The 144,179-nt window shown below is 39.3% G+C and overlaps 3 protein-coding genes across 6 annotated transcripts in view; 2 read left to right on the forward strand and 1 right to left on the reverse strand.

Moving 5' to 3' along the window:
• Window positions 1-10,597: 10,597 nt before the first annotated feature.
• Window positions 10,598-96,373, reverse strand: SHQ1 (SHQ1, H/ACA ribonucleoprotein assembly factor). The gene is made up of 12 exons (XM_014056051.2): window positions 96,278-96,373; window positions 90,529-90,701; window positions 88,812-88,873; window positions 87,959-88,081; window positions 86,180-86,328; window positions 76,788-76,900; window positions 73,478-73,584; window positions 59,916-60,070; window positions 56,138-56,191; window positions 55,797-55,920; window positions 53,604-53,724; window positions 10,598-12,529 (listed from the first exon to the last, which is right to left on the reverse strand). Exons 2-12 carry the CDS (start codon window positions 90,669-90,671, stop codon window positions 11,947-11,949), a joined length of 1,734 nt encoding a protein of 577 aa, XP_013911526.2. The 5' UTR covers window positions 90,672-90,701; window positions 96,278-96,373; the 3' UTR covers window positions 10,598-11,946.
• A 1,459-nt stretch (window positions 96,374-97,832) lies between these two features.
• Window positions 97,833-128,792, forward strand: GXYLT2 (glucoside xylosyltransferase 2). Of its 2 annotated transcripts, XR_015695878.1 has the most exons (8): window positions 97,833-98,256; window positions 113,853-114,045; window positions 114,298-114,429; window positions 121,025-121,276; window positions 122,061-122,184; window positions 122,835-123,007; window positions 123,616-124,642; window positions 126,915-128,792. XR_015695878.1 is itself a non-coding variant. In XM_014056053.2 (7 exons), the coding sequence occupies exons 1-7, from the start codon at window positions 97,958-97,960 to the stop codon at window positions 123,796-123,798; spliced, it is 1,356 nt and encodes a 451-aa protein (XP_013911528.1). In that variant the 5' UTR covers window positions 97,833-97,957; the 3' UTR covers window positions 123,799-128,792. The 2 variants fall into 2 exon arrangements, 1 of the variants encoding a protein (XP_013911528.1); XM_014056053.2 differs by having other exon boundaries at window positions 123,616-128,792.
• A 7,173-nt stretch (window positions 128,793-135,965) lies between these two features.
• The window catches only part of PPP4R2 (protein phosphatase 4 regulatory subunit 2), a 29,855-nt gene continuing 21,641 nt past the window's right edge, over window positions 135,966-144,179 (forward strand). For 2 of the 3 annotated variants that reach the window (XM_087708887.1, XM_087708888.1), the window contains exons 1-2: window positions 135,966-136,274; window positions 137,014-137,095. In XM_087708887.1, the coding sequence (XP_087565013.1) occupies window positions 136,241-136,274; window positions 137,014-137,095 (116 nt within the window). In that variant the 5' untranslated portion in view covers window positions 135,966-136,240. The remainder of the gene's footprint in view (window positions 136,275-137,013; window positions 137,096-144,179) is intronic. The other variant, XM_087708886.1, reaches the window with a different exon arrangement.

The raw sequence follows: 144,179 nt of genomic DNA on the forward strand, positions 1-144,179 counted from the left end.
CAGAATGATAGCTCATAAGAAAACCTTACAAATGGTTTGAAAAGGCAATTTTGCAATCTTGAACATGGGGCAGGTTTCAATTAGAAATTATATTTTAAAACCAAGTACGTGTAAAACATTCTGAGTATGAACAATTCTTTGTTTTGGGAAAAGGCACTTTATCTGGTCACATATTTCATGTCTGAATACAATGTGGTTTTAGAACATATTCAAAGTTCTTTGTGGAGAGAATAATTTCAGAGGGAGAATTGGTATCTTCTGCTTCCTCTTTCTTTTACTTCTTGAACACTCCTCACCACTTTGTAGATTGTTGGGGACAAGGGAGAGCAACTCTTCATTAGAGCAATAGAGCAAAGTGCTCCATCTCTTATATCCTATAAACTGACTAGTGATTGAAACTACTTTCACAACAGACAAGTCAAATAGAGTTACACTGAGAACTTCTGCATTGGAGACAAACTCGTTGTATGACTAATCACACTTGGCCAATAAAGAATTCTGTTCCGTTCCCTTCCATTCCATTCTGTTCCATTCCAATTCTCATCAGCTATATCTCTGCTTATAAGCACAGGATAGGCTTTTTGGAAAGAAAAGATAAATTCTACGGTATCTTTTTAGGATTCAGATAGAATAAACTCTCTTAATATTGGTTTTGTTGTGATTGTGATGTAGCAAAAAAAAATAGAGGTGTCATTCATGTTTGTATGACGGATGAAAGTAATAATCGTGCTCACTCTTAACAGTAATGGAAAACATTAGACAAAGTGAAGCTAAAGTCCTAGCAGAAGATACAACATTTATCACTGATTAATAATTTATTTTATTTATCCTTAATATTGCTGTAACTGAATTTATTTCAATTATTACTTAACTGTTTGAACAAGAATTCTTTCCTGCTCAAAATGTCACTGGTTCCTAAGTGAAATCCTCATGATTTCCTTTACAAATACAAGAATGTTTAAACAGTATTGATTCCCCTGGATTTAAACCACGTCCATAGAGAATAGAAATTCCTCTGCCCCATTCTGACTGCACATACATATCTGAAAAGGTGCCAGATCCTTTTATACACCCTAATTGCTTTGGGGTTTCCACTCAAGAGTTCTACTTGGCAACACAAAGCAAGGAAAAGCATGAAAACCATGTCCTTCTGTGGAAAGTCACTTCACACCTCAATTACAGCTTCTGCCAACCACTTCAGATGTGAAGTATAATGTTTTTTCCAGCAAGAGGATGCTATTAGCACAATATGCTGTTAACACCGAGGCTGCAAACTGAGCAGCACCAGGGGAAATCACCTCACAGTGGAAGCTCTGCAGATGTCAGCTTTCATACCACTCGGAGGAATTAGTTCCATGGATTCAAATGAGCCTCTTCCACAGCTACTATTTTGGCCTCAAATGACCTAGGTTTGTGAAAGGATTCAGGTCTGAAGCTGCCAGATTAGGACCAAACATGTTTTTAGAATGGCCTTTTGGGGCAGCTCTGAAACTTTTACACTGGCTGAGGAATTGTGGAAGTTAAAATCCACAAGTCTTAAAGTTCCCAAGTTTGACGCCCCTGTTTTACACATTTTGGGGAAGGGAGACTGAAAATCTAATAGTTGGGAAACTAATTTGTTTTTAGTAATTTTTGGGTGGTGGTGTGGGGACTGGAAGCTCTTTAAAATATATCTTTAGTAAGGTAGAAAACTAGACTGAAAATAACTGAATAAAACTGAACAAAGACAAATGCAAAACTTTCCCTTAGGAAACAGAAGGGAGCTACAGAATGAAAGATACAACACTGGACAAAAAAAAAACCCTTCCCTTTTTTAGGACCCTGACAAAAGTACTTGTAGAAATGTCCTTGGAATAACAATTCCAACTTGAACACGTTACTAAGTCAAATGTGGCTGAAAAACAGAGTTGCATCAATTGAGAATTGGAAAATTTGGCCACACCCAGATAAGATAGCAGGCTACTGTATTTTTCGGAGTATAAGATGAACCAGAGTATAAGATACACCAAGATTTTGAAGATGTAAATTTTTTAAAAAAGTTTTTTGCACTCTGCAGACCTCCCAAAAACAGCCTGTTTTTTGCAAAATTGGGCCCATTTTTTTGTAAAAAAAAAAAAAAGGGAGCATGCATAGCTTTTAGGAGGCTTATAGAGTGCTCCTGGGGGCTGCAAGGGGCAAAAACTAGCAAAAAATGGCCCATTTTACCTCATTTCCGCCCTCCCCAGCCCCCAAGAGCACTCTGGAAACCTCCTAACGGCTATGCACGGCCATTTTGGTGAAGAGGGTGGGGTTTTGGGAGGCCAAAAATGCTGTATTCAGTGTATAAGATGCACCCAGATTTTCACCCTCTTTTTTGAGGGGAAACAAGTGCATCTTGTACTGCGAAAAATACGGTAATCTAGAGAGGCTAGAAGACTGAAAAGAACAAGATATGATAGAAGATATATTCTATCAAAAGCACATGGATTCCTTATTCTCCCCTGCTCTGCACTGGTGCGGTCAGACCTGGAAGACTCTGTACAGTTCTGGACACCACTTTTCTAGAATGCTATTGGCAGGTGGAAGTAGGCTTAGAGAAAGTCCAACCAAGATGATACAGGAACTTGAGGTTGAAGATGTGCTTAAACTTGAGGTGGTGCTTCAGGATAGGTTGAAGGAATTTGGGATGTTCATCCTGGAGAAAAGACAACTGAGGGGAGACAAGGTAGACAAAGTGGTCAGTTGTGACGGACCTCTCCACAGCTCCTTATGAACCTATTTCAAATTCACCCTCCCCCCCCTTCTCATAGAAACATCATTGCATTTTGGGTGCTTGGCAACTATCCTGCATTTATGGCTGTTTGCAGTGTCCTGTGATCACGGGACCATGGTTTATGTCATTTTTACTGGAAACTACATCTGGCAAAATGCTCATTGAGTACAATGGATTTGTTTAATGACTGCTGCAAAAAACTTGTAAAGCCAGACAGTTACATGGTGATCCACTTAATTACCGGTGTGACCTATGACTGTGATTCCAGTGCTGTTATAACTTCAAACAACCACTAAACGAATGTCAAGGACTACCTGTATATTGATACTGAAGTGCAGGATTTTCACTTAAAAAGAACCTATTACAAAAAGCAGGACTGAAGGCCAGAATGGATAAAATTGAACTGACCTGAAGTAAGAGATGGATGAGTCTGGGAAAAGAGACTGCTAGGAGAGTCTGAACTCCAGGCTTCAGCTAAAACTTTATAGGCACACATCCACACGAATGGAAATGTACAGGTTTTTCTTGCTACAAACACCAGCTCCAAAAGCATCACTTCTAGTAAGAGAGAGGAAAAGTGATCTCTACCTATGTTCGCTTCTCTGCATCTATTTGTAGTTTCAGGATTCAGGGAAACACAGGAGCTCAGCACCCTTCTGTCCAGCTCCCACCTCTTTCCTTTTCCCGCTGCTTCCATTTTGCTCAAAATCCTTTCCCTCTGTAGGAAGTTAGCACCCACCCCTCTCCTAGGAAAATGAGATATAGTAGGAAATATTAAAAGGGCAGAATATTTCCCCTTAAAAGGGAGGCAGAAACTCAGCCCCTCCCCTTTGTCAATGGGCCATTAAGGCCAGAGCCAGTCTATTCTATATAACAAAGATCTACCTCCTTCAGGCAGAGTCATAGTAGGAATTGCCCGAATCCAGAGGTGGGTTCCTACCGGTTCAGCCCAGTTCAGCTGAACCGGTAGTGGTATGCCAACCTGGGTCACAGAACTGGCAGTGACCCAGGCTGGACACGCCTCCGAACCGGTTCCCTGGTCACCACCATCACCATCTTGTTTTTGAGTTCTGCACATGCGCAGAACAATTTCCATTGAACTGCATATGCGCATGCACTTGCAAAGCATGCACACAAGTGAACTGGCAGTAACGCCGGCCAGAACCCACCCCTGCCCAAAGCCCTTTCATTGCATCATCACCCTGCAAGAGTCAACCAAGCTTGGGACACAGGACAGCCTACAGAGTTGCCCTGCATGGCCCCATGGGAGTCTGACAACCAATCAGAATGCAAGCTCAAATTCAAAAGCCCAGAGAGGGCATAAAACCCAAGCACTCTCAGCATTCCCCCCCTTTTTTTTTCTTCACCCAACATCTTCAAGGCATGTGATCCTGTCCACCATTAAAACCATCTTTCTAAACAGCCACCATGTTTCCAGTGTCTTTCTTCCCACTTGGAACTGAACCCAGAAGGACATTTCTTCCCACACCTCCAAATCACTGAAGCCCACAAAACCAGGTGAAACTAAAGGAGAAAATCATGACAGAAATCCCTGTTTCCTTTCAATTCTTCAACTATGCCAAGCGGGACAAATTCAGCACTCTGTGTGTGTGTGTGTGTGTGTGTGTGTGTGTGTGTGTAGGGGCACACATGTTCATTTCCCCCCACCACACCCAGAAGAGACAGCCTGTTCCAGAGACACCTGTGTGAGAGATGCCTTTTCTTGCTCGCTACCCCTCCCTCCCATCCTGCCCACTTCCCTGGCCTCAGCTCTGCAGGAACAGATGGGCTAATCATTGTTCTCCTTCCACAATGAGCCTCCCCCCCCCGCCCCCTGCTGTAGCTGTAAGCCTTCTGCAGTTGCCATACAACAGTGTACAGCAGGCAGAGTTACGTCCAGAAAAACACTCACTCTGGTTGATTCTAGGTCCACGAATGGGACTCTTTCTCGCCAATTACTACAAAACTGTGACCAGAAACTCATTATGCCAGTGCTGGGAAGTGGTATGGAGGGAATGGGAAGCCTCTCCAATCTTGGCCAACATCAAGAATATTTAAGGGTGGGATTTATGGGATTAGCTCCTCGTTTGGCTCGCAAGTGATTTATGCTTACAAGTCCCATTAACATTTATGACTCACTGACTGGAACCATCTTTGTATTCATGTTTAATTAGACAGCGCATTGCTCCATCTTGTCCCTAGCTTCAAGTGGAACGGTACGATTATCATTCTGTGCAGCCAGACTCCATGCCAGGAGGCTACTTGCTGCTCATTCACACATGAAACAGCATCATCAGGAAGGTGGTATCCTTGTGCAAAACTGCTGCCTGAAGAGCTCCCAGACAGCTTTATTGCCTGACGTCTCAGATTCTCAGCTTTCCAATACGGACAACTCGCAGTTCAGCTGCCAAGATGCTAAGCAATCTGTTATTAAAACCGTGGATAGGCAAGTGCCCAGTGACTTCAATTAGGCAGAAGGGCTGCATTGCTGTATTGCTGCTGCTGCACGTTTTTTACTTCGGGAAAACTGATAGGCGTTCACAGGACTGGAGGATTAAACACGCAGTAAGTCTATATTTATAGAGACAAACACAAATGACATCAAATAATACCAATTAAAGGCACAGCTGATATCCAGTTTGATGAACAGATAGTCCTTGACTTATGACTGGTTACTTAATAATAGTTTGAGATTACAACAGACACTCCTCCCCCAAAGGTATTTACAGCCCTGTTTCAATAGCTCCACCCCCATCCTCCACCCTGCCAGGCAGTCATGTCACTGTATTTCAAGTGCTCAATGACCGGTCCACATTTTTACAGCTGTTTGAAGCATCCTGTGATTTATGAAGTTTTTGTCAAAAGCCAACATTTAAGTTTGGTTTTCAGCAAAAATATTTCATACCGAACTGTTCTGACCCCCTCCTCCATCCAGTAACGAAAGCCGAGATAAGCTTAATTAGAATGTCCTTTAATAACAAGACCAGAATCTCGATGTCTGAAAGCCAAGCAAACAAACAGATAAGGACCTTGGCAGCAAGTCCGACAAACCGTGGCAGCAATCCAGCCTGCCAAGTTAGTTACATTCTCTTTAGTCAATGCGTTGACTTCTGCAAGAGGGGCTGTCACAAGCAGTCTTTTTTATAGTCTGGAGAGGAGCCTAATGACTACCAGCTGAGCGCAATTACCTCCTGCAATTGCATAATTGTTCTTGACCCCGAGTAGCTCTTCGATGGCATGCATCCAGGAACAACTCACTGCTGGTTTCTGGATCACTCTCCCTTGTCTTCTCCCCACTGGTCCAAGGGTCAGGCGCCACATGGTGGCCAACAAGTCTCTCTGCGCCCTGCTCGGAGTCAGGGTCCTCCACATCTTCCAGGGCCGACTCATAGGGCCCCTCGCTGTCGGAGTCTGGTGGCAGCTCCAACGGCTCCTGCTGGGCCACAATACTGAACAATGAGTTCGCTTAATGACTGTGGTGTTCGCTTAACAACTACAGCATTCACACTACAACCGCCACATTCACTGAAAGAATGCTGCAAAAAAGATTGTAAAATCAGCCGAATCATGTGATAACTTGCTTTGGCAGGCTCTACTGTGGCCATTCATCAAGGACTATCTGTTAAGGCATCAGGCTTGAAACCAGGAAACAAGGAATTCTAGTCCCACCTTGGGCATGGAGCCAGTTGGATTACTTAGGGCCAGTCGGTCCACTGAAGATGTTACCTAGCCTGATAACAAAATGTTTGAAAAGCAACCCACAAGCTCAGAGAACGAACCTTCATCCTCCTAACAGCAGTTCAATTAGTAACCGTTCAAAGTTACAACGGCATTGAAAAAAATGACTTACGTTAATTTTTTACAATTGTTGCAGTATCCCCGTGGTCATCAGAGGTGGACTGCTCCCAGTTTGGCCCAGTTCGGCTGAACCGGTAGTGGCGGTGATGGGAGCCTCTGCCCATCCGTTTCTGAGCATGTGCAGAAGCAGTGCACATGCGTACAAGAACGCATGTGAGTACGAGTGAACCAGTAGTAAACCGGTTAGCAACCCACCACTGGTGGTCATGTGATCAAAATTCAAACACTTGGTAACTAATTCATATTTGTGATGGCTAAAGGGTCCCAGGGTGATCCCCTTTTGTGATCTGACAAGCAAAGTCAATGAGCCAGATTAACTTAATAACCATGTTACTACTGTTAACAACTGCAGTAATTCACTTAGCCACTGTGGCAACAAAGGTCATAAAATGGGTCAAAACCCGCTTATTGACTGTCTTACTTAGCAACATACATTTTGGGCTCAACTGTGATCATAAGTCAAGGACTACATGTAATTGTCACTTGTCACTAATGGACACAAGCCACTCTTTTTCACATCCCCTGAAATTCCATCTCGCACCCACTAGGGATGTGGGCACTCCCAGAGATTGGGAACCAGTTTCTATGTTCATTCTACTCCTCTGAGCTGCTTTGAGGATGTCCTGCCTGATCAGAGAAAGTCCCACTCGTAAACAGCTCGTAAACAGCCAACCCATTTATCTGCTTGACCTACATTTCCCGTTTTCTTTGGCCTTGACACACAGTTTTCAGAACATTTAGCTCTGTCATTGATGGCAAGCTGCACACTCAAAAGTTACAAATCAATTGCCCTGGTACATTTGTTGCTTATTGAAACAATCAGAACCTCATCAGTGTTACCTTCACTTGATCCAAGATAAATTCTACATAAGTTCCTGGGATGAGAGAGAAAGATTCAAAGCCAAGTAAAAACTAATGTAGCACATTAGCATTATAAGAGTGTGGGGTATCATCCAGAAGGCTTTCCTCCCCTGAAAGTTTAGTCAGAATTTACTTTAGATAATCTGAATTGACAGGCCTTCTGTTTACACTAAGACACAACTGATTTGGCCCAGTAACTCATTTGAAAGGATTATTGCAATGACTTTCACATGACTTCAGTCTAACCAGTATTCGGCTTTATTGTATAGTCAATTGCCAGACATACTGAGAAGCAAAACATAAAGAAAGACTTAATTCGGGGGAGGGGTGTTTCCCCCTTCAGTAGATCATTAATAATAAACAATGACTCCACTCAGGCTATGCAGAGGCTGAGAGGCTATGGCATTCAAAACAAAATAGACCTATTGCTTTTTTGTGGTTGTTGATCCTGCTTCTCTGACCAAGTTGCTCTTTTCTAGAAAAAAATTATCACCTCAGATTACGTCTGCAATTATCAAGTATCAATAAAAGATTCATATTTATTAACATGAGATAGAAAGTTTAACTACGTAGTTAAACTTTCTATCAACAAATAAACAAATTGAAATTGAAAATTGAAATTGAATAGTCACTTATTAACCTTGGGCTTTTAGAAGCCAACTCAAAGTTACAGTATTTTCAGAAATGCTATAGTTCTGTCCAGAGGTGAGTTCCTACCAGTTCGCACCTATTCGGTAGAACCGGTTCGTCAAATCTACCAAACCGATTAGAAGAGGTTTCCACCAGTGGACCCAGAAAGCAGGCCACACCTACAGAAGAGGTTCCAAAAATTTTTGAAACCCACCACTGCCACACACACACACACACACACACACACACACACACAGACTCACTGACACAGAGAGAGAAAGAAATAGAAAGGAATAAAGAAAGAAAGAAAGAAAAAAGAAAGAGTGAGAGATGAAAGAAAAAAAGGGACAGAGACAAAAGGAAGGAAAGAGAGAGAGAGAGAGAGAGAGAGAGAGAGAGAGAGAGAAAGAGAGAGAGAGAAATACATGGCCGGCAAGCCACTCCCACCAGGTCACATGGCTGGCAAGCCACTCCCACAAAGGAGGCCACACCCACAGAGTAGGTTCCAAAAATTTTTGAAACCCACCACTGGTTCTGTCACACCAAACTTAAGTTCCAGGCAATGGAAGTTCATCTCTGTATATTGTGTAACATACACATTGTTGTTAATTTATTTTTCCAGGATAGTCACATTATGTTTTGATGTTTTTGCTTCAACCAGATGATGGACTGTGATCTCTGAAAATTTAACTCAGGGCTATCAGCTGGGTGTGACTGACCCAGGGTGGCTGGGTCAGGACAGAACAACTTGCACTGGCTAACTCTGACGTGAGGCCAATTCAGTCCTCTGTAACACTCTTCAGCCTCAATGGTGGGACTCCTGTTGGACAGGGCTGCTGCTGCTGTTGTAGTGGGGTAAGGTGAGGCAAGGAGGACAGGACCGGCCTGATGTCCTTGGCTTATTTGACGCCCTGGGCTCACATCCAGCTGGCTATCACTGCCGGCCAAGGGGCCAACAGTGCAGCTGCTGCCGAGCACCACCAGCCTGTGCGCTCACCACCTGTTCGTGCACGTAGGAGTGCCCAGTCAGACTGGGGTGAGCCGGGGTGGTGGGGGCCACTCGCTCGCCATCTCCAGAGTGACCCTGTGGGCCAGATCTAACCATATCGAGGGCCAGATTTGACATGTAGGCCTTGAGATCATAAATTAGGTGCCACCAGACCTAATTTTTGTTAAGAAGCTTCAGGATTTAATAGCACTTTGACTTTGAGGAAGAACATGAAATTTGGACTGAATATATGTGAGCATGTAGTTCTGTCAACAACCCTTGGAAGAAGCTTTATCTGTTCCTGGATTTGTGCAGCTGTTTTGGAATCAAGGGGAAATTAACCTGTTATGTTTCAGGTGTTGCTAAGAATGCTAATATTTTACATTAATAAATACCAGTAAACAATAATCTCATGCATCTGTTGTGGGAAAGTATGAAGACGACCTGAGTAGGAACATCTGCCCCACAGATGTTAAATAGGAAATGGTGGAATCATAAAGAGAAGCATGTTTTTTTTCCTTATAAGTACTTTTACAAATATAATAAATGAATACATTTGGAGAGAAAAGCAGTAAAGATTAACAAAGATTGACAATCATCTGATATCTGAGAGGGCTGTGATCATGGATCGTAGGGTGGTTAAAAGCCACACTGAAATAGGAATAAGATTTGATTGAGTTTTGAAGGGATTCTGCTCTGTGCATTCTTTTAAAAAATATTTATGTTAAACCTATATTGGGCTTATGCGGAAGGAATGTTGCTACATTATGATCTCATAGCATAACTGTTACCGATTATTGTAGGAAAGCACATTCTAATATTATTTTAAGGAAACACTTGAACATAATATGCTGTTTTCAGAGGCAGCCTTATGCCATGCCTAGAGCATAATTCAGTCAAAACAAAAACTAGTTCTAGAATTTCATACATTTCTAAAACATAAAGTGAAAGCTGTTGTTTTCTCTGAGGGGTGAACAATCATAAATATCGGGAGTGTGGGTGAAAAATCAACCCCCAAGGTCACAACAAAGTCAGATTGAAGTAAAGATTTTGATTATGTAGGAAAAGGGTGGAATAAAGAGTGTATTTTCATCAATAGAGCAGTCAATTCTCAATGAGGAAGCACACTTCATTGCCTGTCACAAAATGGTGGGCTGAAAATGAATAATGCGCCATTTACATTTTGCAGTAACAGTTCCAGTGCTTGAACGTATGTATACATGATATCTCTACAGTTTTATTTTCAAATTTGCACAAACTAAACATTTTGACCTAGCTGGTGCCTTAGGTGCATTTTCTATGTAGTTTATTATCATCACTAATCACTGTGGAAATACATTGTGAAAAATTGCAAATAATATGAAAAAGTATGCCAAAGTATGAATACTGACATACATATTGTACATCTAGGATGCAAATGAAAAAATACAGCTTTGCCTATTAGTAGCAATAATATTAAAAAAGAACATGATTTGGGCATATAGCCGTAGTTGAAAAATGTTCATCAGTGCTCATCACACTCATCCTTTATTAAGCCACTGATATAATTACAACTATATTATTTCCTACAGTTCAGATCTGCATTCTAGCCAGCAAATCACATTTTCTTCAGCTGAGACATAGACCAGTAGCATAAAGATAATCTACAATCAAATGTTTAACCATCAGCAGTGAAATATAAATATAGTTACATCTCACAAATGAGGATTTTGATGGATAGAAATCTATCAATTTTACTCTCCATGAGTTTTGATCCCCCCCATCCCAGTTTTTAAGTTTCCTAATCTTATTTTTACATTTTTAGCAAAGATTGGTAAGAATGTATTTGTACTTATAATTCTCATTCATCCAAATATACATAAGATAAGGTGGGATTTTTGACTATATACCCAAAGAGAATACATATCAATTCCTTCTCTTTTTGTCATATGTATAGCTAAAACAAATATCTTAGCTGTTATTGATTTTCGTCAATAACGTTTACAAGTATTTCTCCTAATTATACCAATATTGTTGATTCAGCCTCAAAATTCGCATATTAATTTCCTCTGTGGTGGTGAATGATCACAATAAAATATTTCAATATATATCATGCACACTGTATGATATAGCTAAGCATACATACACAACCTAATTTATGTTCAAATTTTTGAGAAGATAATTACATTTCATAATTTGCATAAAAATAAATATTGAGAGATATCTCAATTCCAATTATATTTAAAGAATTGAATTTAGATTGGTTCATAGTAAAATATTAACTGAACCAATTTCTTCCCCATCACTGTCTGTAGTAAGTCCCAGTAAATTCCACAAAATTCAGTACTGGGAAACATTATTACCATTAATCTGAACAGATATTGAACATGCTGCATATAGAAATCAACTTGGAATTCAAAGATACTACATGCGAACATCTGGAAACTACAAGGCTTTTTACTTCTACTCAGGCACAAACACCTCAAAATAAACAAGATATTAAGCTGTTAAAAGAATTAATTTTAAAATACAAAAACAGTTAAGCATACTTTTTTCCATAAACCAATAACCTTCTTCCATATTTTATACTTTCCTAATGAAATTAAACTATTGTAATGTTAAGATTATAGAAAATCTTATTTTAAGTTTCAAAATTAAATTAGACTTTATTACTATTACATATTTATAACACTTTTATCTCATAAAGATCTAGATGAGGGACACCCATATTAAAAAAAAATACTAGTTTGGCTTCCATATATTAACAAATTCTCCCTAATTATTGTCTAAGAAGCTTCATCTGTAATACCCAAAAACTTTGGAGTCACCTCCAAGAAACGTTCCTTTTAATTAGGATCCAGTAAAATGTTCCTTGTAATTAGGATCCTCCAGGCTGAGCTGTGCAGTTGGTTCCCATGTCTTGCGAAGAGCTGCTGCAGTCCTGGCCATCATCCCTTAGAGAAGGTGCAGCTTCAGGCAACTCCGTCAGCCTTACTGCCGCTTGCATTTTCTTTTCTAATTCCTCTATCAGTTCTCCCGAAACAGATGTAGACTGTAGAGAAAGCTTTGATTTTTCATTACTACCCTCCAGTGTCAAAGTCCCTGTGTCTCGCCTTAATCCATTATCGTCAATAAGTGGGGCTGTCCTCTCCTCTAGGAGTGTGCATTGCGAAGGATTTATTTTCCCATCTTCACTGGCTGAGGACTCTTGTTCATCCGAATCAGAGACTTCTGTCTCGTATGATGAAGTGCTGCCCGAGTCCTCGAATTCACTGGCATCTTCTCGGGAGGGAGGAGGCAGCTGCTGCTCAGAATTGCCTGCGTCAATCGCTTTTAACTCTTTCTCTTCCTCGTGTACCAGAAGCGCGGCTGTTTCCAGCTCATTTAATTCGAAACCCAAGTCCTCCTTACTCAGCTCTGCTTTCTGCACGGATTCAGCGAGTGCTGCCAAGTTCTTTGACCTGCGGAAGGGAAGATCCAAAAACATTCAGTGTCTTGAATGACACAAATGCGAAAGAGACTAAATCAGTGGCTCCCAAAATGGGCCCAATGCCCCACAGGGGGGCAATTTGATTTTTAATGTGGGCAATTTAAACTTTGTTTACACCATGTTAATGACTAGTAAGGCTTCCTCCACAGGAATAGAGTTCACTTTTTGAGTAAAGTAAGAATTATATGTCCGGGGGGGAGGGGGTGTCAGGATTTTAAAGATGTTTAGGTGGGTCATGGCCAAAAAAAAGGTTGGGAGCCACTGGACTAAACCAATGCAAATAATACACAAGACAATAGATAACAAGGCTCCCATGAGTAGATTTTCTGATTATTCATCAGCGGAGCGTCAATCATGCTTCTGGTTCTTTTTGTCTGTTTGATTTATTAAAGTACCTTTCCCCTTAATTCCATGATTGCTACAATTCCTCAGTAAATTCAGTACTGACGGGATGAAAGGAGAGACAACATTCTTCAGGGGGGTGAAAGCTTTGACAGCTGCCCAATTGTTAGGCTTGGCAATGGACAATGGGTTGACCGGGCCAAGAAAGCTTTTCTTCCTCTCTCCCTTCCCATTGTTCCTCTGATAAACACATATCCCTGCAGACTAGATTTATTTTTGTACTTGATGAGTTTATATAGCCACCCATCTCACACACATGCCTATGGGTGGTATACAAAGATAAAAACACAAAAACAATAGAATGAAATAACGAAAGAAAAGCAAGAAAATTCATTTTAAACGTAAACATAATACAACCCATTATGTGAAAAGCATAATTTGCAGGACGATGAACTCATTTTCAAAGTAGCAATACAGCCACTCTGCAGGCTCCACACCCACTTCATCAGGCCTCCCCAGACCTAGTGACAAAGTCATCCCTTCAGGTCCTTCTGGGAGGCCAGCAAAGTTGGGGCCAATCTGACCTCAGGGAGAATAATGTTGCAAAAAATGGGTGCCAATGCAGAAAAGGCTCTTCTCTTGGATTCTATCAGGCAATACTACTTGCTGGATGGAATCAGCAACATGCTCTTTATGCTAAATCTGATGAGGCAGGTAAAGGTAATTGGAGAGAGGCAGTCCTTCAAATAATCTAGCCCCATGTTATATAGGACTGTAGCAGTAATTACCAGCCCCATGACTTGAACCCAGAAGCAAACTGCTAACCAATGTAGCTAGCAGAGCAGAGGTGTAAAGTGTACTGATCTAGGTTCCCACGTCATTCATTTTTGTACCAGCTGGAGTTTCCAGATGCTCTTCAAGGCCAGTCCCATGTACATCATGTTACAGTAATACATATGGGAGGTGACAAGGGCATGAGTGATTTGAGTGCAGGGTCTCCTGGTCTAGGAATAAGAGCAAGTGGCATATGACTCAAAGTTGTGCAGAGTTCTTCCCAGCCATGATTGGCATTTGCTCATCGAACATGAGTCATGAGTTCCACAAGGATCGCCAGATTGTGCACAGAGTGTGTCTGGAACAGTACCACCCTACCCAAAACTAAAGATGGTAAATTCTCAAGTGCTGGTGGCCCTAAAAGCTGCCAGTGTTGGGCTGAAGCCTCTTGTCCCCTATCTAAATCCCCAAGTTGATATCAAGACAGGATATCAATAGCATTGCTTATTTCACTTGATGTGAAGCAAGCAATTTGAAAAGAAGTGTGATGCATAATGATGATTCCTCACCCCATGGCTAAAGATGACTTATATCAATTGCTTCATGTAGATCAGGGGTGTCAAACTCATGGTATCACATTGTCATCATGTGACGTATCACGATTGTTTTCCCCTATGTTAAATTTGGGATGGACATGGCCAGCTTGTGACACATCCAGCCTGCGAGCTACAAGTTTGATACCTCTGATGTAGATGTTAAACAGGAGATCTTGGCTGGGTCAGGATAGTTAGAAGAATAAAATGTAAAGTACTACCCTCTCCCACTGCTCTTAATCAGGATCAATGATCAAATTGTATTTTCAGGATTAATGGCAGTATCCCTCTGAATAACAACTGAGAGAGGATGTCTTCTGCATGTCCTAGCTGCCGAATTGCTGGCTAGCAGATCTTTATAAAATGCTTTTCAGACTCTAGCCATTGTATTATTTTATTTAATTATTTTATTTATTGGATTTCTATGTTGTCCATCACAATCTAGTGACTCTGGGCATTTTTTACAATATGGCAACAGTTAAAAAGTGTTTAAGAAGTTAAAAAGCAAAAAAACAAAAAAAACAAAACCCAGTTAAAATAGAATAAAAATCTACAAATTAAAATTAAAAAGCAAGATGATGATCAGCTTGGTGGAACTTTTTCTCTATCTCATCAGCCACCTTCAATGTAGCGGACTCCTGTCAGACACCAGGCCAAAAGGTAGACAAGTTTTTAGGCTCTTCCAGAAAGCCATTAGTGGGAGGGAGGGGGAGATTTCATCTCTAAGAAGAGGCTATTCCTGGTCTCCCCTAGAGGCTGGTCTCCTCTAGTTGCAATTATTTGGCTGATGGGAACCGAAATAGGCCCTTTCCACTGTAATGAGTGAGGTAGGTTGATCCCATAGCACTTTCCCTGACATTCTCCTTTAAACCATATGGATAATAAAAGGCTGCATTGATTTGTAATCTGGAGAAATATGAATTCAACAAACTGCAAAGGTATTTCTAAAACATTAGAGGGAAAAAGAGCCACCTCTCTCACTCTCCCCCCAATATTCTAAAATCATTTCCTGATACTATTCAGCAGCCTGTAAACCACTGGACACTTTATGCTACATCTATTTACTCATGATAGCCACCAACATTTAAAAAAAATATAAAATTAACATAACTCTGAGATAAATTAACAATTACAAGCCTGATTAAACAGATGCAGGTTTACAGATTTTCTGTTTCCTGAAAGGGCCAGAGGTAATTCTTGAACGCTTTGTTACTAAAAAGGTCAATATCACCACTTCAAATTATGCTTGAGAGGGTCCTGGCAACAAATGCCCAATACCCCTATTATAGAAGCTTCACATGATTCCTGTAAATTCAGTGACAGATGAAGATCAAGTTGCATTTTCAGAGTGAATACAGTATATATATTTCTTTCAGAAGAATGCATGGCTGTTTGAACTTTAATCCTAAATCAACTCTCTACTGACAATGGTAGTCTTGTGTCTGGATTAAATGGTAGCTTGTTCTCCCTCATCCATGTGTCACTGAGTTTAGACAATGCTTCCTTAAGAGTAGCTGGAAAGCAGTAACAGATCATTCCAAGTTCTGAATGATCACCCTCAGTGTTTCATGTAGCTATTGAATGTCAAGAGGGATAAGTTGGAATCTTATGGGATATTAGAGGTCAGAAATCCAGGCTCATATAGTAAACTGCAGTATTGTGCTTAATATCCAATTCTTCCTGACAATCATGAAGGATAGTCTTAATAACAGAAGCTGTGAGCAGTTCGGGAAAATTAGCAAGTCTGTATTTATCCCATCCAATTTCAACCAAGACATTGCAGTACTTATCTTGCTTGAAAGCCCACCTGAAATGGATCCATATAGTACATTTAAGCACCTTTACTCTTGGAAGCAATGTCTGCTAAGACCATTATTCACTCAGCAAATGATAACTGTGGTCTTCTTTATTTCCAACATCAACTCCCAGTACCAAAAATTAACAAGGGATTTCCCTTCTCACATCAACTTGCCCAGAAGCCAATCTGGGCATCTCTAATCTTCAGACAGCAAAGGAAAGGCATAAGAGTTGTAGTGGTGCAGTGGTTAGAATGCAGTATTGCAGGCTAATTCTGCTGACTGCCAACAGTTCGATTCTCACCAGCTTAAAGTTGACCCAGCCTCCCAGTCTTCCGAGGTCAGTAAAATGAGGACCCAGATTGCTGGGGGCAATATGCTGACTCTATAAACGGCTTAGAGTGGGATGCAAAGCACTATGAAGCAATATATACAATAGGTCCAAGTGCTATTGCTATTGCTATAAATGGCTGCTTGTGGTGGGAGATGGAATCTCAGGAATGCCAAAGAAAGGAAGAAATATTTCATTGTAAATTAAAATTCTTCAACCTCGCTTAAAAAGCACAGCACAATTAAGAGGACGTGGAAATATGCTACTTAAAGAGCCCCCCAAAAAGGTTAATTTGTAATACTTTGTGCCAATGACATTTTCTTTGTGTGTGTATATGCTTGGGAATGTACTTCCCCTTTTTCCTGTTTACATTTTTGGTCACATTCATTTCAGTCATGGCATTGCTTCAATTTGGTAAAAGCCTATTAATACAAGCACATGCAAACTGTTCAAATTAAAAAAAAGAAATGGTGCATGCCTCTTTATCACTCTCACTGGGTAGGAACAACACAGTCGCAATTAGCATCTCTCCCTGTCAGCGTGGCATGAATGATATGTTTGAAGGCATGACAATTGTATAGATGAGCAGATGCAAGTGAGAATTGTTTCTTCTACAATCTTTTCCCATTTTATGAAAGCCACCTGCTTCTTAAATAAAAAAAAATGTACAGTCTGCACACTTATTTAAATTCCCTGTCTCTATAGCTATGTCATACAAAATGTGTTAATTGCATTAAGGGAAACTGAACTGAAATTTTTATGTGTCGTTTTTTTCTTAAAGACTCTAGAGAATTCAATGTTATTTGATCGTTTTTAAATATTTCTACATAGATAATATTTAGGGAATATAGAAGAGCAAGGGCAGATCCTTCAGCATAATTATCATCATTATCTCCCACTCGCCAGGTCTGCAACAGCTGTTTCTCCAGGCTCTGGTTCCTCAGATTCTTTTAAGTGGCAGCATCAGGAATCTGAACTTAGCATGTGCTCTCCACACTTAGCTGCTGAGCTACCACCTTTCTCTTAATAGTCTTATAATTGGGGTTGAACATTCCGCTGGAACATGTTTTCAGAGGCTGCATTGCCCCCTGGAATGAAGGTAATTTAGAAAGGGCTGAGAACATTAAAAAGAAAAAAAAAACCCACGCCATCCAGTTGTCTCCGTCCTTTCCACGCACTTTTAAATAAAATTCCTTTAGGAGATTAAGAAATGCTCTCTGTGTTATACTGAGTAATTATCCCTCCTGGGAACTAGAATATAAAGATCTTTAAAATCATTCGGCTGAGAGAACAAGCACTTTTAACTTTTGCCTCACAGGAGTTGTGTATTACATTATCAGCTGCTCGCTCTGGTGTCACTGTGTCATGCCTCGCAGGTTAGTAGACTTTGGCAGAGGAAATGAAACCCAATCAGTTACAGCGGGATTTATTGCAGACCTGCTGTTGCAGGAAGTGGTGAAAAGTTGATTGATAGCCTGAGAAAAAAAACCCCCAGTGCTGCAAAAACAAAATAAAACCCGAACAAAAAACTACAACTAAAACAAAAAATGCCAGCATGTGTCTACTATTCACACTTGATTTCCTTTTCCTCCTTACCCTTACTCTTGTTCATTTCATGCAATAGTATTGTTTTATTCTCTTCTTTGTAAAAAATGTATTTACATACATCCAAGAACTCCACAAATCAACCAGAACGTAATATATTTAACCTACCAACATTGTAGAATTTTTTCTACCGTTTAATTACATGACAGGACAGCTACAGCCATACTTAATATAGGGCTGTATACTTTGGTTATTTTAGAAATGGACTGATGTAAACTTCCCATTTGTCAGTTATCTATCTTTGACTATGTAGAAAAATAAACTTCCTATGACCTATATACTATTTAATCTCCCTATATAACCTTAAAGAGATATACAATAATTATATTTTTTATTTATTAAAGACTTTTTTGATACATTAAAAAGCATTTGTAAATCAGTTGCAGATTCCTTTTAAAGAGAAGAAAAAAATACTGTGTTCTTTGCTGTAATCTTTCTGTTTCCTCAGCATTAAAGATGGAGAGCTATTCAAGTATTTAAACTCTAGTGTGCAACAAAGAAACCTCGTAACAGCAGCCGCTCCTTTCAAAAGACAAACATCCATGTTATCAGAATGAATATTACATATGTTTGGCTGACAGCCAGATCAGCAAACTTCATAACACCAGGAGCATTATAAGCACTTCACAATTCTGGCAAGGAGCCAGGCAAACGTATGACTCATTCAAACAAGACACTGGTGTTTATTTTTAAAGATACAGACATAATCTCTTGTCTTCCATTTGTGCTGCAAATCACAGTCCTGACATCTTATCAAAAGCAAGGATATAACATGCACTCTGCTCAGAAAACAAGCACAACAGGCAGAATTTCCTGTCACATGGGTACCTCCAACATGTGTCTCTTTTCTTGACAAACAAGAGCAAGTAAAACAGGCCTTTTTCAAACAAATTCAGCCACAAATTCAAGAGGATGACAAGTACATGCCATCTGAGGAAGACAGTTGTATTATCAAGAACCATTCCTGGACTATAATTCCTGAGAAGGAGAAACCTCGCCTGGACCAATTTCAAGCTATTCAGGGGGCTTCTTGGTGTTGTGCATATGAAGGAAGAAGCCTGGTTGAGTTGGACATAAATCCTGGGGAAATACAGGAGCACATCTGTGTATCCTCTCCACAATAGGTTGGGGCTGATTTGGCGTGGAATATTTCCTCTGGAAATATTTTTCAGCTTCCTGGTCTAGTCATTCCAGCATATGTATTCCCTAGGTAAATAGTAGGGTGTAAAGCTAAAGTTCACCTTACTAGCCTTATAATTTAAAACAAATGGAAAAATTATCACTGGGGAAGCAAGAACATGCTCTTAGAAACAGATCTTCAGCTGTGCTTTCAACACTGTTCTTTTTGCCCTTTAATTTTTTAAGCATTTTTAAAAAACCTAGAATAATTTGTTTCTTGCTCCTAATGGTTTGCGTCAGTTTCTGTCTCTACTTTCCTGTCCACCTCATCCTTCCCCATCCAATAGATCCTTTCTTTGAAGAAATCTTCCATCTCTGTCTTATCCAGCCTCCAGGCTTTCTCCTGAGCAGTGCAGGTATCATTTTCCTTGAAAGAAACTAGGAATAGACCCATTCAAAGTAATTCCACTACAATTTCATTACTATCATCACAAAAATCAAATTTCTTTGCAGATTTCCCCCCCTTAAATGAAGACAAGCATGTAGCCAAAACCCATTGTGAGTATGTTCCATTTATCAGAAAAAGAAAAATAGTGCTTTGATATGAGAGAAGACTTGGAGAAAAATAGTGCTTTCATGCTTCCATGAAAATATTGAGTTTACTACAGATAGTCCTCAATTTGTTCAGCGATTGTTGAAAGTTAAAACAAAGCTGAACAATGGGGGACTTACAATGAGTTGTGGCTACCAGAGCACCCCCTCAGGACATGATTGTGATTCAGGTGCTTTGCAACTGACTTGTACTTACAATATTTGCAGCATCCTATGGTTACATATAAATCCAGTAAACAAACAAACAAACAAACATGATTGGTTGACTCAGCCTTCCATCCTTCCGAGGTGGGTAAAATGAGGACCCAGATTGTTGGGGGCAATATGCTGACTCTCTGTAAACCGCTTAGAGAGGGCTGAAAGCCCTATGAAGCGGTATATAAGTCTACTGCTATTACTGCTATATTGCCACCTGTGATCCTCACTGCTGATTTAGGATAAGCAAAGTCAATGGGGAAGCCAGCAGGAGGTCACAAATGGCAATTATGTGATGCCATGCTTAACAACTGTGTGGGATTGAATTGACAACAGTAACCGGAACTGGTACATTGACTTTCATAAGTTGTTGTGGTCATATCACATTGTGTTTTATGACTGTCACTAAGCAAGACCTCTCAGTCCCAATTACTGTCTTTAAACTATGGCTATTTATGCCGTAAACTGTATTTTAATGGTAACAGATGTATAGAAATGTTATACTGTACCTATACAGAAAAAAAAACATGGGTTGCATGCTGGCTGAAATATTCCATAAAATGGGGGCCATCACTGAGAATGTCTGTTACCCAAACCATATGGCATGAACTCACAAGGTGAGAGGTACAGTAGGCCTTTTCTAGATTATTGGACTGGATGGATTTAATTTTGCCATTCAATGTTGATGTATTCCAGTGTTTGCTGTCAAGCTTTAAAATACTAACCAGCACTTGTACTATACCAAGATGTCTACTGACAATGTAGTAACTTTAGAATAGGTATTATTCTTGCTTAACTGGACTGATCCATCAGGAATCTAGTAGCTGCAGTTTGCACCAACCATTGCACTAATCAAGTCTGAGGGTGGTAAGTCATTTGTTACATTGTCAAGACTACTTGGCACTAGCTGAAGCTGGACAAAGCCTGCCCTGTCCATGGCTTTCACCTGCTATTTAAGAAGGAAAGCCAACTTTAGGAGAATTTTCTAGTCATGAACCAACTCTGTGGGGAGAAGCATCATGTTATCCAGAGTATCTATGGAGTAAATGTTATAAGATCACCACAACGTCTATGGATGACAAGCAATTCATAGAGAGGTTCTAGGGGCTTCATCACTGTAGGTTAGTTTACCTTTTGGTGAGGTTAGGTTACCTTTTGGTCATCATGTGCCAAAGGCGGGGGGAGTGCAGGGGAGTCATGTATGGATGTGCCAACACCTATAATTCTATGCATGTGACCCCGCTGCACACATGCGTGCACCTCTGCCCTCCCCCCGCTTTTGGCCCACGATGGACCCATTTTTCACCTTTCCCAGGCTCCTGAGGCTTTTTAGGAGCACGGGGAGGGCGAAAACGGCCCCCCCTGCCCCCTCCTGGAGGGCGCTTTCAGAGCGCCCTCTGGAGAGGAGGGAGAAAAACAGCCCTACGGGCAACCCAGAAATCTATTCCCGAACTTCCGGTTTGTGCGTTAGGTTGTTTTTCGTGTGAAAAACAGCTGAAAATGACGGCCGAAGTCAGCTGGCTAGTGCGTGCATGTGCGCTGGAGCTGACAGTGCAATGCCTCGTGTGCCCTAAGAAATGGCTCCGTGTGTCACCTGTAGCACCCGTGCCATAGGTTCGCCATCACGGCTGTAGGTTTTCAAAAAAAGACTGGGCAGTCACCTGTCTGAAATGGTATAGGGCAGTGATGGCGAACCTTTTTCTCCTCGGGTGCCAAAAGCACAAGCACTATCATGCTCGCTCGCATGCCCACCACATAATTTAATGCCTGCGCCATGCCCCCTGCGCATGCACGCTCATCCCCTCGCTGCCCTGCGCATGGCTTTCTTGGAGCCTGGGAGGGTGAAAAAGAGCCCAACACGCAAACTGGAAGTTCGGGAACTGACTTAAGGGTTGCCCACTGGGATGTTTTCCTTCCTCTGGAGGTCTAAAAACAGCCAAACGTGCAACCTAGAAGTCTGAACTTTTGGTTTGTGTGTTTGGCGGTTTTTCGCCCTCCAGAGGGTTCAGGAGGCTTCCCTGAAGCCTCCAGAGGACAAAAAACAGCCCAACATGCAAACCGGAAGTTTGGGAAGGGACTTCCAGGTTGCACGTTCAGCTGTCTTTTGTCCTCTGGAGGCTTTAGGAAAGCCTCCTGAAGCCTTCAGAGGGTGAAAAACTGGCAAACACGCAAACTGCCCACTGTAAGTTTTTAAAAGAATATCGGCTCAAGCTGAGGTTACAATAGATAACTGGGGATTTTTGCCACGTTAATGATATGTCAACCATATTATGAATGATCTTCCCCAGAAATTTCTAGTGAGTGCTAAATAATATGGGGGTTGAATAACATGGGGGAAAGCACCAAACATCATTAAACCCTATACTGGGTTTTCCAGAGGTTTTAGTGCTATTCCCTGCTATGACAATTGATTTAGAATGCTCATTGAATTAGCAGTAGAAGTACTGTCAAACAATACCCACAACCTGTAATTCTCATAGACAATTTAGAAGGATTGAGACTGTCAAACATCATTAAGAGAACTAATAGAAGAATGAGTGTACTTCCCCTATTGAAGTACAGATGGAACCAACCAGAGTCACCAATGCAGCTCCTCTCCTATGACCAGATCCAAATCTTCTCTGGACAGAATCTAGGGAATCCATTTTCTCTAACTACTTTGCTGCCACTTTTTCAACTACTTTTGTAAGAAAGGGAAGATTGGAAACTGGACAAAAACTGCCATATAAAGTTGCCTTCTTTAAGGTGTGATTTAATATCTAACAGGCCTGAGGAGTACGGAAGGTGCAGAAATCTCTCTTCTCTATTACAGAAGAGAGTCTTGAATCCAAGGGAGGAGAATTGTGAGAAAGAGATTTCAGCAATTCTGCTGTCTTAAAATTGTGAGGGAGAATTACACTGGTAGGCTTTCAAGACTTTCTCACATTATGCTGCTGGCAGTAAAAGTCTTTCCAGAAATCCATGTACTTTTGGTTTGCGAAGCTTGATAATGAAGTAGTATTGTAGTAATGAAGTAGTGAGGGTATAACAAGAAGCAATGGGTGGAAACTAATCAAGGAGAGACACAATTTAGAACTAAGAAGTAGTTTCCTGACAGTTAGAACAATTAATCAGTGGAACAACTTGCCTCCAGAAGTTGTCAATGCTCCAATGCTGGAAGTTTTTAAGAAGATGGAGAACCATTTGTCTGAAATGGTATACGGTTTCCTGCCTAAGCAGGGGGTTGGACTAGAACAGTGTTTTTCAACCACTGTGCCGCGGCACACTAGTGTGCCGTGACATAGTGTAAGGTGTGCCGTGGGAAAAACACCCGCCTATATTGAATATAGGCACAAAGTTAAATTTTTTTAACATTTTCTAATGGTGGTGTGCCTCGTGATTTTTTTCATGAAAAAAGTGTGCCTTTGCACAAAAAGGTTGAAAAACACTGGACTAGAAGACCTCCAAGGTCCCTTTCAAATCTATTATTCTATTCTATTACAGCCTCATCACTGACTATCTCCTAGTGCCAGCTGCTCACACCTCTTCCAGCATCCAAAAGGAGAGTGTCTTGCTTCAGCCTGCAGGTGGCAGAATTCAAACCATAGAGAACACTGTTAACTTTTTCAAGCTCAAGATGAATCAAATCCCAGGTAGCAACGGGGGTGGGGGTGGGGAGATACTTTTCATTAAAATAGATCCTTCCTAACTGGAGTGGTTATGAACAACTTTATCAAGAAACCTGAAAAAATATAACTTTCATACCAGTGGTGGGTTCCGGTACAGTTGCATCCTCCACATGAACGTGCGCAGCGTGCACATGTGTCTTACCATGCGAGTGCTCAGAAGCACCAAATACTTTAAAGACAGGTAAGGAGCACGGGGGGGGGGGAGCGGGGCCCTCCGGAGCACCGTACTGGAACAGTACCCAGTGCTCCGGGCAGGCTCCGGTACACCCGTACCGGGGCTTACCGCCTGCAACCCACTACTGCTTCATACCTATGTTTTATCCCAAAATCTTCTCTAAAAGGTTAGGTTAGGTTTAGGTTTATTTAGCTTGTATGCCGCCCTACTCCCGGGAGACTCAGGGCGGCTAACAATAAGGGAAGGGGGTACAAAAATAAAAACAACAATTAAAATTCAGCAACAGTCATAACATCAGATGGGGCTGGATAATTCAACAGCCCCAGGCCTGCCGGAACAGCCAGGTCTTAGTTGCTTTGTTGATCATCTCAACAAGGCTTCAAGTGGACATCAGCAGTTAATTAAGTATTTGTATATTTAAGCTCTGTGCTCTTACTATCACTATGCCAGAGTGCTGAGTTCTTACCAGCATTCAGTCATGTCAACTAGTTTTCTCACTGTTTTTTAAGTCACTTATTCCACCACAGCTATTTAGTAAACCAAAGGACTGCTAGGGATTGGCAGCAGTCTCCTCAGTTCAATCTCATATAGTCATCTTCCCATTCCTTAAAACTATCAGACATGAGATGGAATTGCTTTCCAAACCCAGACAGAATAACAACAAAATCCATAGTAAGGTGTCCCACTATTCCTGACAACTTCCTAGCTAAAAGGGAGCATTTATTTAACAGCTAAATCTACACCAATGAGAACAGCTGTTGTAAGAATAGTAGTTAGTTCAAGAGGGTTGGGGGGAAGGGAGAAAGGAAGATTTTGCTCCATAAAAACTAGGCATTAAAAAAAATTAAGATGGAGTTTGCCTGTGACTTCAGGCAGTTTAACTAATTATATAAAAAAAGATGTGTCTAAAGCAAGGCATAGAGACTTGGTAAATGTACCCTGAAGTTTTAAACTCCTTTGATAATTTAGGAAGATTAACGCAGCTCATTTTAATTTTCCCATGTGATTAATTGAGCCTAGTGAATACATTAAGGTGTACTCAAATCATATGTACATTTACAGCAATGATAGCTTGTTATTATGCCAAGAGTGATCCTACATAAACAAGCATAATACGACTTTTTCAAAATGTTGTTTGTGGTAATTATCAGTTGCTATGCTGCTAACCGCTTAAGGAAAATGTTTAATTGCAAGCTAAATGTATGCATGCTTTTATTTAACACATACCTTCAGGAAGCAGTCAAAGCAGTGAGAGGCAGCTTCCCAAAACGTGCCCATACATCAGGCACAACAACTGATATTTACCCCTGCATTACTATGGGTGGGCCTGGTAGTTGCTTGAATTACCTGCCACATTAAAAACCTTTGAAAATTCTGCTGCAACGTGACTTATACTTTTCCTGTCTTATCCAATCCAGTAAGATAGGTTTATAACATTTTTCAATGCAGTGAACAATGGAATAATGCAAATTCCTTTGCTTTTATATCCTGGACCTTCCTTCTGTTTTGAGGTAGTGGTTTGGTAACTACCATCATAAGCTATTACCATATAGGAGGCATATCACCTTAAGTTCATTTCCTATCTGAGGTGTGCTTGAGACAAGAGGCTTCATTCCTTGGGTTGCTCTTCAGGCAATTAAGAAATCATAATGTTAAAAAATGGAGAAAATATTCAATAATGCCATTTCTTGCAGAGGCATATGACTCACTAGAAAATTCAGCCTTTCCACCTCCAAACTTTGTTGATAATAAAGCACAGGAGATAAACAAAATCAAACTTTATTTTAAAATAGATTACATCTTCTTCGCTTCCATTTAAGGTTAAATTGTAAATATAAATGTAAATATTTGGTGTTGAAGAAGAAAAAATAGAAATCGCCAGGTGGACAAATGGCAACTTGGTGAAAAAAAAAACAACCAAAAATATATAAATATATATAGTGCTCCTGATAGTCCACAAGATGGCAGTGGTATGCTATAAATACAGTTCTCCCTGCCAGGGTCTCTTGAAATAAATTGGAAAGAGTGCATGAAACATTATAGCATACAAGAAGATTCTAATGTTAATGTATAGCATTGTGAAATAACTGAGAGGCTGAGAGCAAACATCCAATTTCTTAACTTGTCCACACAAAGAGAGATTATGAGACTTTAGCACGATGCAAAAAATATAAATAAATCTAGCATAAAGAAAGAGCTATCTTTTTGGAATGGATATTTCTTTGCTTCAGTTACTTCTCCAATTTTGGGGGATATTTCAAGTGTTAATTCAGAAGCTACTGGAGAAATGGAAAACCTCACATCACCCACTTCAATCCATAGATACATCCCAAGCTTTCCTTTTGTTTGTTTTTTAAAGGGCTAAGTTGAGGTAACTTGAGTGTAGATGTAGGCATCACATTTCACTAATGGAGTATGGAATCTGCCATGCAGACTAATCACAAGAAATGTATGTATGAAATATATTCTATCAGTGCTTGCAACGATTTTTGTTACTCCTGTAATACCTATAGAAGGCAGAACCAATCTAGACATTCAAATTAATTATATTATTTAATCTAGTGGTGGGTTCCGGGTGGTACGGCCTGGTACGGCCATACTGGTAATAGCCAGGAGCAGCGGCCACTGTATCGGTACGGTGGCTTGTTTGGCCCATCTGCCCGCCCCGTTCCTTACCGGTTTTTGAAGCAAACGGCCCAATTGTGCACATGCACACAGCTTGCGGTGCTTGCACAACCTCCGCTGAGTAGTTGGGTGTCACAGGGCAGTGGTATGTGCATGCATGCACAGTGCGCATGCCCAACTAAGACGCCTGGTCCCATGTTCTTGAGTTGTGAGCCACCCTGAGTCCCCCCAGGGAAAAGGGCGGCATATAAATTTAATAAAATACAAAATACAAATGTGCACCGTATTGGTTGCGACAGGATCTGGAACCTACCACTGATTTAATCTCCTTGAAAATATGTTATTTTGTGTTGGAACTAATAGATAAAATTGAAGGCTCTTCTTTTGATATTGTCAGCTTTCCCAGATAAACCAGATAGGAAAGCCAATCCTGCTTTATTATAAGGCTGCATTAACAGAATCTTGCAAGTCTGAAGGTACAAACTTGATTAATTAGAGTGAGTACTTCCAAATTTCTTTCTCCGACTGATACGCAACCATATTCCTCTCTTGTCCGATTCATCTGTAGGCAGTATCTCTTCCCCTCTTCCCCAAGGAATGAGCAGAGTGTGAACAAGTCATGATAATGTTCCTACTTTGCCTGTACAAGCCATATAGTTTTTCTTTTTTAAAAAAAGCAACCCTTTGCATTTGTTTACAATCAATCCCACCTCCATTTGAGTGCCATATCTGTAACCAGTATTTAATACGTATTTGATGAGGTTTCTGAGAGGATGATTAATTTGGGAATAGAGAAAAATGGGACTGGAGAAAGTACCTGACACAGAATGCAAAGTTCAGAATATTTAATTATTTAATAGTACCTTCCCCAAAAAGTTCAAGATAACTGCAGTTTTCCCAATTGGGAGTCCCATCAAATAGTTTGGGGGCAGTTGGTACAGATTTTATCTTCTTCCTCTACACTGATCACAAAGATGCAGCCTGAAAACTTCACACAGACGAAACTCTGTATAGGGCTGTGATGGCGAACATATGGCATGTGTGTCACAGGTGGCACATGGAGCCTTTATTAGGGCATGCGAGGCGTTACCCTGTCAGCTCCAGCGCACATGTGCGCGCTGGCCAGCTGACTTTGGGGTTCTTTTAAGGCCATTTTTTGCCCTCCAGAGGTTTCCTTGAAGCCTCCGGAGTGTGAAAAACCAGCCCAATGGGCAAATCAGAAATTCAGGAACAGACTTCTGGTTTGCTCGTAGGGCCATTTTTTAACCCTCCAGAGCCTTCAGGAGGCTTCCCTAAAGGCTCCAGAGGGCAAAAAAAGGCCCTACAAGCAAACAGAAAGTGACTTCTGGTTTGCTCGTAGGGTTTTTTTTTGCCCTCCGGAGCCTTAAGGAGGCTTCCCTGAAGGCTCCGGAGGGTGAAAAACGGCCCTGTGGCCAAACTGGAAGTCACCATTCCCAAATGTCCAGTTGCCCATTTTTTCAACTTCCGTGGGCTTCAGGGAAACTCCTGCAGCCTCCGGAGGGGGCAGGGTGGGGTTTTCGCCTTCCCCAGGCTACTAGAAAGCCTCTGGAGCCTGGGGAGGGCAAAAAAAGTGTGCCAAAAACGTGAGGGAGCACTGGTTGAATGCACATGTGCACAGGGGGGGGGAGCGTATCCATGCCCACTGGGGTCACAGGGATAGCATTATGGGTGTGGGCATGCCCGCATACAACCCTCCTGCACTCCCCCGCTTTTGGCACGCGATCCAAAAAAAACTTAGCTATCACTGGTATAGAGAAACCTCCCCTACCAAAGGAGAAGTGGAAGTCAAATATAAAATAATATGCATAGTAGTATGCAAGGAAGTTGGACCATATACTTTATATCATTCTGATAGTCTTCTGAAAACTTGGTTTCAACCTATTTAGGCCAGACTCCCCCCCCCCCCATTTTTTTCTCTCCAGGTTTGGTAAAACAATTGGTTAGGAATTCTAGGAGTTGTAATTTAAAGTTTGTTAGCTGGAAAGTTTTGTTGAAAACTTTCTTTGGAGCTTCAGAAAATATGAAATGTAAGGTATTACATTTCATTGTGCATTGGCCAAAGTTTCAAATACTCACAAGTATTTCTACTTCTACAGTTGATTAATTCAAACATTCATGTAATCATTATGAAACACTCCTTTTGAAATATCTACTAATTTGAATTATCAATACTCATTAACAAGTTGTTCATGTTATTAAAAATGTTGAATGGGTCGTAACAGTATCACTCAAGGAACTACACAAATGCCACAACTTAAATGACACCATTCAGCATATTCTACATCATCTTTAATATCAATTGTTATCTTAAACCAACATTATTACAATCCATCTTTTAAAACATAATTCTCAGTATTGCTCTCTCATCAAAATACTGACCTGTTTTATTCATTCTATCCTGCAATAAATGGTACTAATTCAAAGTGTTGACATATAGAATCTCTTTTTCCCCAAAATGTTTTAATAACTATACTGATCTATTCTGAAGAGTAAAAGATGCTCTCAACAACAACAACAACAACAAAAATCTGTCTGGCTTGTCTCAATATTGTCAAGACAATTTTGGGAAAAGTATTTTTGAAATGATGGTCACAACTAGTTGACTTTAGTGGGGTGCACTGTACAGTATCATTAAGGAAGTTGCCAAGTCAAAAGTAGGTAAAATTAATGTGACAATATTTCTTTATGGCAAGCTGGAACGAGGAAGAATAACTTTATTGTCACTTTGAATGTACACTAATCAACATACATTAAAATGAAATTTCGTTGCAAACAGCTCTCAAAGGGTTAACACCTCCAATATACACTAGGTAAACATGACAAAATAAATAAAAAGTATGCATATACCCACATATATGACACAGAGAAACAACACTGATGTTCATGTTTGATAACTAACACTGTTTTAAAGAGATTACAGATCAGTCTCTATACTGTAATTAGCAATCTTCCCAACTACTGATGGTCAGATTGACTGGTCCGTAGTTTTCGTAATTTCCCTTTTATTCTTTTTAAAGATAGTTATATTTTTTCTTCTATATTCACCCAGTATTTCCTCAGTTCTCTAAGATTTCTAAAGTGGTATTACATAAGGATTCAATCAAACTGTTTCAGTAACCTAGGGTGCAATTAATTTGCTTCTGTAAGTTTAAATGTATTTAAGATAATGGGATTTTCTCTGATCACACTTCTATCAGTCTTAAGATTCAATCTGCCCTTCACAATCTTTTTTGTTGTTGTTGGAGAAGACAGAACCAAAATAGGAGTCTATCTTTTCTTTGATAATTGTTAGCATTTGTTAGCTGTCTCAGTTGAGCAATCACTATACATGTTTTTTTCTGTTCCTTTTATTTAGAATGTATCAAAGGGCATTTTTGTAATGCTTTATATTCCTCGGTAATTTCTTTTTTCTGAGTTTTTGCTTTCCTGAAATTAACTTTATTGTTCCAGCATGCCTATGTAATCTTTCTCTTTGTCATCTGGCATTTTCCCACCATTTCCAATATAGATCCCCCCCCCCACCTCACAAAAAAGCTCATTTTGATTGTAGCCAAATTGACTTCTTTGTGGTATTCCATTCTAATTCTTGGAAATGTCTGCAATTATACTTTTAGTATCTCATTCTTTAAGAACTCCCACTCACCTTGGGCAACTTTTAACATTAACTTCTTCTTCCATGAGATCTTATTATATATTTTGGGAAGTCTGTGCAATTAACTATACTCACTTCTAATTTCCCTTTAAAAATGTCAGCATTATACAGTCATTTTCTTCCAATATTTCTGCTACTTCTTAAGGAGAAGCTGAGATAACACTAGGTTGGTGAATATTTTTCTCGCTCCATATTTGCTTGGTTAATACCGAAAGTTTACAAAATAATTATTCCAGCTGGAATCACACAGCTTAAAAACATACCATATAAAACATAACATAAAAACTATACATAGTACTTCCAGACAGATAGCAAACAATTTAGCATAATTTAACTAACAGAAGTGCAACTGTACAAGAATGGAAACATTAATTAAAAACTCAATTAAGTTGAGTTTAATTAACTTAATTTTTATGGGTTTTCAGGAAAGAAAAAGGAATCCTGAAGTAGTACTGTATCATAGTAATATTCAGGAATAATGATCATGAAGAATATCATTTCTGTCAGAATTTGTGGTGTGTGTGGATGATAGTACTATACTATCCTATATATCTGGATTAGTCAACCGTTTTTGAGATGTGGCTATAATTCAGTCTTCAGATGAGTAGGTTGTGTTGTTATTAGTTACGAAGTTGTATTCGACCCATCGACAATGTTCCTCCAGGTCTTCCTGTCCTCTACCATCCTCTGGAGTCCATTTAAGCTCACGCCTACTGCTTTGGTGACTCCATCCAGCCACATCCTTCTGTGACGTCTCCTTATTCTTTTGCCCTCAATCTTTCCCAGCATTAGGCTCTTCTCCAGTAAATCCTTCCTTCTCATTAGGTGGGCAAAGTATTTTGAGTTTCATCTTCAGGCTCTGGCCTTCTAAAGAGCAGTCAGGAGCCTAGATTGTAGGAGGCTCCAAGTATCATGTGGTCAGAGAAGACGTAGGTTGAATAGTGGCAACCTGGGGTTTTTAGGGGAGTGGGGAGTCGTTTTGAGGTAATTTAAAGAGAGAAATAGGAATAATTTCACCCTCTAATGGACTTGTGGTCCCATATCTACACTTTATTTTTTTGGCCAAAAATCACTGAAATTGCTGATCACCAAATGATAAAGAGGGTATGCTGAACAAACTCAATGCCCACTGCTATCCTGGGTTGGAAAAATGGTCAAAATTCTGATTCAGCATTGAGAAGCTGTTAGGCTATGGATGAGAATAAACAAATAAGCTGAATCTGAACCATTTTAGGAGAATTTGCAGAAACAATTAGATACTTTGCTTGTTCCAGTGATAACTCTGGCTTCTAGACTTACAGTGACTGTCAGGAAGATTGAGACCACAATTAGTGGTTGCTTTGTCAGTTTTAAATGGGGCATAATTGCTTGGGATTCCCCATAATCTCATCTACTACAATGTACTTGGATGGCTTCCTGAAGGCTTCAGCTGTTGAAGAAGCCAGCCTTCTATCAGTATCTGCTTTCCTACAACTTAAGTTCATTATTCTGTGAACTGACATTTGGAATAATAAAGAAATCTTGAACAATCAATTAGATGTAGCATCCTTTCCACTTCTTCATCTAAATTATTAGTGAAAACATTAAATGACAATTGGCCCAGGAACAAATCCCGTGGCTCATTATTTATGCTTATTAATTGAGAGAACTGTTGAGCGTTTTAAAATTTGCATTTGTTAGATGCACATCCCACCTTTCTACAGGGAGTTCAAGATTTTTCTTCATTTTATCATACAAGCAACTCTATGAAACATATTCACCTGAGAGTGAAACTAACCCAAGCCAATAGCTGGGAATGGATTAGAACAGGATCTCCTTGTCAAATATGTAAGTCATTGTACCATATTGGTCTCCATTTTCAAACTATTTGTGAGTCCATGCAATGTGTATTTAAAAATTATCAATGCTTAGATACTTGCCAATCAGCATGCCATGGATTTCTTTTTGTCAACCAATTTATTAACATTCAGATATGTGATGTCCATTATGTTTTCACATATGATTAAGAAATTCAGGATCACAATATAAAGACCTGTTCATGATCACCTCATGCTGACTTTTAAGAACTGTCTCAATATTTTCAAACCACTTGCTAAGTCAATTGCTTTATGAACTATTCTAAAAGCTTCTCAGATAACCATTGTCAGGCAGACTGATCGGTAGCCCCCCAATCCTCTTTTTAAAGATTGAAACTCCTTCAATAATTTGACTCATCCTCTGTTCTCCAGCATTTTACAAAAATGATTCTATTTGGGTTACACTGATGTTAGCATCAGCAAGTTTCTTCAGTGTCTAAGATGTAACTAATTTGGGCCTGGAGAGCTAATAGCCTTTAAACATATTTCAGGGAATATTCTCAGCCTCGAGATTCAATCCTGTCCCTTCATCATGCTTTGTACAATATATTGGATTGGCAAAAATCAATAAGTCATTCATTCTCCTGCTTCATTTCAGTTTCCAAGATATATGAAGTATATTTTGCTGCTTAATATTTGCAACTTTGGCATTCCAGTTTCCAGCTGCAAGCAGTACATCTTCCTTGCAAGTTCTGTCAATTTCAGATTGACCTTGACAATATAATTCAACTATTTCCTCTTCTGCACCAGTAGAGTTTAAACTTGAATAACTCTCATATTAGTTGTTCATGAAGTCTAACTGTTGTCATTCAGTCATTCACTGCATTGCATCCAAGCCCTATCTTTGCTATGTTCTTTCTGAATTTTTAAAGCTCTGAATAGTAAATGGACTAATCTTCTGAGTGAAAATGCCCAATTGAAGTCCCTTTCAATTTGCCGATACCCAAGATGTCAGTGTGTAATTGATTCATTTTATCTTCTACTGTGTTGAGCTTCCTCATGTTTGTGTTTTTTGCGTTTTATATTCCTGCTGGATTTCTGCCCTTGCAGCTTGAGGTTTTCTTTTCCTCCTGGGTAACATCAGCAACTAGATGTCTCAAAGGCTTTAATCTTGCTATGTCATAAACTCCATTAGTATTCTGAAAAAGCCTCAGCTCCCCCTCAGTACCATGTTCATTGTAATCAAATTTAGGGGTCCCTCATCCAGCACTATACTATAGATCACTTTATAATGTTTATCAAAGTGTTTTTCATGATAAAGTATAGTGTGTTTTACTATGCCTTCTTCTGTACAGTATGAAATCATGCCTTTGTTTTTCTCACTAGAGTGGTTAACTACCTCCAGCATCTTCCCATATTGGTGCTACCCAATATAGGTCTGAATATATCTTGGGGTTTACTGCTGTTGTGCATCATCATCCTTCCAAGGAACACTCCTCCTCTATCACCACAATGAGCCGGCACAGCAACGAGAAGTGGGGAAGAGTTGTTGAACAATTGAGATTATTTCTTTTATTATCTGCTAGCATTTTGTGGTCTTCACTGAGCAATTGGCATATAGATATATACATTTTTTTAAAAGTTTTGACTATATCAGAAGAAACCCATTTTTTGTCCTTGATAATCTTCAACAATTGCATTCTGAGCTTTAGTCTTTCTGATTCCTTACATTCCAGCTTATCTCTTTGTTCTCTTTCTTGATGGTCTCTTCCTCTTTTGAATGCTGGCATGTGTCCAACAGAATGCTGGAAAGAAATTACATACTCTAATGTGGCTCGGAATTCAATTTCCAGCTACCTCTCTAACAATAGAATAATTTACCGAATAAAACAAAAGAAAAAATCAAATTTGGCGTGGCAAAAGAAAGACTTTGAAATTGGCACTTTGAGATTTGGTTGGAGATTGCAGGGAAAAGCATTCCGGAAAAAAATATATCTTCCATTGCATCTTGAAATATTGCCAGGTGCTCTATTATTTTCTCCCATTTCTAGTATACATGAAGAAAAATGTTTATGTATATGCATATGTAATCTACCTTATGCTTTCCATTACACACATAAATACACATAGATACAACATGAGGGGAAAATAAGAAACATACAGAGGCAACTTATATACAACCAGTCTTAATAATATCATTAGTCCTTGAAAAAAAACTAAATATACCTACACAGGCACCAGCCATTAATTACACAGAAGAAAACATGGTCACTAATTTGCAAATAAGCTGGGGGGGAAATTCCAGAAGCCATGTTCTTCATGCTTTCCCTATATTATTGAATTTCATATTTATATTAAACTTCGTGAGAAAACACAATGGCTTCTTTTACCATCACCCTTTAAAAAAAAGATGTTAGCATCTGTGGCTCTGGAACTTTTTTTCCCTTCTGCTTCTTCTTGGAATTCCCACTTATTTGAAATTCTTTTTTTATACTTATAGTTTTAATAGACAAGATGGTATATAGCTCAAGGTAGAACTGTGAAGTCAATCAATCAATCAGAACAGAGCTGGAAGGGACCTTGGAGGTCTTCTAATCCATGCCCCTGTTGGAGGTCTTCTAATCCACTCCCTGTAGCAGGAGACCCTATACTATTTCAGACAAGTGTCTGTCCAGTCTCTTCTTAAAAACATCCAGTGATGAAACACCCACAACTTCTAATGGCAAGCTGCTCCACTGGTTAATTGTCTTCACTGTTAAGAAGTTTCTCCTTAATTCCAGGTTGCTTCTTTCCTTGATTAGTTTCCATCCATCGTTTCTTATCCTGCCCTCTGGTGCTTTGAAAAATAAGTTGACACCTTCCTCTTTGTGGCAACTTCTCAAATATTGGAAAACAGCTATCATGTCCCCCCTAGTCCTTCTTTTCTCTAGACTCACCAACCGTTCTTCTTATGTCTTTGTCTCCAGACCTTTAATCATCTTAGTTTTTCTTCTTTGCACTTTTTCCAAAGTTTCAACATCTTTTTTATAACGTGGTGCCCAAAACTGGATCAGTATTCCAAGTCTGACCTTACTAAGGCTTTATAAAACGGTACTAATCTTTCACATGTTTTTGATTCTACGCCTCTCTTTATACAACCAAAGATTGTATTAGCTCTTTTGGCTGCTTCCAAATACCGCTGGCTCATATTTAAGTGATCACCCACTAGGACTCCAAGGTCCCTCTCAGAGTTACTGTTTTTCAGCCAGGTTTTGCCTAATCTCTACTTGTACCTTTGGGGTTTTCTTTTGCCCAGGTATAAATCCTTGCTTTTCTCCACATTAAATTTCATTTTGTTGAATAGGGCCCATTATTGGTTGTTGATGCTCTCTGAACCTGGTTGCTTGTTTGTAGACATTTCATTATCCAACTAGATAACATCAACATTGACTTTTTTCATGATTGCTAAGTAAATCACTCTAGCTGTTAAGTGAATCATGTGGTCAAGAAGTAAATCTGTCTTTCCCCACTGATTTTGGTTGTTGGAAGCTGCTGGGAAGATTGCAAACAGTAATCATGTGACCTCGGGATACTGCCACTGACATAAATACATGCTTTGCCAAGTGCCCAAATTTTGATCATGTGACCAGAGGGATGCTGCGATAGTTCTAAATGTGAGGATTGGTTGGTCATTTTTTTCAATGCCATTGTCACTTGAACCACTAAACGAGCAGTTATATGTCAAGGACTAACTATAATTCCTGTCCAACTACTGGCTAAAATGGGACTTTTGCTCAAGAAAGACATAGCAGCCATATTCTAACAGTGGAATAACAACAACAAGAACAATAATAAAACACCATCAAACAACATCTGCCTATCCCAGATCCTTGGGAAAGATTGTGGATAAAAAATTCAAAACTGTTCTAAACATCTGATTGACAATCTGACTATCTTCTTCTTCCTCTCTCTCTATAAAAATGGATGTGTGTGTGTGTGTGTGTGCATATGTTTCAGCATAACTCTTGAATGCCTCAAGCAATTTCAATCAAACTTGGTACACTTATCTTGCTGGAGAAAAATATTGTGGGGGTAAGACACCCCTCGATGTGTGTGTGTGTGTGTGTGTGTGTGTGTGTTGGCACGCAGGTGGCACGCAGAGCCCAGCTTAGCTCCACCGTGCATGCGCATGCACTTCCCACCAGCCGGCTGATTTTTGGGTCTCTGTCGCACATGCATGGGGGTGGTGGAGGGAGCCCAGGAGTGTGCGGCGTGAGCCCTCCCTGGGCCGTTTTGGCTCCCAGGAGGCCTACTAAGCCCAAAAGGGATGTGTGTGTTGTGCGTGCATGTGCAGGGGGAGCAGGGGGGTTGCGTGACACTATAGATATTATTAATTCCTTTTCCTGTCTAAATCAATGTAAGGATAGGCTCAGTATAATTAACAAGCAAAAGAGAATCTAAGGACTATAACATATAACAGATACATAACACTGAGAAAATCAAAAATATTCCCAACATTTGATGAAGTAAACATCCAAAAGGCTTTCCAAGCAAGACAGATAAAGAAAGATCTCAATCAAGAACATTAATAAGAAAACACAAAAAGAAAATAAAAATGATTTTTTTCAGAAGTCCAGGGAAATCATAAAAAATATATATTTCCAAGGGTAATTATGGAAATCTGATAAAGTCAAATGAAGTTAAAGGAAACTTGAAAGATTATAATAATTCCCTTCACAAATGAGATTGCAGAATGGGGAAAAAAAACATTTGGAGATAGTAAATGTATTCTGGACAAATTCCAATAGGGACTGAGGTAGAACATGAAATAGACCAGCTGCCAAGTAAGAATTCAGCAGTAACAGGTTGACCCAGTGACATTTTTTAATCCTGTAAGAGAAGAATCATTTAAACTGCCCCATGGTCCTATCTCAAAAGATATGGAACAAGATGATATGGCAGAGAAATAGGAAATAACAGCCATCTGTCAGTTTTGAAGAAAGAGAATGCAAGAATATATATATGCACTAAAACAAAACCATATATAGAAAAGAGAAATACCAAGTGAATAAACATATTTCAGAAAGCAAATAACACAAGATCAGAAATTGCAATATATTCCACCTTGAAGGAATTAAGAAACCATGCAGGGATGCCATAGAATTTGCAAGAACTGTTCCATACATTGTGTGGTAATTGAGGGGTGATTTGAATATTTGAAGGATTGAGAAAAGAAGGGAAGGAATTTCACAGTTTCTATGTACCCCATGGCTACCCCAGATCTCAACAGCAGAGTAGCCAGACAAATACCAGCAACTCCTTTTCTAACAGAGACCCAAGTTTGTGTTTCTATTGTGAAGCCCCAGGAAAAACTAGCCAAGACTTGAAAGATTAGAATTCTGAAATAGTTGCAAAGCCTACTGGCCACATAGAGTAAGCAAATCTTCAAATCCCCCAGAGTAGCCTCTTTGGAGAGCTTTGCAGACTCATTTTCCAAGAACTCAGCAGGAGGTTTCCTCAGATGATTAAAAAGAGCTCAACGGCCAACCACAGCCCAGTACATTTTATTATCCTTGTTACTCTTCATACAATCTCTGGCTTAGAAATATAACTCTCCACTGTTTTAGATAGCGGGGTAATAACCAACTTCATAGGTAAGATCACAAAATAGCAATTTACCTTTGCTTATGAAAACTATTGAGGGCAAGCACTTTGAGATGATCCTAACACCTAACATCCAACACCTTGGCAACTCACAATAATCATACATAATTATTGTCACTGTTATAACGACCGTATGTGTTCCCATTGTGCTGAACACTGATTGGCTGTCAATCCATGATTTAGAGGTCTACTGGAAACAAGGGACAATTTATGTGTTTTTAATCTCAAAACTGCCAACTGCACAATTTGCAATCTTCCCTGTCTTACATGTCTTCTGCAACCCTGAATCCCCTTCCTTTCTAGAAAAAGTATGCAAAATTTGCTGATTTTTTTGGAGTGATATGGGGGTGGAGGGGAAAAGAAGCAAAACATTGCATGTTTATGTTAAGGCATGTTAACATAAACATGAAGCTCAATTGGCATATTTTGATTACAGACAGAAAACAAATGGTTGATGCAAAAGTTCAATCTCTATTACCTGACAGGCACCTAGAAACATGGAAGGATGCCCAACATTCTCTGAGTTTTGTAAATGTTTAAAGAAAGTTCTAGCCCCAATTGTGGTTGTATGTGGAGAACTTTGTATAGGGGAACAGTCAACTGTGTAATTTGAGACTGTGGTTTTCTAATTACAGTACTTCTAAGTTTTGGAAAACTTTATTTTAGTTAATAGATAAATGAGATTTATTTGTCATACGTAAATCTTTAGCTTCAAATGGAAAACTGGAGAGAAAAACCAATTATTATAACAATACTTAAGGTGCTATGCCTCTTATTAACAGGATAAATAGACCAAACTGTTGATTCTTGCAGAATTTGCCTATAACACATTTCTCCATTGGCAGCTGTCCCTTTCAGGCAGTCTGTGCTGCCACCCCCAAACCTTGCCCTGCAGAAGTCTCCGATCTGCTCTTCCTCATGCCTCCAATTTCTTGTAGGAGAGATAATTGCTCAGCTCCTCTTAAATGAACAAGATTTGGCAAAAGCTGCACACAAGCCTGCTACAGATACACACAAGCAAGAGTCTGATAAGGTTGTGGATAGGAATTTGGTGTGTGACATTCCATTAAGTTGTTACCTTCTGTCTGCCTGCCTATAAGCTGGTCTCTTGGCCTCTTCCCAGTTACCCAACAAAGTAACCCAGTGGCCTTTCATGGGCAATTGTCTGCTTCAATGAAGATTCAACCGTTTTTTATCAGTTCCGGCTTGTTCATGAGAACAAAAGAATAGAAAATGGAATTTTACTTTTTCTCTAGCAACCATAGCAAGCCTCTGGATACATTGTGGAAGAATGTGGAATATATTAAGGCTAATGAGTGCACCAAAATATCTGCTTATTCTTCATTTACAACAAACAAAGATCCTGTGATAATTGAGTGTGGAGAAAGAGATTGGACCACAATATGACTGAGTCAAGGGGTGCGTTCTTCACTTAAATACGTACACATGTATTATAAGAGTAGCAGAATTAGGAAATAATTAAGTTGGAATTAAGATTGAAGGTTGAAAAACTATCAGTTTAAGATACATTTTGTTAGCTAAAGTAAAGACAATTTACAAGATCCACTCCAAAAGTGAAAAAATCCAGATTAATGTTAAATATTAAGAAGACAAGGGTAACGTCAATCAGCATGTTTACTGGACTTGCAATGGATGCGAAGAATTGAAGTTTTGTTCCTAATTGTCAAGAATAGGCAGACAATGAGTCAATGAAGTAAAGAGGGGAGTAGTTCTAGAGTGACAAAAGACTCTAAATACAAAACCCAAACTCATACCCATCTGTGGAGTATCTTTTGCATTATAATTATGAGAATTTCTTTGTTGAAATGAGCTGAGTTTCTACTGGAGCCACAGTCCCTAATGGGTGTCATCACAATTTTCCAAATATACAGTTGAGAAAAGAAAGACAGAAAATAAGTGATATAAATCAAAAAAGCTTTTTTTTTGCCTTGCGTGGAGAACCTTGCAAACTTGTATTATATTAGCTACAGAATTTGAAGAAAAACAGATAAAATTGAGTTGGCTTGAACTCTCTCATCAAATGGTACAAATTTATATCAATATATCCATATTGATGGATGGATGGATGGATAGAAAAGGATGGTCTTTCAACTATCTAATGGGCATCTTACATTTAGCTGCTGCCATAGATCACAGGCGGTTTTTCTTCTTGATAATATAGAGAACGATTGCAGAAGAGCTGATAGTGGAATGACATACCCACCCAAACCAGAGATTATCACTTCAATATGACATCAAAGGAAACGTGTGAAAGGAACAGTTGCTCTTACTTTCTTCCTTTTTTTTCCTGCCTCTGATCACGCAGGTTAAGTGGCTGATGGTAGAATCGCTGTCAAAGGATGTCAGCTCCTGACAAGCCTTAGAACAGAAAGACGCTATTTGCATGGAAAACAGCTCACTCTCTTTGATCACAGCTGCATACTGCAAGCTGCACCTGCTTAAAAAAAAGAAACAGCTTATGCAGGCTACATGTTGCTTCTGTAGTCAAAACAGGAGAAACAGCGGATAAGTGCTGACTGAAAAGAGAGGACATGAATTGCTGACCCCCTTTTGCAAGTGAGTGACAAACTGCCTATTGGCATGCAACGTCAGAGAAATCAAAGCACAAACCCCAAAGAAACATCATTCAGACAGATGCTCGAGGAACAGGACAGTGGCGGTATTAAATGGAGAAGAAAGTGGTTTGTATTAAATGGAGAAGAAAGGCAGAAAGAGAGGAAAAAATGCCAAAAAGCAATGTGAATAAGTTGCTGGGACCATTTAAAATGCCAGGTTTTAAATCCCTGGTCTGTGGGACTGTTACGACCACAGATATCCACAAAGAAGCATGAAATACCTATTTTGCAACTCATTCCTTTCAGATCACAACCCAAAGGCGCTTTTTCGAGAGGCAACTTGACTTCCTTGTTTTTCTTTGAAGAAGTTTGCTTCTTATCCAAGAAGCTTCTTGAGGTCTGATTGATTGATAGGGGATGGAAGGATTTACGTATATTCTTTGCAGACAGCTGATCATTTGCATTCTTTTAGAGAGTTGTTGAGGCCACTTGGAGGCTTGTCTGTGTCCTCCAGTTGCCAAGCATCTGAATTTTGATCATGTGACCACTGAGATTTTACAACAGTTGTGTGAAAATAAGTCTGTTTTTTCAGTGCTGTTGTTAACTTTGAACAGTCAATAAATGAACTGTTGTAAGTTGAGGCAGATGAACCCCCCCCCCCCAATCCATGGAGAAACATTAATTACTGCTCAGACTCTACCACCTGCTGTGGCTTGGGGCAGACCGTAATCAACCAGGAAGGACAGGGACCTAAAACACAGGTGGTCGGGTTCACAGCTCCAGTGACCGTGCCCATTACATTAGGGCTAACAGTTTTGAACTCTGCCCAGATAACTGGGCATGGATGTACCCCAGGTAATTCCAAAGGATATGTACAGCTGGAGTAATCAACTTTGTTAATTTAATTATTTTGGTTTTGTGGAAATTGCTTTGTGTTGTTTTTGTAAACTGTCAGGAGTCGCAATGAGCTTGCAGAATGAAAATACTTGTAAGTAATAAACAAATTTGGTTAGCTGTTGCTTTATCAAGATTATGGGTGAGCACTGGGAACATATTAGAACCCATAGCACCTTGAAAGAATGGAAAAGATGAAAACTAACAGTGAAGACAGAAGCACTGAAACAAAAATGTTGTAAGTATTGTAGGAAGTTAAAATCCACCCCTCTACTAGAAAATGAAATATTTTAGGAAATATTAAAAGGACAGAATATTTCCTCCTAAAAGGGAGGCAGAAATTCATCCCCCCTTTGTCAATGGGCCAGTCTATTCTACATAACAAAGATGTACCTCCTTCAGGAGAACCCATCTAGCAAACAGAAACTCACCACATGACATCTGGGAAGATTATACCAGCCAGCAAGGCAAACAAGTTTGTGTCTCAGGACAGCCTACAAAGTTACCGTGTTTCCCCAAAAATACGACAGGGTCTTATTTTCTTTTTACCTACAAAATATGGCTTGGGCTTTATTATGGGGGGAGGGTTTATTGTTTTGGGGTTGCCGGGCGGCTGCTCTCTTGCGAGCAGGCTCCCGAAGAGCTGGCACAGCTTCATGGGCGAATGGCTGTGTTGCGCTGTCGCAGCAGCGCAACCCAACAGCCATAAAGTGACCACACTCACGAGCAGCTACCCGACAAACCCCCTTTGCAGCCAGGCACAGTGCCATTCACTGACCTAGAGGTATTGCCAAGCCGCATGAGCATCTGTTCGCTACCACCCAGCTCTCGCGGCTTGGCGCCTTCCAAATTCCAGTGAATGGCACTCACAGCTGGAGAGGGGGTTGCGCGAGCGGTTGTTCCGCTCTCACTCACCCGCCTCCCAGCCTCACGATGCAAGGCTCAGCTCTCATTACGGAGTCAGGGCACCTCCGCCGCTGCTGCAATTCCAGCCTGGCGTTTTCCATGGCTTCCAATCCGAGTCTTTTGGCAGTAGCCGCTCTGGGCGCATGCTCTATGGTTGTGGGCCAGCTGCCTGAAGAGCGTACAACCATAGAGCATGCGCCCAGAGCAGCCACTGCCGAAAGACTCAGGTTGGAAGCCGCGGAAAAGGCTGGCCTGGCTCCGTAATGAGAGCTGGGCCATGCATCGTGAGGCTGGGAGGTGGGTGAGCGAGAGTGGAACAACCAGTCGCACAACCCTCCTCTCCAGCTGTGCAGAGCCCCATTCACTGGAATTTGGAAGGCGCCAAGCCAGCGCCAAGCCAGCGCCAGCGCAACACAGCCATTCGCCCATGAGGCTGTGCCCGGTTCTTCGGGAGCCTGCTCGCAAGAGAGCAGCCACCCGGCAACCCCACTCTTTAGCTGGGCACAGCGCTGCTCACCAACCTAGCAGTATCCCAAAGGCGCCAAGCAATTCAATCACCTTTGCCTCCCCCCAGGTTCCCGTGGCTTGGCACCTTCAGGATACTGCTAGGTTGGTGAGCGGCGCTCTGCCCGGCCGGATGTGGGCGGTTGTCCAGGGGGCTTATATGTGTGTGTGTGGGGGGGTTATATTTTTGCCCACCAGAAAAATGTGGCATGGCTGTATTATGAGGACATATCGTATTTTTGGGGAAACACAGTAGCTAAGCCCCCACCCCCAGGGAGTTTGACAACCAATCAGAATACATTTCTTACACAGGAACAGGAAACAGAGAGGTGGGGCCCAACAGAGGGCATAAAACTCAGGCTCTCTCAGAGTCTCAGCCTTTTTCTTTTCTGCTCAGGCACTCAAGCCATATGATCCTGCTCAGGAAGTCAAGCCATATGATCCTGTCCATCATTAAACCATCTTTCCAAGTAGTCTCCATGTTTCCAGTGTGTTTCGGTGTGAACTGAACTCAGATGGACATTTCTTCCTACACTATAAGCAAATTAATATAAAGTATGTATCTATCCACCAGAGGATTTTTTTCCACCCAATTTACTCTTAAAATGGGAGGACTGTTTCACTTTGCTGTTATTTCTTTTCTAGGCATTTTCATAATTACAATATGAACGCCAAGAAGTGATCAGAAGATACATGATACAGCTGCATTGCTGAAGCTCAGTTCTGGATGAAAGAGGTACTGAGAAATCCCTTAAAATTCCATTATGAAATAAATTATGGAACCTGAAGATAAAGACTAGAAGGCTCATCCAGAATTGCAGGTAAAAGTTTCCTCTCCCCCTTCTCATCAAATCCTTCACAGAACTTCCTGAAATCAGCATGCAGTAAAAATTTAGAAGAGGTGAAGTCATGGAAAATTGGATGCAGGAACCATATTGTTCTTCCTTTGTTTGCATTTTTACAGAACATCCAGTTTTACGTAGTTGGGCAGGCAACCATTCCCCAAATCTTGCTGGCAAGAAATTAAGGAAAGAAGGACCAGTATTTGTGTCTTTCCTTAGCACTGATTTCATTCATGTTTGGCTTAGTTTTATTTTTTCTTTTAATCTAGCAACTCTATGTCTCCTTTTGGAATTTCCAATGTAAGAGTTTCTAATTTATTAAAGAGGTGTTAGTGGGGTGGGGTGTGTTTTCAACTTGCTCTTCTCTATTCAAGTCAAACCCTTCAGTTCTGAGCTTAAGCCTTAGGTGTTGGTGGCACTTTCTTAAAGATCACAAGATTTGTGATCTTTGTCTTCAGCTGAACTCACTCCTCAAAAAAGCAATGCTGGCAGGTAATTACTATGCTCAAGGCACAACTTTTGGCTGCTTTCAGTGAGGTTTAGCAAAAATTGCCAGGTGGGCAATCTTTTAGCAGCTCTGTATGTTACAGAGGTCCTGACTGTACATTCATTAAAAGGATCATACAGTTCAGACTAAAGGCTTACTTAGTCCAGGATTCTGTTTGCACAGTGGCCAACCGGAAGCCTGAGGGAAAAGTCTTTTTGAAAAAGAGGAATTTAACTGACCACATTGATCATGGGCTTTTTCAGTCCATTAATTTAGAAGATGAATCTATCTGATTTCTTGATGGATATAACAATTCCATTAGTTCTGTTTGCTGTTTCAGTTCTACTTCAAGAACCTAGAACTTACTTTCTAACTTTACTTTAAATGTGCTATGAAATGAACGTATATTAGAACTGATTAACCTTGCAGTGCATTACATTGTAGACAATGCAGACATTTATAAAATTCTGCTTTCACTTTGTCATTATGGGGTACTGAGTGTAGGTTAATGAGGGGAAAAAAGGAATTTCAACAACTGTAGAATCAGGCTGCAGCATAACAACATAGACAGAAGTGAAGGGGGTCTGAATACTTTCTGAATGCATTGAGTATGAAGCCTTAAATCAAATTCAGATTAAAGGTAGTCCTTGGAAGCCTCAAGCTGTCATAAAATGTCACACTGCACCTTCTCTGTGGTCACATGACTGTATTTTGACCACTTGGCAATCATTTATTCAACCCTCTCTCTGGTAGCATTCCTTTTTTAAAATGTGTTTTCGCTGGATATACTTTAGCAAACATTTATTTTACTTCGTTGTATTATTTAATCTTATTTTTTTATGGATTGTAAAGATTGCTGTAAGATCTTCTAAGTCAAGCTTGTACAACATACAGCTTGCCAAGTAGCTTTGCAGAGCATGCCAGCTTTTTCTCTTTTTTTAAAGCACAATAAATTCACTCCTGTCAAATAATGCCATGAGGGATTTGCCACCAATCCTCTGAAGGATATGCTATCAAGCATTTCTGATGCATGCAAACCTCACCATCATTGCTGCCTCCGATGCTGCTACCATTCTGCTAGTCATGGAACAGCTGATTGGCATGCCGGATAGTCCTATGTGGTCCCTGATTATGTTTAATTTATCAAAATGGCCCCCTCCAGAGGTGGAATTCAGCAGGTTCTGGAGAATCGGTAGCGGAAATTTTGAGCAGTTTGGAGAACCGGCAAATACCACCTCTGGCTGGCCTCAGAGTGGGGTGGGAATGGAGATTTTGCAATATCCTTCTCCTGGAGTTGGGTGGGAATGGAGATTTTTCAGTATTCTTCCCCTGCCATGCCCAAGCCACGCCCACAGAACCAGTTGTAAAAAAAAATGTGAATTTCACCACTGGCCCCTTCCCCTCTACAAGTTGTGCAGACATGCTCTAGATCAGTGGTCTCCAACCTTGGCAACTTTAAGACCTGTGGACTTCAACTCCCAGAGTTCCTCAGCCAGCTTTGCTGGCTGAGGAACTCTGGGAGTTGAAGTCCACAAATCTTAAAGTTGCCAAGGTTGGAGACCACTGCTCTAGATGGTAGAAAGAGCATAAAGCTTTTTTAAAAAAAATTACATCCAGTTTGATAAACCATAACAAGTGTCATTTTTGTGCCCCTGTATATTATCATGTGACCATAACCTTTTTTTCAAAAATCTTATATATGCCCAGGCAAACAATCTTTGCTGATAGCTAAAGCTTCTTCAGTTAGAACTGAAGAAACTTCTTGGATGAGAAGTAATCACTTTTTTAAAAAAAACAACCCCCACCAAGAAAGTCAATTTGCCCTTTGGAAAAATCTTGGGACAACCATGACCTGGATGATCGGCAATTTCCATAGAAATTAAAGTATCCAAGACCAATTCTAAGAGACAATGAGAATAGATTGGAAGTATTTGTAGAATAGTAATAGCATTTAGACTTATATGCCACTTCACAGTGCTTTACAGCCTTCTCTTAAACTGTTTACAGAGTCAGCATATTGCCTCCAACAATCTGGGTCCTCATTTTACTGCCCTCGGAGGAATGGAAGGTTGAGTCAACCTTGAGCCAGTGAGAATCGAACTGTTGGCAGCTGACAGTCAGCAAAAGTAGCCTGCAGTACAGCTGTATCACTACAGCTCTGCTTCTCCATTAAATGGAAATGGAAATTAAATACATGATGAAATTCAGAGAAGCTTATGAGGAAACACTTAAGATATCTCCAATCACCATGCGAATCCAAACCTTAGTCTTAAATCCATTCTATTTTTAGGATACTTTGACAGCTAAGTAAATTTTTGCTTACAAAAATTTACACTGGAATCCAAAATGCATGAAAAAACAACTGCTGCTAGAGCTTTACTGACCATAATCAACTGCTGACTGTAGATAATCCGTTTTGTTTACAGGATGTTGTGCAAAGTTAGCCTGCTTGGTTAAATAGCAAGTTATTTGGGCAAACCCTGTCCTTAAGTTGTTGGAGGGGAAACAGATTTTTATAGCAGATGTATAAACAGAAAAAGTAAAGCTGGCTAACATCCATTAGATTTCCAAGATATACTTGTAAGAATTATACCATTGTTCATGAGCAGCCATATGATTTCATAGGTTACTATAGGCATCAATTAATAAGACCATAACAGTAAGGTAAAGGTTCCCCCGCACATGCGTGCTAGTTGTTTCTGGCTCTAGGGACAGTGCTTAGCTCTGTTTCAAAGCCAAAGAGCCAGCGCTGTCCGAAGACGTCTCCGTGGTCATGTGGTTGGCATGACTAAATGCGAAGGTGCACGGAACACTGTTATCTTCCAACCAAAGTGGTTCCTATTTTTCTACTTGCATTTTTTGCGTGCTTTCGAACTGCTAGGTTGGTAGAAGCTGGGACAAGAAACAGGAGCTACTCACCCCATTATGCAGCGCTAGGGATTTGAACCCCTGAACTGCAATCTTCTAATCGAAAGCTCAGTATCTTACCCACTGAGCCACCGTGTCCTTAACATAACGGTAAATACTAATAAATTAAAAATAATTTTAAAATAGCCCATACCTCTCATCAAATTGACAAATATAAGATTTTATTTGAAAAAGGGGGATTATTTTTTATTCTTGCAATTACAGAAACCATCTAGGTTTGTCATGAGTGACACAATACCATGGGCACTGCATTGCCAGCCCTAATGTGATGATGAAACTCTTTCATATAGTCCCGAATAATTCAAAGTCAGTAAAAGATGCAGTAAATTCAGCTATAACCGAGACTTCCTCCCATCTAGATGATGTCATCCAAATATGAAGGCCAACATTGGAATCTGTTCAGCTTCCAAGATTGGCCAAGTGGTAACACCTGTTGCAATGAATCAAAAATCTCCAAGCACCTTTACCTAATTTTAACCCTTGCAATGAGATTTTATTAAAAGAGGAGGCATGCATGCTTTCTTAGGAACATTCTCTAGACAGAAATGAAAAATAAAATCTACTAGACGTTTCTTTCTGCTCCTTTGTAAAATGGAAGTTGTCCAAAAATGTTTACATCTGTTCACAGCCGTACAGGCAAGTTACTCATGCATAGAAAGAAGATATGGTATAGTAAATGGATATAACCACAAGATTGGTTCTTCATTTATGAATACCAAATGTCACGCCTACAATATTTTTGTAACCAACTGTCATGAAAATGACATATTCCGTGACATATTCCCAGGCAGTTAGGAAGTGGTCAATTCTTCCCACAGCTTATTTACAAACCCAGTCAGCCAATCTACAGGAAGACAGAGATTATCTCCAGACAACAAAAGCGAGCTCAAGTAACAAACTCCATAGATTAGAGTATAGTAAATCTGAAAATCTACAGGAGAGGAAGGAAAGGAGAGGGGGAAAAAAACTGGCATATTTTTATTATAGGAGCCTTGACTTAAAACCCCTTTTTAATATATTTTTCTTTATCTTACTTTCTCCATTTTCTTTGCTTGCACTTTTTTTTATTTTTCATTCTCTCGCTGGGTTTAGTTTTCATTTGCTTTTACTGCTGTAATCTAAATAATAAAATTGTTTTTAAAAATTATTAATCATTATTTTTTTACTCTTCAACATTTTCATTAGTCATTTGGATGTTTTTATTAGAGCAGGCTGGACCTAAAACCACAGGAAAACTAATTTCAAAATTCTCAACTAAAATTATTTTCTTGGGATTGATTTTCCAAGAATGATTCATGTAGGTCAGCAATGTAACATAAGCAAGGATAAAGCAGAAAACAAACAAACAAAAAATCATTCACAAAATAAAGGGGACTGAATTTTGTTTGGCAATGCCAAGTCTTACAATGCTTTCTTAAGTATATCCCTCAGCAAATACAAAAGCCCCCAGGATTTAATGCCTATGGTGATTCTCAGTCATCCAGGTCATGGTTGTCCTAAAGGTGCCTTTTCAGGAGGCAACTGGTGTGTCTTGTTTTTCTTTGAAGACATTTGGCTTCCCATCCCAGAAGCTTCTTCAGCTCTGACTATACACAACATGCACACTAAGCCCAAGAATACACTAAGGCAGAAGCTTCTCCACCCCAAAGATAAAACACTCAGACACAAACTGAGCAATGTGGTATATGCAGTGACCATGTGCAGATCTATACATTGGAGAAACAAAACAACTACTTCACAAATGCATGGTACATAGGAAAACAAACCCATCAGGACAAGATTCAGCAGTTCATCTGCATTAAAAGACATAGTCCACTCTTTTGAAGACATCAAAGTCCACATTTTGGACAGGAATGCTAATTTGAAAGAACGGTCAGAGGCAATCTATGTCAAAATTGAACAGCCTTCTCTCAACGGAGAGAGAGAGGTGCAACATCATCTATCTCATGTCTACAACACAGTCCTTTCAGCAGTTCTAAGAAGGCTCCACACCCATTTGCACTACTCAAGTGATCCTGAGGACACAGATAAATCTGCAAGAGACCTAAAGGACTCTTTAAAAGAATGCAAATGACCAGCTGTCTGCAAGGACTATAAATCCTTCCATTCCCCACCATCCAATCAGAGCTGAAGAAACTTCTTGGATGAGAAGTGAAATGTCTTCAAAGAAAAACAAGAAAGTCCAGTTGCTTCTTGAAAAGCATCTTTGTGACCTCAAGACTTAGCTTGAATTTTTTTAGAAAAATCAAAACAAGATCAAAGATTGGCAGCCAGGAGTATTATGGACTTGTTTAGCAGAAGGATCAAATGGAGTGGCAACATGCTATACGAGCTCAGGGGTTAAAGATGCAATTTTCCACCTCGGTGCACTTGGCTTTTCAACATAAAATGCTGACAACACCTACAGAGATCCTTGGATGACCTGCTTCCTATGTTTGCCATGTAACCATTGTAATTTGGAAAGAGCTTTATTATCAACTCTATTCAGGTTTCAAATACGTTTTCAAGAATACATTCAAGAATAACTAATTACAATGGAACATTTGGTGGGGAGTATACAGTATAAGGGAGTATATAAGACAATAAGCATTAGAAAATTATTGGGCACAGGGTATGTTATTTACGGTGCTGCATATGCTGAATGTAATATTGCCAAATACTTTGTTGAATGAAACATGAAAAAAGGCCTTGGAAAGGAAAAACAACAAAACGAAAAAAGAGGCCAATTAAGCTTTTCAGACTAAAAGGTTCTTTCCAGGGAAAAATATTTTAATTTGCTCATTTTTTAACCCTGTCCAACACAAATTAACATATTGTATAACTGAAAAATGTTAGTTGATGCTTTTGCTTGGGTCTGTAACCGCTGGAGATTTTCTTTTAAAGAACTCACAGGAGAATTCAACATTTTCCATTTAGGGAGTTCAACCATATCCTAAGTGAAATCAAAACAAGTGCCTGGGATGGCAAAATTAGGCAGCCACTAGCCTTGTAATAAATCATGTATAAGAGCAGCCCCCAACCTTCTGGGCACCAGGGACCAGTTCTGTGGAGGGCAGTTTTTCCACGGGCTGGGGGAGTGTGGTTTCACAAACTGCCTGGACCCCACATGTGTGTGTATGCGGCATCCCTTGGTTGTGCAGCCCAGTTCCTGGCAGGCTGTGGACTGGAGCTGGTTGATGGCCTGTGGGTTGGGGACTCCTGATGTATAATAGCCAACCTGAAATGATCCAGACTATGACTGGTAAATTCATACATACATACAATAATATGGTTCAAAGGCATTTAACTCTTCAGATTTTCCCTCAAAAAAATGAATATAAATGGTTGAAGCATAATTTACTTAATGCAGATTTATTACATTTTGCTTAAAACCTATTTACTGTGCAAGCTTATTGAGATACAGTTCTACAAATTATTTACTTTAGCATAAGCATTATGCAATATCATTTTCCAGACAATGTAGTGTAATTCTCTCCCTCCGTATAATGCTCTAAAATACATAGGAAATCATTTCAACCACATTTGAAAGGCAACAGATTGTGGAAGATAAACTAGAAAGTCAAAACTTTAACCAAAAAGAAATAGGCAGTCTACAACTAATTGAACAATTTGAGAACCTATGTGCCCTGATGGTTCTCCTCAACCCACAAATAGAGCAATGACATGATTATTCTATTGGGCTGGAGAATAATAATAAAGAAATGAAGTTATTTTCAATTTAATTATTTTTCAATTAAAGGCAATAACAGGAACTGCAGTGTCCTTTGCAAAGGGCACTTATTAGAACGATAAATCCCTTCACAAGAAAGGTGGATTCATCTACAAGGATTCATGCTTCTCTAAATAACTTCCACAAAAATAACTACCGGTAATAGATCTAAAATATCCAAATCATCACAGGATAATTGTCTTCTTCCTAGGCATGTTCCTTGAGCATGTGGTAGTTGACTGAATTAAGTTTATTGAATTATTTTCTGAATCAATTTCAGCCAGTATTTAGAACTACTTATAGTTTACAAGAGACCTTAGTTGATTTGTATGATGAGGTCTTCTATATCTGCAAACCACAGGCATGTTTTAGAACAGTAATTTTGCTTTCTGTTTTCTAAAAGTACACAGTATATTGAGTTTACTATGGCATTCACTCATATATTGGAGTTCTTTAAAATTCTAACTTATCAGGACTAAATAAGCTGATATAAAACATCAATTCTGCAGGATCTTCTAGTCAACAGAGGAAGCTGCACTAATGTTTGATTTAATTTAGGGTTCCTAAATGTTTGAACTAGTGAGACAATATTAAGATTTTGAAAGATATAATGAACATTTCCCCAAAATATCAATGTATCAGAAGAAAAAGTTGATCCTACTTATCCTTTTTCAGGCAGCTCCCTCACCTCAGCTCCCTATCCTTCTTCAAGGTCCTTTGGGCACACTTTTAATAAAAACAATCAGCTTCAGTCTATTTTTTATTTTATTTTTGAAAACAGCTTTGGCACACATGCAGTTTGAAAGCATGATGGGAAATAAAAATGTACAGATAAACCTCATGTTGAGTTTAACTCCGGTAACTACATGAACATATCAATGAAGTATTGTGGACAAAAATACTTAAATGGTTTGTTACCTGTCTTCTGAATTTTTTTTAAAAAATCTAGCATTCTAATGTAGAATTTAACCCTGGAATTCCCCGTTAGTTAGTTCTAGGATGGGGCACTAACTTTGCTTAGTTTCCTTTACCTCAAAAAAGGTAAGCCAGGTATTTCCACCTGCTGAGACTTTCTTGAGAATAAAGAACTGTGTTCTGACTTCCATTTGTGGCATGGGAGCTTCCTGTTTGTTTTATTCTAAAGGTATCAGAAAGGGCATGATACTTAATGGATGCCAAGTGTCAATGGACCTCCAGAATTTGTGGGCATGATATTCTCCCAAGAAGCTGGGATCATAACTCAGGGCTTGGCGACTTACTATTGTGAAGAGACTCTTATATTTTGGAAAGCCACAAAGATGTCCTTAGACTTGCTATATAGAGACAGTTACAAAAATGTTTTAAGCCCAATAAAAGAAGAAAGCATTAAAACGAAACTCAAACTAACTGCCTTCTATTCCCTGGGGTATTAGAGAGGGAGAGAAGGAAAATCAGTCAGTTTTTCAAGATTCTGTTAACATAGATCAATAAACTTCCAATCATTCTTGAGCAACTTGTTTCCTGTCTTGGGGAAGGGATGATAATATAGCAAGAGCTTTTGAAGTACTGCACCCTACATATCTAGTGAATCAAGACTGAGAAATGAAACTTGGCCATTGTGCTAAAGTGCTTATTTTATGCAATTTATATCTCAAATGCATATAATAAGTACCTTAATAATAGCTCACGTTTCTAACACTCCCACAGATAATCAAGAGGAAAGCATAGCAGAATGTTTCTTAACTAAGGCAAACATTGATTATATTGTAGTGATACTAGGGACAAGGAAAGCAGTAGTTAAAGGACATATTAGCAGCCTCATCTTACTGCTGCTTCCTCATCAGTAAAGCATGTTAAGTACGGAGAGCATGCTAGACTGGATTCTTGGAAGGATAAAAAATGTAGATTTTTGTGCCTAAAATGTAAACTCCACAAGAAGAGTGTTTGTAATTTTTAATGCTCCTTTCCCCCCCACAACAACCCTGTGAGATGAGTTGGGCTGAGACAGAGTGACTGGACCAAAATCAGTCTCCTTGTTTCTAGCCTGGAGCCTTAATAACTAGACCAAACAGGCTCATCCTCTGTAAACAGGAAAAGGATGACACTGTTATATTCCAATATGGCAGGTTTTCTGACTATCTTCCTATTAACCCATATAATTTTCTATCATAGTTGAGCATATGTATGAATGTGGGGATATTACCTGCAATTTCTTGAGTCATCTGTAAAAGAGAGCCCTGTGATGGTTAGCCTGCATCCCAGGTTTGATGTATAAAATTGGAAGCAGGGGTTTTAGGAATGCTTGTCCCCTTGAATTATGTATAAAAGGATAGGATAAAAGCCAGCAATGGCTAAAGAACTTGCAGCTGTGATTTCACCTTTGTGTGTATATAATAATTTGTTTATCTATATTCCACACTGCTTAGCCACCCATATTCCTCCGGGTAGTGTACAATTTAAACAATGACCTCAAATAACAACATGACAAAGTAGCAACAATGGCATATTGGAAAATCTGCAAGAAATATCATTTGCCTTGCAAGCATAAACTGGTGGGAACACAAAATGGACAAATAGAAATTGAAGAAACTAAAGTGCTCTTACAATTCAAATAGACAAGTATCTGCAATGCAACACTTAACAATTGTTGATAAGAAAGACAAAAAAAGTCTGGATAGAGGATGTTCAAGTACTTGGGTAAGGCACAATAGAAGTAAAAACTGGGGAAAAAATAAAAACATACATAGATTTGCGAATAGAAGTAGAATGACTAGCAAAAGAAAGCAAAGTAATAAGAGCCTTGGTTCAATCCCAAACCAACTGTAGCGCAGTGCTTGAACACATCAGCCAATCACCAAAATCAATCAATTGCAAAAGGCAACTTTACTTGGAACTACCTATGTCCTGTGACAATATCTTTAACACTATCAACATCTGCCTACCCCAGGTCCTTGGGAAGAAGTCAATAAGTGGATAAAAATGCCAAGTCTGGTCTAAACTGCTGCCTTCCTTTGTGATCAACTATAATAATCTGTCAATTACAAAACGCCACACTGCTTGGATCTGCCCATATACTATGCCAATATATTATGACATTCTACGTTCTTGGGTAGAACTTAATTTGTATGAAGGCCAACTCCAGTTGAAAGATTATAAGGTGCAATTTCACATTGTGGTGTATATAATAAGCATACTTTCAATAGACCTTTTTACTTCTTTTCTACAAAATAAAACACCCAGAATCATAAAAAGAAGTACAGATTTAGAACTTACTTAGCTTTTTGAATCCAAATGCAGTAATCTGTGATGTAAAGGTCATTGAGAATATATGCAGGATCATTCTCCCGAAAAATCTTGTGAATATCTAGCAGACACTTCAAAATGGCACTTTTACCTGAAAGAGGAAAGAAAACATTAATTCATATAATTACAATTATCAATTTATCACAACAACTACTCAAATACTTGTAGGCAGAATAAATTGTTTTAAAGGTACTAGGGGAAATCATTAATTGTAAATGAGGTCTGTCCCATTCTTCCACAACCAACTTTCCTATCACAGGACAGCAAATGCAAAAAGAAAAAGACAAAAGAATCACAGCTAAGATTCCTGGGCAGTGAACAATCACAAGCTCTGTGACCAATTGTAGGCACAACGAGATTCTCTCTTAACCTGAACTTCCACCTTTTATTTTTATATAAAGTCTTGAATCCATTACTCTCTAGCATTGTTTTTAAGACAACGCATTTACACATTTAAAGACAACAATATATACTGTTAGACCTGGAAGCCATCTTTTGCATTTGGCCTTCAGGCCTGCCACTATTTCTACTGTGGGAAAATGGGAGGAGGGATTATATGGAGAATGGGTAAGATATAGTCAAAATAACATTCTTTCTCAAAGAGTCAAGGTTACCTTGCCCTGCAGCTGCAATGGTGTGACTGGGATGGATCTCCAGTTTTGGACGGTGCCTGATTGGCTCATGTGGTGGACATGAGGGTGCTGGGCAGGGACTTGAACGTTCATTTGGGTGGGGAAAACCTGGAAACTTTCAGATTCGGGTTTTCCCAGATGTGCCAATATGACATCTCTAATAAAATGGAACTTTGAGAAAACTCAAGCCTCGGAGTCTTCTTTCATTAGGGGTATTACTTGGAACCCTGGCATATACATTTAAAAATAATAAAATGTTCTAAAAATTATTGCTGAGAAATGAAAAAAAAGTTTCATATCTCCCAATTTTCTTTAAAAATCTGTGCTCGCTTTGTTGTTAATATGTTTGCTCTTCTATGTCAGAAGCCTTTTGGCAAATAAAGGTGGCAGGTTTACAGTATATCTCATAAGTACCATCAAACCATACCAAATGACTTACTTATATTTTATTTTAAATATTGTTTGGTAGTCCCTATTACTACAACAACTCATATTCACTCTTATTGTAAAATAATGTTTTATTATTTGCCTCAACTCTTCTGAAATCCATAATATGATCATGTACCAAGTGTAAAAGCTGAAAATTCACTCCTGTTAACTATTTGCTTAAGAACAGCCTAAGTTATTTCAATTCCATTCATAACACGAACAATGATCCAAATGAGCCAATCACATTTCATCTTACAATAGTTTCCTAGGTAACCTGAGACATCCAAATGAAAGCATCTGGCAATATGGAAAGAAATTAAACAAGTTTCATGTTGACTTTAAAACTGCTAAACATTTTTAATGAGTAGAGAGGCTAGACAACTCCAGGGGATACTGGGATGTTTTGGCTTTACCTATTCTATCCAACAATTTTTTTTGTTCCATGGTCATTTACAGGTATTCTAAAAAGGCTTTCAGTAGCACATTTTCAGAATTTGATCATAAGAATGACACATTATCTTTTAATATACATTTATGCAGCCTTCTATACAAATGGTAATGTTACTCATTGTTCGGTCTATCAAGAGGATATTTACTGGTGAAAAAGAAATCACTTCTGATAAGTGATCCATCAAAGGGAAGGACCTCTATTCCTCTTTGCATGTGTTACTTTCTGTACACTGTGAAACTACTATACCTACTATTTCTATATCTACTCTTATCAGGCCCAAATTTAACTCTAGAGGATTTGCCAAATAAACGGGAAGTTACAACTGGTTTTATATCTCACCCTGTATTATATACATACATACCGTATTTTTCGGAGTATAAGATGGACCTTTTCCCCCCAAAAAAGGTGAAAATCTGGGTGCGTCTTATATACTTAATACAGCATTTTTGGCAATTCCATCTATAGACACACTAACCTACATCCAGCCTACAAACTCCTCAGAATCCAAATCAACCACACAACTAACCAGAGACAGCACTGACCCTCAATGAACCCACACAAGCATCTCCCAACAAGTCCTATCTCTGAAGTATCTAAAATATAGATGTAACATTAAACTCAAAACCATTTGATAAAAATATATTATCTTACCTAATTTCAATATCATTATTGTGTCATTCCAGGCTCGTATCACTAACCCAAAGTGTCTGTAAAGTGGGTAGCACAGAACTCTTCTTCCAAAGGATATAAGGACTTCCGAAATGCTAGTAAAACTCTGCATGGAAGATTTAAAAACAAATGGTTATAAGAGATTTTTTTTAAAAAAATATTTAGTTCAGTATTGGTTAAGACTAAAGATAAAAAATTATCTGTAAAAATTCAGAATATAACAATCATGCTTTTAAAGAAATTTCTACATTGGTACTGATATATCTAAATGTATTTTCTTTAGAAAGATAACTTTAGATAGATAATTTTAGAATTTATCATACCTCCAACCAGCATAAAGTTGAGCTCAATTTTCGTATGTTCCATGGTGACTCGACCTTAAAGAGAAGGATATAGAGATATCATTTATAACATAATTCTATAAACTGGGCTTAAGAAAAGATAACATTATGTTTATTTATGGCAATCCTGAGGATATGGCTATTGCTAAAATAAAATGAAACCATAATGAACATAATTTTGAATCATCTCCTACATTGTTGGAGCTTGTTAGTTTTCTGCTAACCAAACAAAATTGGCTAAGACCCAAATGGATTTTACAGGACAAGTTTTTTTTAAAGAAATATTTATAAAATATTAATTGTTAATTATTTTATTATTAAATAAAAATAAGTATTAATTACTTTAGCAATGTGATCTTCTGTCCTTTTGGAAGAATTTTAAAAAATATGAAAAATTCAACAACAATCCTTTTCTTATCTACCATATTTATCCCAAAACATTTCTTTTATTTGATTATTGAATGTCATAGAATAATAGATGTTTTTAGCATTACTATTACTATTACTATTTAGCATTATTATTTAGCATTACTAAAGAATGTAGAGTACACAGTAGAAGCTATGGAAACCACCATATACATTAAGAAGTTGGAGCAAGCATTTATATCACTCATGTAGAAAAGTGAATACCTAATTCCAGGGTAAAGAAATTTGGGGAGCCTATCATTGCATTTTGGGTGTGTGTGTGTCTGGGGACTGCAAAGTTGATAGGATTGAACACTTGGGAGAGGTGATCAAAGGTAAAAGTAAGTACCTCAAATCATTTTTTCTTCAAATAGGGGAAAAAAATCAGCCTTCTGAGGAAGGAATAGATCAGGAATGGCTAACCTTTTCCGGACCAAGTCCCAAAGTGCGTGTAAATGCAAGCACGCATGCTCAAACACCTAAAATGCAATGTTTATGTCTCCCACACGTGCCGCCTCCTGCACATGCACGGCAGAGGCCCTTAGACAGCTGGCCAGTAGGAGGTGAGCATTCATATGCGGCGTAGCTAAACTGAGGTTACGGCTCGCGTAACCACAGAGAGGGCACTGTGTGCCACCTCTGGCATGCATGCCATAGGTTTGCCATCATGGGAATAGATCCTTTCTCAAAGATCTATTTTTTTAATAGATGCAATGGGAAAACTTGAGTCCCTTACCTTATAAGTTGAAAAACTACTTCACACATTAGGGAGAATGGGATTGTAGGGGCTAACAACAGGAAACATGGATTATATGATCCATGTCTACCCTTGTATTATGTGAACAACATAAAATGGAATACAAGTATGCTTCGCAGGAGGGCTGAGGTACCATATTTTTCGGAGTATAAGATGCACCAGAGTATAAGACGCGCCAAGGTTTTGAAGAGGCAAATTAAAAAAAAGTAGGTAGGTAGATGTTTCCAGGTGTATTTATCCATGTGCTGGGGAAGGAAATCGCTGACAATCTGCAGCACCTAACTTTGCTTCTGCTGGCACAGCACTTGATCAATGTAATTCTCATCAATCAGTTAAAGAACTTTCCAAAAGGGGAAAAAAAAGTTTTTGCACTCTGCAAACCTCCCAAAAACGACCCATTTTTCATGAAAATGGGCCCGGTTTTTTTAGAAGGCATGAGTAGCCTTGGAGGGGCTTGCAGAGTGCTCCTGAAGAGGTGGGAGCGCCAAAAATGAGCAAAAAAAGGCCCTTTTTTTGTCAAAACAAATTGCAGGCATAGCCTTATGGAGGCTTATAGAGTGCTGCTGGGGACTGGGGGAGGGGGAAACGGCCTGTTTTTTGCTCATTTCTGCACTCCCCAGCCCCCATGAGCTCTTTGAAAGCTTCCATAAGGGTAGGCATAGCCATTTTGGTGAAAGGGCGGGGCTTCGGGAGGCAAAAAATGCTGTATTTGATGTATAAGATGCACCCAGATTTTCAGTCTCTTTTTGAGGAAAAAAGGTGTATCTTATACTCTGAAAAATACGATAAGTTTTTAATCTCCTGGCATTTGCCTGGACAAGTCTCTGTAATTTACTTGGCAAGATTTTTTGGAAATAGTTTGCCATAGTCTGTTTCCTACATCAGAGACAGGGTGCTCACCCCAAGGTTACCATCTTGCTTTGGGTTCCACCACAAAACCGCGGTAGACTAAAGTGCGCTCGACAAAAGCGTGTACGTGACATCATCACAGTGGGACGAAAACATCGCTCTGTGAGCGGTAAATTTAAAATTAAAGCGAAAACCTTACCCTAACGCCCCCAAACCTAACCCTAAACCTAACCCTTAACCTAACGCTAACCCTTAACCTAACCCTAAACCTAACCCTAATGCTTAACCTAACCCTAACCCTAACCCTTAACCTAACCCTAACCCTAACCCTTACCTTTATGTGAATCGGCTTGCTTTAATTTAATTTTAATTTAATTTAATTTATTTTTAATTTTATTTGTTGCGCTGCTGATGACGTCAGGTACGCGCTTTAATCGGGCGCGCTTTAGTGGACCGCGGTTTTGACGGGTCACGCTTGCTTTGTGCCTAAGGATGGACTAGAACCAGTGGTGGGTTCCGGATTCCATTCCAACTGGTCCGGTTGGAACGGCTCTGGAGTCACCCACATGCATGTGTGCAGTGCGCGCATGCATTGTAGCATCAAATGACGCTTGCACAAGCCTCAGCAATACTCCAGCTGCTTGGTGGAGTGTTGCACAGGTGCCGTACGTGCCATGTGCATGCGCGGAAGCGCCAAAAGCTTAAAGCACAGGTAAGGAGCTCAGGCAGGCAGATGGGCCCTCCGGAGCACCGTACCAGTACCTGATGCTCCAGGCAGGATCCGGTAAGCCCGTACTGGGACGTACCACTGCAATCCACCACTGACTAGAATTCACATTCTCCTGGTTTCTAATCTGTGCCTTAACACCCGGTTAGACCAAACTGGTTCTCTTATGCTTTGTTTTGCTTATTGAACTAAAAGTTGGGAAGAAAAAAAAATCTTTATATTGAGGCAATGTTGCTATACATTCCTAATTCTCATTTCTAATTTTTATTTATCTTGTATATATTTTGAACTTGGAAGTCCATACTGAATGCATCGAATACAGGCAGTCTTCAACTTACAACCCTTCTTTTAATGACTGAAGTTAAATGGCACTGAAAAAAGTGAATTATGATTGGTTCTCACACTTATGACTGTTGCAGCATCCCCAGGGCCACATGATCAAAACTCAGGCATTGGCAACTGGGATGTATTTATGACACCTGCACTGTCCTGAAGTCATGTGATCATCATTTGTAAACTTCCCAGCCTGCTTCCAACAAGCAAAGTCAATCAACTTACTTAACTGCCTCACTTAACAATGGAAATTTTGGGCTAGAAGTTGTGATAGAAGTTGAGGTCTACCTGTAGTATTCTTGGCCTGGTTTGGGTGTTTCGTTCAAAAAGAAAATCTTAGTTTATTTATATGAACACCATCAACTGCTGTTCCTAAAATATGTCTATACTTTTCCAACACACAGTTAAGCCAAATATTCTCTCCAAATCCCCCCTTCATTCTCTTTTCTGCTAAATTTAGTCCAACATGCCTGTCAGACCAAGATTAAATCTCCTATTCATTTCGGTTTCTTCACACAGCAAGCTACCTAGTGATAATACCTTGCAGTTCTGTACTTCAGCAAAGAACAAAGTCTAGTTTAAGAACTAAACCTCCCAAATTACAGAGTAGCTCTATAGTTTTCATGATGGAGCCACTTAACTAAAATACCATACTGTGAAGCAAGTGAAGAGAAGAAAGACTAACTCACATTATTTTCTCCTTCAGTGGCACAGACCTCATAGCAATATGCTAAAAGAATATCAATTAAGCTCAGATAGACTTGTTGGCTGGTTGTTTTATCAAGCAGGAATGTCCTGTTAGTGAATTTTCTTAACTGTTCTTTCTCATCTTCTGTAAAGGAAACTGAAAATAGGAATGTTACTTTAAGGCACAGTATGCATAGCCATTCTAAAATATATTTATCCATGCCTTCAATTGACAAAAGATGATATTGATGAACATGTTCTCTAAATTCTGTAACTATTCTTAACTTAAATACTTGATTTTCTCAGTACCTGCCCAATTATTTTTTCTCATTCAGAAATAATTGTTAATACATTTGTTTGCTTCTCCTCCCAAAGGCACCCAAAGCGCCTTTAAGCACCTTAAAAAAGAAAAGTGTCTTTCATAACCATAACAAAAACTGGTTTTTTTTAAAAAAAAATTTTTTTTAAAAAGAAAACAAAGTTCCTTTTAAAAAGGAAAAGAATTCAATTTAAAATCAGTCTGGTGTTGGAGTAATTTTTTATGCCATAATGCTTAGGTAAATGGGAATGTCTGAAAAAAGAATGTGGGATAGCTAAATATCCACAACAACTACCTCATACTTGGTTAAGCATTTACATACTGGCTAAAGTCATATAACACACTAATGTTATTACAATTTGTGATTTGTTTGGGCTTAACTTGGAATAGTGCCTGAAGCCTGTTCTTGTTGTTGGCATGATATAGTTTATGACTTAATGTGTTGTGCAACGCTAGGCAAGTGTAACTTATTGAAACAATTCTTAAACAAATGACAGCATAACACACTTATGAATCCAGAAACTAAAAAAAAAAAAATGAAATTACCCAATGTTTTTCATAGGAAACATGGTTTTCATTTAAAAGATAATTCTGGACCAGATGTAGCAACAGCATGCACAAATCCAATAGGAATCAGATCATTTCTAATTTGCAGGTAGTTTGCAGGATTCAATCTGGGTTGGTCACCAGGACCAGATATTTTGTATTCCAAGCTTTCAGATTCGTATTGGAGCCCATCTTCAGGGAACGTCTCTCTAAAATTGCTAGATTAGATCCTGCAACATTATCCCGAGACATGTATATTTACCTTCATTCATGGGTAATTTACTCAAGTAAGGAGTTGTGTTTTAGATTTTAAATATTAGAAAAATCTTTTTTTCCTTTTTTCTTTTAATTTTAGAGAGCTCAGTTAAAGATAAATCCTATACTCATTCAAAGATGCACAAAACTATATACTGAATCATAGAACTGGAAACATTTACTTAATGTTGTTTTAGGGATTGAAGTAATTTGGACTAGAGAAGTATAGAAATGATAAAACAAATAAGCACCATTTTATAGATATTGATAACTAATAATAATACAGCTCCTACATCAAAACAACAATCTGTAAATTTCCTGTTTTATACTTAAGACTGTGCAAATGCCCAGTCTTTGAAAATTAAGGGAATGTACAGTGTTGATTTCCAAGTTAATTAAAAGGTTATACACTCTTATTACTGTGCTACAAGAACTTGAACACAAATCTAGAATCCTGAAACAAATATAAGCTTGAAGGGAAGACAAGAAATAATTTTCTGAGACATGGAAAGGAAAACGGGCAAAAGTATTTTGCAGAAGTAAATTCTAATAGCAGTGTTATGCTTGAGGGTTCCAAAATGTGTAGAGCATAATAATACTATATAAAAGTCATAGGGGAGGAGATCAAGAATGGGAAAAGGAATAAAGAAAACCTATATGTTCCTTTCTCTTTATGGGTATGTCCAAGCTATTCTATGTAGCATTTTATGTCTGAGTTCCATATCATCCTAACTCATGCAAAGAAGCACCTATTTTGTTTTCCTTTCACTTTTGTGCAATAGCTCATATAGAAATCAAATAAAATACCAACCAATATTTGAAAGTGAGTTTAGGTTCTGTAAAAGGGGCATACTTCAGCATACCTACACTCTCTATATAATTTGTACTAATAGGCTAGATTATGTCCCGTCAAATTGATGTAAACTCTTAGTGAACCACAGCTAGATTTTCTCCAGAAAGATCTGTCCCAACAAGATTCTTTAGGTTTTTCACTGGTACACCCATAGACATTTTAATCCAATCCATTCACCTTATTTCTAGTCATCCTTCTTTTTCCTTACAAATTTCTTGTATAAAGTTTTTTATTTTTCATTTTCATAACATGTAACCACATGTATACTATTACATAGCCAACATCGTATTGTATTATTAAATGTTTACATCAATTCATCTTACCATTAACTCCCAAAAACAATTATTAGGTCTCCTGCTCTCCATACATCATATTTCTACCTTATCCATCACTTTTTTCACCCTCTCTCCTCTTCCTCCCTGCCTCCTTTCTTCCCTCTGTCATCCTTCTCTTCTCTACTTCCCCTTCCTCTCTTCTTCTCCTCTCTCCCATTTCCACTCCTTCTTTCTCTCCTCCTTTCCCCCCCTGCTCTCTCTCCTGTCCCTCTCTTCTTCCCTTACCTCTCTATTCTACTTCACACTCTTCATCTCATTTACTTGGTGTATTTCAGCTTCTGAGCGAGCTCCATTTTATGTTGATGGTATTTATAATTCCTTTTCAATATACATATTTAATTTTAACATATATCTTCCTCCTCCTTTTTTTTAAAAGAGAGAGAAAAAAGTATACATATATAGTAATTGTACTTTTAACCCCCCCCCCCCCCCCGCCTAATTTTGGCTGAGATGTAGACCTGGTTACAATTCCCAGCTACTCTCATCATTATATTTATATAATTATGCATCCTTACACGTCCCAACTTTGTTATTCTGTCGTTAAATCTCAATAGTTTCCCATTGTAAGTGTATCTCATGTTCCCTCTCCATTTTTCCATATCTTGGTTTAGGTTACTCTTAATTGTCTATAAATGGCAATCCTTACTGTTCTTTTATATTTCCCTTTATTGGGGCGTAACCTCCTTCTTCAATTTTTTCTTCTATTTTCCTTATACCACTGTCAACCTCCGAAACATCTTTTGTCTGATTTTTATTTCCTTTTGTTGGGACACATCCCCCCTTTTCAATTTTCCCCATACCATTGCCAGACCCAATGGAGTTTTCTGTCTGCTTTTTATTTCCACCGCTTCTACCCCTTCATTATCTCTCCCCCCTTCTTCCTTCCCTTCTTTAAATACCTGCTTCTCTGAGTTCAGAATTCTATTTAGGCTTGATTTTAATGATTTTAAATGATTTGTTTTAAGTTTTGACGGAGGGACGACGCGCAGCCAGGTTTCAACTAACAAAACTATTTATTCAGGTTGACGGCGATTCAAAGAACGAAAACTCGCGCCAAGGTATTTATACTCTTTTTAAACCAATCACTGGCCGGGGACGAGACAGCAACTGCTGACGTCAGTCCCTCGGCCAATCAACAGTAACGTTAAGCCGGCAACACCCTCTGGAGCTCTCAGCCAATCAGAGAGCCAGAGGGTGTTACTGGCATCAGAATATTTAACTAATATTTAACACCCCTTTCCCCCAGTTCTGCGCATGCCCGTATCGGAGCATGCGTAGTCCTTCAGGTATGCTGGGCGGCGCCGGACCCACCCAGATCTTCTCAGTTCAGGGGAAGTCGTCGGCGGAGGAGGACCTCCTCGTGGTAGCTCCTCCCCGAAGGGAGTGTAGCTCCGAGGCACGCCCTTTCGGGAAGGCCCAGAAGGCGGGCTCAATGGTAACGGTAGGTGTAGCCGTGGGGGCGCGTCACTGGTCGTAAGAGGGACCCTCTGGGTAGTGTCCTCGGATTGAGTTGTTGGGCCGGCATCTCTGTGGTTGGCGCTTGGGTAAGCAGGGCCTGGTGTGGCGAAGGCCCTTGTTTGCGGTCTTCCGGTTTGAGAATGTTGTGGTTGATACAGGAGGGGGCCTGGTGTGGCGAAGGCCCCTGGTTGCAGTCTCTCGGATTGAGGACTTTGTGATTGGTGCAGGTTGAGGCCTGGAGTGGCGAAGGCTTCACATTGCAACCCCGGTGCTGCGGTGTTGTCACTCGGGGGTTCGCGGCCACCAGCCTGCGACGGGAGACGCCTCCTCAGTTGATCCAGGTGGCGTCTCCATTGGGATCCATCAGCCAATTGGACCCTAAAAGAACATGGGCCGGTCAGGGCAACGATAGAGCCAGGCACCCATTTTGGTTCCCCCGCAAAGGACCGAGCCCACACTGGATCCCCTAGCTTAAAGGACCGGGGAGGGAGAACCCCCAGATTGCTCGGCTGATCCCCTGAATAGAGCGGGTGAAGCCTATCCAGGGGAGTCCGCAGGCGCCGGCCCATCAAGAGCTCCGCGGGGCTTTTGTTGGTAGTTGGGCAGGGGGTGGAATGTTGGCTTAGCAGATAAGCCGCCACCCTTGCCTGCCAGTCGCCCCGGTCCATGCGGCTCAGTGCCTCCTTTGCTGAGCGGACCGCCCGTTCTGCCCGGCCATTGCTGGCCGGGTGGTACGGGGCTATGGGCGCATGCCGGATCCCTTGCTCGGCCAAGAACTCCTGGAAAGTGGTGGATGTGAACTGGGGCCCATTGTCCGAGACCACCACGTCCGGCAACCCATGGGTTGCGAACAGTCTCCGTAGGGCCCTGACCGTACTCTCGGCTGTGGTAGAGCCCATAAGGACCAGCTCCACCCACCGAGAGTAGGCATCCACCACAACCAGGAAGTTCTGGCCGTGGAAGGGACCAGCAAAATCGATGTGGAGGCGAGACCATGGGCCTCTCGGAGCCTCCCACTCACGAGCAGGCGCGGCTGGGGGGTTGGGCCTGGATAATTGACAGGTCGTGCAGCGGCCTACATGGGCCGCTATCTCTGTGTCCAGCAAGGGCCACCAGACATAGCTACGGGCCAATGCCTTCATTCGTGCTATGCCTGGGTGGTCCTCGTGGAGCAGATCCAGAACTAGTGGCCGGAGCGCGGTGGGGATCAGCACCCGATCCCCCCAGATGAGACACCCCCCGTGGAGGGAGATCTCGGCCTGGCGATTTTTAAAGGGCTGGAAGCCCTCGGCCACTTTGTCTGCTGGCCATCCCCTTAACACCCAGGAAGAGACCTGGGACAGGACCGGATCGGCCTTCGTGTGGGCCGCTACGTCCGCGGCAGAGAGTGGAAAACCGGAGGCGGCAATGGAGAGGACAGAGAGAGAGGGAACGGGGGCGGTGTCCGTCTCCGGTAGTGGGCAACGGCTGAGGGCATCTGCATGCCCTAGCTGTTTGCCCGGACGGTAAAGCAACGTATAAGAATACGCTGCGAGGAACTCCGTCCAGCGAGTCATGCGGGGGGATAGAATGGAGGGAGTCGGCTTGTCCCCCGCCAAAAGCCCAAGGAGTGGCTTATGGTCGGTGACAAGGGTAAAGTGCCGACCGTAGAGGTAGTCGTGGAACCTCTTAATCCCGGACACTGCAGCCAGAGCCTCCTTGTCGATCTGACTGTAGTTGCGCTCCGCCGAGGAGAGTGTCCGGGAATAAAAGGCCACAGGGGCTTCTGAGCCATTAGGGAGGATATGGCTCAGAACCGCCCCTACACCAAATGGGGAGGCGTCACACGCCAACGTCAGAGGCATCCCATCATGATATTGAATGAGGACTGCCGATGACGTCAGCGTCTCTTTGACAGCCGCGAACGCATGCGCTTCGCGGCTCCCCCAGCGCCAGGCCGCGGATCGGTCGAGCAACCGATGCAGCGGCTCGGCTAGTGACGCCTTGTGAGGGATGAAGGGGGCGTAAAAATTGAGCAGCCCTAGGAACGCCTGTAGCTCCGCCCTGGAGGTGGGAGCAGGGGCGTTCTTAATGGCGGCAATTTTAGAGGGTGTAGGGTGAATGCCTTGGGCATCTATTAAGAAGCCCAAGAATTCTACCCTCGGGACAGCAAATGAGCATTTGCTGCTTTTTAATTTTAATCCCGCGCCCCTGAAACGACAGAGGACCTTCCTTAATATTTCGATGAGTTCTGAGCGGCTCGTTGCAGCGATCAGAACATCATCGAAATATGGAACTACCCCCGGAAGTCCATGGAGCAGGCGCTCCATGAGGCTTTGGAAGATCCCCGGGGCCACGGACACACCGAATTGTAGGCGGCGACAACGGAAAGCCCCACGATGGGTGACGATGGTCTGGGCAGCCGCCGCATCGTCATCCACCGGGAGCTGTTGATAGGCTTGCGCCATATCCAGTTTGGCAAATATGCAACCCTGCCCCAAGGAATGGAGCAGGTGTTGCACAACAGGGACTGGATAGGGGTTTGCCTGAAGGGCCAAGTTGATTGTCGACTTGTAGTCGGCGCAGATTCTCACCGAGCCATCCGGCTTGACCGGAAGAACTATGGGTGTCTCCCATGGAGCATGATCAACTGGCTCGATGACACCCTGCGCCAATAATTTGTCAAGTTCGGCGTCAACCTTGGCCCTTAAGGCAAAAGGCACCCTGCGGGCTTTCAGCCTAATAGGAGCAATCTGAGGATCTAAACTAAGGGAGATGGGGGTCCCCTTGTAACACCCGAGCTGCCCATCAAAAACATCAGAGAACTCCTGTAGGACGTCCTCAATTGTTGAAAGTTTTACCTGGTGCACCCCCCCAATGGACAATCCCAGTGCCTGAAACCAGTCAAGGCCAAGAAGAGCCGGCAAATCATTTTTTACAATGATGATTGGCAGCTCTCCCTCAAACTTGCCATACCTAACAGGAATAGGAAAGGATCCCAGAACAGGGATCAACTTTCCCTGGTAGTCCCTTAAGAGTACCCGGGATGGGGCTAACTTATTTTGGGAAACTGTAGGGCAGAGATGGGAGAACATGTCCCATGATAATAACGATCGGGAGGAGCCAGAGTCCACCTCCATCTGGCAAGGCTGACCTGCCAGGTGGACATTGGCTGTAATTTTGCGGTTGCCTGAGGAGGCCTGATTGATGGAAGTCTCCACTTCCTGCGGTTCGGAAACAGTGTGGCAGTCATCTCCTCTGCGAGCTGGTTTCGGTGGCTGCTGGCGGCGCTGCTGCGGCTTGGTTCTCTCATTAGCTTGGAAGAAGGCAGGGGCCGGCAAAGAGGCTCGGCACACTTGGGCGATGTGCCCCTGCCTCTGACAGCGGCGGCAGATTGCGTTTCTGAATTGGCAGGTTTGGCGGTCGTGGCGGCCTCCGCAACTAAGGCAAGACACCTTGGAGTTTTGCGGTGCGGCTGTGGATAGAGCAGGTGGCTTTCGCCGTGGTTGGGCACGGACTTGGTCGATGTTGTCGTGCTCCCGGACCTCACAAGGTGTAAAATCATCATAGTCAATGTCATGTACTTGTGAGGCCGGTGCCGTTGGAGATGACAGCTGTAGCCGCTCCAAATCTGCTGTTGATTGCTCAGAGAGCTCAGCTGCTCTGGCGATCTCTACTGCCTGGAGTAGTGTAATGTCGTGATGACGGAACATGCGGCTTCTTAAATGTACATCCCGCACTCCGCACACGAACTGTTCGACTAGATTTTCTTCGAGGTTTGAAAAGTCACACTGGGCCGCCACAGTGCGCAGGGCCTCTAAAAATTGACTAATCGACTCCCCCGGCTTTTGTACTCTTCTCCGGAATGCGAAACTGCGGGCAATTTTGGATGGCGTCGGGGCATAATGGCCCTTCAATTTCGCCATCAAATTGTCCCAGCCTAGCTTATATGCCGGTCTGGGGGCAGCCATAGCTCTGGCTGAGGCGAACATAGAGGGTTCGCAGCATGACAAAAAGAAACTGCACTTCTCTTCATCTGTTTGCGCTTGGTTTTTGGTAGCAATTAAATAAGTTTCAAAGCGCTCCATGAATCCTTCCCAGGATTCGCCGGCGGAGCCGAAAGGAGCGAAAGGCGGCAATGAATTCATATTGATTACGCTGACGTGTGAGGAGCGGAGTGACGGAGGTCGTGACAGGAAAAATTTTCCTCAGCGTTCGGTGCCGGCGCGGATAGCGACTTACAGCAGCTAGCTGAAATAACCTCTCTGTCCTCAAACCTAGGCTTGCGTGGAATCGCCGGATCCCATCCTCGTCGCCAGTTTTAAGTTTTGACGGAGGGACGACGCGCAGCCAGGTTTCAACTAACAAAACTATTTATTCAGGTTGACGGCGATTCAAAGAACGAAAACTCGCGCCAAGGTATTTATACTCTTTTTAAACCAATCACTGGCCGGGGACGAGACAGCAACTGCTGACGTCAGTCCCTCGGCCAATCAACAGTAACGTTAAGCCGGCAACACCCTCTGGAGCTCTCAGCCAATCAGAGAGCCAGAGGGTGTTACTGGCATCAGAATATTTAACTATTTAAATATTTAATATTTGCACATATTTTTTTATAATTCACATATTCTTCAAATTCCTATCTTTCCATAATGTCCAGTTCCAAAGTTACAGTTAATTATACAGTTCTTATTTCAGAGTTCTGGTCCACCTTAAATTTATCTAATTCAACTGCTTTGGAGAAGAGCGGCAGGAGCCATCTTGGTCTTTTGTTCTTCCTTAATGTCCAGTTCCAAAATTGCAGTTAGTTATACAGATCTTATTTAGAAGTTCTGGTCCACCTTAAATTTAGCTAATTCAACTAATGTGAAAACGGAAGAGACGCTAGAGCCATCTTGATCTTTTGCAGAAAAAAAAACTTCATATTTCTCAGTTCTTGTTTTTGTTATTATTTTTCCCTTGCTACTTTCCACCTCTCTTTCATTATAGTTGCTCAAAATATATTAATTGGAACAAACTTGCATACAGCCAAACTTGGGTATGTTTCTCTTTGCCTTCACCTCCTGCTTTTCCAAGTTCTGATTTATGGCAGTTGGTTAATAAGAACTTCCTGCACAGGCAAGATTAAGGTTATCAGTTGTCAGTGAGAAAATAGTGCTTTTTCTTGATCTTTCTTCCTTGTTGCATTCCACCTCTCATTAGAGTTGCTTAAGATATGTTAGTTAGAAGAAACTCGGACGAAGTAAATCTTCACACTCCTAGATTCCTTTAAAAAAATGATCTTTTCAAGTCCAAATTCAAATTTAGAGTTTGTGTTTGAGAGGGTTTGTCACCTCTACTTTCTCCTTTCTGTCCAAATTGTTTCAAGCAAATGGCTCTCTTTTAAGCTCGTGATTCAACCCTCCATTTCCCCCCTTTTCTTTCTTCTTTCTTTCTTTCTTTCTTTCTTTCTTTCTTTCTTTCTTTCTTTCTTTCTTTCTTTCTTTCTTTCTCTTTCTTTCTTTTTGCCAAATCCCGATCTTTCCATCAATATTATTTATGCTCTCAAGGTTCTTTGCCTTTTCCAAATTCTGATTTATAACTGTGGGTTAATAGCTCTTCTTACCAGGCTTTCATCTTGTCTCAGCACTCTCCTGCTCAGCTGCTTTGGCCTGAAGCAAACTTCTTGTGTAGCAATGTTGCCATGCTGCTGCCCCAACTCTGATTCAGAGGGAAAATCTCTGACCTACGAGGGACCTATCGCACTCCCTCTGGGTCTGATGAGACATTGCCCCTTATTCATCCCTCCCCCCAGGGAGGTTCTGATCCAAAAATGGATCTTGGAATTGGTTTGTCAGACAGGGTTCACCCAACATCTGTTCAGCTAGAGAACTTCTGGTCGACTCCCCCTTACAAATTTCTTAAGGAAGCTGAGACACCAGAAAGACTTTAATCTCACCTCATAAATTTCAGAATACTATCTGAAAAATAATCAAATCTGCCTCAATACCATACTCAGTGACATCTGACTGAGAGTCCATCAACTGGCACTGTATCACCATATGACTTTCTTGGTGACCAATATTTAAAACAATTCCAACTATGAGGTTTTTTTTGGTATTATTTAGAATATTGGTAGTAAAGCCCAGGGAGATGGGAAAGATTACATAATTATCTGCTTCTGAAATTTCTCTCCCGTGCCAATTGATTCATCTTGCAAGGTTGCTAAAATCTCTGATAGTAACATTTCGTGTGGGAGGAAAGGAAATACTTTTGCTTCAGATCTCATTTGTCTCCGTCACAGTATACAACTTGGTTTATTTTCCTGCTTCTTACCAAAGGCTGTGGCAATTTATTGTTGGTGTCATACAGAACCAAGTTATAGGTAGCATAAATGTCTTAGGTTAAGATACTGATCGTATCACAGTGATTCAGTAATAGAAGATCCTCAGAGTTTTGTCTTTACTACCACAATTCTGTAAGACATTGTCACTGAAGCAGCTGGTGATTTACATGGTTTACACCATCAAAAGTAGGTGTTTACCTGACAGGTGAAAAAGTGATGCAGAAATAACACAGCTTTTATGATCTCCTTTGGATTCTACATAGAGCATAAGTGCCTGATTTTGAAATCAACTGTTAAAATGAAACTTTAATAGGGTAACTGAAATAAGGATTTGCACATAGAATAAAACTCAAAATTGATCAAGTTATTCATATCATAGAATTTGAATACTGAATGAAACCCAAAGCCACTAATCCTTTGCTGATGGCAAGTTTCAATCACATATCCATCATACATCCAGATGCAGTACACCAGAAATGGTTTATTAAGGTTGAGTGAAGCTTCAAATAGGTGCTTCACTTTTATGAAGCTTTGAGCAAAAGATGTTCTCAAAAGTGCTTCAAAAGTAAATGAGGTTCAATACCAATTTAGAGCACATTCTGCACTCTACACTGGAGAGTATTCAATTGTTCTTCTTCTGCAAAGCATGCCCAATGGGAAAAGATGAAGCTTTTTTTCCCCTGCAGTGTTAAATCAGGAATCTTCCAGGCTGCACAGCTAACACCATCACTCAACAAAACTCTCTTTGTTTAGCCACGTAACACATGACAGCCCACCAAATTCCAAGAGGCTTCATGTTGTGAAGCTCAACCACTAGACAGCTGGAATGTGGTTGAAAATGTATTTCACGTGCTGTTGTCCTCTCTCAATCATTCACCAGGGGTCAGAAGACAACCATCAAGAAAGAATTGTTGCCAGTGCTTCAACTGTCTAGGTATGAAGAGCCTTGGGATGCAACAAGGAGGCTCTAGACTAACTGCTTCCACTACACAATGATATTAGTCACCACTATTGTGGTGACATGCCTCCAAACATGCTGTGTATATATGGAGAAGGTTTTAAGGAAGAGCTACCCCTATGTGCTGACAAGAGTTTTCTCCCATAGCATTGCCATGTACGAACTGAGTTCTACTAGATCTGATGGAGTATTTGTTGAAGCCATCTTCCTGTACGCCTTTAAACCACCACTCCTGAAGCTATCCAGGGCACCATTATTTTAGGAAGAAAGGTGATAGGAGTCTTCTCCTGCAGTACTGAAGATGTGAGGTAACTTAAATTGTTTGTTGAAGTGAATTAAGTGGTCTCTTTGCCTCCTCAAAGCAAGTATCTCCTAAGGCTGACCCATCATCAAAATGAATGTACATCTTTTAGCACAAAAACAACTTCAGAGGATCCAAAAGCCAAGCTGCCAACTCTGTTAAAAGTACTAAATTAGGCAGGCCAGAGGTTTTAAACTTCTGAATATGCAAATTAAACATATGCAATGCAATTATCTCTGCATTTTGTAGAAGATTTTTAATACTGATAATGAATAAAAATGACAATGGCCTGCTCTTAAATTATGTTCACTTGTATTTTTGAAAAGAATTCACAATGTAAGATTTCTGGCAGAATCTAAAAGGAACTCCAGTTTCAATTATTTAACTGTGAAACTAATTATCTTTCAGCAAAAAAAAAACCTCCACAAACTTTTCAAGCAATTTGCTCAAAGTTTTTTTGAGGTTTTTAAAAAACATAATTATAGATACCACCTTTTTTTGCTTTTCTTGAAAAAAAGTATTTATCCCATAGTGTGTTTGTAAATATTATCAATTTAGAGCCCCTAGCTTGACAGTGTTTGAAACATACAGCACTGAAAATGATACTTGTCCTTTTGTTATTCTTCTTCCTTGCGATTAATACAGCTGCATAACTTTAAATGACTTGCAAAATATATATTAAGTCACTTCTTAACACTGTCATTTACTACAACTAATTTTCAGATAGTAGGCCATAAGCTAGGAGAAAAAACAGATCTATCAAGAATTTAAACATAACAAAAAGCCCCTTGGCCATAATTTTGCTCACTTACAACAAAAGGCAGCTTTAACTTAAAAACATATTTTTCACCATAGATTCATAAATATATAAAACGATCTTTAATGTCTTCTGTCTCATGAGTATATTCAAAGGAATTGAGAGCTCAAACCTTTTGAAACTGTCATGAGTTGAATTTCTGAAATTAGCTATTTGTTAAACTTAGATATTAAGCATAGATATTAAGGATGCACAAAATAACAATAGCACTCAGACTTATATACTTACAGCCCTCTCTCTAAGTGGTTTCAAGAGTCACATATTGTCCCCAATAATCTGGGAACAATGAAAGGCTGAGTCAGAACTGAACTTTTGGCAGTGAGCAGGCCCGCAATACTACATTTTAATCACTGTACCACTACAGAGAGAAATGCAACATTTCTCTTCTGGACCATGCTGTTCCAGGACTGGTCCATTGATTTTCTGAATATCAATCCTCTGAACCAGCAGTTATTTGTTCAAACATGATGTTCAAGATGAAAAAGAGTTCTTTGGGTTGAATAGCCCTGGAACTCCATAAAACTGTTTTATCAATCCCCCACAAATGGGCAGATTGGGTCCAAAGTAGAAATAGAATAGTAGATTTTTACCAAATCTATTAGATATAACTGCTTTCTGTATATGTTCTGATGCACTGTAAATTTTCCTCAGATTACACTGGTGACATTGATGCAAATGTTTAGTCCTGACTTGTTTGTCTCTTACTTCCCTCCCAGCCCTTTGCAATTTGAAAGTGCCTCTGCTTTGCTCAAGAGCAACTAAATCCAGCCAGTAACATCATTTGGAGTGAATCTATGCTGGATCCACTCCAAATCTTGAAACTTGAGATGATTTTGAATTGGTGAGAACAATTAGTGGGCTTTTTTGTGATGATGGGGAAGAGAAAAATGAGGGGGAAAGGGGGATTCAAGAAAGATAGTAAGAGATATCCAGCAATTCATAATGCAGATCATTTTCTTAATTTTTATAGACCAAGAATGGGTAATAGTTGGTATATTAAGGGCCAAGGATTTGCTTTCAACCTTCTAGAGAACTCACAGAAAAAACATAACCATAGCTCTGTTGATTATGCTATGCTGATCCCTTAATTTTGAAGGGGGGAAAAAAAACCAAGAAGAGTTTCAAAATTTACCAATTTCTCTACCAAAAATCATCATAGGATGCTTAGAATCAGAAAATACATGGAAGGAGGAACAGGGCCTGCATGCAATCCACAGACTATCCATCCATTACAGATATGTAAGTACCAGAAAAGCTCAAATATTGTCAAGTAAATTTTCCAGTCCTTAGAAAAAAACAACTGTGTTGAGTTCCTTTTACAACAGTGGGAGACCTATTATGTCAAGTAGCACAGACAAGAGGGATTTATATAAGCTGTAGAAATACAATCCTACCAAGTGAGGATTGATTGTACTTACTCCATGAAGTGTTTTCTTGAGCATTCATCATCAACTCGTAGGCGTTAACCCACCAGGGCTTATAGTTCAACAGACGGTGAATAGCTTCATCTTCAAAAAAATCAGCTCTGGAAAAATAGAAAAGCTTGTGAATTTGATATGAGGATTGTACACATGTAGTCACAGTAATCCTACCTTAGAGACATCTCAGCCACCTACATCAGCTTTAGACTCTTAAAAGAGTACAACTTCAATACAAACTGAGATTTCAATCTAAGTATGAGAGAGATTTAAAATACTCATCATTTTGGTACACTTAAAAGTATGTCTGACTTGATATATTTCAATATACGGTATATATGCATATTAGTCTTCCAATATTAGTCCATGATCTATAAAAATTAGAATTAGTTTTGTTTTGAACAACCCGGTTTGAGAAAGCAGCCACAGAAGATTAAAGAACCGCAGCAGATAAATTATATTGGGAAATGTATATACCTGTGATGGTGAATCTATGGCATGCGTGCCACCGGTGGCATGCAGAGTCCTCTCTGCGGGCATGTGAGCTGTCGCCCCAGCTCAGCTCCACCATGCATATGTGCGGTGTCCAGCTGGTTTTTGGGTCTCTGCCGTGCATGCGTGGGGCGTGGCGCATGTGCGGAAGTTGCACACACATATACAGAGGAGTACTGGGGAAAGCATGGGAGGGGGGGTCACACACATTGCATTATGGCTGTGCTTTCAGCATGTGACAATAAAAAGGTTAGCCATCACTGCCATATACACGTGTACTGTAGGTGTCTACCAACATGATCATGTGGCCTCAATCTCTCATACAAAGATCTCTGAAATCTCCTGTTGTATTTTTCCCCCCCTGAAATTTATGTGCTCTATTTCCTAAAGCAATAAACAGTACATCATTTTCTCTTGAAAAGTTAATATAAATCTATGCTTTTTCCTGGGTTATGAAGTGCTGCATCTGCAACAATTTTTTAAAATTTTTTTTTAATGGTCTGGAAAGCTTCCAAGCGAAGTGCTAGTCTACAGCCATCTCCCTTTCTTACTCTACAAAACATTTTACTGGCGCACCTGAGATTTTTTTTGTCAATATATGGAACTTAGGCAGTTTCAAGGAAGCTTATTATAAGTTTCAGGACTGTAACAGCCCAACCATCTAACTAAATCAAATCCTGCTAATCAACCAGGGTTACTTCATCATAGAGAAGGGGATAAGGTTAAATGTTAATTAGACCTGTAGCTTTTGATTGTGCAAAGGTAGATCCTGCTGTAATTATTTCATTAGGAATAGCAAAACCTTTTAAATTAAATTTATTAGGGAAAATTTTTATTTTTTCCCTTTTTTTAGTAATTCTTAAAGTGGATTAAATATGTCTTCAAAGTTGCAGAAGAGAACTATAGGGATTTTGTTTAACAGTTTTTATTGGACCAGGATTGTCCTCCCCACCCTCTTTAATTTGGAACTTCAAGATACAGACATGGCCAAAAGACTGATACCCCTCCACTTTCTCTGAAAGAATCCCAATATTTTTATTTTTCACATTTCTGAACTGCCATCTTCCTCAGAGAAGGAGTCTCTGAGGAGGTATACAATCAAATGTTAACAAGGCAGTATACAATAAAATGTTAAAATATAGTATATTTTTATCCCAGATTGGATCCTGCTACATTATCCTGGGACACATGTTTGCCTTCATTCATAAAACAATAAATGTAAAAGCTAAAAAAATTAGGAGCAATAGTGATTAAGCACTATGAAGATTAGTTCAAAGGTAGGGTTTTCAGGGGACTACCTAGCTTCATGGCTCTGGGCTCCTCTGGGCTCCCCACGCGAGGCCATCCTTTAACTCCTTTTGCAAGGTCAAGATAGAGGTAGGGGGGCTCTTCAGTTTGATATTTGCAGGTAAGGAGTATACATTCCATTATATTCTTTCTTACTTCTGGGAGAGATCATGGTCACTTACAATAGTGGGGGAAATGTCTTCCTACTTTTATCTACAAAACAATGACTTTGATGCCGAGAAAGTGTGATTGACATAAAATTGGCAAATGAACTCTGTTGTGGCCCAGCAGGATCCGGATGAGCTGCTGATGGACTCAGAGAGCGAGGAACCATATGAGTCTGCCATGGAAGATGTGGAGGATCCTGTGCAGGGTTCAGACTCAGAGCAGGGACCAGAGAGGCTGGTTGGCCACCAGGAGGCGCCCGAGACGTAACTCCGTAGGCAGTCTCATAGAAGATAATTAAGCACCAGTGGTTGTGGATTGGCCCCTCCCAAGAGAGTTTATACCTCCCAAAGACCTATTAGATCCCACAGACTAGGCCTCCTCCGGATTCCATCTGCTGGCCAATGTTGGCTGGTGACTCCCCGGGGGAGGGCCTTCTCTGTGGCTGCTCCGGCCCTATGGAACGATCTCCCTGTTGAGATCCGGACCCTTACCACCCTTCCGGCCTTCCGCAAAGCAACTAAGACCTGGCTGTTCCGGCAGGCCTGGGGCTGTTGAATTATCCAGTCCCATCTGATGTTATGACTGTTGCTGAATTTTTAATTGTTGTTTTTATTCTTGTACCTCCTTCCCTTCTTATTGTTAGCCGCCCTGAGTCTCCCGGGAGTAGGGCGGCATACAAGCTAAATAAACCTAACCTGACCTAACCTAAGTGAGGCGTTGGGAGGGGACTGAACTAGTCTGAACTAGTAATTGAAGAAATCTGTCTGCATTCTAGCCGTGTCATGTGGATTATCTGAGTTGCTTCATTTGAACTTTCTGGGTTGCTGCCAAGCTATTATCTTGAACATGAGTTGCCTGGACCCTCAGCCAAAGGATTTGTTATTGCATTAATTAAATAGTGGCAAACAGCCAAGCCTGTGTTCTGGTTTATTCACAGGCCGGGGGGGTTCAGAACAGAACTCTATGCATGCCTGAAGGCAGTACTAGAAACAATGGGTGAAAACTAATCAAGGAGAGAAGCAACTCAGAACTAAGGAGAAGTTTCCTGATATTCCATTCTAATCCATTCCATTTCTAATTCTATTTCTATTTCTATTCTATAGAGTCTTTAGTCTTCTGTTGCATTTATTGATAAATTTAACTCTTTCATACCAACATGCATACAATTAACAAAAGCCTTTTTTGAGATATGTTAATTTGTTTAAATGTAAACTGAGGTGGGAAAGTCCAGATGAAGGAATAAGAAAACTGAGAAGGGCAATGAAGATCAATGGAAAAGGTTAGGGAAGATTTAAATCCATTTACACAGTACAGTAATCCTAAACTATTTATTGCTAGAACACATAAGCAGGGATAAACATACAGGTAATGATCAGGATCAAACTTGGCAGCTTCTGCTTCAAGTCGTTTTTCTCTACGCTCAGATGCAGATGTTATATCTGGGTTTTTAACATCAACAACTTCATTAAGTTCATCCTGTAAGGAAAAGAACAAATCAATTAAGAATCACTGGCTAAAAAGAAAAAAAAGAAAAAGCAAAACGTACGTTCTATAGACTGAGTTTAGAAAGATGTACATCAAGATAATAAAGATGCTTTGGAAGTATAAATAATTCTTCATGAAAAGCAGTTAAATATTCTAAAACACAAACAGCTGAAAGAATAAACATTCTAGCAAGAATACACATCTATCTAGCAAGAATACACATCTATCAAGGAGCTGTACTCTTCAGTGCAACAAAAAACTTCAAAATAGTACTGGGACATCAGACTTAATGACTATATGATCAATATATTAGCCTCCTATTCCAAGTGGATACATTATTTTCCGTGCCTCACTAACCATGGATTAGGTTATCTTAATCTTTTTTAGTGGATACATATACATATAACTATTATTTGAGATTAGATCATAAGCAAGGCACTCAGTGGTGTAATCCAAAAATTCTCCCTACTGGTTCTGTGGGCGTGTCTTGGTAGTCATGTGACTGGGTAGGTGTGGCCAACTTGACATCACTCACATCACTCACTGTTAGATCCAGTAGCTGCACATTCTGAAGGACATTCTGCCCTTCTGAAGCCCCCAACGCTTTGAGTTCCCCTCCGCCATCTGGTTTGACTGTCCAAGAGAACCTCGGAGCCTTCTCTTGCCCCGCTCTCCATCCTGGAGAGCCTTGCCTCCCTCCATCAATCCTCCGTACAAACTGCCCACCCTGTTTCTGCAAAGGCAGAGTCCCCACTTGGAAGACGATCCAAAGAGGGGAAGGGGATGCTGCAGAAAAGGCCACCTTCCATCTGCTGGTTGTGGATGTGGAAATTGACCTGGCCAGAAATCAACAGTGGGAGAAGCAGTTGGAGCAAATCCCCCTGCTTCAAGGGAGGCCCCAAGAGCAACAAAAGGGGGGCCAGCGACCAAGCCCAGGTCAACATCATAGTTCAGACGTGGAAAGGAGATGGGCAATTTGGGAAAAGGAAGGGGCCTACTGACCTGATGGCATTTCCTCAAAGGAGCCAAGCATCCGTTTGAGGTGTGGACTGATCGTAAGAACCTCAAGGCATTAAAAACCCCACGGAAACTGTCAACCAAACAAGTTTGCTGGGCACAACACTTTAATCAGCTCAATTTTATGCTGAGATACCTCCCGGGAGGGAAGAATTTTATGGCAAACGCCTTATCCAGGTTACCCCAGTATAACAGTCTTAGGTTGGAGGTAATTTATCCGGTCATTCTTTCCAAGCAGCTAGCAGCCCCAGTAGTCACCAGCAGCCAAGGAAAAGCCGACCTAGACGTACCCACAGAACTAAAAAAAATGACTGAGGGAGGTGCTAGCGTCTGATCATTGGTTCAAGTCCCACTCAAATGATTGCATCATGCAGGATGCTCTTGCATAGATGGGAGCCAAGTTGTATGTGCCTGCTAGTCTAAAAAGCGTTGACCTCCAACAGGCACAATTCAAAAGCGGCTGAGCATTTTGAATTTGTGAAGATGTTACATTTGGTTAAAAGACAGTTTTGGTGGCTCTGAAAAAAAGAGATAGAATCTTACGTTGCTAGATGTCCTGTTTGTGCTGTGGCAAAGAGACCACTAGGAAAGGACATATTCCAGTACATTGCCAGACCTGGTGCCCCTTGGAAGGAGATATCAATGTTCTTCATTGTCAAGCTACTAGAAAGTAATGGCAATACTGTCATTTGGGTGATCACAGATTTGTTCTCCAAGCAAGTGCAGTTCGCGCCCTGCTCCGACAGCAAAAACGCTGGTTAAACTGTTCATCCTATATGTGTATAGGTTATCCGGTGTTCCTGAACACCTTATCTCTGACAGAGGGGTCCAATTCACTTCCCAATTTTGGAGAGAGTTCCTAAAATTATTAGGCTTTGCCCAAGGTCTAAGCTCCGCCCACCATCCACAGACAAATGAAACTTGTGAATGGGCAAACTCAGTTCTAGACAAGTACCTCAGGTGCTATGTCAATTATCAGCAGGATAATTAGGCCTACCTTTTGCCATATAGAGAGGTCACATATAATAATTCTGTATACAGCAGTACAAGATTGATCAGATTCAGTGTTTGGCCAGGACTTTGTGCCTATCCCTGAATTGCCCCAGGACAAATCACAAAACCTTTCCTTGTCTGAGTGGATTAAACAGCTACAAGTTATCTGGCCTGTGACTTTTAAAGCATTAGATGAAGCTCAGCAAGCATGTGAAAAACAAGCTGATAAAAAAGGGTGAAGCCAAAAGAATACCAGGTTGGGGATAGGGTTTTCTTGTCTACTATGTATCTTCAGATTACCCAAAAATTGAAGAAACTTGGACCTAAATATATGGGTCCTTTCCCCATTGTCAGAATTCTTACCAGTTACAGTGCAGTTGGAACTGCCCAAAACCCTTAGGAGAATCCATCCCGAGATCCGTGTTAGCTCACTGAAATGGAAACATACCTCCTTAATTCGTCTGGCCCACACCCCTCCTCCTGTCCCCCTCCTTACTGAGGGAGAACAGCATTTTGAAGTCAGAGATCCTTGATTCCAGGAAACATAGGGGGAAAATACAGTATTTAGTGGCTTGGAAACACTTCCCTCCTCCCATAACATCTTTTCTGCAGGAGGGCCGAATGTCAGCCTCTATATTGCTTACTTGCTATCAGCTGCCATAGTAACGGGGAGGGAGGGGGTTTAGGTATTTGGGAGGGAAATTGTGAAAGAAGGAGTTTTGTTTTCAGCATCTTCTGATTGCTGAAGGCTTGTGTTTGGGTTTGGTCAAGGCCAATCGTCTCTGCATATCAGCTGGATGAGGTCATCTGAAGATGCATCCCACATGACAACCTTGGGGGTTGGAGATTGGACATTTAGACTGGGATAACTAGAGCGATTTGGGAAAACTTTTGATATGTACAAGTTTGCGCCTTTTTGCCTCAGATCTTACTCTACTTTCACGTCATATCCAAATACCTTTTCTCTAAACCAATGGAGTTGGAGGTTTCCTTTCATGGATTTTGAAGGAGGCACACCTGACACAAGGAGAAGGTAGGAGGAGAGACAGGAAGAGCAGAATAGGGGAGAGGCAAGGGAAGAAGGAAAGGGAAAGGAGAGGAGGAAAAAAGTAGAAAAAGGGGGATAGCGAAAAGGAGAGAAAAATAGGGTGGCGGTAACATAAAATAGATCTATGGGATGGTATACAAAGCAACCCAGAATGTATATTATAACATTTTATATGGAAAAACAAACATGTAAAAGTGATAAAAATAAATAAGAACAATAACTATGTAAATGCATACCTGTAACTATATGTAAGAGAATAAAAATTAAAAACTAAAAAAAAAACTATAGCATGAGTCCTAGCCTCATTGTCTGTAACACTCAAGTATCCGTGGTGGTTGCTTGCGATTGGTTTGTGAAGAATTTTAATCGATCCCCAATGGGAAGGACTGTTAGAGAGTCACTTGGCCCTGCAAAAGGGCCTGGTGCTAGACCACTGAAATCGCTGCCTGGTCTGAGGTTGCTGCCTACCTCTGTCACGAAACCCAGACCTGTCCTGTGACCTTTCGTTTCCCTGGGAATAGCCCTGCTGGTACTGGGGGGCAATGAAGCTGGGGTCCATTGCACAAAAAGACTGCCAGCGAAAATATGATGGAGCCCTGCAGCCTGCATGCCGGTGTAAGCATGGCAGCACCTTCCTTTTGTCCCTATTCTCAACTAGAATGGGTTCTAGTGACTCTCCAAAGAGATTACCTCCCCTGAAGGGAGCTGAAGCTAGGCGCCATTTCAAATGCATGTCTGCCTGCCAATAGCGGAGCCAAAGCAGGCGTTGGGAAGTCACATTAGACGCCATAGCCCTAGAAGCAAACTTGGTCACTTTGAGGGTTGCGTCGGAAGAAAATTCCATGGCCACCACCAATTTCTTTACATCTTTGTGCAGATGGGTGTCATTGGGTGGAATTCTTGCCTGTAACTGGCAAATCCACAGCAGGGATGCTCTATTAAAGAAAGACGCAGCAGTAGCTGCCCATATCGCCCAGGCTGCCGCCTGATGCCTTTTGCGGAAAATCATCTCCGTCTTATGGTTTTCTGCCTTTAAGTCCCCTGATATGTTTGAAGGAAGGACACCGGAACAGACTAAGGTGGCTACAGGAGTGTCTACCACTGGGACCTTCAGGAGCTCCTCCAATTCAGGAGCAGAGCTGTACATTCTCCAGTCATTGTTACTGGGCACAGCCAGAGAACCAGGTTGGTTCCATTGCTGTTATATGACATTAATGAATAATTTGGAGGTTGGAACAGGCAGTGAGAACAGCCCTTCAGTAGAGCCAACCTCAGCTGGGGCCTCTGTCACCCCCATGTTGGCTATTGCCTTGGCCTTGTAAAGAAGTGACTTGAACAAGTCCGGCCGAAAAAGTCGTAAAGAGGCAGGCTTCTCTGGGAGCAGGTCTTCATCCTCTGAAAGTTCTAGTTCTTACTTGCTGCGCAGGGAGGGGCGTGGGGAAGGAGGCCCCTGTGAGGGTCCCAAATATGCCTGATTGAGTGCCTGGAGGTCGTATGGTTGGTCCCTCCATGACAACATTGCCTCTATCCCCTGTGATATAGCCTGAGATATCAGGGCACATATATCTTGAGTGAGGTCTATTCCTTGGCCTGGGTGTGACCCCACAGGTATTGGGGCATAGGCGGCTTCCTGCGCTGAACTCATGGTCATGGAAGCAGTCTCTACACCCGCGGTCACTAAGACGGTGACTGCGGTAGATTTGTCCCTTGATTGTCCCCTGAATGGAGCCCCGCTGCAGTGGGTGTGAAAGTGGCTTCAGGAGTCACGCGTCTAGTCATGTGAACAGACCCCAATCTTGCGGACGTTAAACAGGCCAGAGGGTTTAGATCTGGCATATAGTCTGCTGCTTGATAACTTTGCACCTCAGTGGCACCATCTGGAGACCAGTCCTGCCCTGCCTCAATGATTGAAGGTGAGCGTTCTGGCTGTTGCTGAGGAGGGAAAGACTCAAACTCTGAAGTGGGTGGTTGTCTGATTGCCTCTGCCTGTCTTGTTGCTTTGGAGAATTGCTTCTCCAGTGTTCTTTCAGTGTTCTTTTAGCGTCCCTTTCCGCAGCTGCTGAAGTTGATCTGGACAAATACACTTTGGTTCTGTTCCTGTCTAGGGCCATTCTAGTGGCAGCTCTGCCTACCCTAGGAGCAGGTACTTCATATAATTGTCGGGGGGAAGGTTCCTCTCCCAAGCTGCTGTTTGATATGGGGTGATCAGCCATCTCTGCTGATAGAAGGTCGCCTTGATTGGCGCTGCCACTGCAAACAGGCAGGCAGGAAGGTGTGGGAGGTGGCGGCAATCTGGCTGTCCCAGGAGGGCCTGCACACATGGTGCTGTAGGAAGGGCGCAAAAAATATAGTCACAAAAATTGCTCAAAGTTCACTGGCGTCACAGAGAAATTACAAGCCTCGGAGTGTAACCAAGTGATCCGGCAGTGACTCCGGATAGCCTCGGGCCAGTAGTCAGGCTGCAGAGAGCGTTGCCACATGCAAACAGGTCAGCACACACACAGTAATGGCTGCATGGCAGGCAGCGTGCATAGGAGGAAACAGGCCTTCATGGAGGTAGATGTCCCCCTTTAAATTTGGCGCAAGAGTGGCAAACGGACTCTCCTGGCACTGTAGACAAGCTGTGGTTGCCATAGAACAGCCCAAGTGATTGGGCCGTAGATCCAGTGCCCCGGGCTGGAAAATAATGTTGTGGCCTTGTCTCCTTACCAGGAAGCCATACACTTACCAGCAGCCGAATTCCTGGTTGCAGATGCGGGGATTCATGCCTGTTCCTCTTGTAATGAATAATCCAAGGTGGGTTATTTTTTGCTCAGACTAAGTAAGGAGAAAAAGAATTCACATCTCTCTAGGCTAGACTGAGCTCAGTCAAGCAGAGGAGGTGTGGCCAAGACTTTTTCTAACTCAGTCTCTGGGCAAATAGGCAGAAGTTAAGCCATGCTTGGATTCTCCAAGCAGCGCACAGGAGAATATAGTCAATTCTTAATGGCATGCTAAATGGATTTGAAAGGATTGTTGTGCCATAAAAGCTGACTCATCAGGTTCAGATTTCAAACCTCTTTCTCTATTTATTAAATAGAGAAATATTATATTTATTACAGAGGCTTGGTACAATACTGAAAAGATTATTTAGGTTTAAAGTGATGTGGCCATACACCATTTATCAAACGCTGTTAGCTGTCCCTTGTCTAGAGCTCTTTACATATCTATAAAAACGTAGTCACAATAAAAAGAAGTGGCTACAATTATTGCTGCAATTTTGCAGCACAATAACTCTTTTAGACTGACAGGTATATGACAGGTATAAACAAAGCCACAATGATTGACTACAGCAGAAATTATTTTGTTACACTTCTATAGTATAAAAGGAAAAATTCCCCAAAAGAAGATAAAATCAGGGAATTGATTAGTTATCTTTTGTTTAACAGTTACCGGTAATCATTTTCTTTAACTTTAGTGACTGTTCAATTCTCAGCATCCTGATATTTGGCTAATATCAATGCATAACTAACTGAAAAGCGGGCAATGGTGTCCCTTGGAAGCTATAATGCTTTACGATAAGGATTAACATTCACACAACCACATAACATTTGCTTTTTGATAACGAGAATAATCTAATTTCTTCTTGTAAGCCTGTGTTTACCTGTCCATGTGCTACTTGTATCATTTTCTCTGGAACCTATTCTTTATTATTTCCTTTTTCAGTTTGCTGCTATGTTGAAAAAAGGCCTTCTCAAGGCTTTGAAGAATACATCTATAAATTTGGCCACTTTAAACTTACCCTTATCTTCATGTTATTTAAGGGAACATATTAAAGCACGTATCTAAACTTAAAGATGTATGGATGTAGGGGATGTCATAATGATTAAAGCTAAATGGTTCATTCATCACTAAAGTTTTCCTTTCCATGTTTTATCTTTTTCAAACATTTAGCTTTACTACTTTAGCTTTTTCTCTTCAGTTAAACAGAAATATCTTTCTTAAAAACAAAGCATTAGAAAGTCTGTCATGCTTGAGCAATGTTTTAAGGTTTACAACTTACACTTTTTAATATAAACTGCATAATATAGAGTGAAACATCTTTTTTCCTCACAGTTTTCCGTTAAAGGGAAACTACTTTAGACTACAAAATGCCATAAAATGGCAAATTATAAAAAGGAATTTTATTAAGCTCATGAAGCAAGTGAACATTGTTATGGGACTTTATACACTTCTGCAGAAATTCCAAACAAATAGTGCATAAAGTTTCAAAGTAAGTAATCTTTACAAATATACATGTCAATATACGTATACCCGTAGCCATCTCTGAACATCCCCAATTAAGACCAGAATTTCTGCTGCCAAGTGATGCGGTTAAGAGAAACATGTGTCCGGGATTGCGTAGTGATGACAATTTTACTAGGCACAATTACAGTCGTTAGGCCCAGATTGTATCACCATTAGGCCAGGGCTTCACATTTTTCCTGCTCTGCTGCACTTGTCCCCATCTTTAGCAGAAGAGATGGGTCTATATAATTTATTTTTGAAAAAGAATTTGGGGAGCCTTGTTTCTCTATTAACATGTACTGGAGGTGAAGAACTTTTATTTAAATAAAACAGTAATGCTGTTTCTTGCTGGTAAACTATTGGAAGATGCCTTTTAGCACAGCGGTCCCCAACCTTTTGGGCACCAGGGACCGGTTGCATGGAGAGAGGGTTTTCTGTGCACCAGAGAGGTCATGGTTTCACATGCTGCCTGCATCTCAGGGATGGGGCTTCGCTTGTTTGTGCAGCCCAGTTTCTGGCAACCTGCAGCCCAGTGCCGCTCCACAGACCAAGGGTTGGAGACCCGTTTTTTCATATTAAGAAGTGGTTTATTCTCCTTGTTTTATTGAATAAAGTGACAAATTCTATTATGGATTGGATGTTAAGTAAAATTAAAAGATTCCAACTTGGGTCTTAATACCTCTACTGTAAAAGTGGGAAATACTGCACCAAGAAATATGGAGACCAGGCAAGACAGACAATGAAGCATGAATCTGGCTTAATCTGCTTTACTATTCTGAACTGTGACCCATTTCTGCTGCTATCCATGCAGTTCTGGTTACTGAATATTTTCCACCTGTGATCTAAATTGAGGATATCACTTTCCCACCATCTACCTATCTCCTTCCCCCCATCTCTGACCTGTCAGTTGGAGTGTATCCACAAAGGGCCAGTAGCTGGTCGGATCCAAACTACTGTTATGTTTAGTATAGATCTACTGACATCAATCATGCTTGCAGTAGGCTGATTGAAAACAGTAAGGTAATTTATTTATCATTGTCAGGCAATTTATATAATATAGATTACTAACAGATACTATATTCTTCCTAAACTGTTGTGGAATCAAGGCTTATTTATCCAGTGGCGTTCAAGTTCCATCTTTTCCAAGTATTTCTTTCTCTCCAATTTAAGATTCAAAGATTATAAAATGTTTCTTCTCAGGCCCAGCCCGAGAACAACATCAAACAATTCAGTTAAAGTGCAGTTTTGTTCATAGCATAAAACAAAATCTTGCCAGACTAAACATATATTACTCTCACCCTAACATATATACCCCAGGTGATTCTAGGAAGTGGCTATCCTAAATTACTTCCTCTGTCTCCTATCCAGCTCTGGATTATCTCTCGTCTCACCCCTTCCTTGGAATGTGCTCCTCCTTTTTTTCTGGAAATCTGCTGCTTCGCTATTGTCCATTATAGCACCTCCCCCTTTGTAAACACATTCCAACACATTTCCCATGAGCCAATTTCTATTTCTTATTGATTTCTAACACCATTTTAAAAAATAAAATTGAAAAGATTTAAACAATCTTTTAGACAATCTTTTAACTTACACAGCAATTGCCATCAAGAACATGGCTATAGGGAGCTGTGGTGGCGCTGTGGTTAGAATGCAGTATTGCAGGTTAACTCTGTCCACTGGCTGGAATTTGATCCTGACAGGGCTCAAGGTTGACTCAATCTTCCATCCTTCTGAGGATGGTAAAATGAGGATCCAGATTGTTGGGGGAAATATGTTGACTCTGTAAACTGCTCAGAGTGCTGTAAAGCACTCTGGAACAATATATACGTCTAAGTGCTATTGCTTTGCTATATTTTATATTTATATTACTCAGCACTTTTTCAGATATCATCGTTCTGTGATGTGAAAAATATATCAAATATCTGTGTTTATGTAAGGTTTCTTACCTGGAGACGTCTAAAAACTCCTGATTTCTGACTTCCAAATCCATAGGAACCAGATGGACACAAGGAATCCTCCAAGTTATCTTTCTGAGGAGTTTGTTCTATTTCCCAGTAAAATTCCTCCTCTTCTTCCATGTTCTCATTTGGAGCATCTAAATAAGCATTGCCATCAAAAGTTACTATAACAGCAATATTAAACTTTTGTATCATTTAGAATGTATTGCATGAAATTCTACCTAAAAATATATTTACTTAATGAACAATTCTCTTAAAACATTGAAAGAATCAGGATCATATGATTTACGCTGTTTTTCAAATTAATCACAAACACATAAGATCAGGATCAAGATTTCCCCCACTGCCAAAATAAATAAAATAAAAAATAAAAGAAAACACCCAGTCAACACAAAAATACTTCATAGTAGTTCAAACCTACATGATAAAAAAGCTCAGAGTTACCAGATTGTATGATCTGGCTAATATTTCTCTGCTCAATAAATCACAGAAAAAAATTATACATGTGAAACTATGTATAAGGATCTTGTCTTAAAGTCTAGTTTAATGAAGAAATTTACCTTAGGTCTGTTCTGAGGGTAGGTTTTCCCCAATCCCCCCACCCTCTTAGTCTTTCTAAAGCATTGGCTGCCTAACATATATGTGAGAGAATAAGAGAGTTGGAAGGATCTTGGGGGTCTTCTAGTCCAACCCCCCCAGCCCACCCCCAGGCAGGAAACCCTATACCATTTCAGACAAATGTTTGTCCAATCTCTTCTTAAAAACTTCCAGTGTTGGAACAACCATAACTTCTAGAGGCAAGTTGTTCCACTGATTAACTGTTCTAACTGTCAGGAAATTTCTTAGTTCCAGGTTGCTTCTCTCCTTGATTAGTTTCCATTCATTTCTTCTTGTCCTGCCCTCAGGTGCTTTGGAGAATAGCTTGACTTCCTCGCTTTTAAATCTCCTTATGGATACTTATGGCTGATTGTATTTTACCTACCTGTATTTTAGCCTGGGATGTTTGTGTGATTCAGTGTGTTTATATGTTTTTATATTCTTTCTAGTTTTCTATATTGCCTAGTATCCAATGGAGTTGGGTGAACAATACATTTAAATATTTTTAAAAGAATTTCTAAACCACTAACGTGGTTTACTTGGGTTTAAAATAATGTCATGTGTCAATTGATGTGATTTACTTAACAAATAATAGTGAAAACCATGACTTAGTGGAAGTGGAATAGTAGCCTTTCACAATTCTCCACCAGCTTGGTGGAAAGCTATACCAAGGATAAGTTTTATTGTATTAGTTTTAGCTCTTCTTGTTTCTAAAAAAAGAGCAAAGCAATAGCCTGAATTTAGTTCACAGATGGAAGATATTCAGTAACCAAAACTGTAGAGATAGCCACAGAAAATGATCACAACTCAGTAGTAAAGCAAATTTAAAAGATTAAACTCAGCTCTTAATACCTCTAGGTAGAAATGGGATATATGACTACAAGAGATCATGGAGAAGAGATAGGACAGACAATGAATAATGAATCTGGTTTGTTTTCCTTAACATCCAATCCATAATAGAATTTGTCACTATATTCAGTAAAATATGAGAATAAACCATTTCTTTATATGTTAGAAGGCATCTTCCAATACATTTTTCATCTAGAAGCAGCATTACTATTTTATTCAAATCATTAAAAGTTAACTTACAAAATGTCCTAACCTCCAATGTATGTTACACAGGGAAACAAGAGCCCACAAACCATTTTTTAAAAATAAAATCATACAAACCCATCTCTTCCACTAAAGGTTTAGCTGATCGGGATTTCTTTGGTGCTAACAGAGCTGTCAACATATCTAAGCCATCAAATTTCTCTCCAGGAGTTTCTTTGGGAAGGTGAATTGTAAATATTCCTGGAAATAAAAGGATGAAATCAACCAAAGGCATTTTCCCCGAAATGCTTTGTTTTCATATCTATTTCTTAAATGCATTTCATTAAGAAACACTAGGACGTATTCATAATGTCCCCCCCTCTGCTTTTTCCATTTTCTATAAAAGTTTGGATGGGCAGAGGACGGGGATGGGATTGGATTACTTCTTACATTACCACACATTCCTCCAAAACCTACACCAGAGGTCTGAGGAATCCCTCAGGGCAAATTCTAATAAAGTAAAATAAATGTAGGGATGTGTAAGATAATGAAAAAGCTCAACAGTAAATGTAGTCTTACATTTACATAATAAACACATTAGGGTTTTTTTGGATTTAGTACAACAAAGAAAACCTTCATCCTACTTGGCTTTCCTTCCTTCTATGAAGGGAAAGATCAGGAAATCCTCTTTCCTTTCATTTATTATTTACCCATGTTCAGAAAAAAGAAGAAAATGGATGCACCAGCAATTCAAGTTTCTTTCTGAATAGGGTATGATGTTATTTTGGTGAAAAGATATTTGTAACATGGGAATCTTCCTTATCTGTCTAGTGGCCATAAATCATTTTAAATGTGTTGTTTATCTCTCTGCAGAACGGCATTTTAAATCAAGGACCTGCCAGAAGCCAAGATAACATTGGTGAAATTGGAAGTAAATATATGCTGCTTCTGCTGCAATATATCTATATATGAAAATATTTGCAAAGCAAACCTGAATCATCATAGGATGCTTTCTCTCTTCCATCTTCTACAACTCTTCCAGGAAGTGTCAATCTGTCAAAGGAAAAAAAGCAAGTATTTTATTTAATATCTATTATTACTATAAGAAAAATGAGCTAGCAGTGTTCAGATGTAACAATTTGAAAAATCAAATTACACAGACTCTACAATGTATAGTAAAACAAGTCCAAATAGTAAGTTATATATAGATGGCAAACAGAAAAGCGAATATGATTTGTGAATGGACAATTACTAGTATTACTTTTATCAGGAATGTCAGAGTAATCACCATGTCCTTGGCAGAGTTGTGAATGGAACATGCTGAAATTCTGTCAGACTTCAGCCGCTGTTCATTTTTTTTGTTTGCTTTCTCCTTTTTGATCTATTCAATTCAAGAAGAAAGCTTGTTTTATTTATAAATTTCAAATGCCAAAAGATTCGGGGCACTCCATTCAGTTCCAGATAACATTTATGCATGCTATCTAGTACTGCAAAATTAAAAACAACATCCAGTGACATAAAAAGCAACTATTATATAAATTTGAATTTACTGTGTATTTGGGTTTAACAGACATTACTTCCCTTCACCAAATAATCCACCGAGTTCCTAATGTAATATATAACATCTCTTTAAGAGAACAAGAATTATAGAAATGGAGTGATAAATATTGTGTTTCAACATACACATAAATGTTAAGTATCTTATTGTTACACTGTCTGAATCTCTGTTTGAGTGTATGAATTTTAAAATAATAATTATAAACTAAAGTGCTCTGGGACTTTAGACCGCCAGTTTGACACCCCTGACATAGAACAACTGTGGCAAAAGAAAGCAAAGACAGCAACAGTAGTAATAAGTGCTTTGGGTACAATTCCAAAACATCTGGAGAACCAGTTAAACACTACCAGCACTGACAAACCACCATCAGTTAATTGCAAAGGGCATCTTTGCTTGGAATAGTTTAAATTCTGCAATAATACCATTTAACACCATTAAACAACATCATCTGCCTATCCCAGGTTCTTAGGAATGACTTAGGTAGATAAAAATGCCAAATCCAGTCTAAACATCTGGCTAACTGTGCGATCTACCATAATTATAATTCCAGTGTGGATTGGTAGATAAATATTTTTCCACTTCCCAGTTTAGGGCTGTGAGAAAATGACTGGCACCAAATCACCAAACCAGCTTTGAAGTAGGACCAAGTAGCAGAATCTCTTTACTCTTAGCCCAGCAACTTAATTACTGTACCATACATGTTCGTGTTTGTGTGTGTGTGTGTGTGTGTGTGTGTGTGTGTGTATGCATACAAAGAAATTTCTCCATATAGTTACCTATAGCAACCAAACATTGTTTCAATTCAAAGATATGTCACATAGGATTTAAAATAAATTATTTCATTTTTCTCTCCTATGCAGGAGATAAAGAAATGTAATGCTGTTCTGTATGCTGATTAAAACACTTCTAATTTGCATATGAGATACTGTGATATAAACAAACCATGTTTAATTGCCCAACATAACCTCCAAACCCATAGCAACTTTGTCTGTTATCAGTTAACACTCTATGATCTACGATATTCAGCTGTGCTGAATATTTAAAAAATAGCAGCGATACTTACGAAAATAATTTATTAAACTAAATAGACAAAATTAAGTTGAGAGATCAGATGATAACAATATATTAGATGAAAACTAATATGGCTTACCTGAGAAAGTAAGGTTTTCCATAAAAATGAAATGAATTCCCTTCAAAATGGAGGTCAAATTCTGAAACTCGTGCATAAGGTACTTTGATAATTATTGTGAGAAAATCTGGATCTTGACTCAGTTCAAATACTGGAGTTATCATGATGAATATCGGAAAAATCAATACCACCACCTATAAAACAGTCAGAAAAAAAAACAAATTATTCTTGGGCCATGTGTATCAATAGCATGTGAACACCTGAAAATAACTGAACATTTCTAATAAAGTACTTCCAGTTGACTGAAAGTTATTCATTATAATCAAAGAAAACATATTTGTGGGGTAAGATTAAAAACATCTGTATATTTACTTATGCTACATTACTTAAACAATATATTTAATTTTATATCCCATCATTCTTCAGTTAAGGGAGGTACGATAAATTCCTGAATAATCCTTATTCAGAACAACCAGATCAAGTTAGCTGCATAAAAGTATAAGTTTATTTTTACTTCTTGGAAATCTACAAATTTGGGAAGGACCTATTATAATGGGTCCAGATTTTTTTTATTCAGCAGGCAGCATTGTTTGCAAGGTGCTCTACTCAAAAGAATCCTAAAAAGGATTAATCTTTGTTGTTGTTGTTATTAGTGTTATGGTTCCTTCCTTCTGCAGTCTCAGCATTGCTACTGGTAAAAAGCTTGGGTGTCCAGCATAATGCCCGAGAATGTCAATGCATCTTGCCAGTTGCAAAATGCCCGGTCCCTCTTGACAATTTATATCTTTCTAAATTATTTTAATTTTAGAAACAAAGAAACTGTCACGCTGCAAGGAAAATGTCATCTTTATGTGCAGGATTCTCAATACCATATACCAGCTGCATTTTTCCCGTTTCTATTATTTTTAATATTTAGCAAAGAAAACACACAGAGAAATTTTAAAACCTCATATAAAGGTAGTCCTCAACTTATAACTATTAGTTTGTGACCGTTTGAAATTACAATGACTTACAACCAGTCCTTGCACCTATGACTGTCACAACATTCCTACAAATCAAAATGTGGGTGCTTGGCAATCAGCATGTACTTATGACAGTTGCAAGATCTCAGAGTCATGTGACCTTCGTAGCTAGCTTCCCACAAGTAAATGGGGGAAGCTGGATTCACTTAACATCCACATAATTAACTACTGGGAGGATTCACTTAACAGTTATGGCAAAAAAGGTCATAGAATTGGACAGGATTCATTTCATTCATTAATTCTTATTTTGCAATGGGAGTAGTATCTGCTCTGTTCCAATTAGGGTCGTAAGTCAAGGACTACCTGTATACTGTTAAACTGAAGAATACTTAAATATTTAAGAAGCTCTAAAATCCATACTTTATAAATTAGAAATTATCTGGCTGCCTTATCACTATCATTTAGTATTGCACAGCAGACTTTTTCCATTGAAGATCTGTATACTGCATGAGTCAAAAAGAGGGCTGTGAAAATATCTAGACCCCTCACATCCTGGACATAAATTGTTTCAACTTCTACCCTCAAAACGACGCTATAGGGCACTGCACACCAGAACAAGACCCAAGGAAGTTTTCCCCCGAATGCCAACACTCTGCTAAACAACTAATTCCCACAACATTGTCAAATTATTTACTAAGACTGTATTACTATTCTTCTTCTCATCCTTTCTAGTAACTATCTCTTCCCACCTACGATTATAACCATGTTGCTTGTATCTTTACATTTTATATTGTTTTGTTTCCTAGTATGATTTGATTGATTTTGATTGTAACCCATGACTATCACTAAGTGTTGTATCTTATGATTCTTGATGAATGTATTCTATTTTATTTTTCTTTATGTACACTGAGAGCATATGCACCAAAGACAATTTCCTTGTGTGTCCAATCACACTTGGCCAATAAAAGAATTCTAATTACCTAGAAATTATCCAGTGTTATCATTGAAGTTACAGATCTATAAACAACATGTCAACTGTAGCCACAGCTGTATTGTTTGGTATCACAAAACCATTTTCTCCCTAGAAATGATGATACTTTCCTAAATAGACAATCCCACAATACACAGATTATATATATATGCTACACCACCTCTTCTTCTTCAAAACATTAAATCTGCTAGCTTAAACATATATGAGTTTAAGAACCCTAGCCCTTTTGAATATTCAGTATTTCTGCATAAATATAACCTAAAACATTATGGGTTTTTCCACACAAGTCCCAAAACTATATGAAAAGAAACAAATTAAATAAATGAGGCAAAAACATTACACTTCTTTATTTACTGAGAAAAATGACCCAAAGATACATATTTGCATATGGAAAAGTATGTGAACGTTTGGTTTGGTTTGGTTTATTGGATTTATATGCCGCCCTTCTCCCAAGGACTCAGGGCAGCGTACAACATTAAAAAAAACACATATTACAAAAATTAAAAAAAAATTAAATAGAATATCCCAAACAAACCCAATTAGGATTAACAATATTTTTTTTAAAAGTTCGATTAAACTTTTGCTTTCAGGAACACCACACTGATGGCAATAATTGCAACTAAACATTTTCAATAACTGTTGATCAGTCCTGCATATCAGCATTTCTCAAAATTGAGAAATTTTACACTATATCCCTCGTTACAGAACAGCTGCAGCCCAGGGAAAATGGTAAAAATCCTCACATCAACTTCAGATTCTTCAGTAACATTTTTATAGAATTATAGTCAGGCCATTAACTTTGTCATTTGAAAATATTAACTTGGTTCTCCTTTAACCATTATTTGATTATATGGCTTGTGAGTTTTGGATCATTATCTTGCTGCATGACTCACTTTCTCTTGAGTTTCAATTCATGGACAGATCAATATTGGTCTCTACATCTCAGGCCCATTGGCTGGATCATGTGCCTCCCACAAAGAAACTTGCCCAAATAATGCCTGACACATTCAAAAATGCATGTCAAGTTTTGGGGGTTCCTTATAAACATGAGTTTGTACATCCTGGAAAAATACATTTAACATGCTTTATTAAACACAAGTTTAGCATTCTTTCAAAAGAGCTTTAGACCTGTTTAAAAAACAGCTTTAAGAACATCACAATTCTTGTGCTGCACAGGAAGTTGATTTAACCCAATTAAAGGATCCAGATAGAGGCAACTGCATTCCAGATTCTTATCCTGGTAAGTGCATTATAGGTAGTCCTCGACTTACCTATGGTCAAGGACTACCTTTATGGAGCCCAACATTTCTGTTGCTGAGCAAGACAGTTAAGTGAGTTCTGCCCTATTTTATAACCTTTATTGCCACAGTTGTTAAGTGGAATCACTGCAGTTATTAAGTTTGTAACATGATTGTTAAGTGAATATGGCTTTCCCATTGGCTTTGCTTGCCAGAAGGTTGCAAAAAAGAGACCACAGGATTTTGGAACATTGCAGCTGCTATAAATATGAGCCAATTGCCAAGCATCTGAATTTTGATCAAGTGACCATGGGAATGCTGCAGCAATCATGTAAAAAAAGTGAACTGTCAGTCACTTTTTTCAGTGCTATTGTAACGTTGAACAGTCACTAATGAGTAATTTCACAAGATTATACTTGTTTTTAAAACTTGAAAAGAAGTGCTGCCCTTTTGCCAAAAGACTATATCTAGTTGCTGCCATCCTTGCTATTTCGTGGCAGTAGTAGGCAAGGATGAGGCTGACTCATCACTGATGGACCTGGTTCACTCTGCACCTCTTGTAAACTGAACTGGCAAATCACAAAGGAGATCTGGACTGAAACCAGGATGAGATATTTTGTGGGAGAGGAAATGAATTCTTGAGCATTCACCAATCACTTCCAGTTATCCAACATTAAAACTTAAGAACAGCAATATCCTCTGGCCTGGCTATTCGGCCTTCAGTTTAATTTATGCTTATGCACTTTTCTGCAAGTCCCCACTCCCACCCCACACCTTTTGAGAGTCAGTTTGGTGCAGTGGTTAAGGCTTCAGGCTAGAAATTGGGAGATCAAAAGTAAAGTTTTGCTTTAGGCACAAAACCATCTGGATTACCTTCTCAGTTTCTCTCAGCCCTAGGTAAAAAGCAAATCACTTTGGGGGATTAAAAAAAAACTTGCCACAAAAACTGCAGATTTTTGTCCAGTCTTCAAGAATCAGACAGGAGTGAAGGTTAGAAAAAAAAATCCCTTCCTGCCAGCTGAGCTCTGGAGTAAAGCAAGGATGAGATATTTTGTGGGAGAGGAAATGAATCCTTGAGCATTCACCAATCACTTCCACTTATCCAACATTAAAACTTAAGAACAGCACTACTTTCTGGTCTGGCTAATCGGCCTTCAGTTTAATTTATGCTTATGCACTCAAGAATCAGACCGGAGTGAAGGTTAGAAAAAAAATCCCTTCTTGCCAGTTGATAGGTTGCCTGTATTCTGTGTCAATGAAAAATTGACCCTTATTAATTTTGTAAGCCTATGTACACACACACATGCATGGCTTCCATGCTTTTTTGAGCGGACCTTTGCTCAACCTGGCAACTAAAAAAGATGTTGAGACTCTAGAAAGAGCGCAGAGAAGAGCAACCAAGATGATTAGAGGCTAAAACATTTAAAGACCGGTTGCTGGAATTGGATATGTGTAGTTTAATGAGAAGGAATAAGGATGACATGATAGCAGTGTTCTCAGGGGTTACTACAAAGAGGGAGTCAAGTTATTCTCCAAGGCACCTGAAAAGCAAGACAATAAGCAAAGAATGGAAATTAATCAATGATAGAAGCAACCTAGAATTAAGGAGAAATTTCCTGACAGTGAACAATTAATCAGTGGAACAACTTGCCTCCAGAAGCTGTGGTTGTTCCAATACTGGAAGTTTTTAAGAAGAGATTGGACAGCCATTTGCCTAAAATGGTATTGGGTTTCTTGACTAAGCAGGGAGTTGGACTTGAAATCCTCCAAGGTCCCTTCCAACTCTGTCATTCTATTCCAGGAGTCAAACTAAGGCAAGGGAGGGGACATGGCCCGCTGAAGCCATTAATACGACCCGCGCAGGACCACGAGGTTGCTCCACCCACATCGGCCCACCTACCCGCTGGCCCCTACCCACCTTCTGGAGGCAGGGGAGGCCAAAAATGGGCCTGTTTTTGGCCTCACCAGCCTCAAGAAAGAGAAGCAGGGAGAGGGAGGGAGGGAGATACACACACAGAGACACAAAATCAGAAGTCCCTCACAGCCCCCACCACCCAAGCAGCCACATCCCTTCACTAACCTGCTTTCCACCCCCAGGAGCATAACAAATTAAAGTTTAATTTGTGTGTATTGTTTAATAGACTACTATATTGGTAAAGCGCACCCAATTGCACGACCATCTAGCGATGCCCACCCAGCCGGTCTCCCCCCCCCCAACAGTCTGAGGAACTGTGAATTGGCCCCGTTTAAAAAGTTTGAGGACCCCTGTTCTATTCTACTTCCAAATACGCTTGCAATTCAATCCTGATTTCCAGCATGGCCAACTGATGGGGATGGTGAGCTCTGTAGTCGAACAGCTCACAGGAAGGCAGTTAATATATGGAAACTTTGAGCTGCCACGCCCCCCCCCCCCGTTCCCTCTACATTTGGGATGAAAATGACAGACGACCGCTATTAATTGGCCCTTTCTCTACGGACTGCCCAGCCTTTGCCTTCTGCGGTCACTCCTTCATCTACACGCTGAGCAATTAAAGTAAGGAAGGCGGCGTGCCGCCAATGAACCCCTCGCCAACACTCACCGCCCTTGGAACCTTCAACCACTTCCACGCGCATCTACCGGCGTTTCCGCGATTTGTTTCTCCGCCTCCAACCTTGCGATTCTCTGACGGCGATAAGGGTTCCCTACCGCCAATCCAACTGCTCTTCAGCAATAGGAAACCGTAAAGCGTATAGGAAGGCGGTCTCTGAGGGGTAGGAGGGCGGAACGAAAGCTCATTGGAAAATGTTACCCAATCAGAAGTGGTTAAGGTGGCACGAAAGTGATACGGATGCTGGAAAAGGAGGGAAAAAACAAAGCCGAACGACCCATGCAGCCGAGGACTCACGTGACAGATGCCAGGGCGGGAGGAATACCGGAGTTCTCGTTCTGCGCGTGCGCTGCATATGAGCTCGCGCGGCTTTCCTTCGGTTCTGGTCGTAGGAAGAGCGGGGGGACGGGGGGGCGGGGTGGACCGCGGGGAAACCGCCTTATTTTTGACTCGCTTTGTTGATCGATTGTTATTAGCTGTTTTACCAATACGGGCGGAACGTTGTAGGCCATATTGACTGACTGTATTAACGCTATCTCGCTAATGGCATTTAAATAATGGAACCTAAGTTGGACAAAACACGATTAAACAATCCTTAACGAATGAAGAGGAATCTACATGTCTCAAGATAATGTTGCAGGATGCAATCTGGGTGGGTTACCTCTGGTCCCGGTGACCCACCCAGATTGCATCCTAAACGATCCTTATCTGGGAGTTTTCTTTGCACGGGGATTTAAATATCAGCAGTTAAAGAGTGGCATCCTTTGCACGTCGTTTCACCACTAGAGTTCTCCGCTCCTCCCAACAGAATAGCTTATGCCACCAGACTTGAAATTTTGGCCTTAGACAATTTAGAACTTTGCTGTCTTCGATCCCACGTAATCGTAGTACCTAAAATTACCTGCTTCCATGTCCTACCTGTCAATGACTACAGTTTCAACCACTACAACACACAAGCACACAATACCTACAAACTCAAGGTAAACCGCTCTAAACTCGATTGCAGAAAATACTTAAGCAACAGAGTGGTCAATGCACTACCTGACACTATGGTTTCTTCCCCAAACCCCCAAAACTTTAATCTCAGACTGCCTACTATTGACCTCACCACCCCATTTCTAGGAGGTCTGAAAGGGGCATGCATAAGCGCACCAAAGTGCCTACCGCCCCTGTCCTACTGTCCCCATTTATTCGTACTCATTTCATTTATGCACGTTTACTCTGATACCTATTATCTTGTAAACGATTGACAAATAAATAAATAAATAAATAAATAAACAAATAAATAAATAAATAATGCATGAGGAAACGAGAGAGGCTGCGCAGCAGATCGCCACGTGCACGCTGCCCTGGCATGAAACCCGTGCCTGGTACGGTGCCGAAGCTATATGGGTTAGACTCATCCGCCGCTTTGTAACCGAGGTGGTTTTCTGAACTTTACGGTAAGAGTCTTCCTGGCCCCTCCCTCTTGGCCGCTGAACTGCGGGGCCAATGTGGCGCTGCTGCGCGCCGCCAACTCCCTCCTTCGCGCCCGACGCTTCGGGCAGCGGGCGAGCAAACGAGCGAGCGGCTTTAAAATGTCAAAGCTGGATCCAATTTGCCAGCGCGGGAGCGAAAGGATGAGGGGGACGTCTCTTCATCGGGGCTGAGGCAGCCCTTGCTTGTCGGACGATGAGGCTCTCTTGCAAAGTGGTGGCCCTGGCGCTCTGCCTGGCGCTCCTGCTGCTCCTCTACCTCTTGGTGGGCAACGCCGACGAGCCGCCTTTGCCAGCGGCGGGGGAAAGCCCCTCGGGACCCGTGGCCGCCGCGAACAACGTCGCCTCGCCGCTCCAGACTCGCTTCAGACCCGTCCAGCCGGCGGAGCCAGAGAAGGAAAAGGCGGCTCGGGTTTCCAAGCGGGAGCCACGTCCCCACCGAAAAGCAGGCAAACGCAGCGCGGGTCGAGCCAGAGGGAAGTCAACGAACCTTCGGTAAAGCCTTTCGAGTCGAACCCTTTCTTGCGGGTGGATCGTGTCTTGAAACAAAATGGGTGGGTCGGTCGGTCGGTGGGGATTTGGGAGAGATGGGGCCTCATCCTTCTCTCGGCTCCTAGGGCGGGAACCAGGTTTCTCCGAGAGGTACGCCCTGAGTCACGCTGGTAAACTCCGTGGGTTTTGCTTTGTAAGGGGGAGAGTGGAGTCATCGAAACTTTATCCGATTGGGGTTGGAATTCTTATTTGAGGGATTTTACTCCAAAATACAGATTGGTGCCTTCCGTATACTCTCAAACATGTGAAAGATGTATGGCGCAAGTATATTCACAGGGATACTAAGCCAGCATGCAGTTTGTATTTAATAGGGTAGAGTCCAACAATCATGTTTAATGTGTCATTTAATAATCAGGATGTGGTGGTAGGGAAATGTATATTTTTATGCATAATTTGTAAAACTGCTGATTGTATGTAATGATGTTAGAACTCTGTGTGTGTGTGTTTGTGTGTGTGTGTGTGTGTGTATACACACAGACACACTAACAGTTAAGGTTCACATCTCTCTCTCTCTCTGGAACATACATATTTGCTCATAAATATAATGTTTTGTGAGGTGGACTCACAGCTGTATACAGGATGTTAAGCAGCCTTTAGATATCCACTCAATCTCAAAATATTCTCCAGTTTTATACCCATTGACTAGTAAGTGAAAAAAATAATCAGTTGCCCAAACTGATTTCCTGAAAATGTTTCTGTATCAGCAACTGAAGTCCTCCATGCTTAATCCTTTGTTTCTGGAATGTTTATACTCTTCTCTGCTTACTATTGTTTCACTCTTAATGGTTTTCCTCTGTAGAGATAACAAAGTTTTGAATTACTTGGAAAAGATGACATGCATTGGCTTCCTGCCCTGTGTATCTATTCCAACTAAATGCTTATAGTAATGTTCATAACTGCTAGTTTACATGTTGCTGGAAGCTATGTGGGAATTTGTCAGCAGTTCCACATTGGAGTTTTCTGGTGTCTGCTTATTTGGGAAAAGAAATAAAGAAACATGGCTTAACACAATATTCTAACAAATAGAGAGACAGTTTGGTCAAATGATTCTAGCCTGGCGCCAGGCTAGAAACTAGGAGACTGATTTCTAGTCCTTAGACATGAAAGCCAGTAGGGTGTCACTGGGTCAGTCACTCTGTTAGCCCAGCTCACCTCACAGAGTTGTTTTTGTGGGGAAAGAAAAGGAAGGAGGATCATTAGGTATGTTCACTGCCTTCAATTGTTTATAAAAAAATAATAAAGGCAGGATATAAATAAAATTAATAATGTCCCAATTCCAGGTCCTTGGGAAGGACTTGACAGGTGGATAAAAGTGCCAAATCCAGTTTAAACATCTGGGTGACTGCAACAAACTATAACATTAAAAATAGACACTTAAGTTCTAAATTTTATCAGATGCATGGAGGTTGAACTAGAAAAAGAGAAGAGAAGAGCAATAGAGATGATGAGAGGCTGGATGTTAAATCTTCAGGAAAGTTGAAAGGACAAGGTGTTTAGCTTAAAGAAAAGAAGGCTAAAGAGAAGCATGATAGCAATTTTCTATAACTTGAAAGATTGTTGCAGGGAAGAGGGTGTATGCTAAGTGTCTTAGCATAAAGCAAAGACCAGTTAGTGAGATGCAAACTCAAAATAAGGAGTAATTTTTGACTGAGATCTATGAAGCAGTGGGATCGGTGCATCCTGCAGTCATCTTGAATGCTCCATCGTTGGAATTTTTTTAGAAAAAGGTTGTGTCAGGGTAATGATTTGAGAGCTGACCAGCTGCTACAATACTATAATACTGGGAATGAGTCAGCAAGCTTTTTGGGCTAATATCACTTTAAGAGCCTGTAATAAGAAGAGGCCCTCTTGGGGGGGTATCTCTCTCTCCTTGTGTGCTGTAATTGCTGTTTGATTGAGGTCTGACTAAAGTACATATATGTATACATTCTTTGTAGATAAAACCACTATTTATATATAAACCTTGCTTTACTGTATTTGCTCCTTGATTGTCTCACATGTTCACACTGTACACACTCTGACAGGTTGGTTAGGCATTTCCTTAGGACATGTGAGGATTCCTGCAGTGGATGGATTCAACCACCAACAATGATTCGGATCAGGATATTGGTGCCAAAGCAATTTTAATTTTTTTAAATTTTATTTAGTTATTAAATTTGTATGCCACCCATCTCACTATCAAGTGACTCTGGGCAGCTTCGAGTACCATAAATAATAAAATAGAAGATTAAAACATTAAAATATGGGGCATTAAAAGTTAAAACATTAAAACTAATATTAAAGTAAATAAAAAGAAGCAATGTATATTTGGGTGGAAGTGGGACTTTCTACCAATATATTAGCCACATCTAAAATGGGAGTGCCCCATCAGGGTCCCAAGCCAGTTTGCCGAACCTGATTTTATGGCTCTTTTGGAAGGTCGAGAGAGTAAGATCTCATCTTGGAGGTCAATGATATTCCAAAAGATAAGAGCCATGGCAGAGAAGACTCTTTTCCTGGCCCCATCAACCACAGTTCTTGGGCCAATATGATCTAGAGCATGCCCCTTCTCCCAGAGTAAATGGGGTGGGATAATCCTATTGGGCTGAGATGATTCCTTAAGTGACCTGGAACCATGCCACAAAGGGCTTTAAAGATAATAACCAATACTGTGAATGAAACCTGAAAGCAAACTGGGTAAAGCAATAACTTATTTTTCCTATGGAAATAATGGAACCAAAAAAATTACCATTAGTTTATCCAGCTTAAAAGCCCTATTTTTTTCATCCAAATATGGACTGAGCCTTACTTTTACCGTATAAAAGATCAGTCTTAAAAAGCAGCTCTTGATTTGTTCATTCTACATGGTTCCACTGATTACCAAATGTCACGACAGGTGTGTGGCTTTACCGATGCTCGTCTGATAATATGAGGTTGAATAATTAACCAAACAGTCAACATGCTTTTAATTTAAGACATTAATTACAGCTTTTTATATAATGGCAATTAGAAAAACATACTGCAATTTATGCCTGTTATGCTACTTAAGAAAAATAGGGTGAGAATAAAATTGCTAGACAATAATAGGCTTTTAATTTGGTAAAGTACAAATAATTGCTGCATGCTTTCTCTGGGTTGAAATAAATTGCTCTCACCCCCTTTCTTAATCAGGGCGACCTCATCTATCAAACAAAACAGGTCTGCCTTTGATTCATGGTTGCACAGAAATGAAAGAATGCCCCATTTTCTGAGATCTTATTCTTTATCCTATTAAAGCTCCAGGTTCCTAACTAGCCTTGTATCTGATTGAGAAGAAAGAATGTTTACTGTGACCACTAGTGAATCATGGATGGAATTCAAATGGCTGCATTAAAGCAGGATTCTTTTTCTGTTAGCTGCTGTGCCTTCTGAAGTCATTTTTCTTTAGAGCATATCTTAGATGATCAAGAACATTTCAGCCAGTAGCAAATGAATACATTCCTGTGGGGAAGGGGGAAAAAAAACCTCTGGTGAAAAGGACAAGAAAGGATGTAACCTTACATTATAGTTAAGCTGACTTGAGGGTGGTGGAGGAGAAGGATATAGTGAAAGTCTTTACATGTGAAAAGATCAAGGCTCTGCTTTAGCTAAGGTGCTGGAGACTTACTTGGATAAGTTTACTTGAAAGAAGTTGGAAGTGGTTTTTCCTTCTTCTCAGTCACTGAACTTTCCTACTGTGCTCCCATCCTTCGCTCACCAGTTCTGATCCTGCTCAACTTTTCTGAACTGAGATCAAATAAACTAGATGTCCTCATATGAACACAATCAGAATTCTTACCTTGCATGAACAGAATATTAACTGTGCTCTGTCATCAGAAAGATATTGGGGGAAAATGACAGGGATTCGGCACATATCTGTGCTGGTCGAGCAGTTAGAGCAAAGACAAAGGATGAGTAGGATAGAAGGACAAACTACCTTTTGCTTGCTGAATATAGCAGAACTGGGGTGTGGTGTATGCCACAAAATTGGTGTGAGGGGAAAGCCTCCCATTTAGCTGAATAGAAAGGAAAAAGCAATGGTAATTAAGAATAGCTGCTTTCAATGGAGGGCATTCCATATGCCACAATGGAATGTAACCTATGTTGCAAATCAGCACTGGGTTTTAGCAATTCCAACTCAAAAGGTTTACAGCCTTTAAAGTTCAAAAGGGAACTTCAGAAGAAAGTGCTTAAGTCTGTTTACTGCACACATGTGGGAATGCAAAGCAGTATTTCCCTTCGTAGAACATTAATGGCCAGCTGAACCTGGAGCTTCTGTTGTTACCTCATTCAGGGATTTTGTGCTATGAAGAAGCAATGTGCATACAAGGGATCGTCCTTGTTGTAGGCTGAGATGGGTAGTGTATGGTATAGCACCCTTATATAATCCTATCTCTCTTCCTTACATGCAGGTAGTCATTGATTTACTACTGGTCAATATGTCTCCCAAAAAGTAATTAAGATTCTAGTTCTGGAGTTAGAATGTACAGCCCCAGAGTCACATTGACTGCATTTTGGGCACTTGGCAAACAGAATGTATTTATGGCCATTTGTTGTGCCCCATGGTCACACGACTGTGATTTAATGACTTTTTTTTTAATAACCAATATTTACTTCTGATTTTCGGCTAAAACACTCCATAGTGAACAATGGGTTCACTCAGTGATTGCAGCATTCACTTACTAACTGCATATTCATGTAATAATGGTGATTCACTTAACAACTGCCACAAAAAGTAATGGTAAAATTGCTTTATAACCATCACAATTTACAATCATAATGGATAGGCTCCATTATGATTGTAAGTCATTGGAGAAGTGCTTTGCTAGTCTTGCACTGAAAAATGAATACAAATAAGGGAGAATCTCTTAAGGAAGGAGAATAGGAATTTATCTCTTAAAATTTATTTTATCTGTTTTGTTTCCTGAAACTTACAATATTGCCTACAATGCCTAAATTAATAAGTACATTGTTCTCTAGTGTTATCCCTTTATATGAAGCACAGCCATTTTTGCTTAATTTTCCATTAATTGAAATAATCCCAAGAAAAATCCAGTATTTATTTTATTTCATAAGCATATGTAATACTAGGCAGTTGGTATTATGGCAGCTCGGAACATTAAACATATACCACGTTAATCATATAACTCTTAAAAACTTGGATGATGAAAAAGAAGTTGCTAATCATTGTGTTCTGCCTTTCCCTAAAATTTCTGTGACTCTGCTTTACAAATTAACTGAGTCACCAGATTCTGACTGATAACATTCTTGGTTTCTCAGATCATTCATTTTCTGCAATTGTTATAATTGATCTAAAATGCTGTGTCAAAGAAATATGAGAACAGTACTATACAAAAACTTTCAGAGTTTTAAGGGTTTTTTCCTGTTAAAGGACATTGGTATGTAAATGTAATTCCCTGCTGTGAATTACACAGCTACAGACTCATGTCACAGTTTCTTTCCAGGCTGCTGTTAGTATCCCTTTTGAATTAAAATGTTCGGTAAAGTTCTTCATTGGCACTTCTTATTGGCCCCTTCAAACTTGGCTCAAGGGCTTATCAGAGAAATCAACAAGGTAATTAAACTGATTGTCTTAATTCCAGTCCAGTCCAAATTTAGGGATGGTATACTATGTTATCCTGCTAGTGGAAAAAATAGGGACAGTTTTAAGTTGAGGTAAATGTTCAATATTTACAGGTAGATAAACAAAATTGTAAGAAAATCCATGGAAAGTTTTGATAGTTTATGGTTGAATTGCATTTTTTTTGCTTAATCTATTAATCATTCCTTTGAAAGTTTTCATGTCTGAAATGATGAAATATTTCACATTTGATCTTAAGCAGTTTGTTCACATACAGTATGCAAGTTATTTCTTGATGTTTTACTTTTAAAGACATTAAATTTATTGGCACAGTCCAGGTAATTAGTTATAATTACTTTTGATGTCATGGATTGGTCCTTAAAGCCATAATCTTTTTTTACTGGATTTGATATCTGATTTAGGGGTGAAATGCTACTGGTTTGGACCAGTTTGCTGAAACCGATAGTAAAAAAATGCTACTGGTTGGGGCCAACCAGTAGATCTGACAATCAGCTGTGCAACAATCAACTATACTGCGCAATTTATATTCGCTAGAAATTAGGAAGTCCTGCTTTCTAGCAAATCTAAATCTTGCGGCACAGCTGTTCCCCCCCCCCTTTGCTGTTCTACTTAGCTTTGTAGACTCAGAAAAGGCTTCTGACTTCTCATTTTTCAGCTCTGCGTGGTAGCGCCTGCTTCGCATGTGTGCGAAGCAGACAGCGAAGTGAACCGGTAGCAGACTTCAGAGCATTTCACCTGTGATCTGATCCTGTTATAAAGGTTTTGAAAAATGTTTGTTTTCAAATCAAATGAGCATCCTTAATTACCAGAGGAGTATGGAACCAATACTAAAAATTTAGAAAGAGTTAATGTTTAACAAAGTAGAAAATCAATCAATGGTTCTAAGGCTAGAGAGAATTAACAGCATTTCTCAGCTGCCCTGAAACTATCAAAAGATTGGTGAAATGTTGATTATTTTGTAAAGGTGGGAGGGAAAAGCCGTTGATTTACTTCTTTGTGGTGTTATAAAGGCTAACAGCAATGTAGTATTGGTGGAAAACTATTTGAACATAGTATGTTCAAATTTCAAAGCATGCTTAGTGACAGTAAATGCAGTACAATATCCTGACTGTGCTGCTTAGAGCATCAAGTCAGCTCTGGGTAATTAGCGGCCTTAAAAGATTTTGGCTTTTTTCTGGTATTAACTGGCTCAGTGTGGTATGTTTCCAGGGCACTTTGCCTATAAAATTTTTCACATCTGCTTTAAATTGGACTCTACATTTTGTTGCATAATCATCTTGGGAGATATCTAAAATTTCACTCCAATCTAGTTGAATTTTATTTTTTCAGGCTGAGAATACTTACAACTGTCTTCTGTGCAACCTCTCCTTTAAATCCTTGCCTATTGACGCTGCTAGATAATTGCAGCTTGACAGATCACATTTATCAGAACGTTGATCATTCGCAAATATGGGTGCTCTTATGCTAATAAAATAATAATAGCCAGTTAACTATTTTCATTCCCTAAACCAGGGGTGCCAAATTCAAGGCCTGGGGCCGGATTCGAGTTGCTTAGATCTGGCCCGTGGGACTGCCCTGGAAGGACTGGCTCGCAGTACCTTTGCCAGCAAAAACTGAGCTCCAGAGGGCCGCATGCTGCCCTCCTAAACTCCGTTTTCGCTGGCAATGAGTTGTAGGAGGCTGTTGCAGCCGAAAAAGGAGCTTGAGAGCCTGTTTTCTCTGGCAGAGCACTCGGGCCACCACAGGCATCCACGACATGAGTCATGTCGAGTTGGCTATGCCCACCCTGGCCACATCCACTCCACCCCACCCCTGAGGTCAAACACAACTCTGTTGTAGCCCTCAATGAAATCAAATTTGACACCCTGTCCTAAACTGTCATTTTTTTTAGTGTTGGGTCCAAGTTAGCAAACCAAGAAGACAGATGGCCAGAAACAGGAGAACATCCTTCTTTCTTATCCAGAATCACCTCATCTTCTCTAATGAGCCTCAGCGTAGCCAGGCGTGCTTCCACTCTTCCACTTTCTTTTCTAGTTTGCCCTTGGTGCAGATGTAGGAGTTATCCTCCTGATGCAGGAACATACCTCTTGTACCTAAATAGCATTTGTAATAACTTGACATACCAGTATGGTTCATTGACATTGCAATACCTGGAGATGCACAAATTGAAGATAAACAGCAAGAAAAAAATCACAAAGTACCAGGAGTTGCAAATTGAAGTTGAGCGACTGTGGAAAAAGAAATTGTGTGTTATCCCGATTGAAATTGGAGCCCTTGTAGCAATACCTAAAGGGGTACCTTTCTATTTGGCAATTTTAAATTTATCAGACTTGAACATTCTGATTCTACAAAAAACCACCCTACTTGGAACAGCTTATATCCTCCGCCGTTACCTTAACAGTTCCTAGGTCCTTGGTTAGGACTCGAGCTGTTGAGCTACCAACCAACCCCATAGGCTGTGAATCTCACCAAAGATTAACCACATAATAATAGTAATCATCAGTGGGTGCAGCAAAATTTCACAAACTGACTACCTACAACGCCATGACTGAGTTGCTAAGATTATTCACTGGAAATTGTGCCAGAAATTTGGATTTGAGTACAGCAAAAACCACTAGGAACATCAGGTTGAGAAGGTTGTAGAGCATGAAAAAGTCAAGATCTTATGGGATTTCAGAATTCAGACTGACAGGCACTTGGCCCACAACACACCTGACATAACAATAGTTAAAAAGAAAAAAAGTATAGTTCATTGACATTGCAATACCTGGAGATGCAAGAATTGAAGATAAACAGCAAGAAAAATATCACAAAGTACCGGGACTTACAAATTGAAGTTGAGCGACTGTGGAAAAAGAAATCGTGTGTTATCCCGATTGTAATTGGAGCCCTTGGAGCAATACCTACAGGGCTACCTCGCTATTTGGAAATTTTAAATTTATCAGACTTGAACATTCTGATTCTACAAAAAAACACCCTACTTGGAACAGCTTATATCCTCCGATGTTACCTTAACAGTTCCTAGGTCCTTGGTTAGGACTCGAGCTGTTGAGCTACCAACCAGCCCCAAGGGTTGTGAATCTCACCAAAGATTAACAACAACAACAACAACAACAACAACAACAACAACAACAACAACAACATAATAATAATAATAATAATAATAATAATAATAATAATAAAAACATGAAAAAATCACAAAATACCAGGACTTAAAAATCGAAATTCAACGACTATGGCACAAACCAGCAGTGGTAATTCCAGTGGTAATTGGCACACTGGGTGCTATTCCAAAAGCACTGGAATTACATTTAAAACAGTTAAAAATTGACAAAATCACCATCAGTCAAATGCAAAAAGCCGCACTGCTTGGATCTGCACGCATATTACAAAAATATGTTACGATGTCCTAGGCCCCTGGGTGGGGCCCGACTAGTAACCAATGCCAAATCTGGCGAAACAACTGGCCGCTGTGATACAATTGTATAATAATAGTAATCGCACAGACTGATTATAAATTGCGGCACAATTCAGTAGCACAAATGATCCATTGGAATTTGAATTTGTGTAAAAATTATAATACTGAAACAGCAACAAACTGGTGGGAACATAAGCCTGAAAAAGTCACCGAAAAGCAGATGGTCAAGATCTTGTGGGATTTCCGTATACAAACGGACAAAATACTGGCGCATAATACACCAGACATCACACTGGTTGAGAAAAATAAGGTCACAATCATAGACATCGCAATACCAGGTGATGGCAGGGTCGCCGAGAAGGAACATGAAAAAATCGCAAAATACCAGGACTTAAAAATCGAAATTCAACGACTATGGCACAAACCAGCAGTGGTAATCCCAGTGGTAATTGGCACACTGGGTGCTATTCCAAAAGCACTGGAATTACATTTAAAACAGTTAAAAATTGACAAAATCACCATCAGTCAATTGCAAAAAGCCGCACTGCTTGGATCTGCACGCATATTACGAAAATACGTTACGACGTCCTAGGCCCCTGGGTGGGGCCCGACTAGTAATCAATGCCAAATCTGGCAAAACAACTGGCCGCTGTGATACAATTGTATAATAATAATAATAATAACAACAACAACAATGGCAATAGTGTTCCACATATTTATGCTGTTATAGTTTAGTTAGCCACCCCTGGTGTTGAATTATGAAGCAACCTGGGAATTTATCCCCATAATAACAACCATGGGCTTGTCCCACGCTGTCATGGCTGCAACACATATGGGTAGTCACACATTAGGTCTTGTTTTTGTTTCAGAACAGATGGTATCCGATTGGAAGATGGTGGAAATTTAACACCTGCCTTTTGTCATAGGCAGATGTTCTTTGACTGCTGCTGGGATGAATTGGGGTACTGATTTCTACAGGAAGGATGGACCTATTTGACCGCTGAGCCTGCTGGAGTGGTATATAAGTGTCAGTAACGAAAGGAATAAAACAAATGCATTTAAATAAGATATATAGAAATATTCCCTAGTTCAATTTTCCTGTATTTATAAAGATAAAAAATGGAGATCCTTGGGGAATAAAACAAAGGTTTTCTCTTGATTTTTTTTTTCAGCCTCTTTCTCTTCCCACTTCCTCCCCTTCTCATCCCAGGAGAGTAGTTTCTTCTGAGTGAACATAAATTGAATTTTGCTATGCCTATCCTTAGGATTGTAGTTTCAATTACGTGCAACAAAAACATTGGAAAAGTGCAAATATATTTTCATGCTGCGATTGGCATTGGTTTCAAAATAAGCACGATTAACGTAGACTAGAAGATATCTGGGACTGTTTTTAGCAGATAAGTGCTGCTTTACCAGGCTTTGAAGTGATTGGAACTTGATAGGAATCAAGCTGAGGATGACTGAAATTCATGCTTCCGGAAAAGAAAAACTATTCTGTTAAAGTTGGTCTTTTGCCAGAGAGTCCATAGGAGATCCTAATAGCAGTGAATCTGCTTGGGGGCTTGAATGGTTGGTATAGTGCCTTTCCCAGAGCAGAAGGAAGATTGTTCTCTGCAATTGTTTTTCCAGGGCTTCACATAGCATTGCTTGAAGTGCTTAATGCTTGCATTGCATAGACTTGCAATCGTATTGTCTTTCTTAAGGGATGCCATGTAATAGAGGCACTTGTCAAATCCTTATTTTTAATCTTCATGCAGCCATTGAGAATTTGTCTCCACCATCCTATGATCCATCCATACCTCCCTGTCCTTTCCAAACAATCTGCATAAGTTCTGCTTATGAGATCTAATGAAGTGAGTCATAAAGCTTCAGTAAAATGTTCTTTTTGCAATTTTGCTGAGTATAGGTGTCTAGCAGTGACGTGAGGTGAGGTTTATGGCTGGTGAGAAAGCAATTTTTTTAGACTTGTGGACTTCAACTCCCAGAATTCCACAGCCAGGCATGCTCAGTTCCGATTTAATGCGACAGCATTTGTTTTTCTCCTTTGCTAAATAAATTTCCTTCTTTCTTTTTCTTTTTCTTCTCTCTTCCCCTCCTTCCTCCCTCTCTCCTTCCCCCTTCTCTCACACACACACACACACACACACACACACACACACACACAGAAAGTTGCACCAGGATTCAGAAAATTTAGGTTTTCCTCCTCAGCCCAAGTTAGCAATACCACTAGCAGCATTTTGGCTGACAGGTGTAAATAGAAGTGGAAATTCATTCTACTGAAAACATTGTTTTTGCTTATGATTGGATAATTAAAATTTCAGAAGACCCAAAGGCATAGTATTAGAGTGTTACATAGTGCATAAACTAAAGAACTGTCTCAATATGCTCCCTCCCCCTCTCTCAAACACACACACACACACACACACACACACACACACACAGTTGCACCAGGAGGATGAAGTTTGAATTCCTCCCTCTCCCTCTGACCCACACGTACCTTTTCCAGCTGTTTCAGAGAGGATTTCAACTCTGCTCTTGCCTGCCATCATGAAAAGAAAAAAAATGTAAAAGGAAAAAGGCAAGAGGTGAGGTCAGGCTGAGCTAGTTGCTGCCAGAGTCACCATGGATGACTCTGCTTAGTGCTTAACTGTTTAAAAAAGCACCCTCTACAGGAGGAGGCAAGAGAACAACGTGCCTCATCTACGTCAGGAATTTTTTGGTTTTTAACTCTTGTTTAACTCTGCTCGAGTGATCATAAAACACCAGACTAGATGAGGCACGTCGTTCTCCTGCTGCCTCCTATAGAGGGCACTTTTTTAGAGGATTTTTTAAACAGTTAAGCACTAAGCAGAGTCGTCCATGGTGACTCTGGCAGCAACTAGCTCAGCCTGACCTCAGCTCTTGCCTTTTTCCTTTTGCCTTATTTTCTTTTCATGATCACAGTGGTGAGGCTCTGCCTCCCCTGCCTCCCCTGACTGCATGCCCCTGGTGTCTAGCTATCTCAGGTAGAAGCAAGGAAAGAAACCAGCAATCTACTCCCTAGTCATGTTGATTCAGAAGGTCTTACCAAGGTGCACCCCATTTGTGCTTTTTTCAAAAGCTGCCACCATTACTGCTAATGGCAACTTATGTATATATGTATCTATCCACAGCACAGGGATAATTGTTGTGGTATGCATTACCTCTATTTCTTTTTATGACTTCTTTTATAAAAATAATTTTTTGGGGTTACGTTTTGCCTTTTAAAAGTTAGCTAAATCTAAAACTTAATAAATGTAAATGTTAGGTATTTATTTGGCTAAGGACACCATGGAAGATTTACTGAGACAATAAAAACATAGTGAACCAAGAATGTTTGTGAATCTTCTTTAAATCCGAATTCACATCTTTGAGGAATACTAACTTTCCGCACTTAATGTAAGGCCAAGATATGGTTGTGGAGCAATTTCCAGATTGTTGTCTGGAAATTACTAATCTGGAAATTGCTAGTTAATTGACCAGGAGTATCTATTTCTCTACTTATCTGAATGTATTCCCTCTACTGTCTTCAAAGACTGAGGTCGATAACAAAAAACACTCAAAGTACATTTGAAATACTTCATGCATTTAGTTTAGAAGTTGATTTTAAAAATCTAAAAACTGCAACTGATCTTAGACTCTCCAAGTGTATAAACAGTTGATGCTGCTCCCTAATGCTAGATATAAATTCTGAGGTTGAATTTTGTGTGTGTTCTGCAATATATAATTGTTAGGAATGTTTATAATATTGACAATATATTAAATTACAGCAAACCACTAGCTAGGTTGCAAAAGGTGAACAAATTTAAAATAAAACAAAAAGTTTTTGTTTGGAATTAAGAATGATCTAAATGAGTCATCCTGGAATAAAAAAAACAAGGTGCTACCAAAAAGAAGGTTCTCTCCTTGATATTCAAATAGCTGAATTTGCAAGATCTTACGGATATGGTTTGGTGACTGGGCTTGGGAATATGGGAGTGTAGCAGAGCCTGTGCAATGGTTACACTGCCTTGATGTTGGGGTTTTTGTTTTGACTGCTAATTACACATGTATTGCTGTTTTGCTATCACATTTTTAATATGGTGCTTTTAATCGTTGCTAGATGCCCAGACTCTTGAAATGGACAGTTATATTCATTAAATATATATATAAATACTTCCAGAGTTACACACCTGAAATGTGGACAATTGGGAAAGCTAAATTTTTTATCTGTTTTGACAAGCTGGATTGAATAGTAATTGATGAATTGGTGGCAAGTTTTTTTATTCATTCATTCATTCAATTTCTATAAGCGGCCATCTCTGGATGGCTTACAGTTATAAACCAATTAAAATACAGGTAGCCCTCGACTTACAACCATTCTGTTAGTGACCATTCAAAATTACAGTGGCACTAAAAAAAGCGACTTATGATTGCTTTTCATACATTTCCATTTGTAGCAATAGCAATAGTACCTAGAGTTATATACTGCTTCACAGTGCTTTCAGCCCTCTCTAAGCGGTTTACAGTGTCATCCTATTGCCCCCAACAATCTGGATCCTCATTTTACCAACCTCGGAAGGATGGAAGGCTTTCTAATCTTGAGGCGGTGATAATCGAACTGCCGAATTGCTGGCAGCTGGCAGTCAGCAGAAGTAGCCTGCTGTGCCATCATGGCTCTTTGTAACTTTCCAGCTGGCTTCCAACAAACAAAGTCAAGGCGAGAAGCCAGATTCACTTCACGATAGCATAATTCACTTAACTGCAGTGGTTCACTTAGCAACTGTGGCAGAAAAGGTTGTAAAATGAGACCAAACTTACTTAATGCAGCCTTGTTCAGCAACAGAAATTTTGGGCTCAATTATGGTCATAAGGCGAGGAATACTGCCATTGGGCCACCAGCCATCAAGGTCCAGATGCATGGCCATAAGTCGAGGACTAGTTATAATTAATAAAATGGTAAAAACTTCCAAAAAATACATCTGAAATAATTTATCAAGTAACAGTAAAGGCGATTTCCCTATAGTTAAGATTAGTATAATGGAGCCTGTGTTCTTCCGCTACTGATGATCGTTTAGGATTGAGTTGGCATCCAAGACCCTGGATGCCCTCATGTTTCCAAGAATCCAAAGCTAGGCGCCATCTTCTGCATAAAATTAGTGTTCTTGGTTAAAGGGTCATTGGCACGCTAGACTTTTAGGGGTTTTCATGCTTTAATGGGAATGCATAGGCAACAGCCACCTCAGTGTTGCATTTTTGGTATAGAGCTTGATTTACTGACACAAGAACAAGCCTAAAAGAAGTGGGCAAAAGATATAATAGTCAGAAGGGGGAAAGAAAGAGCACACAAACTAGAAGCAACCAATTATATACACTTTAATAATTCAGTAGGCTTTTCACTAATTGGCTGGAAAGTAAATACTATTTGCATAAATGCCTTGTGCCATTATTTATCCATTGCAGAAATAGAGGTTTAATTAAGACAAAAGCCTATGGACTTTTAAGCAATTAATTAAATATATTGCATTGCTGAACTAGTGAGGTGCTGAAATCTAATGTCCCTTAAGGCACAAGTAGATTTATGCTGCAATATGGAACAGCAGTTATTACTAGACATTTTAGTTTCTTGGTGAGAAAATATGGGCACTTTTTTACGGAAGAAATAATCTGAACACCATTGGTATTTTACATTACAAGAGCCAGGATTCTGTGCTGAGAGCCATGTTTTCAGATTAATAACATTATTATAAATAAACCATTTCTATCTGCATGTCAATTCTGGGCATTTCAGAAGTCCTTTTAATTTGTGGTCAACACAGTGTTAAACAGGGAGCTGCATTTATTGCTAAGTGGTTATATCAGTAATTCAGGCTTATACAGAAAAGGCAGAATGAGTAAAAGCTGGGGGGAGAAAACCATTTAAGTAATTCTGCCTCTAGAACAGTGAGACCTTTGCCATGTTGAGCTGTGGTGGCGCAGTGGTTAGAGTGCAATACTGCAGGCTACTTCACTGACTGCCAGCTGCCTGCAGTTTGGCAGTTCAAATCCCACCAGGCTCAAGGTTCACTCAACCTTCCCATCCTTCCAAGGTATGTAAAATGAGAACCCAGATTGTTGGAGGGCAATAGGCTGAGTCTATACCATTTAGAAAGTGCTGTAAAAGTACTGTGAAGCTGTGTCTATTGCTATCTCCACAATCAGCAAGGCTGCTGGTCTGATGTTAGAACCATTTTCATGTCTCACTTGTGATTATTTTCTGAAGCAACTGAAACTACGTAGATTTTACTTGATAACAGTAAATACTTTTTGTTGCCTCTGCTATGCAGAGTTCCCTCCATATAATAACACTCAAAGTAAATTTGATAGAAAGCAGTTGAGGAAGATGTTATCTTAATCACCTGTTGATTCAGTAACCTAAATGAAAATAAGCGGTGGCAACCTCTTCTAATATATATATTTCTTTAATCACGGTACCTCTAAAACGTTGATTATGATCCATGTACATTTTTAAATAATTACTTTTAGGAGACCAAAGGACCAAAAGCATTCTGCAGCCCAGTTTTCTTCAGTGCAATGGATGCATCTTGCGGTTGTAGCATGTGGCGACCGGCTGCTAGAAACTCTCAACATGCTGAAATCAGCAGTTCTTTTTAGCAACAAGAAGCTCAAATTTCATATTTTTGCTGAGGATTCCCTGAAGCCAGAATTTGAGAAGAAAGTGAGTCTCTTTCAGTGATTTCTTTGTTTAAAAACAACCGCTAAGCCTCAGATTTGTTTAAAAGGCTATAGATTCCCTTAGAAAGCTCTGTCAGCCGTGAGTTAATAGTGGCTGAACTTCTGCTCCTAAACTCTCAGTAAAGCTCAGCCTTAGTACATGATGTTAGTGGAAGATGTTTGAATAGCATTTCTGCTCCCATAAAGGCACCCTCCCTGTAATGCTAATTCTCCCTTTCCTTCTTGTGTTTTGCAGTTAGAGGAATGGCCTACCTCTTTCTCAAAGAAGTTTGAATACAATGTCTACCCAATCTCCTTCTCAGTTGGAAACGCTGAAGAGTGGAGAAAATTATTCAAGCCATGTGCTGCCCAACGCCTCTTTCTTCCGGTAAGGTACTCAAAATGTCATAGGTGAAGCTGAAAAGACATAAAGAGGCTTTATTGGTCTTAAAGTTAAAAACCTAAATGCAAAGTGGTATTACGGTCCTTATGCCCGCAGTTCCTTTATTGCCCTGTTGTATCTTTTCAGAACAAGGAAATCAAGATCGTTGTTCCATACGCTTGTTCAACTGAATACAGTACAATAACAAAGAGATGTAACACATAACATCTAACTTGTCTCAGCCAACAAGAAAAAGATAGGGATTGATTGGGTTCATGCTTCATAGGTTTTATTTCAAGATTTCTATTATGAGGTTAGGTCAGAAAGGTATCAAGTAGATGAAAATATCATTTACTGACTTTGTGGCTGATTGCAGTCTAAATTGAATTTCCGGTTTAGATAACCATTCTGAAGACCCAATGTTTCCTGGATATAGGTCCCCAATATCCATCATTCTCATGCCTACTGGGAAAGATGGAACTTATGAACTAACACATATTGGGATTATTGTAACCAAGGCATGAGACTGATGGATAGCCAGGGCCGCAGTAGAATGCATTGGAAAAGAAACTGATGCAGTGTGGACAATAAATGTTTATTGAACTGGTTCTGATTCTGGTTTAAATTACCTATGTTTAATTATGGTTTGGAGGGGACGCGGTGGCTCAGTGGCTAAGACACTGAGCTTGTCGATCAGAAAGCTTGGCGGTTTGAATCCCTAGTGCTGCATAATGGAGTGAGCTCCCATTACTTGTCCCAGCTTCTGCCAACCTAACAGTTCGAAAGCATGTAAAAATGCAAGTAGAAAAATAGGGACCACTTGGTGGTAAGGTAACAGCGTTCCGTGCACCTTTGGCATTTAATCATGCCGACCACCTGACCACGGTCTTTGAGAATTCACTGGCATAGCTTGCATGTCTTTGGACAGTGCTGGCTCTTCGGCTTTGAGACGGAGATGAGCACCCCCCTCCCTAGGGTCAGGAACAACTAGCACATATGTGCAAGGGGAACCTTTACCGTTACCTAATTATGGCTGGAAGATTGTATTGTAAGTAGCACCCAATTAGAGAAGGGCCTTGGTAATAGTTGGGATTGTGGGAAAGAGAAATTTAGCTTACTCCTCCAGAGCTTCATGTCTGAAGACAATCCATTCTCTGCAGATGCTGCTGCTTCTTGGGCAAATTCTCCAGAGATGCTAGTGGGGGATTTCCTCTGTGCATATATCAGACTGCAAGAAAGATTTTCCCATCAATTCTCAGCAGGAGGAAATTAATTCACCTCTGTGCTTTCTGCTATTCTGGTAATTACCAACTCCATCCATTGAAACTAGCAGCATTTATAATCAATGAAGCACATAGTGTCTTCTTTGGGGCATTCTTTGGCTTTTTCAATTATCCAGGGTGTATCAGCAATAATGACTTATATTTCTCGGCCTTTTCTAAACACAGCTTGAACATCTGGTGTCTCTTTTTCCATGCAGAGCTATAATCTGCATTGGATGATCCCAAGTATTATTTTGCTAGCGTGTCAGATTACGGATATTGCATGATAGTTTAGTGGTACACTCTATTAAATCTCTCTCTCTCTCTCTCTCTCTCTCTCTCTCTCTCTCTCTCTCTCTCTCTCTTCTCATATTGGAATGTAGATTGACCTCTTTCAATCTCTCAACCACTGTGTCATTCTCTAAATTCACTGGCATAGCTTGCTTAGAAACTTTACTGATTCTTCTTTCTGCTGCTTGTCATATTTCAATGGGTATTTCCATCAATTCCTGTGGTCTTGGTGATCAGTGATTTAAGTGCAGATTTAATTTCATTTTCTGTACTAGAAGTTCTCATAAGTAGGAGATATTGTCTAAGTTACTGTTGTACAGTATTTCAGTATATTCCTTCCATTTTGGTTTGTTCTCCTTCGAATAGATCATTATCTGTCAACTAGTCTCCTTTGGCATATCACTTCCAAGGTTGGAACTTGCTTCTGGACTCTCAGATTTTTAAAAATATTTTCCTTGTTTTTCCATGTCTGCTTCCATCTCCAGTTTGTTTACTGATGTTGTTGTAATACTGCTTCTTGTCTGTTCTAACAGCTCTCTGAAATCCCTTGTTAAAATTATGAGATGTTTGTTTTTCTTGGCTTTGATTTGTCTTCTTGGCAATTTCTATGGTTTGTTCTGACATTCAGTTTGCTTTATGTTTCCCAATTTTAGGCAATCCTTTTTCATATTCATCTTTAACAAGTTTTTAAAGTTCACTCCATACTTCCTCTGGTTCTGTTAAGGGCAAAGCATTTCTGAAAAAAGTTGCCATGAAAACTGCAGGGATTTGTCCAGGCAGTTTCCAAGAACTGGACATTGCTGAACAGACAAAAAAATGATTACAGTAAATAATGTCTATTCCTGTTAGGTAGAGCATCGCTCACATTAAAATAGTGTGACTCTTAGAGTTCCATGATCCAAGCATTCTTATTTGTTCTGTACAATAGAATATATATATATATATATGAAATTGTCCACTTTAAGAATGAGTTTGTTTCCTTTAATAAAGACAGTCTGTTAGCCTCACCTGCCTAAAGGTAAAAGTCCCCCTCGCACATATGTGCTAGTCATTCCCGACTCTAGGGAGCAGTGCTTATCTCCATTTCAAAGCCGAAGAGCCAGCGATGTCCGAAGACATCTCTGTGATCATGTGGCCAGCATGACTAAACACTGAAGGTGCATAGAATGCTGTTACCTTCCCACCAAAGGTGGTCCCTATTTTTCTACTTGCATTTTTTACATGCTTTCGAACTGCTAGGTTGGCAGAAGCTGGGACAAGTAACGGGAGTTACACGGCACTAGGGATTCAAATTGCCGACCTTTCGATCAACAAACTCAGTATCTTAGCCACTGAGCCACCGCATCCCTGGTATGCATCATGTGCCTATCTCAAGGCAAACTAAGATTGAATAAGATGACACACTCAGTTTTATATTGCAGCTATTTTCACTGTTGCATCCAGAATCAGAATAGAGCTGGAAAGGATGTTGGAGGTCTTCTAGTCCAGTCCCCTGCTCAAGCAGAAGGCTGTTTATAACACGGCTTTCCAGACTTTTCTTAAAAACCTCCAATGATAAAGAGAGCTGTCCTTTCCAAGTTTGCCCCTCTGATAAATTTTTCAGTATTTTTATTTAAAATAAAAAGAACATAGACCAAACCTACTTTTATAGACATGTGCATTCTGGGAGAAGTTTACTCATCCTACCTAACTTTTCAGATATAATACTTTGGTGAAATTGCACCAGCTCTTCCTAGGTAGTATCTTGAGAGAGTAATAGAAGTGTTTACACAGTAAGATTAGAAAGTGACAACTGTCATTCTTAGCAGGAGGTATTTTCTCCAAGAACTGTAGCATCCAGTTGCTGCTTCAATTTTTTTTGTCATTGTACTGTTTAGGGGCTTGCCACTTTTTATGTCAGTGTACTGCTCCTTTTCAGTTAATAAGACTCAACAGTTCATGCTGTCACCCCTGTATAGACTTTAATAAAGTGCTGTTCATATTCTGACACAGATAATATGTTCGTTTCTTGCTGACTTGCAACACAATCTGCTTTTTGTTTTGGAACTCTTCAGCACTTCTGCTTATTTATTAGTGGCAGTTTTATAATGTACTTTAGCCAAAAAGGCTGCTAGAATGACTAATGTATAATCACTAATATAAGACAGTCTGTGCCTTGGTTTCATTTCCATCTCCCTTTTTAACTTCTTTGTAATATGAAATAAAAGGGAAAGGAGGAATGGGAGAAACAAAATTAATGTATTTTTCATGTTATGGGGCAGACAAGCTTTGGTGACTAAATTTCAGAGAAAAGGAGTGGGGGGGGGGTGATTTTGATTTTGCCTTAGGTTTTTAAGGCAAAATAGGAATCTTAAGCTCAATGGAGGCTTCACATACTTTCTGGAAAGAATGGAAAAAACCCTCAGTACAGGTATTCCTCGACTTACAACAATTCATTTAATGACCGTTCAAAGTTACAACAGCACTGAAAAAAGTGACTACTGTTGCAGCATTCCCATGGTCATGTGATCAAAATGCAGACGCTGGACAACTGACTCACATTTATGATTGTTTCAGTCTCCCGAGGTCACGTGATCACCTTTTGCAACCTTTCCAACAAGCAAAGTCAATGGGGAAACCAGATTCATTTAACAACCATATTACTAACTTAACAACTGTGGTGATTCACTTAACAACTGTTGCAAGAAAAGTCGTAAAATGGGACAAGATTCATTTAACAAGTATTTCTCTTAACAGCAAAACCTTTGGGCCCAGTTATGATGTAAGTTGAGGATTATCTGTAGATGGCACATTAAACTTGGTGAATACTTATGTTAAAGACATAAAAGGGTTATATTTTGATTCAGTGAGAAGAATCTGAAGAAGTCCTAGAGTTCCTTAGTAGAATATCGGGTTCTGTAAACATCTTGTGTAAATTACTCACTTGCAAACCAATGAAAGATACACCCCAAAATAATCATTTGGTTCAGTTTATTTTGATTATTTAACCTGTCACTTTTGGTTATAAGAGTATGCTCCCATAATTACTCAAGAAAGGCAATGTATTTTTAAAAATGGGATGTTGGTATTTCAAGGCTCATACAAAGGATGTCCGTTCGTTCAATTTCTATGGAGGCCCATCTCTATCTATGACTCTAGGAGAATTACAATTCAGTTGATTTAGACTTAGCTTTTAAGAGTTTTCTTTATTGCCTATATTCCATGTCTCTCGGTCAGGGAGATGGATGGTTTCTAAATTAGATAACTAAAACAGATAAATAAAACGTCTTTTTAAAAACATGGCAGCTAAGCTTTTATATCTGAGTACATTCCATTGTTATTGCTAGCCTAAAGATATACCTGGCTTTATGTATTATATTTTAGCTTACCCATGCTGCAAAAACAAAAAGGAACATGGGGTTCAATCCCCAACCTTCTATTTGTAAGTTAGGATAGTAATATTTAGGGTTTGCAAAGATAGAACTTCACTGTAGTATTCATGATATAGTGCCAGCAAATTTAATCAGAAAGGTTTTTGGGGAATAAAGACAATTAAAAGGAGGTTTTTTTAAATAAAAGTTAGAGGGGAGATAAACTAGGGAAAAGGCATTATGAAAAGCCTCAAATCTACTCTGCTGTGTTGTTTAAAATTAATGAAATTAGGGGTAGATTTATAACGAACATGATGGCACAAGAGGGTATATGACAAACAAGAATTAACCTGATTATCATCCATTCATTTGATATACTATTATCAATATAGCTAGTAAACCAGTGTCTTCCATGACAATTCTTTCCAGCAGTTCAAGCTGGGCAAAGAGCTACAGCTCAATCACACAACGCCCTGCATGTATGCTGAAAGATTGGAATTCAGTTCTTGATCACTTGTTTGTTATAGGAAGATATCTGAAACAACATCATATTCTAATAAATCCACCTCCCCTAATTTGGTTCCTTCAGGTGGGCCAAACATGAGCTATCATCATCTCCAGATGATGTAATACATCAGGTCTGGGCAAAGTTATGATTTAGTAACATATGGATAAGGCATAGAGTTTAAAAGTCGAATTGGATCATTGTATGGCAGGAGATCAAAAGGAAAAAACAAATTGAGAAAGACCGAAATGGAGTGCAGATATAATTGCTTTTGTCTGAACAAGGAGATATAATAGGATCTTGAAGTTTGTCCAGCAATCTGTGCTGAATGGAAACATAGGTTGTTCCATTATAAAACTAAAATTCCTGCTGGAGTGGAATGCTTTGTAAGGAAAACTTTGTAGACTGTGTGCCTTCATAAACTCTCTACTGCCTGACATGGCTTACGACTTGAACAGATGTAACTTGGTTCGTCTCTAAGCCCTCTAAATAAGGCAAAAATAGGAGGGTTGGCAATTAAGAAGGGAAGACATTGCTTGCCATTCAAAGGAGAATTTGTGAAGTAAGTAATGGATTCCTCTTACAGGTTTGGTGTTGTTGTTAGCTGCAAAGTCGTGTCCAACCCATTGCAACCCCATGGACAATGTTCCTCCAGACCTTCCTGTCCTCTAACCATCCTCTAGAGTCCATTTAAGCTCACACCTACTGCTTCCATGACTCCATCCAGCCACCTCATTCTCTGTCATCCCCTTCTTCTTTTGCCCTCAATCTTTCCCAGCATTAGGCTCTTCTCCAGTGAGTCCTTCCTTCTCATTAGGTGGCCAAAGTATTTGAGCTTCATCTTCAGGATCTGTCCTTCTAAAGAGCAGTCAGGATTCATCTCCTCTAGGAATGACCGGTTTGATCGCCTTGCAGTCCAAAGGACTCGCAGGAGTCTTCTCCAGCACCACAGTTCAAAGGCCTCACTTCTTTAATAACTATCAATTCTAAATCTATTTTCCTTTTAACTCTTCCTTGTAACTGTTAGAAAGTAACTTCCTTAACACTAAAAGGAAAATAAAGCTGGTGCACAGAAAGGCAGGTCAGAGGTATTTGCCTTGTGATTGGTATATCCGTTGGTGAGTCTTCAATATATTTATTTTTGTTTTCCTGTGTATATGGCTTTCTCAACCATCTGGGCTTTCTCAACCAAGATGATTTTGAAGGATGTGGATTCCCTTCTGTATGTGGACACCGATGTTTTATTCCTGCGACCCATTGATGACATTTGGGGCTTTCTGAGAACTTTTAATGCCACCCAGCTGGCTGCAATGGCACCGGAACACGAAATACCAAAGATTGGCTGGTATAGTCGTTTTGCTCGCCACCCATATTATGGAACCACTGGGGTGAATTCTGGTGTCATGCTAATGAATTTAACCCGAATAAGAAATACCCAATTCAAGGTAAGGAGATCATTTATTTCTTTTGGGAAGAATATCTTTGTTGGGGTATAGTTGATTTTTACTCCAGTTCTTGTTAGTCGTGTAAAACTTTGACAAATTGTGGACTTTAGCTTCTTTCTGTACAGATGGCATTGGCATGATGAAAATGTTTTTTTAGAAATGTGCACCACACAGATCAATAAGTATGCAAACTGGTTCTAAGACAGATAGTTAAAGAATAGTTATTTCGGCAGAAGACTTAGAGGACTTAGAATAACTTTATTGTCACTTTGAATGTACATTAATGACAGGAAGCGAGCTTTCTATAATCTTCTCCGCTGTTCTTACCACTCTCTGTATGGACTTTCTATCTGAGGCACTGCAGCCACCAAACCAAACAGTGATGCAGTTTGTTAAAATGCTCTCAATTGTGCCTCTGTAAAAGCGCATGAACTATAGGCTTTCAAATGCTTCTACACAAAGGATTGCCACATTAAGAATACTATCAGTGTAGCCAGTCCTTCTGGTACCCTTTGGATATGTTAGACTTCAGCTCCCATAATCCTTAGCCATCACATCCAGTGGGGATTGAATATTTGTCAGGCAGAACACTAAGGTAGATTTCTGGTTTGGCATATTTAGAAGAAATGACTTCTCATTCCTATCTTGTTGAAAGCAACTTTTTTCATATTGTTTAGTCACTGAACCCAGGTAGAAGGTACACCATGGCTATAGCTTCCTCCTGCTACAATTGTAAATTTGTGGTTACAATTTCTTTATCAAATCATTTATTTCTCTATTTCAGAACAACTTAATACCAACAGGCTTGAAATGGGAAGAGATGTTGTACCCTTTATACCAAAAGTATAAAAATTACATTACGTGGGGAGACCAGGACTTGCTAAATATTATTTTTTACTTCAATCCAGGTGCATACTTTATAAGTATATGATATTGTAATATAATGATAGCACTATTTTAACTTTGAGCATAAAATAATAATTTAAAAAAATTGAGACTCTCCAAGTATGCGGGTTGCATTATTGTTCCTTTATGCCATAATACATTTCTACAACTTTTTCCAATCATTGGAAGTCTCCACCTTTTGCAAATTCTATCTCAAAAACCATACTGATTGGAGCAAACAGAAAAAAAATAAGAATTATGTATATTTGGATTTATCATTTATATAATATTATTACAAAGTTATTATTTTTTCTGATTTCTTTCCATGTCTTGTATTTAAAGCTAATTCCTATACATCATTCTATTCCTGAATAATAGAGTAGTGTGGTGCCTAGGGGTGAAGACGGTTGTCTGCCACTCAGAAAGCTGAGAGTTCACTCCTATGTAGTGGAAGATGTCTCTCTCCTAGGGCAGAAAGAAAAAAAATCTTTTGCGAACTCCACATGGTGTCAGGAAGGACATCTGGCCAATAAACTCTCAGCTTCATCCAGTCTCCCTCCCCTCCCCCCCCCCAAAAAAATTAAGGGGTTACGGGGTCATAAAAAAAGAGTCATTCTACTCTTGGCTAATTTTTTTTCTCTCTTTTATATGCTTTTATTTTACTTCCTTTTAGAATGTCTCTATCTCTTTCCCTGTCAGTGGAATTATCGACCAGATCACTGCATGTATGGCAGTAACTGCAAAGGAGCAGAAGAAGAAGGCATTTCAATTCTGCATGGGAATCGAGGAGTCTATCATGATGATAAACAACCTACTTTCAAAGCACTCTATGAAGTGATACGTGATGTAAGTGATGTTTTGCGAAAACACAAGTTCTTGCATAAAATAAGGCTGCAATATATTGTATCAGTAATGGGTTTTATTGTTACAAGAATCTCGGAAGGTAGAATAGGCTAAGAGCTTCTAACTTACTCAGAATTTTCAGTGAATGTTATACTTGCATAGATGCTTGAAATTAGGACCTCTTGCTCCTATTATAGAACTCCATCCATGATACCATATTTGTCCCCAGAGACTTTGTCAATTTTTTACTGTAATACAATGCCAGACATATAAAACACAACTTCTTCAGCCAGATTCAGAATCAAGAGCCCCAGCTCAGTTTATCCCAATGTTCAAGTCAAAAAAAATTGAAGGTGGTACTTTTCTGAATTAATGCTTAAATATATGATGACAAAAAAGAACAAAAAGTTGGATGATAATGATAGCCAGTAGATTGTATTAAAGTAATATAAAAAATTACTAAAGATGAGGATGAGGAGATGGAATAAATAAGAGTCAGACTATGTGTTTTATATTGGTGCCAAGTAGGAGTTGATGACACTTATAAGTATCAACCATGAACCAACGATTTAAGGTTGCTGATTACATTTTTGTATCTTTTTCCTCTTTAGTTTTCCTTTGAAGACAATCTCTTCCAGTCGATGTACTATCCTCTCCAGACCAAGTTCCTCAATACTGTACACACTTTATGTGGGCGAATTCCACAAGTTTTTCTGAAACAAATTGAGAGAACCATGAAGAAGGTCTATGAAAAACATGTGATTGTCAATGTTGGAGCCAATTTCAGATTATAATCATAGCAATATATTTTAATGGTCGCCCATCATATCCCACCCTGGGGCTTTTGTCACCCATCATATCCCACCCAGGGGCTGTGAACTAAAAGTTCTGTGCTGGTTTTTTTGCTACAGTTCTGTAAACAGGTACCTGGGAGTAAGATTCATAAAGCTTAGTAAGACATTTCTGACCAGACATGTATAGGATTGCATTGAGTCAGTTGTTGCTTAAGCAAAATGGGAAGGCTTTTATTTAATTATAATAATGACCATGCCATTCTTTAGCTTGATGGTTAAGGTATGGCAATGGTTTGAATTCTGAAAAAAAAGAAAAGAAAAATACTGTTGCAGGTAACTTGAGGAACATAAATATTTGGAAACTGTTAAGACACAGATACAAGGAGAATTTCTCTGTAATTCTAAGAGAAAGCTCCTACAATATTTCTTGTGCTGGAAAATAACTGTGCTGATAATACCTAATGATATAACTTAGCTTGTACAATCATAGAGGAATGGATTTTGCAGCTCATCATTCAATGTATGTTGTTGCTTTGATGCTTTGCTCTTTGATGTTTGTATCTTTTTGGATTTTGGCATTCCATACTATCAACTCTCTTCAAACCTAGAGTAGAAGATGCCTTTCGTTTTTTTTATCCTTCTCTTTACACCAATTCACAGAGTATCCACTTTTGGTACCATATAATTGTCTTTGAGATGAACCTAGTCCATTCAGCTGTTTCAGCAGGGGAAATTAGCCTTCCTCTCTCCTTCCATTCATGGCATTTGATTCACCACAGGATGTTACTTATCTTAAAACCAGAAGGATTGTCAACTTGCTACTTTGACACCTGAGGATAGTAAGGTGAAGGTTAATTTCTTCTTTTTGCTAATGTTTACATGATAAAATCAGCAACTATTGCTGGTGTTATTTCTTTACAGATTGGTGGAAGGACTGTATGTAATGAACCAAGTAGATTCTTGTCTGAAACATGTTTTCACTAGTTATTAAGGTGATATTCTCCACTTTGCATGATGTAACATACAGTTGTCTTTATTATCTCACCAAGTTTTTATATATCAATTTTGTTATTTGCTATCTTTGCTACACGTGATTAAGACAGCTATTATTCCAAACACAGCTATTCTTCCAAACACCTTTATCCATTCCTGAGTTAAAATGAAGAACAATTTACAGGAATATATTTTTGTCATTTTGCATATGGAATTTGAGGAACAGATGTTTCATATAGAGTTGCACAATATGTTCTAGATAGCTTTTTTCTGTCTCAAATATTTTTGTAGTAAGGAGAACATAAGGGACAACCGTATTTTTCATTATATTACTCTCTGAAACAGCTTTAGAACTGTTTCCTTCTTTACATTTTTGCCAAATATCTGCTAAAACATAGGACAGAATTTACTACACGTTGAACAAAATCTCACTTTAGTAATAAGATGGTCTATGGGGGTGAATTTGATGTTAGTTAGTGTGGCCTGTTATGACTGCAACCTGACCTGTAGAATGGAACCATATGAGATGGTGAGCTAAGAGATCAACCAGAGGGTAAAAGAAAATCTGGTTGGATTTGTATGTGTCACCCTGTGGATAAGTTAAGTGAATTTGAAACTGCTACTATACTAATGCCAAAATAGTTTGTCTGATGCTATTGCTCCTTGAAGTGTAACAGCAAAACCAAAAGGGTAACAGCATACCACATCCTCCTTTGTGGATTTGTGTGTTTTTTGTCTCTCACAAAAAGGTCTTCCCTTTTGTACCTGTTTTTAAAACTGAAATCTCACTTGAGTATAACTTAACTGCAGGAAAATTCAGAATGCTTTGCCTAGCAATTATTAAAAAGAAAAGGTAGATTTTTATAAGAAGTATTAGAAAATCAAGCCCATGGAAGAGGAAGAAGAGCTACAGTAAATGCTTATTTTATAGCAGATATAATATTCAAAGGGATGAAAAGATCTAATATTATCACCCCAAAGGATGGAATTAAAAAACATGGAAAATCGATATAATTTTGAAACGTGAGTTTGGCCATTTTTCACTTTGTGAATTACAGCCTAGATCAGTTGCTCTCTGCTAAATCTCCATTCATGTGCAGGATCTCAGGTGCACTGTAAAATATTTCAAAATCTAATAGTGCAAAGATTTTTAAAAGTGGTATTTGATACAGTATTTGATTCCAGGACAGATTTAGAATTTGTCCAGTTCAATTTCTCAAATAGAGTGTCTTTATTTAACCTTTTTGTATCTCCTGTATGATACTCACAAGCATATACACATCTCAAAGAAGATTGAAAAATACTTGGATATACATCACAAAACTCTTTGAGATTTGCCATACATTGAAGCAACATTGCTGTTGCGGTTTTCTTTGAAAGAAAAATAACCTAAAGTTTGTAGTAGGAATTCTGCTCCACTTGAACTTTTGATTTGAGTTACTTTAGTAGATGTATTGGAAATTGAATTCAAAGCATAGACATGAGGATTATCATTATTGTTCAAAGTCAATAATGAATTCTGGTGTGTTACCAGAGCATGTTTTTTAAAATCATTTTTGTGAATTCAAATTTCTTTTCAGAGATAGTGTGATTTTAAACATAAAGAAGGAAACAGTTAACTTTCTTGTCACATAAAGTATTATCTCTACCATATTTTGATATGTTTACAAAAAATGCAATGTTGCATTATATTTTGGATTGCTTTTTTAAAAATAAGCAAACCTAAAATACTTTTTATATCTCCACTTGATTTATAAAGAATTTAATTTTCTAATAGTGAATTAACACTAACAGTTCTGCAAAGTATTAGTAGACTTATGCAAGGAAAAATATCAGTTTGCGTTCTGTTCTTGGGGCATTGCTAGTAGACTACATTGCAAATCTCTTAAGAAAAAATTTAAAATAATTATATAAATATATTTACTGGATAAATGCTTAACTTGTTTAAATAAATAACTTGCAATTTTCAGCACATTTCATATTATAATTTTAATAACATTTTTTCAATGTTAATATATACAAAATATTAATTACTGATTTTTAAAAAATAACCATTACATATAGAACACATAAATATTTATTTCAATTTCCTCATCTACATGCTGTGTTATTTTTTACATTAGGATATGAGAAGGGGATTTGCTACCTACTGTGATTCAGTAGAAAGACTGCCATCAAAAAATTGTAAACCAAGGTAAATTAAGGTTACAGGACTGGAGAAACGAGTGAATTTATATTCTTGTTTTAATAATTTTGTGGTAAAACTATACTTTAATCTCTAATTGCCTTATAGTCGCTTAATGTTTTCTGGTTGATGGCTCTGTACATTAAACTCTGTCAGTAACTGAATAGCAAACACCCAAATAATGAACTATAGGGCTGTAATAAATTGTTTACATCTACAATTAAAAGGAGAATAGTTATATTGATGAACTGTCACCAGTTCCTATCCTAAATCTCAATCTTAAATACATTTCTATCTGCAAAGTATTACCTATAGCTGATTGATCCTTTGCAGACCTAGACATGTCTATACCTATTGATTTTAATGTTGAATGTGCCAAAATTCCTTTTAGTGCCAACTGCAAGTACACTTGCTTTCAATAGCTGCCAGATTATTATCTCAAAGACTTGAAGAATCACAACTCAAAATAGCCTGTCAATATAGATACAGTTCTATGTATATAGAGATTCTTAGTTATCCAGATCATAGTCATCCCAAAGGTGACTAAGGTGCTTTTTCAATTGTGATCTGATGTATATGAATTTAACCTTGATTTGGAAGGAATTTGTCTTATTGCCAAATTGCTTTAAGGGGTCCTTGGTGCTCTTTGAGTTTGGTTGTTTTCTTGCAGACTTTTCATTGCCCCAAACTGTTGTGTAATGACTGCAAGAGTCACTACATAGGACAAGCAGGTAGAAGACTGATAAAATACATCCATGAACACCAACTAGAAGTTAGAAGACATGATGAAAACTCCTTAATTGCACAGCATATGGGCAGACTTAACTATAGTTTCAACTGGGAAACTGTAGCCATCCTAGACCAAGCCAAGTTCAAAAACGCTAGAGAATTTCTAGAAGTCTGGCACTCTGACAAATTAGCCATTGATAGAGACATAGACATAAACAATATCTACATACTATGCAAAAGAGACACTCAACAAGCCAAAAAGGGAACAAAAAGACCGAAACACCCCCACTTCACCAGCAGTTAGCATCCAGATGAATATAGATTTAACTCCAAGATTAACATCAGACCAACAATCAAGAAGTAAACAATATCCCAAATGAGGAATTCCCAAACAAGGTAACAGTAAGCAGGCCAGCCACGGAACCTGTAAAATCACTCCTATCAACATGTCAGGGCAAGTCACTAGAATATAAACTGAGATCAAATTCTACTCGTTGCTAGCACTGATATTACAGTGTTTGTGTAATAAAACATCTGCAAAAAAAGCAACAACCCTCCAAGCTCAGAGGGCACGAAGGAGCACTCATTTCAACCCCGAATTACAAATGTTCTCCTTTATTGGCACACTGCTTTAATTTACTAGAATAATATCTCTAATGTTCAGAATGCCAGAGTCACCAGAATGTTGATACAACTTAAAAATTCATTCTCACCTTATTTTTTTTTGTTCTAAATCCAGTTGTAGTCAAGAAAAAAATATTTTTAGCACTAAGAAACTTCTTGATGAGATGTAAAGTACAGGTTTGATCTCCATCTGCTTCTAAAGTTAGTTGATAATTGTGTACCTATAGGTTTTCTACATGGCAAACCGTTGCCGATTTCCATCTAAGTGGAAAATGAAAAATGGAATTTGCATTACTTGTGTCTGTGTAAAATTGCAATCAATGTCATGTCACTTTACTAACTTGTATATTTCTGTTTGATGAAGTGCACTGAATATTTATGACTCCTAAGGAGGCAATTATAGTGTATTTAAAGTCATTTATAATTTTAGACCTTTCAGGTAAATAAACCAACTTTCAGCAAATATGAGCCTCTGTTTTTCTAGAACAAATTAATAGTTGTGTTCAATCTTGTATACATGCACAGAAAACACATTTGTTCTAGCTATGAATAATTTATATGATAAAGTTATGGTTGGTTTTGCATGAAAATATTAAGGGTGTTTTCTGACATTGATATCCAACCAATCTGGATCTTTGACAAACTAAACAATAGGATCACAAAAAAGGACTAAACAAAAAGAAATAGAGGATAGAATGCATAATGGGACAAGTTTCTGTTTTCTGAATAAATAAAGAGCAACGGATAATGTCAAATGTATCCAGCATTGCACACACACACAAGTTTTTAAAGGGAAAACAAACAACCTAAAATAGAGCTCTTGAAAGTAGTGAATAAAGCTTTCTTCTTGTTTGCACTATCTTCTACATCAGTAGGTAATGATATAATTTTGACTTAATGACAAGTCAAAATATCCTTTATTTCTGCTTGCTAATTTATTATGGTAACATTTTTATTTCTTCTTGCTAATAATTCAAATTTTTAGCTATGAGTAGTTTTTTTCTTAATCTTCAAAGATAGGTGACTGGATGAATAGAATTAGGTACAAAATTGACTTGTCAAAGCTTAGCAATGCATATTTGTCTAGCTCCAAGATTTCCCCAAAACTTCTTCTTTGAAATTGCTCCCAAATTGTAGTAATTATTAATAATCTATTTAAGACGACAAATCATAGGGCATATTTCCTCAGAACCTGATTACCATAATCCATCCATCCATGTCTTGGCTAAGGATTTGATTATAGCTTGAATAGTCACAGCTTTTGCTGGAATATGTCTTAATGAGTGATGCACTTTGATATAAATTGGCAACCTATGTTCATAAAACTATTATTTGTTAACCATTCTTTTTGAACAAAACCTGTTTTTCTGGATTTGCACAATGTTTCAAGTATGAAGGATGGTTTTGCAAGTCATGTTTGGGTTAATTTGGAGACTATATCATGGCTGATCATAGAATATTGTTAATCATTACTCAAGTCTTAGTATGATCATGATATGTGAATCCATTTTGGCCTATTCAACAACCATGCTGTGTAAGGTTACCATGTTTCCCCGAAAATAAGACAGGGCCTTATTTTCTTTTGAGCCTCGAAATAAATGCATGGCCTTATTTTCAGGGAGGTCTTATTACTTCTGAGGTGCAGGAGGCGGCAAGCGTGGTCACTTCATGGCTGCTGCTATGTTGCAATATTTTCGGGGAGGGCTTATTTTACAATACAATACAATAGCAGAGTTGGAAGGGACCTTGGAGGTCTTCTAGTCCAACCCCCTGCCTAGGAAGGAAACCCTGTACCATTACAGACAAATGGCTATCCAACATCTTCTTAAAGACTTCCAGTGTTGGGGCATTCACAACCCCCACAACCTCTAGAGGCAAGCTGTTCCACTGATTAACTGTCAGGAAATTTTTCCTCAGTTCTAAGTTGTTTCTCTCCTTGATTAGTTTCCACCCATCGCTTCTTGTTCTACACTCAGGTGCCTTGGAGAATAGTTCGACTCCCTCTTCTTTGTGGCAATCCCTGAGATATTGGAATACTGCTATCATGTCTCCCCTAGTCCTTCTTTTCATTAAACTAGACATACCCAGTTCCTGCAACCGTTCTTCATATATTTTAGTCTTCAGTCCCCTAATCATCTTTGTTGCTCTACTCTGCACTCTTTCTAGAGTTCCCACATCTTTTCTACATCGTGGCGACTGAATGCAGTATCCAAGTGTGGCCTTATCAAGGCATTATAAAGTGGTATTACCACTTTACGTGATCTTCATTCTATCCTTCTGTTTATGTAGCCTAGAACTGTGTTGGCTTTTAGGGGCAGGGCTTATTTCAGCGCATGCACTCAAAAGCCCAATTGGGTTTATTATCCGGGAAGGTCTTATTTTACAGGGTAGTTGTAATAAGAAATTTAAAAAACTGCACTCTTGAAAGGTGATTCAATACATTCAATGAATTCTGTGCAAAATTGTTGCAGTGTATCAGTAAGTTATTAGATGGTTTCCAAAAACATGGAGTATGGTGTCTGGAGAATTTAGTGAACTGAAAGTCAGTTTCATAAATGCAGATCAACTTAAAAATACAAAATATAGAACTAGATACAGTAAAAGTTTTAATAATAGCTATTGTGATGTTAACATCCTTGCTGTAATGATAGATATAGACTTGAAAGGTTTAGTGAAGCCTTCTTAATAATTTTCCTAATATTTTTTTCTTCTCAGCATTTTTTCACAACTTTTTTTTTATCAACCCAAAGTTGCCCAAGAGGAGCTAGAACTCACACTATCCTAGTTTGTAGACTGGTATTTAACTACTCCACCAAACTGGCTCCCTAGTTTATCTTTAGAATATGGATCAAGGAAAATAACTGGATCTTAAAAAGTGGCTGTCTCATTTTTTAGTTATTTGTGCAAAAGTAGATTCTGTAATTTGTATTGTTCAATCTTGCTACTAGTTTTGGTTTGGATTGCTGTTCATTTAATCTTGCTTTCATCTGATCCTACTGTCATTGTTTTATTATTAATTTACATTTCATGTTTTTAATGCAGAGAACTGCAAATACAAGACTATTTATAGTCACAATAAATAATTAAAGTTCCTGGAAGTATTTTAGAAAAGGCAGCTATATGGGAAAATACAGAAAATAGTTTCGACTTCACTGTCCAGTCCTATTTGGGAGCAGATTATGCTACCTCTTTCTTCATTTAAAACTTCAAATATGAGATGCATTCAGTTTTAACAGCAACAAGATTTACTTTGTGCACTAAACAAGCTTAAGATGGTTTAGTTTTGGCTTAATTGATTTTATAGACTCAGTGTAATTTATAATCCAGTTATTTTATTTTAGCTTATTGTACAAATTAAGCCATCTGATATTCAAAAACAATTTTTATATTTTGGTGTAATAAGTGTACCTAGTCATAAAGTGTCCCTTATTTAAGATTGAAAAACTAACTAGCATTTAAAATATTAGTAGGATATTACATCTCTTGGTTTCATAGGCCTTTGGATTTAGAATCCAAAGAAGGCATTTGCATGAAATCAGTTCTCTTTAAAAAAAACCACCAAATTCCACCACTGCATTACACAACCTACTTAACTTTAAAAAACAACAACAACGATTTGGAGATGTATGATGCTGTATCTGTACTAAATTCTCATCCAAGCTACTGCAGATCGTTGTTTCACTAATATTCTACAATTCTGGTGTGTGTGTGTGTGTGTGTCCCTGTGTCCTACTAGAGGACCATTGTTTCATCTTCTTATTGGACACTGAGACATAATGTGCAAAACTACCAGGAAGAATTGTTAAGATGGATGAGTGCTGTCATTTCTTACATGGAATGACAAATTGGCTCTGCCATTCTGAAAATTGCAAAGAAAAAAAGAGAAAAAAATTCTCTATGAGCCCTGGGGTTGTTTTAAAAGTGACTTCCTTTTAAGTGTTATGATATTAATGGATAAGATATTCAGTAGATGATGGATATCTCCTTAAGAGGTTCTTTCTAACTTTATCCAGATAGATTCTGAAGTATAGAGTATTAACATTTCAAGGAGAATTCACGGATGTTTCCTCCCTTTATTTTAGTAGTACTTCTGCAAGAAATTAAAGGAAGAATGAATAATGCTGAACAGTGGAAGAACAAAGAAACAAATATATCTCAAGATATATTTGTTTCTAAATTTCAATTTAATAAAATTTGTATGCCGCCCACTCCCTTGGGACTCTGGGAGACTTACAGACAGATAAAAAAGCATTTAAAAATTTTTAAAAATAAAAAATACAATTATTAAAATTACACACCATCCATTCAGTCTAAGTGGGGCTAGACATTGATCAACAGCCCCAGGCCTGCTAAAAAGATTTAAACTTCCAAAATGCAGGATACCCCCAAAAAAGCAACACTTAGCTTCTTAGAAAGGCTTTTGGTCAAAAGAAATTGTACAATCTTTATATAATAAATCTTCCATGCACCTTTCTAGTATATTTTTGTCAATCTGATGCCCTCTTAGATGTTAAACCACCTGACTCATATTTATGACATTATAGTGTTCTGAGTCATGTGATCACCTTTTGTGACCTTATGCAAAGCAAAGTCAATGGAGAAACCAGATTTGCTTAGTGACTATATTACTAACTAGCTGTACCCAGTGAGCGTTGGGCTGCTCACTGAAAAAAAATGGCAACAGCTACAACACCCCACCCCATCCCCCATAGAATGTGGCTGGTGTCAACCCAAAATCCTGGTGGACAAATTTTGAAAGGGGACATAAGTCTCAGTAATGCATGGTAAGTCTGCGCCCTCATCCAAAATTAAATCATAGATGACTTAATTAACTTAAGTCAAAATTAAGTCAATTTTTATACAGATGGATCTGGTAGCAACTAAAACTCCTAGGCTTAAGGATCCAGAATCCTGGCATTCAAAATGCCGTGAAAGCTAGAAGGCAGTTTGCTTTCAGCTCCCCATTACACACAAACACACACACACACACACACACACACGTACACAACCACACACAACCAAAATCCTAATCTATGTACTCTATAATAATATATAATCAATTCATGATCCTAACCTAGGTGCTCTAATCAACTTATGGCAAGTGTGCTAAGCAAACAGCAGATGTCAGTATTTTCCTTTTGACATTTATTCCCCATTGTGTGCTTAGGGAACTCTCCAAAAATGGGCAAAAACTGAATTAGATTTAATTATTTTAATTTGATTAAATCCTGTTAGATTTAAAATTATTTGAAACTGATTGAAATAACATAACAAAATAGAAGGGCATGGTTGTTCTGCCTTTATTCAAGCATCTCCCTTTCATGTCATTTAAGCAACTTATAGAAGACTTAGCTGGACTGCAAATTTCCCAGCTTATGATATGAAAGTGTTTGTGACTCCTAGAACTTTGCCAACTACCACCATAATGGCTGGGAGTTCTGAGTGTTATAATCTTAGCAAATTAAGTTTCCAGAACAGCATAACTAAATATATTAAATAAATTGAAATAAATAACTGCTCCCTTGAACCTGATGCACTGTACATTTTCATGCACTGAAAATGCATGAAACTTTACCTCCCCTACCTTATCTGCGTTTTGAGAGGTGAATCCAACACCTTTGGAAGGCACCAGGTGAGAAGAGGCTAAATGTATGACCCAGTTACTTGATTGACTTGGGCTGCTGTTGAAAGAAATGTCCTTCTGGGTTCGGCTCCGTGTGGGGCAAAAGACATTGGACACATGGAGGCTGCTTGGAAAGATGGTTTTAATGGTGGACAGGACCACATGGCTTGAGTCCTGAACAGAAAAGGTGATCACATGCTTCAATGTTGGTGGAGAAGAGAAGGGAAGGGCGGACTGAGATGCTGAGTCCCTGGTTTTATCCCCCTCTAGCCTTTGATCTTGATCTTGTATTCTGATTGGTTGTCAGACTCTCATGGGGCCATGCAGGGACAACACTCTAGGCTGTTTTGAATCCAGGTTTGGTTGAGTTCTCAGATGCCATGTGGTGAGTTGGGTAAAGGGCTAATATTATCATGCCTTAATCCCATCTCCCTGGATCTGAAGGGGAGAACTCTTTATTATGTAAAGGGACTGGCTTGGCCTTCTTAATGGCCCATTGACAAAGTGGGTGGAGGCAGGAAGCTACACAGAGCTATTCTCTCTTTATAAAACATTTTTCTTCCTTTTCACATCCAGAGAAATATAATATTCTGCCTTTTCAATATTTCCTAGAATATTTCATTTTTCTGGGAGAGGGCTGGGTGATAACTTTTCACACTGCAAATAGAAATTGAATAAATAAATAAATAAATAAATAAATAAATAAATAATCTTTCAAAGACAGCAAATCTCTTCTAGTAAAACCCTTCTATACCATGTGATACTGGATGAAAAATCCGGGTCGAGTTCCAAACTGGGAATAAAATGGAAGCTGCTTAAGAAAGTAAATTTATTGATCAACAGAACAGTGGTGGGTTTCCAATTTTTTTATGACCAGTTCGCTCAGTCGCACGCAACGCTTTTGCACATGCACAGAAGCATTTGGGCGGGTGGGTGAAGCCCTCTGCCGCCACCACTACCAGTTCACTCTATCTGGGCCGAACCAGTAAAAACCCACCTCTGAAAAAGAACCATCACACACGCAGCATGCAGTTCTGGGACAACTGACAAAACGGAGTTGAGAATGGAGTCATGGCTGGCTATAGGCAAAAGGGGAAATGCAAATCCTAGGTCAGAGGTCTTCAAACTTGGCAACTTTTAAGACTTGTGGACTTCAATTCCCAAAATTCTGGGAGTTGAAGTCCACAAGTCTTAAAAGTTGCCAAGTTTGGGGACCCCTGTCCTATGTGTTTGTCTGAGCTAATCTTGACAACCTTTGGCTTGCCTAATTGTGTTGCTTATCTGGCGTTTCCATCTGACCTAGTCTTTCTGAATGGATTACCAAATTTGCATTTGTAAAAGCTGGCCTCCTGCGTTTCTGCTTGGGGGAGGGGAACTGGGGCTGGTTTCTGCCTCAAGATTTTTCCCCATTTCTCCTTTAGGGGAAATATTCTACCCTGCCTTTTAATGTGCCCCAAAATATTTCATTCTCTAGGAGTGGGTGCTAATTTTCTATAGTGGCTACAAGAGAAAGTAATTTCTGTCTAAAGGAGAAGGAAGAAAAAGGTGGAGTGAAAATAAACAGGTACACCTCAGCCAGATAAATACTTTAACTTCAGCAAATGATAGGCGGACTTCAATTCCCAGCATCCCCTAGGGAGCATGACTAGGGAATTCTGGGAGTTAAAAAAATCAGCCCATCTTCAAAGTTGCTAACGTTGAGAAACACCACCTTAAACGCTCGTCTGAAAGTATTAACATGCGAATGCCCGGGTCCTCCCACCCCAATCATCTTTGCAAGAGAAGGAAGAAAAGGGGAGGTGGGAGGTGAATCCATCTCCGAGGTAAAAGAGCACTGCCGAGTTTTCGGCGCTGAAGCGGTGTCCCGCCGAAGCTGCGGTGACGTCTTCCCCGACGGCCCCGCCCTCTCCTGGTCTCCACCCGCCTCCCCGAGCGCGCTCCCGAGCCGGCGGGAAGAGGAAAGGCAGAAATCGGTGTGTGCTTGCGAGGAGGGTCGGGAGCGCGCACGGCGACGGCTTAGGCGCCATGTTGGAAGGCTGCTGAGCCCGGCCGCCGGGGAATTGGTTGTTACTTTCCTTCTCTCTCTTTCTCTCTCTCTTTCTCTTTCTGTCTCTCTTTCTCCTTCCCCCCTCTCTCTTTCTCCCCCCCCTTCTCTCTCCTCCCTCCCTCCTCTCTTTCTCCCCCCCGTTGGAGCAGCCGCACCTGAACTCCCTCCGCTTGCGCGGCTGCCTGTTTCCTGCCAGAGCCCCGGGAGGCAGGAGGAGGAAGAGGAGCGGCGGCGGCGGATCATGGATATCGAGAGGCTCCAGGAGGCACTGAAAGGTTTGCGGCTGGGGTTGAATTGGGATAGACGGGGGGAAGGCTTACCTCGAGGTCGCGGGGAAGAGGGGAGAGAGAGACGAGCCCCCGACCTTGGGAGGCGGAAGAGGAGGCCTGGCCCTTAACGTGGCTTGGGAAGGAAAGGCAATTCCCTTGGAGAAGGGGGGAAAGCGGCGGTTGGGGGGATCCCACTTTTACTCCCGCCACAGTCTGGGCTGCTCTGCTTTGGGGGAGCCTACTTTGGGCTTCCCAAAATGTGTGCTGAGGAGGGCAGCACGGGGACATCGTCACCCACCCCCACTTCCTTCTCTCCCGATTCTCTCTCGCTTTCCCCTTAAAAGGGCCCTTAAAAGTTCCTTCTTCGAGATTACTTGCACCTTACTGATACTGTTTCTGAATCTGATACTCCGGGTTTCTTTCTAGCCCCCGATCCATTTTATACTACTTCCTGATACTTATTCCTTTCCCTACCTTGCCTCTTTTGCTTCCCCCCCCCCCCAAAAATCATCAAGAGTGTATGGACAACTTTGAGGCAGGTATCTATTGCAGACGATGAAGGGAAACCTGAAAAATTAGCTTCCAAATTCATGTTAAGTGTCTTCTGAAGTTTGAATGATGGGTGGGTGGTGGTGGGGAGTTGCTATTTAGAAAAAATCCTGGGGCAAGGAAGCTGAGGATACAGAATTCACAAGGTATGTTTTACATTTTCCCCCCTCTTCTATTTCTCCTCCCATTTCTACAGATTTTGAAAAAAGAGGGAAGAAGGAAGTCTGCCCAGTATTGGATCAATTTCTTTGTCATGTTGCCAAGACTGGAGAGACTATGTAAGTGATTTTAATTTGACTGATAGTCTATCTATGTCCTTGAATAAATCCAAAAGATATCCCACATTAAGAACCAAGAGTTTCCTGTCTTTTACTATTCAAATAACTTTATTTCAATTTTAAAAGTTGCTGTACTTAATTGTTTGCTTGTGAAAATTGCTTTACTTATTCATAGTATACATCTTTCAAGAACTGTGTTTATCTGACCTAAATTTGATTTAAAACAATAAACGTGATGCTTTCCCCCTGCATTTCAGATATTTTTTTTTTTTAAAAAAAAGCTTAAGTGGCAAGCAGTTTTCAGAGTTGAGAATAAACTCAAAGTTCAGCTGTTGAGTCAGGCTATTGCTACATTTCATAGCTGCCTGTGTGAAAATGTGTACTGATGTGATATTAGACCAAGATTAGATTTTGATCACTAGTTAATATAAAATGCCAGTTTTCTTACATAAAGGTAAGAAAAGAGTAAAACAGAAGTTTTATGTAAATTTTTGTTTGATAGTATTATATAAATATGTGTCCAACTGAAGTCTAAAGTTTGAGTTGCTGGCCTTTTTAATTATCGTCCATAAGAAAAGCCCATTTTAATCTTCCAGCCTTCACATAATCATTTTAATGATTATTTATTCTGATGCTATTTTATAATGGATTCTGTTCAGTCTTCACAAAATCTTATAGCATACTATGCAGTAATTTCTATCTTTTTAACTTGGTGCCATACTTACCACATCAGTTTCAAGAACTTGTGATTGAGACTATGGGTGGCTCCTATTTTATAATATATGGATGATGAAGAATGACAGAGAACAAAAAAATAGCTTCAGTCTGGCTGCTTTGGCTGTAGACTGGAGTGAGGTCAAGAGGCTCACCAAACTGCCTATTTTTATGGGTAGGTGGGGGGGGATGAAATTCAGTTGATCATACAATTTGTGTCAGACATTAGAGAATGATTATTTTTAGAACTGTTTTTATTAATCCATGTATTGTTAATAGGATGTTACTAGAGAGGGGAAAGATTTCCAGCAAGAATATGTTTATTCCAGTGAATATCCTTGCCATACTACCCTTCTATCTTAAAAGGAAAAATATTGTTTGCATTCTGACTTTTTTTTTAAACCAGTTGTCTTGACATGTTAATGTTCTGTCAGTCAAATTGTTTCACTTGGTAATAAGTTGTTATTTGTTTTTTATATATTAAAACTAAATCAGTAGTTGGCATATAACTACTGTTTACTGGCTGTATTAGCCTAAACATGTACTGTTTCTTCCTATCAACCTTTTAATGTGGAATTTGAAAATATAAGACCTATGGTCAAGTTATTTCAGTACCCATAATAGTTTTTGTTGATGTATGATTATTGTAATAAATTGTATATTGCTGTTCTGTATCTTGATTATATAGTGAATACATGACTTAATGAGACATATTCTTTGGTTTATTTGTTTTAGGACTTTTATTGATACCTAGCTATTTCAGCTTTTGAAGAAGCATATGTACTATTTTAATTTTTTTATCTATAGACTTTAGATAAAATTTTAGGAATTTATTGTCAGAACTACTGCAAGTAACTAAACAAATATTAAAAAATAAGCAACATTAATGAAACTTATAAAATCTGTGTTTGTGTTTTATGTGAATTAAGCGTCTCCAAATGAAATATTAATCTTGTATTTGAAAAAGTATGTAGGAATGTATTGGACGGAAAAATATTTTGAATGCCTAGAAAATAAATATTAACAATAAATATATGCTAATAATTAAAAGTGATATTTTATAATTGTTATGTAGAATATTGAAATTAGCAGTGATTCTTTGTTACAATAATGTGAACAAACCCTTCAGAGGTATCTCTCTGTCCTGAATATTTTCTTAAAATTATTTTTAAAAATATGTCTGCAGTTTTCTTTAAAATGCGTTTGCTCTCTTGCTATGTAGTTCTGGTAGCATGTACAGTGGTACCTTGGTATTCATCATCAATTGGTTTTGGGAGGTGCAGTGAGTATCAAAAACAAACAAATATTAAACAAAATTCCCCATAAGGAATAATGTAGTGAGTCACAAAGCAGTCAACACCAACCAGATCTATCTTGTATGTCAAGTACCAAACAAATGGTAAATATCTGAACAATTTTTTTTGCATCGAAATGTGTTGAGTACCAAATTCAATGAGTTTTAAAGCAGTTGCCACGGTGCCACTGTACTTTTAGCAACAATGTTCAAGGGTGGAAATATCTGGATGATTTCTTGTTTGAAAATGGTTTGATACATTTTGGTCAGTAACCCAACTTCAGAATGTCTTTGTTTTACTCTAAATATCAGAGGAAATAATTATTTTACTATGGAAAATTAAAAGGCTTGTTGCTGAACTGTTTAATTTAAAATTTATCTAATTATTTGGCTAACAGATAAACTATTCTGTATGTTATTTAACCAGAATCCCTTTATCTGTAAAGACAATTTATAAGAAACTTACATCACATTGTAGAATTTTAGCAGGGTTAACAAAATTTGACTCATTAGTGCATTGTCTTAGTAAATTGAAAAGTGTGTCTGGATTGTGTACCACTTTCTGCTACTGTTCTATGGTTGTATTGCATGGCACTGTACATAAAAACTTCCATAAACAACATGAAGTCGTTAAGGATAAAACTAAAATACTACTTTAAAAAAACTAGCTCTTTATATAGGAAACTCTGGAAAAATACTATCTGCAAAAGATTTCACATGTAATCTCAAATACATTAGGACTCGACTTTCAATTTTATTGGACTAGATATCTGTTCAGGAATTCTTTGGCTTAAGATACATAATTATCTGTTAATTTGAAAAGACATCTGGAATATGTTGTGGAATTTTTAGTTGATAAATTGGTATGCATTCACAGTAGGAGCCTGAAAACCTACAGTCCCTTTTATTTGTTTCTTAGGTTAATCAGTTGGGAAATATGATTGCTTTTATTGTATATCACTCTGAAATACACAGTAAGCTGACTAATAATTTAAGTTGAAAATTATTCTTATTTGTTTTCTAAATTGAGCAGACTTTGAGAGTTATTCATAAAGGCCGTTAGCGTTTTACATAAAAGGTTTATGAATTTAGTATTTCAACAGTAATAGTAATGTACTATTACCTATAGAATGTGTTGGTTTGGGGGACAGTTCTAAACATATTCAGACAAGTTTCAGAAAGGATATTTATTTGAAAATATATTATACTATTAAAATATCAATTCATAATAAACTAAAAGAACCTCAGATGAGATACATGAAAATTCTAGTATATTCCTGAAGAAGGCTTAATATAGTTTTAAAAATAAAGTATATTCCTTTCTCAAAAGTGATGAAAATTCCCAATCTTGTTATAGACCTCAGTAATATTCTGGCTGAAAGGTAAATAAAACCAATATGCAGGTAATCCTTGATTTACGACTTGTCACTTAGTGACCATTTGAAATTACAGCAGTTCCCCTCAGAAGATACTTAGGACTAGTTTCAAAGTTCCAGTGTCATCCTCCCAATAGTCACATGACCAATTTTGGGGGCTTGGCAAAAGTCCACCCAACAATCATGTGATTGCTATTTATGATGGCTTTGTAGGGAGCCAACATTCACTTCTAATTTTCAGCAAAAATCCTAGTGAACAATGGGTTTGTTTAAGAACTGTGGTATTTACTTTACAACTGCTGCCTTTAATTCACAACCACTGCAAAAATTGGTCCGATCACGTGACATGCTTTATGACCGTAATTGTCACGCTCAATTATGGTCATAAGTTGAGAACTACTTTCAATTATCTTAGAGTGGTACACACATTAAAGATTGAATGACTTAAAGATTGTAATGAAATGGAGCCACAAGTGATGTTTATTAGTAGATTCTGCTATGCAGTTAAGATGATGCAAATAAAATCTTTTTAACCTGCATGAAAAAATAGTTCACATAATTTGTGTTGTATTGAAAGAAAATAGATGTAACAGAATTAATAATAAACAGATTAATAGCCATCCCATTATTTTAGCCAATCATTTATCATTCTTCTTTTTCTTATATTTGTTTTTTATTTTTCATTTCCGTAGTCAGCACCTATATTCCAGCTTGATTTCTAGTTCTAAAATAGGAGTGATGTCTTTTTGATAACGCATTTATTTAGTGGGTTTTTTCAGAACAGAAATTTCCTTTAATGAAATTTGGCTTTCCAATATAATACTTGCAGTGGTTACTGATGGCAATTAAAGTTTGATCTGTTCAATTAAAATACCGTGCCAGGCATTATATGTATTATCATTCAGCAATTTAACCAGTATTCTGAAAGTTACTTTAACCAGTTTTGAACGAAAAATAGTCTCTATTGATTTACTCCATTTAATGCAGACCAAGAGCAAATATGTATTGATGCATTGTGTCCTAGAACAGTGGATGCTGTAATTGCAAGATTGGTTCTTCTCTGTTAACTCAGATTTAATAGAGAATTGTGTACTTTATAGAACACTTCGTTCTTTGCCAAGTATGTTTAGTGACCAAGCTTGCAATAAGCAGGATAAGCAATAACTTTTAAACCGATTAATATCAATTTTAAAACATATTACTTGTGAGCTAATTACATTGTAATTTAGAAATAGTTGCTTCTTTGATCACACTGTTTCTTTCCTGCTCCGTATGCCAGTTTTTAGGTACAGTTTGGACCTGCACACCCTGGGGTTTAATCACAATTGAAAGAAAGCATTGAAGAAATACTTTGTTTACAGATAGTTAACGGCTGTGACAGCATCCATTCACTTTCCCACCAGTCACATGATCGTGATTCAAATGCTTGACAACCAGTTCACAATTAAGATTGTTGCAGTGTCTTATGGTCATGTGATCACCATTTGCAACTTTCCCTGCCAGCTTCCTACAAGCAAAGTCAATGGAGAAGCCAACAGGAAGTCACACGTTATTCCCATCCCTACTACATTTTCTTATGTCTACCTTCAGCTTCCCCTCTCCATCTTGGTAACTTTTGTGTGTTAGTCTGCTTTTCTGAACTCCAGCCTATTCCCAAGTCACAATCATATGATGCCCTCACTTAATGACCCATATAGTCCTGAGGTAATGGCAGCAACTGAGACTGCCAGGCAACTGAGATTGTCATTGCTAAGTGATGCAATTATGTGATATAGCATTTCATGATCACATCAATTTGTAACAAATTCCTGTCCCAATTGCCATTGTAACATAAGGACTACCTGCAGCAATAGCACTTAGACTTATATACCACTTCACAGTGCTTTATAGCCATCTCTAAGCAATTTACAGAGTCGGCATATTGCCCCTAACCATCTGGGTCCTCATTTTACCGATTTCGGAAAGATGGGAGGCTGAGACAACCTTGAACTGGTGAGAATCGAACTGCCAACAGTTGGCAGAATTAGCCCACAATATTGCATTCCAACCACTGCCACCACGGCTTATATAACCTGTAACTAAGGATAAAGTTAGATTTTTGTTTTAACATTTGAACTTGGGTGAGCATCCAAGAGAAAGTCTAATTTCTTCCTTCATATAACTCTTAGTTCAGAATGATCACTAAACTAGATAACTTGTTGGGTTAGCTTGTAAAGTTGGTTAAATAATATAAAGGCATTAGATATAAATGGGTTAGAAGAAGATAATGTACAATTTTAAATATATCCTATGTTTGCCTGAAAAATAGTTAAAGGAAGTCTTTGCTGAGGCACAATTCTTTTCTTTAATAGATTCCCCTCATGGGTTTTTTTTTGGATGTGTGTCTGTGTAAAGCTTTTACTAAAATGAATGGGAAGTCTCTTCAGTTAAATTTGTTTGTGATAAATCTTCTGTATTGGGCTATTCACCACTTAGCTTTATTAGTACATTAGGAGATTAAGATAGGGTTGTATATTTGATTTCATCAATCACATTGCAGTCTTGGATTAATTCCATTTCTGACATGTATTGACCATGTAGCTCTAGATCGGGAATTCTGATTAAACAGTTGCTTGTATGTTGAGGCAGCTGAGTCTACTGAGTGTACATGATACCATCTCATAAATTTACATATGTGAATACATATTTTTGCTTACTCATCAACAGTACTCATTGATAGCTTATCCCTGAATCAATTAATGAACTATACATAATAAAAATCTCCTTGTATAAGGTTGTTTTATTAGTATGTGACATCCTTTCTCGCTTTTTAAAAGTTGCAAACTTGTTACAGTGTCATACATACAAATGAGACGGAAGTGTAACTTTTAAAACTTTTCAGGGACCCAGTAAATTGAGGTTTCCTAGATCCAAGTTGCTATGCACTGAGCCACTCTTTCTTTAGATTAAAGATATATTGATAACAGTAAATAATTTCCTGGATATGCAATCTAGCACTCATTAACCAAGTGATAAGCCCTGTGAGTTCAGTAAGAAATTGTTTTAAGAAAATATAGGTAATTTCTTCTCTTGGTTAGAATGTAAACCAAAGATAAAACTAAATGGTATATTTTTTTTCTGCTGTATTTCACCAAGGAAGTTAAATTATTAATGCAAATTATTTCATTTTTACCAAGATTGTAATTATGCAATTTCATCTGAATCAAATTAGGCTGAAAAATACAGGTTGTACGAAAGTAGCACTTCCTGTGACACATGAATATCTAATTGGGGAAAGGTGAATAGATATTTTGTTTTAAATTGTGCAATTTATGTTGAGAATCAACTTGGCAGAAGACATCAATATCCTTTCTTTTAACTTTTATTTTTTAATCACTTACCTAAGCACCGGTAGAGGTACATTGCTCATTCTAAGAATACTGAACTTTAATATTCTGTATGAGTAATATGAGTAACTTAGAGGTACCTTTGAGAAATAAATTTGCTATACAGCTATCTGATCTTGTATGAATAAAACCCCCAGTTGCTAAAGAAACGACTGTACTGTATTCTGTACATTCCTTTGAGAGTCTTGTTGCAACACTGTTGTGATGAAGCCATGGTAACACAAAGAATAAAAACATCAATAGGCAGAATCAAGTTTTTGTGAAAATAGCCACAAGAAAAATAGTTTTGCAATCAAATTACTGAAACTGGTAAA

Source organism: Thamnophis sirtalis, unplaced genomic scaffold (assembly GCF_051295495.1).
Source record: "Thamnophis sirtalis isolate CommonGarterSnake01/CBP01778 unplaced genomic scaffold, rThaSir2_p1.2 scaffold_3, whole genome shotgun sequence".
NCBI classification, from domain to species: Eukaryota; Metazoa; Chordata; class Lepidosauria; order Squamata; family Natricidae; genus Thamnophis; species Thamnophis sirtalis.

Bases quoted from the DNA above. Each gene is read 5' to 3' on its own strand.
- SHQ1 (XM_014056051.2), bottom strand. From the start codon at position 90,671: ATGATAACTCCAGTATTTGAACTGAGTCAAGATCCAGATTTTCTCACA. The intron at 86,329-87,958 runs GTTTGTATGATT...ATGCTTATTTAG, and splicing joins ACCTTTAGTGGAAGAGATGG to ATGCTCCAAATGAGAACATG. The intron at 60,071-73,477 runs GTAAGTACAATC...TCCTATTTTCAG, and splicing joins TCAAGAAAACACTTCATGGA to TTTCCTTTACAGAAGATGAG.
- GXYLT2 (XM_014056053.2), top strand. From the start codon at position 97,958: ATGAGGCTCTCTTGCAAAGTGGTGGCCCTGGCGCTCTGCCTGGCGCTC. The intron at 98,257-113,852 runs GTAAAGCCTTTC...AATTACTTTTAG, and splicing joins GGGAAGTCAACGAACCTTCG to GAGACCAAAGGACCAAAAGC. The intron at 122,185-122,834 runs GTGCATACTTTA...ACTTCCTTTTAG, and splicing joins TATTTTTTACTTCAATCCAG to AATGTCTCTATCTCTTTCCC.